Source organism: Pantherophis guttatus, chromosome 1 (assembly GCF_059756535.1).
Source record: "Pantherophis guttatus breed Tessera chromosome 1, ASM5975653v1, whole genome shotgun sequence".
Classification (NCBI taxonomy): Eukaryota; Metazoa; Chordata; class Lepidosauria; order Squamata; family Colubridae; genus Pantherophis; species Pantherophis guttatus.
The window spans coordinates 295,117,537-295,230,266 of NC_142063.1; the positions used below are offsets into that span (position 1 = coordinate 295,117,537).

At 37.9% G+C, this 112,730-nt stretch overlaps 2 protein-coding genes and 1 long non-coding RNA gene across 7 annotated transcripts; 2 read left to right on the plus strand and 1 right to left on the minus strand.

The window, feature by feature from the left end:
- Window positions 1–291: 291 nt before the first annotated feature.
- Window positions 292–67,862, plus strand: SUSD4 (sushi domain containing 4). Of its 4 annotated transcripts, XM_087883160.1 has the most exons (10): window positions 502–656; window positions 1,440–1,634; window positions 1,846–1,975; window positions 26,241–26,453; window positions 31,310–31,489; window positions 38,674–38,862; window positions 60,109–60,300; window positions 60,737–60,881; window positions 62,721–63,103; window positions 66,610–67,862. In XM_087883160.1, the coding sequence occupies exons 3-10, from the start codon at window positions 1,957–1,959 to the stop codon at window positions 66,636–66,638; spliced, it is 1,350 nt and encodes a 449-aa protein (XP_087739286.1). In that variant the 5' UTR covers window positions 502–656; window positions 1,440–1,634; window positions 1,846–1,956; the 3' UTR covers window positions 66,639–67,862. The 4 variants fall into 4 exon arrangements, with proteins under 4 accessions (XP_087739287.1, XP_034283787.1, XP_087739286.1 ...); XM_034427892.2 differs by lacking the exon at window positions 1,846–1,975 and having other exon boundaries at window positions 527–656; XM_034427896.2 differs by lacking the exons at window positions 1,440–1,634; window positions 1,846–1,975 and having other exon boundaries at window positions 427–656.
- Window positions 67,863–82,088: 14,226 nt separating this feature from the next.
- Window positions 82,089–107,861, plus strand: TLR5 (toll like receptor 5). 2 transcript variants are annotated; one of them, XM_034427890.3, is made up of 3 exons: window positions 82,089–82,356; window positions 94,159–94,296; window positions 101,501–107,861. In XM_034427890.3, exon 3 carries the CDS (start codon window positions 101,519–101,521, stop codon window positions 104,099–104,101), a length of 2,583 nt encoding a protein of 860 aa, XP_034283781.2. In that variant the 5' UTR covers window positions 82,089–82,356; window positions 94,159–94,296; window positions 101,501–101,518; the 3' UTR covers window positions 104,102–107,861. The 2 variants fall into 2 exon arrangements, with proteins under 2 accessions (XP_034283781.2, XP_034283782.2); XM_034427891.3 differs by lacking the exon at window positions 94,159–94,296 and having other exon boundaries at window positions 82,128–82,356.
- On the minus strand, window positions 102,111–111,182 carry LOC148116897 (uncharacterized). The gene is made up of 3 exons (XR_015731518.1): window positions 110,974–111,182; window positions 103,619–103,779; window positions 102,111–102,475 (listed from the first exon to the last, which is right to left on the minus strand). It is a non-coding gene; the product is annotated as an uncharacterized LOC148116897 (long non-coding RNA).
- Window positions 111,183–112,730: the final 1,548 nt, after the last annotated feature.

The window sequence follows — 112,730 nt, forward strand, 5'->3', positions numbered from 1 at the left end:
CTTCCAGAGCAAGAAGTGGAGAGGTGTAATTCAGGTCACCCTATCTGGGGTTGCCTTTATTCGGACAACCATTAAAGTGCATCCAATGATACTATTGTCTAGCACGGAATGGCCGGATTATTATTATTATTATTATTATTATTATTATTATTATTATTATTATTATTATTATTATTATTATTATTATTATTATTCAGATATTGTAGTTCTGTCCCAAACGCCCATGCTTTGAGTTAAAGAAATTTTTTTCTTTAACGTTGCTGATGTTGCCGCTGCCGCTGCCATCGCCGTGGCTCATTTATCACCGGGAAAACGCGGCGCGGCTGCTGCACTCCTCCCGCCAGACTGGCGGAGAGACCCGGGCCTCCCGGGAAGGAGCGCGGAAAGCGGCTCGCGCACAAAAGCAGGTGCACGCTCCGCCTTCTCATTGGCAGCAGCTGCTGCAGCCGGCGCCGGAGCCTCGCGGGCCTTTGGCTCTTCGCCCCGCCCACCCCTGCAGCCAGGTAGGATGAGCGCGAGCGGTGGCGCGCGCCGCGAGTGTCTCTCAGTCCTCCTCCGCTAAGCAGCCGAGGGCAGTGCGGCGGAGGCGGGCGGGAGTCGCGGTGAGCCCGGCTGGGGAAACGACGGAGGCTCCATGCAGGCAGGCAGCCCTCAAGGTAAGGACCCTCAAGCCTAAAGGAGCCACTGTAAGAGCCGGCGGGGGGCGGGGAGGAAAGGCAAAAAAAAAAAAAAAAAAAAAAGACAGGCGAATCCTGGGGCTCGTCGCGAAGGAGGGGTTGGGGGCGAAAGAAGGTGCGACGTGAAGGGAAATAACTTTACAGTGTTGCTTCCACCCCCATCCCGGTTTTCTTTTTTTTTTAAATACTGCCTTAGGAGGAGATACTCAGAGGTGCTCTTTTGCAAATGACCAAGCGTATCTTCGGAGGAACTGGAGGTGGGAGGGGGCGGGGTTCAGTTGGAGAAAAACTGTGTCGTGTTGTCTACCCGAGTGCCAGCCAGGGGGGACGTGGACACAGGTCCGGCGTGTCCATTACCGCCGGGCACTTTTTTTTTTCCCCTGCGCCGGGAAAAGAAAAAAAAAAAAAAAACCCCAAAGGATTGCATTTTCCCGAGGTGGATCCGTCACATTTCCGGAGAGACCCGAAAAGCGGGGGAAGAATTGTTTTAAGAGACCGGTTTTTTCCCCCCTCTTCTTCTTTTTGTACCGCAGTGCTCCCATCCTGCCAGCAGGGAGCGCAGAAGAGCCGAATGGGGGTAATTTGGTTGGGGGATGGCTTCGGTTCCATTTGCGGGCAAGAAGCCCAAGAAAAGTGTGCCCCCCCCATCTCCCGTCAAGATTCTGAGTGGGGGGGGGAGTTGCGCGGAGGAAACTGCCCCCTCCTTCTACCCCCTCCCCCCCCCACTCCCACGCTAAAGCAGATTGCCTGCTCTGTTTGCAGACCGTTTCAATCCGGATGCCCTTTGCGGATGAAAGATGTATCATGGAATGAACCCGAACAGCCGGGATCCGTTCCTAGAGCAGCCGCTGCCGCCGCCGCCTCCACCGCTGTTTCAGCGTTGCCAGTCTAAACTCTCCCTGGTGGTCTTGTGGTTCCAATTGGCGCTGTGCTTTGGCCCTGCACAGATCACAGGCGGTGAGTGAGCGGCTGGTTCGTGTGACAAGCGGTAGCAAAAAAAAAAACAACAAAAAACCCCAAACGCCCAGCTATGAGGAGGGCGGGAGGAGGGGTGAGAGAGCTCAGGCTGCTTCTGACAGGCAGGTCCTCCTTCGCGCGGGAGGAGGCAGCCTCTGGCTATTGATCTGATGGGCACAAAATGCTGAAACGGGAAAACATCCTCCCACAGCCTTGCCTGCCTTGCTGCTTCTGGAGTCAGTGGATTGTGAAAAGAGAAAGGCTTGAAGGTAAAATCCTGGTTTTCCTCTCATTCAAATCCATTAGAGGAGCGACCTCTTAAATGGCTGCATCCTACCCAGGTAAGTTAAAAGGGGTCCTCCTTAAAATAAATAAAGTCCCGCAGAAGAAGATACTTCATGTAGAAAGCTGTAAAAGAATTCTTACCCTTCAAAGATACTGAAAATAGGACTAGGAAAGTGCATCTTCATTTTCTTCTCTTATGCTTCTAACTAGAAAGTAAGGAACAATGCAATTATTCTGTTTCTATTTTAGAGAGAGAGAGATACACTAATCCTCTCTGGAACAATTCTTTCCTTGCTCTCCTAAGTAGATATTACAAAGTTCAATTATATATGCTGTAGAAAAGTTACCTTCCAATCCACATTAATAAATCCTCCAATTATTATAAAATTCCACTTAATATTAATATCTGGAACACACTCGTGCAAAGTTTTCTTTAAAATTGGATTTCTTTTAAAACTAAGCTTTAATATTGTGGTACATTGTCCATTTCCAAAGGAAAAGGCTAGATAAAGGCACCCATTCATGTTGAGAAAAATTAGGAGTTAGTGGTTGTTTCTTATTTGGCCAGACAGAGATAAGTAGCAGCTGTATCTTTTTGGGCAGTCTTTGCATGTTGGGTGACCTGGAAGTTGAATGATCCCACTTTATAAAATGAAAAAGGACATCACACCATTGCCCTCATTTTGTTTAATCATGCTGTCCTGAGTTCCAAGTATTTATAAAGAGAAAATTTTCATCCAGGAATGTTTTAGTCTCCAAAAATGATGTTGGCAAATGTCCCAGATGTAAGGATGGACATACCTTACCTATCCATATTATAAAGATAGCCCATATAGGACTGCAGTTCAGGCTACCTGGGGCTACAGTGAAGACAATTAGGAGATTTCAGTTGTCATAAGTACAGCTGTCCAAGTGTTTCTGATCATTATTGGACAAGTGTTTGTCCAATCAATCTCAAGGACTGCTTTCATTCGTGCCAACCAACCTGCTTATTAAGTTCAATAACTGGCTGTTGTTACTTGTCCATCTTTGCTTTAGCTGATCAAAAGAGTGTCTTGTCCTCACAAGGGGATAAGGGGTTACTATAGAAACTTCATATATCCAAGGTCCTAAATACTGTATTGGTTCTTTCTGGTCTTTTCTTTAAGTGGGTTTAATTAAGCTGTTCTGATATTAACTGTACTGTTGATTTTTAATATATGGGTTAAACTGATCAATGCTGGCTTTTCTATGTGTTTTTATTTTATTGTACTGTTGATAGCCACTTTTGGAGGACTTCTGTCTACAATATTTTTTGAAGATAAATAGAACTATTTATAGTAGTATAAACTGATTGTTGCATTTTAGCTTTTAGATATTATATTTGCAGACTTCTCTTTTTGAAATGTTAGGGTTGCCTATGGTCTTGTGAGCTACTCAGAAGGGAAATAGTATGTGAACACAGCTCTTCCTATGTTCATTTTAAAACTAAAATGAAATGCATTCCTTAATTTGAATTAGATTGTGAGGAAAACAAAACCCTTTTTAGTTTCGGTGCAATAAAATGCTTTGAACAATCCTACCATTTCCTAATTGGATCATGTTGAACCTCTCATTTAGTGAGAAGAAAACTGTTAGTTGAAGGAATTGTGTAGCTTTCTCATGTGAGGTTAACACAGATGCAGTTTTTAATGTTAAAATTAAATAGTCTGGCTTTTGTTTAACAGCAGCCTGAAGGTTTGATAGTCAAAAAGATGACCCCATTGTTCATTTATAACGTTTTGTCAATTAGAGTTTTTGTATGTTTCTTAATGAAATCACAGTGAAATGAGGTCTGAACCTAAAACTGAATTAAGTGAGTTTAAGCTTTGTAAAGTCAGCTGAGCTTTGACCCAAAGTATCCTCAAAAGCTATTTGGGTATTTCAACAGCATACCCAAGGAAATAAACAAAAAAAAAATCACATATATTTCAGCCTACAGAAAAGTGAAGTTAGGATGCATTAGCAAATGTGAATTTAGTTACGATATAGTTTAGTTTTCTTTGAACCAGCCAGCTGCACAAAAATGCAGAGGGTGCTATAGTAAGATGGAGTATGTGTTCAGAGCATCTCTTGCATTGAAAGAATCGATATAAGCACCAGTTGAATGTTTGCATTAAACAGAATCCATTAGTTGCATCTTGGAACATTTTTTCCTGTTCCAAAACCCCTTGTTTTTCCTCATTGCCATTTCTTTTTATATTTATGCTTTTGCCTTCTCTTTCACTTGCTTGTTCAGGGTCTAATCTCACTTCTTTTGGCTTTTTGTTATTCATTTGCCTCAGACATTTCCTTCTCCCTTTCCTTTCCAAAATTATTCATGTTCTTTCTTCTCTCCTACATTTGAATCAGAAAGTACAGCTAATTTTTTGCTGGATCATAGAAGCACTTTCAAGCCTTTGTTATTTTCCTGTCTTTTTCAGGTACCTGCACAAATATGTTGTTTTTTGGGGTGCAGTGGAGGGTATGACTTTGAAACTGTGTGTTCAGGATTCATCTAATCATGTGGGGTTTTTTAATGCTCTATTTGCTTGTAAAGCTGTCAGCACACATTGGGATAGAGTTCAATATTTGAAGGAATAAAATCTTCTAATTGGGAGTGAAATCTTTTAATGTCTTGTATTATTATCCCAGTTTTAAAAACAGATCTTTTGCCACTATTCATTCTGTGCATATGGCAGTCCTCTGCTTACTGTACCCAGGAATTCCTTTAAATATAATGACATCTGTGTAAGTATGTGTTTGTATACATATATATGCACACAAGGACATGCATACTTTTCTTATTCCAAAAATTTTCAGAAATTATGCTGGAAGAATACTGAACAGGTAGTCTTCAACTTGCAACCATTCATTTAGCAACTGTTCAAAGTTGCAAAGTCACTGAAAAAAGTGATTACAAATGGACTTTGCACTTAAAGACTATTGCAGTGTCCCCACAATAACATGCTCAAAATTTGTGCACTTGGCAACCATCCTTGTATTTATGATGGTTGCAGTGTCCCATGGTCATGTAATCACCATTTACTTTCCAGCCGGCTTCTAACAAACAAAGTTAATGGGTGGAAGCCAGATTTGAATCTTAACAACAGATTCAATTAACTGCAATTATTTGGTTAACCATTGCAAAAAAAGGTGGTAAAATCAGGCATAACTCACTTAATAACTGCCTTGCTTAGCAACAGAAGTTCTGGTCCCATTTATCATAACTCGAGGACTATCTGTATACCGATAATACGAAAGAGCCTAAATAAGAACCAGTATCATGTAGTGATTAAATATGGAGACCTGAGTTCTAGTTCTCCTTTAGGCACAGAAGCCAGCTGGGTGACTTTGGGCTAGTCATCTCATTTGGCCCTAACCAGAGTCAGGCAGGGTCTGTGATAAAGCTGGCTGAAAAACAAAACCCTCATTGCATCATGGATTGCTAAAATTTGCTGTAAGAACTAGGCAAGTACAGTGTACAATAAAAGCAAACAAACTTGCAACTAAAGAGAAATACTAAAACAAGTACAACAAAAAAGCACTGGATGTTTTAACAACGGAATCTGGACTTTATTAATGTTTGAATTCTTTGCTGTAGGAAAAATAATTTTTCTTAAATATTCTACATATTTTATACAATACAAAATGAGTGTCAAGAACACAGGATGGAAACAAATTTCTGTAATATACTATTTTGCATCAGAGCAATTTTATTTATCAGGTTACCCCATAGATTGTTTTGACTTAGTACTGCATTGATACTGTGTTAAAGAAGCTGTAGTTGCCCGAGTCTTTCATAAATCCTAAAAACATAAACTATGATTTATTAAGAAAACCAAACACGTATGTTCCCAGGGAGTGATGTTCCATGACAAGTAAAACATTTTTGCAGTTATGTGTACATACAGTATGCTCAGAATGTTCTGGAAAATTTCAGAACAAACAGTATTTAAGAATGTAGAACAACATACTTTCAGAATGTAAGTTCTGTAATGCACATTAGTTTTCTTCTTTACATGTATATATAGGGTTCACTGCAAGTCTGTGCATGTGGAAAATATTCTCACAGACCTTTTTATAGCTCTTCTTCATCACTTTCTTTGTACCAGTTCTTAGTTTTACTGCTAATAGAGAAGTAAATGTGCTCCACAACATTGCTGGCTGTTGTGAATAATGTGCTTTGCATTTAGTTATCCAGTAACCTACTTTCTTTAGAGACATACCAGTGTGACAGTCTTTGAAATGAGTACCTTAATGTTGGGATTTCTAAGGGGAGGGGGAAATGGTATTTGAGAAGTGTGAGAGACAATTATTACTGTGGATTTTTGGATCTATTTTAGAAAAAGTCATAGTGTGGTAACATTCCTGGTCTTCAGATTTGATAAAGAAGTGCAATAGACTCTTTTTTTTTTTTGGATTCTTTGATAAATGTACTATGTTTATGCTAAGCTACAAGACGAGAGAGCTATGGAATTGGGGCACGCAGATGATCTGGCTGTTACTCTATTACGGTGGTTGGAATTAATAATTTGGATGTAAGACACCACTATAGACACTATATGGAATACAAATATAAAGTCACTCGGGTGTTTTTTTTTTTTTTTAGAAGATATTTGTTATTGATGGGGGCAGATGGTAATTGAAGATACCGAACATACTGTTGGAATTAGGATGTGATGTTACCCTAACATGGGTGATGGAGTTAACAATCCAGCTGAAAGACATTACAGAAGATATCATATGGATTACAAGTTTAAAGTCTTTTTTAAGAGGATTTTATTTACATAAGGGAATATTTTTTAGTGGTGTGGGCAGAAGAATAAAGATATTAAGAATTATTAAGTATGGTAGTCTTGTAGGAAAGTGGGTGGAGACAGGTTAGCTTATTGGATGTTTAATTTAAGAAAAGGGATATTATGTTTAGATATGAATATATGTAAAAGATTTGAGTTAAGAGATATATCGATGGGGGTGGAGGAAATGGGTAGACTATGAATTGAATAAACGTTAAATTAGGATTTATTATATAGTCTTATAGTGGAAGGTTGCTTTGAAATGTTATATTAATATACATAAAAGATTTGATTTAAGAGATACATGTATGGGGGGGCAGAAAAAGGGTAGATTATGAGCAGAAATTGCTAAACTGGGAGATATAATAATATTATGCTAAATTAGGAGTTATTATATAATGTTATAGCAGAATGTTATTTTGAAATGTATAAGGGGGATATAATAATATTATTAGAAAGAAAGGGTCAGCATATGGGGGATGGAGCAAGGGGATGGTAAAGTATTATATAATCTGTTATGAATTTGGGTTTTATTTTGAAGAAGCCACAGGGGGAGGGGAGGGGGAGGGGGGTTTAGGGAGGAGGGGGGAAAAAGGGGGAAAAATTGTATTTGAAAAACTTTTTCGATTAAAAAAAAAAGAAGTGCAATAGACTGTAAAGGAATGCTTTTTGAATATTTTGTAGAAAATATACATAAATTGTGTATCAAATAGCAGTTGCTTATTTGTTTTGGCATTTGTTTTTCAAATAAAATTTCATTATTAAAAGAGCCACTTAGTTTTGTATCCTGGTCACATCTATACAGGTAGCTTATATGCTCCCCTCCCTTTCTGGAGTCAGCAAGAAATTGTGTCACCCTAAATCTTGCTTTCCTGAAGGGTACCCATACTCTGTTTTCTGAATGGGCTCCTGCTGTACTGCTGTCTATGTAACTTTAATGTGTAACATTTTGAGGGCTGGTTGATGTGGAAGATGGTTCTCTCAACTGAAATTCCAACCATGCCCTACATCATTCAGCATGTGAAAGACCTTCTCCAGTGGCAATGCGCAATTCCCTGGCCATTGTATGCACTGTGCTTTTTTTCTTTCCCATTGCACTGCTGAATGATTTGTTTGTTGCGATTCCTTGAAACTTTGGCTTATCTCTTTGCTGGTATCTAGTGGTCCTCCAGATTTGTGCAGACAAGATGCAGCCAGTGGATAAGTGCTACTGAAGTGTTAAGAGTTGAGAAAAGGGGTTTACTGTGAGGATTGGTGGAGAAGCTATAAATTATCCTAACAACATCACAAGAGGAAAGGAAGCAAGGAGGGAAGGGAATTCTCTGCCAGGCAGGCTGCAGAAGTACAAGAGCTGAATTTTTCAATTTACACTTTGAATTATAATCCATTTCAGACACAGACTGGTCGGTTTCTAGGCTTTGTGCTCTAGATTTCACAAATCCACTTTTTAAAATCAGGCTGCCGAAGCAAGAGATCCTGTTTTTATTACAGCCAAAAGAAAACTAAGGGACAGGAACCAAACTGAAGAGTGTGAGCCCACAGGAAACTAGCAGAACTACTTGGAGCCACAAGATTGCTAGCGTGAAATGCATCATTTCCAGCTACCTCCATGGAGTGTATCAACACATCCTATGTTTCCTGCTCTGCACATGTTAAAAAGTAGAGAAAACTTCACATCCATACTCGAGCACCTTAAGCTATTCTTGGGTTATTTCAGCTTCAGACAGACATTGTAACACAGGGCTTCCAGAGGAAGAAATTGTGGACTAAAGACAGCTTTGTGAAAAGCAGAGCCGATGACTGTGTGAAGAATGAAGAGCTGGTGAATAGACTGGCTCTTCATACTTCTCTGACAAAGAGAGGATGGGATTTATTTTTTTAGCATATGGCATTGTTATATTAGCCAGGAGACTACAATGCTAATGCAGAATAATAATTGGCTGTCTGTTTACCAGCTCTGTTAGGTACATGCTTATGCTCTTTCCACCATGCACCACAAGAGGCAAGCTAACTTCGCACCAGAGAGAAAGGCAAGTGGCTTTTTCTGCAGCATCATCCAAGGTCCTTCTCCTTCCATGAAAGCTGCCTCACAAATGAGCGTCACAACCAGGAAGGTTCAGTGACAGTAGGATTCTAACTGCCACACAAAGCTCTGGCTTTGCCCCACAAAAATGGGTACCTATTTATCTACTTGTACAGAACATGCTTTCAAACTGCTAGGTGAGCAGAAGCTGGGGTGAGTGATGGAAACTCACCATGCTACATAGTGCTAGGATTCAAACTGCTGGAGCAGAGACCATCTTCAGCATCATTAAGCCACTGAGCCACCACGCCTCTTAAGAGGATGGGAGATTGCCCACAAGTACTATAGATCGTTGCTACTCCTAAGGAGACCTCAAGACAGCAATCTCCAACCAATTTTGAGCACTGGGAGTTGTTGGAATAGCCATCCTGTTCAAACCACAAATGGTGCCTTTAAAAGGACACTACATTTCCATACTTCATTTTCTAATCTCATTTGGAAATTGCTAACTTTTTTCAGCTATTAGAAACCTTTGGATTGATAAGGCTGAAAATACCAGGTAAGTGCTTTCAAACTTTAATGAAACAAATTTTAACTAAAAGCTTAAGAATTAAAAAAAATTGAATAGAAAAAAGGCAATTAAGACTTTGATTTTATATAGTTATAAATGGATTGGGCATGCAGATAAATTTTAAATAAGATCTTGGAGTTAATTATAAAGAATGGTGATTTGCATATTTTTCTATAACAAAAAAAGATGTAAATAGTTTTTTAAAAAGTTGAACACTAGAGGGAACTAAAGATTTTAATTAAAGGAGAAGAATACATAAACCTGATTAAATATCATAACACTGGAAATACTAATGGATATTTTGGAAAAATGGAATCAGAAGTTAATATCAAGTGTCACTTGCAATGTTTGCTTCTGTGAATAGTTTGTGGGAAAGAAATGGCAGAAGAGGAATAAGTTTTGTCTGACAAGACAAACTGAGTGGAATGAAGCATCAGCACTGAAAGTGGATCTATAAATCACAAGCTGCAAGGATGATATGGAAAAACATGTTTCATTGGGCATACAAAAGAAATCAGTTGATACGTTAAAAACTCAAAAAGAAATTACAAATAATAAATTTTAAAAATGACCTGCTTAATACTTTTATATTAGATTTGCAAAAGATGTTTGTTAAAGCTTGGGTGAATTTTGTGAGAAGGGGTAAAAAAAAAAAGAAGAAAAGTAATCAAGTCCTATATGACATTACTTGAATGGGCTAGAGATTAAGATTGCTAGAAAAAGAAAGGAATATAAAATTGGTCTATTTGATCAAAGTTAAAATATGTGTTATTACTGGCAACTCTTGATGAACTTTCTGGAACCAGGTTTGAAATGATGATGCTTTATGAATATGTTTATATATAAGAGATGGGATGTGGGATGAAGAATTCATTGGTTACAAATTAAGAAGAGGTGAAAAATTGCCAAAATTATTTATACTTGTGATGTAGGTTGCAAATCCCTTCCTTCCTTCCTTCCTTCCTTCCTTCCTTCCTTCCTTCCTTCCTTCCTTCCTTCCTTCCTTCCCTCCCTCCCTCCCTCCCTCCCTCCCTCCCTCTCCTTTCTACTTTTTAATTTATATTTTTATTGTTGCAATTATAATCTTTACTAAAGTTGTTTTTTTTAAAGACACTTAAGATGCAGATGAAGGCATATTATAATTAGTCCTCAACCTTCAACAATATGTTTATAGTAGCACATAAAAAGTTACAAAAAGTCCTCAAATCTATGATAGTCACACAATCACCATGATCATATGATCATGATCATGATCTGGATGCTTGGCAACTGTCTCACACTTACAGATAGTTCTCAACTTATGGCTGGTCACTTAGTGTCACGAGTGTTTCCAGGATTGCTGTGGCTACTTGCCTACTCACAAACAGTATGGTTTTAATCAAGCTATCTCCTGTTTGCAATTACCTGCAAGCCTTCCCCGCCCTAGTTAATTGCAGGTTAACTCCCCATATAAGCAAGGACCTTTTCGCTTGCTACTCAGGCCTAAACCAGTTTTAGGCCTAGATGCAAGAGCTCTTGCTGGAAGCTGCAAGCAGGGCTCAGTGCAACGTCGCAGATGGGAGGAGAAGCACAGATAAGGACTCCGGATGCTGTTGCAGAGAAACTCCTACGGATGCTTGCCTTTTGCTGTTTTGAAGCGTGCAAGCTATCATCGGGACTGCTGTTGCTGGACATTCTTCCTCCCACACACTTTAAGCTACGTTTGCTGTTTGAACTATTTTTACTTACCGAAGCTGCTTATCTTCATGTTAGCTTTACTCTCTTATGAACTGTTTCGGTATTGTGGAGAGGAATCTAGGGAGATAGCCTTGCTTCACATAACCAAGATAAGACTTTGTTTTTAATCTGCTTTCTTAAAGACATAGTGCTTTTTAAATGTTTTAAAGTAAATTATATTTTTACACAAGACGCCTCTGTCAGATTTATTTCAGTCTCAGTGTGTTTGCTCATGAGCTGGTTCACGGTCCAGGGTACCCCTCAACCCCATTTCCTAACACTTAGCAATGTTTCAAAATTATGACAAGCCTGCCAAAGGTATGTATTACCTAGTCCCAAAGTTATATCTATTGCAGCACCCCTGTGGTTGCCCTTATGACTGACTGCAGAGATGCTGCAACATGCCCCTGTCTGTTTTTCCCCCATCCTTCTCATAGGCATTGGGTCAACTCTGCCAACCCACTAAGTTTCAAATGCTCCTTCCCACCCCCTATCACCATAGATGGTCTAGTAGAGGTAGATGGACTTGTGCCTGTACAAGTCCCCCAGGATCTCCTGAGGCAATAAATGCATACGGGAGAGCAAGGATGGGGACTCATTAAGAGAGTTCACTCCTGACTCCTGAAAGCCCTCCTGACTTTCAACTGTAATGGGTAGGCTCTATTATGGTTGTAACTCTAGGATTACCTGTACTGCATTTGCAGAGTCCTGCAGTCATGTGATTATCATTTATGACCTTCACAGCTGGCTTCCAAAGTTGCAAACTTGATGTGGCAGGAGATCACAAGTCACAGTCATCCAATGTCTTGCTTAACAACTGAGGTGATTGCCTTAATGACCTTGGCAAAAAGGTCATAAAATTGGATGTGGTCACATGATGCCTTATTTAATGACCATATCATTTAATGATGAATTTTCTGATCCCTATTGTGGTTGTAAGTCTAGGACTATCTGTAATATATATTATCTGTTTTTATATAATTTATTATAAACTGCACAGAGTCAAATGAGCAAGATGGCTGGCTTAAATTGATTACAAACAGGCAGATATACATGTTAAATAAATAGTGGGCCATCCTTGCAAGACTATGTGGATTTGATGTTCCTACCAGTGAAATAATGAAAGCAGAGGAAATGTTACAAAGTAATATAACTATGATGTTACTTAAAAAGGACTCTGTTGGTCCTTTTTAATTATTATGCTAATAGCATATTTTTACATCTTATGATGTCACATAAGGCATAAGACTTTTCTAGCTGATATAAGAATGTTTAACTTGGAATGAATGTCATTCATACCTTAGTTCTGTGAATCTTGTCAAAAGGGAATTATTTACTATGCTAAGAGGCATTTACCCAATCTGCCTATAAATTATTCACAGAAGCACCAATATTTATGATAAACAGTACATTTTATTAAAGAAGTGTAATGGCAATGCATGACTAAGTTACATCTAAATTTAGACTTTGCTACAAAACCATACAGCTGTTAAGATACTGCATTTTCATATTTAGATTTAGACTTCTTTGATTTTGCTTAATTAAGAGCATTATGAAACTTCCTAATAATCATACATGCATTGGCTTCCAGTATGTGTCTGAGCTTATTGGCAAGCAGCTTTAAAGCCATACCTGATTTAAAACCCAATTACTTGTTCCTTTATCTGGGTCTTTTTCTTTAATGCCATGCCTTCAAATATATTATTGAAAAAGTCATCTTTTCAATGATGACACAGCATCATGTGAATGCACTTCCTAATTGCTTATGGTTTGTCTGAATTTAGTGCCTTTTTTAAAGGAAGGAATACAAGTATCTCTGTTCAAACTAGAGTATGAGAGTATGAATAATAAAAATTTAAGAGATTAAATATGAGGACCCAGATAATTGGGGGCAATAAGTTGACCCTGTAAACCGCTGTAAACAGAAATAGATTGAAATTTTTTCAATGAGCATATTTTCTAAGTTTTCTAAAAATTGAAGATTTTTTTGCTATGGCACTCAGTGTGCCATAACCACTGGGATGATCATGGCCAGTTTATGCCATAATCTTTCAACTTCATTTTTCAGATACTTTGTGATCTCCAATTCTTTGTCTTCTCTTCTATATCTCTTGATATTGCTACAACAATTATCCACATTTTCTACTTTTCAACCATAGTCAAATTTAGTATGTTATGAGCCAAATTTAGTATATTTATCAGTTTGTATATACAATATCACTATAGGGATGCAATGTATAGTGAATAGTCATGTGTTTTCTTGTTATTTAGTTTAAACTGTCCAGTTCAGCTTGTGTCCAGTTAATAATTGCAACAGTGCATTGTATCATACATGTCTCAGGTATTGATAGCTTTGATGATGTTTGCATTATTCAATTTTACATTTAGCTTTTTTCTCACTCTTTGCATATATTCTCTAGTAATCACATTTTTAACTTGCCCATGCTTGCTATTATCCAATTTAAAATACCCAGATACTTGTAGGCTTTATCCTGACAGCTCATAATTACTATTATGGTTGGTTGCGCTCTCAGTTGTTTAGACTGGATTTGATTTTTAATTGATCTGGGAAAGACAGATATTTTATTTGATAGTATTAAAGGTATCATCACAGGATGTAAGCTGTTCCAAGTAAAGCTGACTTTTGCAATTGACTGGTAAAGATTTTGTCAATGCCAGTTGTTTGATTTTGTCAATGCTAGAATTTTATCTCTTCACTAATATGTTTGTTTTTTTATGGAAAAGTGAAATATGTGAAACCATGACCTTATAAAAAGATTAAAAGATTTGGGTAGATGTTTAAAGAGCTTAAAATATAATAATATTTTTATATACATATAGATAACAGTTATCTAATTATTACTTCTCCACTTGTAAAACTGTGTGTCCAGTAAGTCTTGAAAATATCACTAGATTGTTGCATGTAAATCAAGTAATTCATTTGCATGACAACTAAACCATTGCATTGACAACTAAACCAAACTATAAAATACTATTTATTCCCTTGATAGGCTAAGATATAAATAGGAGGAAAAATTGTTTTCCTTATATCACTGTTATCTCTGTAGTGTTTAGAAGCAATAAATAAATAAATGTATGGCCCAAGCTGAAAATGAATGTAGTTTTTGGTGCTTAAAAATACTGAACCTTTTCCATCCCCCCCCCCTACCATTATTGATTTGACTGTATCTATAAAAGTCAACTTTTACATGAGGAACAAAAAAAAGAGGAAGTTTCATGTGCATCGACCCTAGCAGAAAGGTGAAGAGATTTAACTATAATCATGCTATTTTTAAAGCTTCCTCTGCAGTGAAGAAGCCTAACTATTATGAAGGAATATAGTGAATCAGCAGCTAAATGTGCCATCTGTAGGTGTTCTTTGCTGTCTCACTTCATGTTTTTATTGTTGTTACCTCTTTAGAATTATGTATAAACACTACTGTAGGAGTAGAACTAGAGTCATTTCTCTGTAGGTGGATCAGAACATTCTCTGACTGCAAAACAGTTCAGTTTCATGTTGTGACCATAATTCACACTGATTGCACCATATACTAATGACAACTATCGATTAGTTTGTATATGGAACAATGAGTACTGTTAGGAAAGCATCCATTCTGGTTCTTGTATCACCAGAATTAACATTCACTTTCACAGCTTTGTGTATAATGTAGAAAACATGGAGGATACAAGATTTGATACAGTTGCATATATGCACATATGCATATATGTCAATTTGACAATCTGTTTTTCTAATTCTCACAAAGCAAGATTAACCTGGTTTGTTCTTCATTATTTCTCTTTTAATAGGTTTATTTTCTGAACTTTTGAAGAACGCTATCATTAAAGCTAATCCTATGCACTAAAATTGTAGGATGCCTTCCAGTTATGTTTGGCGTCAGTTTAGGAAACTGAATTTGAAATACATTTAAGTGCTTCCTATTGGAGAAATTCTCAAATATATACTGTATTTTTTGGAGTATAAGATGCACTGGACTATAAGACGCACCTTAGTTTTTGTGGAGGAAAATTAAAAAAAAGCTGATTGGTGGGTGGATCACCCTCCCGGAATACCCCCAATCAGCTGTTCCCAGAGGTGAATTTTATCAATAGGTTGGTTCGTTGTGAGCTCTGTGCCTTGCTTTTTTTTTAGCCTCTAAAACTTCTGAAACTCTGTTTCAGAAAAAACTTTTTTTCTGCCTCTGAAAGCCTCCGAAACAGAGCTTCAGAAAAAAAGGCTTTTTTTCTGAAGCTCTGTTTGGAGGCTTTTTTTCTGAAGCTTCTGTCAGAGGCTTTTTTTCTGAAGCTTCTTTCAGAGGCTTTTATATCTGTACTCTGTTCAATCTCCTTTCTTTGGTATTGGTATATAGATTAACCTCTTCCAATCTGTTAGTTATTGTGTCATTCTCCAGATTTGTTAGCATAGTTTGGTTAGAATCTTTACTGATTTCTTCTTTTGTTGCTTGCCATATTATTTTAGATAAAAGCCTTTTACAGGCTTTTTTTCTGAAACTCTGTTTGGAGGCTTTTTTTCTGAAGCTTCTTTCAGCAGCTTCTTTCAGCCTCTGAAATCTCCATTTGTGAGGCTGGGCGGGGCTACATTCAGAGTATAAGACACATCCAGATTGTCACCTTCTTTTTTGGGGGAAAAAGGTGCATCTTGTACTCCAAAAAATACGGTAATCTTTAACCATATTAATTTGCACTATATATATTTTAGCTTGTTAAAGAAACTGCTCAAAATAAAAATATGTGGGTACTTCTCAGATTCCTCTCCTTAACAAGACTGACAGGGACATAGGAAATTCCTTGCACTAGTTCAGACTATTTAGTCCCTTTACTTGGCATTATCAGTTCTGACCAAAAATTTCCAAGTTCTGCATGAATTTGATTCTAAGTAGGAATCAGTATTTTGGTATAAACGAGAAAGAACCAGTTGTATTTTAATAATTAACAATATAGGATATGAAAGTGCTGAATCCAGGCCATAGCACTAAGCTGGAATCTACCCATCATCAGCTGCCTCTTCTTTAAAGAGCATAAAGGCTCTTCATGACAGCTGCTTTTAATGCTTTTTTTTTTTCCAGTCCATGAGGCATAGGCTTGTATACTTTGCATTGCCCTCCTTGCAGGCCTTGTTCTGCATCAGTAGCAAGGTCAACAAGCAGTGTGGTCTTACATATTTATTTATTACCCAGTATTTATAGCTCATCCCAATTTTGACAGATTAGGGATGTGGAACAATAAGCTAAAACAGACAATAAAAAACTAGATAGCTAAAATAGAAATGCATACATTATGAGGAATCCAATTATTTCTCTATATATGACAGTCTTCTTCATACTCCAGAGAGAAAGAACTTGGTGCAATACAATAGTCCTCAATTTATGACAACTAAATTATGATAGACTTTTAAAAAGCTACTTATGACCTGTCCTCAAAGTTACAACTGCTGACATCCCTACAGGTCTTATTATTAAATTTTGGGCACTTGGCAATGTCAACTGGTTGCAGCATCTTGCAGTCTTGTGATCATAATTTGCAATGTTTCTTGTCAGTTTCTGACATTTTTGCAGGTTTCCGATAAAAATTTCCCATTCGGAAGAATGAATTCATATAACAACCACATGATTTGTTTTACAGTTGTGGTGAATTGCTTCACAACTATCGTAAAAACTATTGTAAAATAGATTCTGATCATGTGGTGCATCACATTATAATTGCAATGACTTTCAACCACAAATCCAGGTTCCATCATAATCCAAGGACTACCTTATCTCTATGCTGTTTTTCATTTTTTTTAGAAGCATCAACTGTACATTAGCTTTTAAAAGTCACATGTGACATAGATTCATTTGAAATTATGTTATTGCTTGAGTTTTTCTTCTACAATATATGTGCTTTTACTCTGGTCATCCTTGCATTCAAATCACATTTGATGTTCTGACCCAATGGTAAGTAGACATCCAATAATTCTTTGAATGTAAGTGGCTACTGCTGCAGTAATGACAAAGTATGTTTTCATATCATCTCCTCCAAGTGTGAAAATTTGATTTCTAGATCCAAATTCATCAGTATAATGAATGAGTAAATCCAGCCATATCAGGAGTGGTACACCATTCTTATGGCCATGGGCAGTAGGCACACCTTAGGATCTTAGGGGGATTTCTTCCCTCTCTTCCATCTATCTATGCAGATAACTCCAACTACTGTTCTGTGCTTCAATTTCAGATCTGTTGATTTCTTTTGTTGTTGTTGTTTTATTTTACTATTGCTGCATTACATTTTAAATACAATAATTATACAGTGAGAGTGTACAAGAGGCGCCAATTGGGATTAGGATTCCGAAGACTAGTTGTAACCACCATTCAATGCCATTGTAACTTCAAATGGTTGTTGAATGAATGTTGTAAGTCGAGGACTACCTGTATTCCTTTTTAATTTATACCATGTGTTAGCAACACTAAAGGGCAAGATATTAAAATAAAGTAGAGATCCTTAATTGATACTTCATTGTTGTTACTATTGCTGCTATTTAAATATACATGTATTCCTTTTGATTTGTTTGTGTCAATACTAGATTAGCATAATAGGAAGGCTGGCAGGATAATATTTATTAGTAACCATTAGGAGTTGCCTTTCAGGTTTATCTCTGTAGAAGATATGCCATGGACCAGGTAGGAAGGCAGACTGTGAAAGCTCAGATAAGACTGGTTTCAGAAGAACAAGGTTCATCAAACTTCATATAGAGATTGTTTCCAAGTTTAATCAGATAATGCATATAATATGAAAACTTGCCATATATTTATGTAGATCATGTGGAGCTTGGGAAAGAATGACAAAATAATCTCACTCCCAGCCCCCAGTCTGGTTTCCTATTTTAAATTGCTCTTTTCTAAATGAGCTATTGATCCTTGCATCTATGTACAAGTCTTAATGAAAAGAGCATAGCAGTGTTACCTCCCTAGCAGTGTTGGAACGTTTAGCTTTTAACCAGACTGTTTATATGCAACAATTTACAGGACTTGACTCCTCATTCTAGTAGTTGGTATTACTGATTTCAGGATCTGAGAAATTGCTTTCTTGATTTGTTTGCTACTTCTTCAGTGGGATTATCCATTTCCCTTGAGATGTTAACTGACTCTTCTTTTGAATTTGAGCTAACTCTATTAGAGACAAGCATAAAGGAGAAAAAACAGGGAAATAATATGTGATTATATTATTTATACACCTCCATACACAAAATCCTCTAAGTGGTTATAGACTTAGTTGCAGAATATAGTAAACAATTGTTTACTATCTCATTAGCATATCTCATTAGCATATCAGCATATCTCATTTTTACTGTGAAGTGTGTTTTAAGACTAATTGTGTCTGGTATGATGTGCAAAATTTGATAGATTTAATGTTAGCTAATTTTTTTCCTAATATGGTGTCTTCAAAATATGATGCCAATTTGGAGTAGATCACATTGTAAATGCTATAACAAACAATTTGTGTCAAAATTACTGCACTGGCCATGGAATTCATTGAAAAGTATGATAACGTCCTATATAGTTTATGTAATATGCTCCAGCAAAAATGCATTCTTATGTTGTGATATGTTGCATTTATGACTTTCTAAGTACATAACAGCAGCATCTATTTGTTATAAGCATGCTAATTATTGAGCAACACATTTTGCTCAATAATTACGACAGATGTTGTAACAATATAGAAAATAGAATTCAAGAAAATGTTGAAATCTGTTTCCTGAAGAAGGGAAAAAATTGTAAGCATTTGTTAATCACTTCACCAGGATAAGAATGCATATCTTATCTTGCATTTCTTTGTAAATGATTGCTGTTAAAAGTTAATTATCACTGTCTCTATCTTGTACATTTCATTTTTCTTTGCCTGCAGTGATTACTATTCCTTCTCCTATCATACTGTGTGCAGATCTTCTAAGAACTTCAAAGAAAATAATGAACTTTATATGACAATAAATTCATTAGTTTTTAATGAGCTGTGTTACTTTGTTTCCACTTTATATCAAACAGCCTTTAAGAAATATGCTTCTTCACTGTTACTGTTGTGATAATTAAGTCACTGTGTGACAGATTTTCTCCCTCCTTAAAAAGGGGCTGCCTCTGGTGATACTTAATAACTCTTCAATAACTCTTCAAAATTTTGAAATATAATGATTTGATGTTGGAAATAGAATGTTTTTCTACATAACAAGCTTAGAATCTAGGGCAGGGGTGTCAAACTGGTGGCCCACGGGCCAGATGTGTCAAGTGCAGGCCATGCCCACCCCAGCTCCGCGAATGGGGAAAACTTTGCAAAACATCATGTGACAGCAACTTGACGTGGCAAGTTTGACACACGTGATCTCAGGGAATCTTTTCTATGTTTTCATGGTGAACTACACTGTTGAAAAGTTGAAGTCTAAGGTACAGTGGTACCTAACCCAATTGTACAAAATGCTCCCTAAATTGTAGAGAAAATATGATTTCTTGGGTCACCAAAATATAAAGGGGAAAAGGTTACCAATTTGTTTTCATATAGTGAATCAGAAGAAAATAATAATAAGAAGAAATGTTAGGCATTTCTACCACCTTAAGTTGTGTATGTTTAGAGAGAAGGACCAGTCCAAAGTCACCCAGCCAATTTTTCTTTTTTCTTAAAAAAAAAGTTTTTTATTAAAATCCTAACCCTAACCCAGCCAATTTTTCATCCCTAAGGCAGGACTAGTCTCCTGGTTTTCCAAGCCAACTTCATAACCTCTACTTCGTAACCTAAATTGACTTCTTTGCTATACTGTAATTGTTTGCTATAATGTTCTGAAGGGTGATCCCAGCATGTAAGAAGCAAGAAAGAGAATGGGTGAATGTCAGAATGATACGCATCAGCAGTATGGATTCTGATGTGCACTGGAAATTGGGACAGTGTATGAAGAAATTAATTTTGACTATAAAAATTTCTGACTGTATATAGCTTGTAATATGAAAAGTGGTGAAGGCAACAGGCTAGAAACCAGGAAACTGTAACATGATTGCTGCTGTGCTGAAAATGGGAGGAGGAAGGAGTATTACATATATTCGCCACCTTATTTTTAACAACAATAAAGATGGCAGGATAAATCATTAAAAAAATGATTTGATGGATTTTTTTTTTCTTCAGATAATATACCTTGAACAATCTTACATATGTTCTTTGCCCCATTCTAAGAAATACCATTCTTATTCAGGGAACACCATTGCCTCTAGACCTCTTCAAAAAATTTAAAAAATAATAAAGAGGAGGAAAATAATAGCTTCTTTTTCTTTTTTCCCTTTCCCTCTTACAGTTACTTTTCCAAACCCTGTTGAAAAATTGAAGTTCTCAAAATATGTTTTACTGAACAATAAGAGCTAGTTCACTTGATTCTTCTGTCACACATCACCACTGTGTCTGAAGCCAATTTTATGTTTTTAGATTGGGAGTTTTGCACCCCTGTGCATCTTTGTTCACATTTATCCACATGAATTCACTTGAGATATAACAAACTGCTTGCATTTAGAGAAAGACCTGTCAGAATTTCTTTAAAAATATATACATTATAAATAGATAGTTTCTATAATATACAAAGATAACAAAATAATTAAAAGATCAGGGATGATCTTCCAGAATGCTATTCTGTATGCTATGTAAAAAAAATATTTATCTTATTCTCATGCTGACTTTCCTTTCTTGGAGGATTACTCCTTAAGAAGAGGAGAGGGACCCCAAGAAGATCTTCACAGAATTAAACTCAGAAGATATTTTCAGATTCATAACATGCATAATGGAGATATAATGTTTTAAACAATATAGAGTAAAGTGGAATAACTAATGCTGAACTGTGAGCTTTTTCTCTTAGCTTTTAAAGAAAGAAGATCTTAAAGTGCAGACCATTGAGATGCAATGCCAGCTTTTAAAAAGTCATTACAGGATCAGAGACTGTCCTGTAGCTTCATGTATTGCCTTTGGCTATTTCGGGGAGTATGCTTCAGGTCTTAGTATGTAAGCAGCTGGCTTTGTCTTTTACTTAGTCTTTAACTTAATATTAGGCAGGAGTGCAGTTTAAGGGTTCTTAAAGGCTGTTTATCCCTGTCTGATTGAACCCTTGTACAAGATCAAGTTAAGATCTTCGTAATGATTAGTAAAATATAATTGTTTTCTGCCTTTATTGCATCTGCAGAATGCCACCTGGCAACCCTTTTTAAGGCAAATTGAGTCCTTATAAGGGTTGAGAAACATCTTAAGGATAGGATCGCACCAGGCAGAACTGGTGTAAAATTTAGATCTTAAAGTGCAGACCATTGAGATGCAATGCCAATTTATTTTGTGTGCCAATTGCTTACTTTGCTGGATTGGGAGATCTCTCTTAAAGGGACTCATACCCTAATCACCTCCTGTTTGACTAATATAGTACCCTTATTAATTCCAGAATGTAGGCAATTATAGTCCATGTAACTCTTCTCCTCTTTGAGGTGCATGGTTACCAGTGGGATTAAAGAAGCAACTCAATGTATGGATTCTTAAATGGCTTAGGAATGGGCATCTTTAAGATAGTTTTCCTCTTATTGCTTCTTCCAAACCTGTAACATCTGAAAAAATAGGGGTATTCCAGTCCCTGGCTGGAATGGTTATCTTGTGGGATCAAGAGATGTGCTTTCTCTGTGTAAGAACATCCCCCCTGAGATTCATATAATCTCAGTTCTGCTGAGCTTTTTTAAAAAGATGTGGGAATTTAGCTCTTCCAGCAGGTTCTGTACCTTGGTGACCCAGTCTGGTGGTTATAAATCTTTTTGAAATGGTTGTCTTGCCCAGTGAGTGCATGGTTATGTATTTATCTGTTTTGTTATCTTTATTACTTTATTACTTACTTTATTACTTTTATAGGCAAGATCTGTCCTTCCTTTGATTAGGGTATATGTAGAGTAGATACTAGTTCAGAATGACTCTTGTGTTCTCCTTTTGTCTTTAATTTTGTCTGTTCTTTATCTTTGAAATTACTAGTCTGATCTTTCTGACTTCATTCCTAGGCTCACATTGGCAAAGTGTTCTTGAGTATTGGTTTTGCTCCTGATAGCATATTTCAAAAAGTTCTTCTTAAATTGTAAAATAATGTGCATTTCTGACTTTTTAACAGCATTCTCTTCCATTGATCCACTTGGATATGAAATCAAAATTCTTTGCCATTTCATCATATATTCTTTAACTTCCTTTATAGGAATAAAGATTCCTATAATTTTTATTTATATATTTTAGCAATCACATGTTCATCGTTTGTACATAATTCATTCTGTTTCATTGCATTCTATTTCTGGTATCTTTAAAATCTATCTTTTTTAAATCTTTCTCTTAATTGTGCATAGGAAAATCATTGAAAGCTAAATCCTTCTATAGTCAATTATGCTCTTGATTTCATCTTAAGCCCCCAGTTTCCTGTATTAGCAAGTTGTTATACGTTAACCATTTGTGTTTGCTGAAAATGGATAGAAATAAACTGCTGATTTCAGGATTTATTAATTTAAAATATTTGTTTATAGAAAGAAGGAAACTATAATATGCAATATAGAAGAGTTGAAGTGGAAATAATTGCTGTGTTTATAAGAGCAGAAGTCTCTCTTTAATCTCTTTTCTTATTCACTTTTTTCATCCTTTTATAATATTTTTCTATTTCTTTTATGCTTCTGTAGTTTTTAAAATCTTTGTAAAATTTTGTTGTAATAAAAAATATTTTAAAAAGTTGAAGCATGGCTTTGTTGTCTGTGATCTGCATTTACAAATATTCAGACAGATCACAGTGATAGTACTAAGTTAAATAGCAAATCATACTGCTTAAGTCATAAATTGATATAACTTAGATTGCAAGTATTAGATTTGAAGAAAAGCTAAAGTGAACATGCACTGGATTGTGATAATCAGTGCTAATAACAATATATTGCTCTTACCAATATACTGTCAGGTTTCGAGGTCTACATTACTGCATTTACTCTAGTGCTGACATATACTTTGTACTACCATTATTTACCACCTGCTAGTTACAGGTGGATTCTGTTACATATTCCAATATATGTATATGCAAATATCTCCAGATCATTTGCTCTATGTGTTCTGTAGGAATTAAAAAGGTTCTCTGTAAGGTGTCTTCCACATGAATAGTAACTGCTTCATTTCTGTTTTCATATTTGAACAATGGTGATACAGACTGCTTGAAATGTTTCATAATGCAGTAATACCAACATAGTAATAAATGTACAAGCATGCAGAATGGAAAACATTTATGCTTAGTGTGCAGATTTTTCTAGACATAATTAAAATAGTAAACTGCATATTTCATTTTTTTAAAAAAAATCTAGGTTTCTCTCTCCTGCTATGTCAGCTACGAAATTGTTTTGGTATTCAGCAAATGTTCAGGTTTAATAGCCCCATTTTCTGGAATGCTTATTTTCATTTTGCATTACACTTCTTTATAAACAACGCTATATATATTTTAATAAGTTTCATAAAGACATAATTGCTAAATAAATAATTGTATACATGAAAATGAAATCTGGCATTGGCCTTAACGATAATTGACTCAGTTTGAAAGATACTTCCTCAATCTCTTTTTCCTACTGTACGGAAGTGAAGTCTTGCATACTTTCCATGATTGTGCCCCATGACATACTTCTTGTAACTCTGTGATCATAAGATGGTTGTGAATAAGTATAATAACATTTGAATAAAATTTAAACATCCATAAAATACTTGTGAAGCCTAGTGGCTGTATAAACATTTGATTCAAACACAATGCAATAAAATGTTCTCTTTGAATGTTTTCAAATTGATTTGGTGATTTGGTAAATTTTTGCATGTCATCTTTATGAATAAATAATTCATCACAATATTGATTTGATTTGAATTAAATCAATTTTAAAAATTGGGTCCTGGCTGACTTGCATACCTTAATGTATCTGAAACAGCATAATCATTAACTCAGATAAAATCTGAGACTGGGACCACCATATAGAGAAATTTCTCTTCAAAAGGGCCAAATATTTAAAGGCTAAAAGAAAACTAGTTGACCTGTACATTTAGGTATTGGGTGGAAACAACTGAAGCCTGGGGGGGCAGGAATCAAATGCTAGGGACAAATAGATTTTTATAAGAGGGAAGTGTAATCTTCATTTAGCTTTTGTCTTTTGGCGGTTGTGTTATTTCTCCTTCAAGGCTAGCTGACAGCAGTTTAAAGGGAAAAGTCCCACCTCAGCCAATAGTAATAGCATCATATTTAGTGAATTTAGACAGGAAGCTACCGGTAGTTGCAATATATATTCCGTTTTATTAGATTCTCTTATGGATTGAGATCTAAGTATAACAAATATAAACTTGTTTTGGCTTATATATGTTTGTTTGAGAACATTGGTTTGAGGGACAAACTAGTCTCTGAGTTGATAGTGACCAAGATCAACTTCTTTAGAAATCAGTTGTTTCTTCTTCCTTTTTCTTTCTAATTGTCATCTTGATGTTTGTTTTCACTGCTGCACATACTAAAAATTTCCATGCTTAATGAAGCAGTGGTACCCACTCTAAGAAAGGGATCCACACTTTAATACATCATTTATTCTTTGTCATGAACATAATTATAACTCAGAAAATACTCTAATCCAGGGGTGTCAAACTGGCAGCCCGTAGGCTAGATGTGTCATATGAAGGCCATGCCCACCCCAGCTCCACAAAGGAAAAAAATGACATGATACAAACTCGATACGACATGATCAAGTTTGACACCCTGCTCTAGTCTGTCTTAAAATGGCATTCCACAGGAACCTAACACAGTTTTAAGGTATTCAGCAGAAGTGTTTCTTTTTATCTAAATCTAAGATTTGTTTGAAGTTAACAAGTTTTTGGTTGCAAATAAAAAGCCATTTAACATGTTCTGTAATGACTTCTGGCCAAAATATTTTTAAAAACAGACCTTTATTTGTCCACTTAGATTGCAGGTTGTATCATTCATTTATTCATTCATTTAATTTCAATAGCTGCTCAACTCAACCAAGTGACTCTGGGTGGTATACAATTCTAAAATTATAATTAAAACAATTAAATTAAAACAGTAAAAACATTCACAAAGATAAATACAAGCAGTAGCCATGATGATTAATTAACTAAAAGTAAAGTCAAGTAACAAGACCATTAACACATTCTGAGCCCTAGGCCTAGGTACATAACTAAGTTTTAATCCTTGTAAAAGGACAACAAGGTTAGGGCTATTCTAATCTCTGTGGGGAGACTATTCCATAAGGCAGGGATTACATCAGAAAAAAACCATCTTCTAGTTCCCGCCAGTTGATACTCTGGCTGACGGGATCTGCAGTATGCCCAATTTGCTGGATTGAGCTGGATGGATAGAAACTCTTGGTTCCTCATCTTATCTTGGCTAACTTCAAAACGCTTGGCAGAATCACACCTGGTTACTATTTGAATGGAAAGCCCTTGGAGAATACTAGTGAAGTTGCCTAGAGTGGAAATAGAGAAAGCATTCCAGGAGAAAAAAAATGGCAAACTGGCTGTGTTAAGAGTCCCCATGAAGTCACCAAGAGTCAAGCTCAGAAATGGCTAAATTGTCATGATGAACTAAATTTCCATGATTATTATAAAAAGCATTGCACTTTATCAACTTACTGGTTTTATATTGTCTGTGTTTGCTAAGTTTTTAATTTGCTATTTTGTATTTTATTGTTCGAAATCAATTTACTGTAGAATAGGGGTTAAAGTGCAAGACTAGGAGCATGGAGACCTGAATCATAGTCCTACTTTAGAATAAAGGCCAACTGGGTGATTTGGAACCAGATGTTCAGTCCTAAAAAGAAGGTGATGCAAATCACTACCAAAAATATTGCCTACAATGTGGATGGACTTCTTCATATGGTTCAAGGAGTTAAAATTAAAAGAATTAAAATAAGAAATACTAATAATATTAAGCACTGTTTGGTGCTATAAAGATTTGATGTGCATTGTGTGTGTGCAAAAGGCAAGCTAAACACATGCTTGGGAATCAACTGAGATATCTTGTTTCAGACTCTACCCATTAGCTTTGGAAATACTCCATGCAAGTTATGTTTTGGAATTTCTATCTCAGCTCAGTTTAGCAAATACTAGAGATAGAAAGAATGGGATATAACTGTCTGACTGAACATAAATATTTTACATCTTTGTTGATGTAGGTTTTGACGAACTCCATGCTTGTTCTGATCCTGGATTCCCCGAATATGGATATAAAATGCCCAGCACAGGCGTTTTCTTTGAAAGTTCAGTTGTCCGATTTCATTGCCAAGAAGGATACAGGCTTAAGGGTCCATCCCAAAAGCTTTGTGAGAGACATTTTAATGGCTCCCTAAGCTGGAAGCCAAGTGATAAACCTGTGTGCCTACAAGAAGGTAAGTCTAACTAACTGTTAGCAAATTTCATTCGTAAAAAAACCCTCCATGGTTGTACTATCGCTGTGCTTCTGGTTTATGAGATTGTGCTATAATTTCTGAGAAGATTTTAAAACAATTTTAATTTTAATACTGCATATTCACAAAGAAAGAGGTGGTATCACTGAGTCAAATAAAAATATGCATTTCTTTTGACACTAAAAATCAGAATTCATTAAATACTCTGTCCACAAACAGAAGTTGATATTCCCAAAAAAGCTGTTTTAAAAATATTTTTGTGTGTGACAAATGTGATATATTTTATAGCTATAGAATAGGAAAATTATAAATTAAAGATGCAGGTGGTACATCCAAATAAAATAGATACAAATTTAGTATTTAATTATTCTTCAGATATTATTTATATTACTTGAAAGTTCTATTTTAAGAGCAGGATGATTAACTTATAAAAAGGTAGATGTTAATCAGATTATAAAATCCTTTATGTATTGCTGGAAGGTTGAAAATATAACTGGAAGTGAAAAGGAACGGCACATACAATTGTTTTAAAACTATTATTTCTTGATTAGGAACGCGTCTATGGGTGGTGTTTTCTTTGTAATTATTTCTTACATGCATTTTTAATTATGGAATCTTTGAGAGGAGCAGAGTTAGACAAGGAAATTATCAATATATTATCCATGTCAGTCTAAGTACAGATGAAATTTTCAACATCTATTAAACATTGTGTTCTATATTAATTTGCTATATTAATATTAGTGGTGTTGCTATGATTAAGACTATAGAAAAGAAAGACTGTGCTTATTTGCATGTAGAAAAAACTCTGTTGAAAATGTTCGGTATAATTCTGCTGATGAATTGTTTTTCAGTGTATTTCAGTACTTTAAGGAAGTTCAGGCCTTGGTCTATGAATAGAGTTGTGACCATTAATACAGTTCAGCATGTCTTTGAGGTATGAGGGGACCCTAGACGGGAATGAATTTGCTATTGGCATAAATCATATTCTGACTGAATGTGCTTTATCCCCCACCAGATACAAATTGATTTAGAAAAATACTACTTCATCTGTATTGTGTGATATTTTAGTTGTAAAAGTGAACCTAAATATATCATGAACAAAACTTTTTAGCATCAACCATATAAAATAAGAATAAGCATTATCTGTTTATCACATAAGCAAATTATATATTTTACATATTTTAATAACATTATTAAGCATATTTTTATATGTTAAATTTTCACAAAAATTCTGCAAGCTTATTTCTAAAATGGGTGTCATAAGCTTCTTCATTTTTATGCATTTCCATTTTGAATTCTCTCTCCTCAAGAGTCTGTCACAATTTATCTGTAATATATATATGGTCATCAGTCCATATAGCTCAGCTTTGCCAGGAAATGGACCGTTATTTAACTATAATGATAATTACTGGGTCATCCTTTAGCAAATAGTTGTTTAAAAGCAGGTTGAACTACACACGTTTTTTGTCTTTTTAGTAAAGGAGAAAGTAAGAGTAAATAATTTGTTGGAGATATAGAATAAGATTTTTTCTTGCTCTGGATTAACAGAGAAATTGCCTTGAAGCTTATCGTGTATAACTTGTCTTTGGAAATAGCTGAAAGAGTGGGATCCTATTGATTTTGCTAAATATTTCAGTTGTATTCTGTACATTCAACAGTTCTGTAATGCTGGAGGGATGGGTGGTGGCATTGTGTAAGTTATTTCTTTTATTCTTGACAGACAAGCTTACTTGGGTGGGAAGTGGGGGAGGGACTATATTCTCTTAATCAATAAAATGTTCCACAGTTCCTATATTTATCATGTGCATGAAATTGCTGGGTGAAGTTTTAGGGAATTCTGGCTCTGATATTAATAACGTAGAGATTATACAAGCTCTTTCATTCACTTTATCTGATCTCAGAGACAGAAGTATATAAGCATAAAATGAAAATACCATTTGTAAGTGAATTGTTTAATTTATTTTTAGGAGTCACATTTCTAAAATAACAGATTTGTACAGTAGTTCAGGTTGCTCTGTTCTGGTATTCTTTCTCTTTGCCACCTTCACCTGGTTTCCTATTTGCTGCCATTCTGACAAAGGCACATCTTCTACAGTTACTCAACTTTAAATAGCTCCTTCCAGATTTGATGCATCTCACTTTATATGAGATTTCTCTTGAAAAGAATCTGATATTTGATGCAAAAGACTGGATGACCACATTATATCTATTTTAGTTTACTTACATTAAATCTGTTTTCAGCTCAATACAAATTGCTGCTATTTAGTTTTGAAAGGATCACATGGCTTGGGGCCTGAATACTTTAAAAATCGACCTCTTGAATAGCAATTTTCCCACTTGTTCTCATCATCGTTTAAAAGCATTGCTTTAGGTCTTCTATTTGAAGCAGCATATGGTTTATAGTTACAGGTTTCAATCCCAGTTATATATACTGCTCAAAAAAATAAAGGGACAGGGAAGCAGAAGACATCCGAGATCTGAATGAATGAAATAGCCTTATTAAATACCTTGTTCTTTACATACAGTAGTTTATACACTGCTCAAACTAAAGGGAACACAAAACTACTGTATGTAACGAACAAAGTATTTAATAAGGCTATTTCATTCATCCAGATCTTGGATGTCTTCTGCTTGTGTTCCCTTTATTTTTTTGAGCAGTGTATATATATATATGTATCAACTTGGTGTGATCTAGATATAATTCATTCTTAAATGGTATGAAAAGTTGCTCTTTCAGGAAGCATTTAGTTAACTTTATTGTTTTTTATTATATTTTAGCTTTTATAATCATTTGCTGTTTCTATCAAATCAAATTTACTATTGTGATAATTGATCAAAGCAAACATTGATTTTTAAGAAAAACATGAAGTATGAATCCTTCTTTTTACCAACATAAATATTGTCTGGTGAATTCTGCTGACCCATGGACAGAATTTTGCAGTGACCAATATCTTTTCTGGAAAGTGGCCAGAGAGATCATACAACAATTTTCAGGCCTGTCTCGTATAGCAATTAAAGTGAGGGTTTTGAAAAGGATCTTTACAGCACAGACTTGTATATGAGCCACTGTTTCTGTCTTTCCTACACCATGTGGATACAAATGCTGTAAAAAGAAGATCTAAAGGCTCTTTCAGCAAGGCAGAAAGGAGGGAGCTTAGTGAATGCTTTTTTTCTGACAAGGATAAAGAGTTAACGAAGTTCATCGTGCCATCGTTCCTCGATGCTCCAAAGTTGTAACGTGTGAACATTTGTAATATGTGAAATACTTTTTGCAAATCATTATTCTAAACACATTGCATAATCTTTAACCGCATCATGGCACAAATTCTGGGCAAACCTATAAACTAAAAGCTTGCTTTCTGGTTTCTTCAAGCAGAAGGCCTAGAAATGGTAATGTACAATTATGAATACAAATCTGATTGGGGCAAAATAGTATCTTTAGCTAGAGTTTAAAAACACACACTCCCATACTTGCAGACTGAATTAGTTCTTTAAATGTATTATTTCCTGGGTTTTAAAAATGACTCACCTATCATTTTGCTTGCTGTTACTACCTCACATTCATCAGTATTGAGTTTATGAATGTTCTGTTTACAATACAACATGCATGCTGCTGTCATTTGGCAGATGTACACAAATATACATATTTATTTATTCTTATCCTTTTAATGATACCATAGATGCATAGAGGAGGGGGGGAGGGAAGGGAAGGGAAGAGAGAAGGAGAGAGATTTTCCTCATGCAAAACCTGAATAATTCTGGTTTATAATTGCCGATCAACTGAGAAGAATACTGAATGCTTTGGGCAAAATTATTACTTCTTGGTTTAAATAATTTTCCTAGATTGTTGGACACTATTCCACAAAGATCAACTATTTACTCATTGGAGAAAGGTAATAAGGAGAAATATGAAACTGAATCAGAGATAGTTCAGTAGGGAGTAAAATCTATTTGAATCCTTTTTAACGAAAACATACTACTAATTTCTTTTTAATAGTTGACCTTTTATAAAGAGAGAGAGAGAACAAATCATCCATTGATCCCTTAAAATGCAATCTTACTCTTTTTTAAACATTTAGCTATAATTTGGTTTTTTACATTACTTTCAGCCTGCCTGACTATCCGAATGGCTATAATGATCAAGCATTAATTATTTTTATTATTTAATAGTCTGTATATGCATCAGAGTAACTGTAAAGATTAATGAATTAATAATCAAGTTACTGATTGATTGGAACCTCTTTGTTTTATCTCATACAAATATCAAACATGCAACTTGTATAGAAAAATATGTTTCTGTAAAAACATATGAGCAAAGCAATACTATTAAAGAATAACACAGGAGCCAATGATCTTAGAATTGGTTACAACTGAAGCAACCAACCAATCTGCCAAATAAATAAATGAAAACAAGCATAGATTGGCTTTTCCTAGCATGTATCTTTTGCATAAATTCTTACTACTGTAGTATCTTTTTGTATATCCTAGCAAATGCAACAAATTGTCCTCCTGTAAGGTTATTATAGCATCAAGCTACTTAAAAAACATGGGGCATAAATTCAGTAAATAAATGTTATTCCCACACAGATTGCTGTAAATGGTCTAATTGGTGCTGCCCTTGATAACTACTAGGAAATTTCAACTAGTGCAGAATTCTGCTGTCATTTTGACTGGGGTGACTGGGTACAATGTATATGATTTCATCATTATAGATAATGAACTGTCACTAAACGAACTGTTGTAAGTTGAGGACTACCTGCATACATATAAAACTTTTTGCATTACATTAGCCACCATTTTCAAATTTAAGATAATAATACAACATTTTTTTTATGAAGCTACAGATTGCCTTGCTCCAGCTGTTGAAGATGCAGAGATTCAGAACAAGACATACAGAACTGGAGATAAATTAATAATCAGCTGTCATGAAGGATTCCAGATCCATTTCTCTGATTTAGACAACCTGGAATCAGTATGTCAAGATGATGGAACATGGGATAATCTGCCCATTTGCCAAGGTTTAGTACACTAGAACATCTTATCTTATAGATCTTACACTTTGAGTAGTGACAGATTGGGAGAGTGGCACAAGGCTTGCATCTTAAGGACATAACAATTAACTATAGTTTCTAGTACAGCATTACCTTTATTAGAGATATTTTGCAATTAAAATGGCCAAAATGCATTTTTAATATGATTAGTCTCTTGTTTGCTTCAGTTGAGAGATAAAATTGAATATTTTGTATTTTAAGGTTGTCATGTTAATTGAATTCTTTACTTCAATTAAAAAACTAATTCATTACTTAATTCAAAAGTAATTAAAATCAGTATGAAGAGGGATTTTACCTTATCTATTTTCTTTGGTTCTGGTGTCAAATAGAAACTTTCTGACAATTAAGAGCAGGGTTACAAATCGTTCTTGCACCCGTAACCCTAAATAAAACTTCATTGAAGGTGTTATCCTACATCTTTCAGATAATGAGCACTAAAAGAAATATATAGCATGAAGTCATCATGTTCAAAATTTCTCTGCCTTTGATCCAGTTCATTCATTTGCAGAAAAAGGAAATCCTGAATAAGATACAGCTGTATAGTTATATGAAAGAAAGTCCATCAAACACATAAGATGCACAGTACAAACTATTTTTTTCAGGGGAAATAAGCTCTTTTTTATTGAATTCCATCTCTTACTTTTATCATTTTTAACCAATAAACATCCATAATAATAATAACATCTTTTTAATTTAATTTTGTTTTGGTGGCGCCCATTCCCATATCAGCAAAGGACAGCTCACAATATAAATAACCAAACACAAATGCAATAAAATAAAAATACATGAAAGAAATAAACATTAACCTCAAAAATAATGTTAATAAATACACCCAAATAGTAAAATACATAGAAACTGTGAACCTTTCTTATAAAACAAACAGGGTAAAATAGAATTTTTAAAGTCTGAAAGAAAATGATGGTTCTTCTGGACCACATTTATGCCATATCATGCCACAATAATTTGTGTGTCTCTTGTTAGCTAGGCAAGTACCGTAGCATCCACTTACTCTCTGTGTTTTGGAATAAGGTATATTTAGATTGGGGGGTTGTTTTTATTCCAGTGTTAAATATTCTTTATTCTATGATTTGCTATTAATGGATTGGGAGGACGAATACATTTGGTTTGAAGATCAGAAAACAATGGGTTTTAGGTCTTAAATTCTTCGGGTGGGGAATAATTAGGAAGTTCTTAATTTTCTTTTCTCATGAATCATAGGTGTATAAGTTGCAGTTTGACTGCAACTATTTCAAATGTTATATGTACTTTAGGTGTATACTTCAGATTCAGTTGCATAAGGATAACTTTTATTGTCTCTACCACAGAATGTATATCTTGTTACATAATTATAATGTCCCTGTAACTTTTCCCTACAAAGTTAAGTATCTCAATACTTAAATATCTCAAGTGACTTACCTGAGATGGAGAAAATTGATCAGCTTTTCCAGTTTTTGTGTCAATGTTTAACTCTTTTGTAGTGCCATACGCTAAATAAACAAAATATTTTGTAGTTTCTCTGTAATTTTTAAAATTTTTAAATTGTGATGCTCATTGTAATTTTCTTTACAATGATGCAACAGCAACTGTGAAATACAGTCACATCATACAGACAGGAGACCCTATGCCATTTCAGTTAAATGGTTGTCCAATGTCTTGTTAAAAACCTCCAGTCATAAAACACCCACAACTTCTGACGGCAAGCCATTCCACTGATTAATTGTGCTAAATATAAGGAAGTTTCTCCTTAATTCCATCTTGCTTCTCTCCTTTATTAGTGTTCATCCATTGCTTCTTGTTCTGCCTTCAAGTGTGTTTAATTTTCAAGTTCTTTTCTATTATTATTATTATTATTATTATTATTATTATTATTATTATTATTAATAATAATAATAATAATAAATTATCTGTTAAATTTGTCTGCCACCATCTCACCACAAGGCTTACAATGTTAAAAGCAATAAAACTATACAAACATATATCTAGTAGGAATAAAATTATAAATTATGGTAAAAAGAGGGGGAGGGAGAGAAGAGAGTGTGCAGGGGGTGAGGTGAGATCTGCTATTAGTCCATCAACCATCTTCAGCATGGGCCCTCCATTGGGCCCAAAACCAACTAGCACACAGCAAGGTCTTCAGGCCCTTATGGAAGATCAGGAAGGTGGGCGAGATCTCACCCCAAGGGGGTAAGATGTTCCAAATGGCAAGAGCCATGGCAGAGATTTTCTGGAACCCACTAGCCAAAATTCCTTAACTTATAGGATTTACAGTATGTCCCGTCTGCCATTGCAGGGAGAGTGGGCCTGTCCCATTGGAATTCTTTATTAGGGATCCCTAATAAATCTAAGCATTTATCGATTCCTGCTAAATGTGCATTTCATTATTTCATTGAACTATCTACCATCAAGAACTACTTTCTTAAATAGTTGAAGCCAATCTTCAACACTTTGGAGGAGTTAAGATGTTTTGCCTACTATGTATCACTCTGTACTTATCCTGAATTACAGACTTCATTGGGAGATTAGCAAAGATTCAGATCTCTTTCTGTTTTTTATGTAGGGAACACTAAAGTGAAGTGGGATCAAATGCTGGGGGAATCAGAAAGCAGGGATGCTGCCCCATTTAACCAATTTTACTTCCAAATCCCTCACAAGTTTATTTTTTCTCTAGATTTTTTCTGGTTTCAGGAAAAAAAAACCCTACTTATTGCAGAAATGCTTTTAGCTGAATCTGTGGATATGTAGGTTAACCTTTCTAGTCCACTAACACTTTCTATAATTGAGTCCCTTCTTCTCTAATATTAGTAGCTTAATGGTGAAAATGTGAAGTTGATGAACTCTGGTTTCTTTTGAAATGTGTTGTAACACAGAGGTGGTTAATGCATTATTTGAGTATGACTAAATCTTGTGGTATAGATTTAGCAAGATTTAGCATTGTCCATAGCTTTCTGGATGAATGTGTAGTTTTAAAAGATAGGTGGATAGGTACTATAGTTCTTGCTGATACTGTAAAATAGCCATTTGCTAGAGTACAATTTATGAAGCAGGTGCCATTTTAATAGACCTGCTAGCTCTCACACTTTCAGTTGTTGCAACATCCCCTGGTCTCATTATTGTTTGATACTTGTCAGTTATGACGATTATAGTATCTCATGGTCACATGATTGCCATTTGTCATTTCACAGCTGGCTTATGATAAGCAAAGTCAGTGGGGATGGAAAAATTAGCAGGATATCCTAAATTATAGTCACGTGATATTGTGCTTAACAACCACAAGTGATTTGCTTCATGACTGCAGCCTGAATTGATGTCTTAAGTTAGACATGGTCACATGAAATTTCATTTTCTGACCACATTGCTTAGTGATGGAATATTTGATTTCAATTGTGGTTGGTAAGTAAGGATTACAGATAGTCCTTGTTTTACAACCATTCATGGTCATGTGAAAAATTTGGATGCTTGGCAACTGCCAAGTATTTATGATGGTTGCAGTATCTGAGATTCATGTGATCACGTTCTTTGACCTTCTGACAAGCAGTCAATGGGGAAGCCAGATTCACTTAACAAATTTGTTACTAATTTAACAACTGCAGTGATTCACTTAACAATTATGGCAAGAAAAATGATAAAATGGGGCAAAATTCATTTAACAAGTATCTTGCTTAACAATGGAAATTTGGGACTCAATTGTTGCCTTAAATTGAAGGCTACCTGTATCTGTATAGAGTTGTAAAAAATCTATATCAGGACAGTCAGACTGATATTGCTGCACTATCATGATCAATGTAAAAGCTTGATTTAGAAGCCTGTTCTTTTGAGAGAAGCATTATCTTTTGACACTAGAATAAAATTATGGTCTTGCAGGAAACTATCAATGCATTTTGTTTTAAAAATAGGAAAGTACATGGGGATCCTTCAATAGACTAGACTTAGAATAAATATTTTCATTCTCTCTTCATGTAAGAAAGCTGTAAATTAGATGAGAGAGTCTTGCAGATAGATACTGTAAAGTAGTTTGCCTTATTTGATTCCCTACAAACTGCAGTCTCTCATTATTCACCCTATGCATCCATATTAAAATACAAAACCATAAAAAGAATGGGGATTAAGAAGAAATATTTTTCTCATAAATTTCCAAGATCTGAGTACTACTGGGTAACTAAGTATTAGTATTAGTGGGTAACTAAAAGGAAATATTTCCTCAGATGGCAACAGGTGGCTAATCTTGTTGAGATTATTGATATTTGGATGAGAGATTATAGGCAATATCTGGGCTGTATTCTATGCTGGGAATCTATGGAAAATACCCTAGAAATAAGCTATGCCTGTCCTGATGCCAAGAAAAATTCATGGTTATGTCCATAGGAGTCAAGATTGATTCAAAAAATCTTTATCATTTAGGAGGAGTAAATTGTACATTTGTAAGTCAGTCAGTTAGAATGCTTTTGTCTAATTTTCCTACTAAATACAAAGCTTCTGCTCAACTAGAATTGTGGTAAGCTGCCACTTTTGTATGGCCTTAAATAATTTTATGTGGCATTAAGAGAAAACTATTTCTGCAGCAACTTTTAATATTTTAAAAATACAACTATGTAGATACAACTATGTAAATACAACTAACTTCCTCGTTATTCCCACGAGGAAGAGATTGAAAGACAACACTGATTTATTTTCTTATTTGATTTGATAAAATACTATGTCTTATAGTTGTGATGGCGAACCTATGGCATGCGTGCCAGAGATGGCATGCAGAGCCCTCTCTGGGGCACGCGAACTGTCGCCAGCTGCTCTTCTGGTTTCCGGTGCCCACAAGCACACTAGCCAGATTGTCTTCGTGTGCGCCGGAGCACCAGAAAGGTTTCTGGTGCTCCAGCGCACGCTAAGACTGGATGGCTGGCACATGCATGCGCACTGGCCAGCTGGTCTTCAGGTTTCTGGTGCTCTGGCGCGCGTTCCAGTTTGGGCAATCAGTGCTAAAAAAGTTCATCACTGTCTTATAATATATCCATTATATAAGTTAAAACACAACCCACACAACATGATTGCCCAGATTAAAATAACATTCCTGATATTTAAAAAAAAAAAAAAAAAAGGTTCCAGAGGCATCCTAACTTCTGCCTTGGAAACAAAGCCAAGTCCTAAGAAAATTTATTTTATTTATTTTAGAGAATTTATATAGGCGTCTACTCATTCACAGCGACTCTAGGCTTACAGACGATAAAAACACAATGAACAACAACAACAACAAAACAATAAAATAACAATTCCCCCTCCCCTGGCGACAACACACACTCAAACCAGCCATTTAATGGGTTCCATCCCACTCTCGATTCCCTAGTCTTGCTGGCAAAGCCATATCTTTAGGGCCTTATGAAAAAGTGTCAAAGTGGGGGCTAGTCTAATTTCTGGAGGGATAATGTTTCAGAGGAAGGGAACTACTATGGAGAAGGTCCTTCTGGGTCCCGCCAGATGCATCTCCTTAGGGGATGGGACCCGCAACATTCCTTACCTTCCCGCTCTAATGGGTTGGGTGGATGTGACTGGCAAGAGACAGTCCCTCAAATAACCTGTTCCCAAGCCAGAATCCTTGGAGATTGATACACAGGGGAAAGCTGTTCCAGAGAGCAGAAATTGCCAAAGATAAGGTATGCTTCTTCAATCCCACAAAATGACAACATTTAAATGGGAGGACTTCAATACAGGCTGTAGCATAATAGGCTTCTATTATTCTCATCTATGGTAAATGGCCAGCTAGGGTGTTCTGCAATAACTGGAAGGCTTGAAAAGTTAAGAGAAGTTACATGAGAATGACAGACTTTTTTTCTACTATTAGAGGTTAATATGGTAGATAGACAACTGTTATTAATTCCTAGTCTTTATTTTGCAAAATAAAGAACACTTATAAAAAAAATAGCAGAAAAAGGCATAACTGACAACCTGGCATATTAGATGTTTTTCATAAACTTCTCTTTGAAATATCCTCAAATTCTTTTTTTGAGATTTTTTTTGAGAATTCCTTTTAAGAAAAAGTTAGAACTTTGAGCTAAGCATCCTGTTGGTGTCTACATGGAAGTATTTGTTCTATAAGTAAGCTTTTATTAAATTATTTTAATATTAAAATATATTGATCAAAACAATTATAATGAAAGTTGTTTCAGAAATATGCTTTCATACATTTTTTAAATATTTTATTGTAGTTTTATTTAGCATCTAAAAGGAAGGTAAGAATAAACTCAGTCTGCCAGGAAAGTCTTCTGTTCACATAACTTCCATTTTCATAGCACTAGAGATTTCCCGTTGGAGCAATTAGGCCACATATAAATATCTTGCTTTTAATAAATTAAAGTAAAGATCAATGTAAATCTGATTCATTTTGCTCACTGTTGTGCAAATCTAATTTTGCTCTAGGTTATTTTTGTTTATATTTTTAATAAAATATCCAAACATGTTAAATAAATACTGTGTTTTTTAGTGACAGGGAAGATTTTACCTAGATCTAAATATGTATAAAGTAAGCTGGGATTTGGATTATTTTTTCCCAGCCCATCTGCTCATTAATAGTAATATGTGGCTATCATAATTTCTGTATTCTGTATGAATACATAATCATGTATTCTCCTAGAAACACCCATTATGCAATTTTGTAAGTAATGAGTAACTGGAAAGCTTCTGTATTGACTATCAGAACCATTGCAACTAGTTAAAATAGATTAAAAATCCATTTATGTCTATATTTTAATAATACTAATAACAGTAAATAAAACATTAGCGTAACAGTTTCAAAGGAAAGGAACAATTGTTCCAAATAGGTTCTGTTTTTTTTTAATTTAAATTTCTAAGGCCACCAAACTCAGTGATGATTGGGAGACCTCAGAAATCTAAATGAAAAACAAAATAAAGACCAGAACAAAGAATGTAGAAAATCTCATATTAAAATAATCCTATGCTGAATTTAGTACTTTTGTTTCAAAGTGTATGCTGAACAATTAGAAATTGTGATCTAGCATATATGGGAATGAGGGAATTCAAGAATGAATCGAAGTATTAATTTGCTGTTCAGATGAAGGAATATCTATATTAAATTTATTGCTAAGTAGCTATTTTAAAAAAATAAATATCTCATAATAAGACACCTCCTTCTTCTTAATTTTCAGGTTGCCTGAGACCACTGCTGCTTCCTCATAGTTTCACTAATATATCTCAGTTCGAGTCTTCCTTCCCAGTAGGATCAATGATATATTTTCAGTGTTTTCCTGGATATAAACTAGAAGGTGCAGAGTTCCTTGAGTGCATGTATAATCTTATCTGGTCAGATAGTCCACCTAGGTGCCTTGATGTGGAAGGTAAAACGTCTTCTATGTTCAGACAAATACTAGTAAAGTCTTAGTATAGTTGTACTTGGTCTAGTAACATTTTACTTGATCTTAGTCTTTTTTTGGGGTACATAAACAATGTGTTTTACAGATAAATTATATACAGTACGTGTCTGCTTAGAATTAAGTACTGCATTCAGCTCAATAAATATAAAATTTCAGGCACACTTATTGTATATATTCATTATTAAAAATAATTCTAGGTTTAATATTGTGTAAAACTGCTTACAATATGCATTAATTAAATGTATATTGCATGAATTAATTGATTAATGAAAGGAAAATAGAGAAGTTGTATGTTTGTGGAACTAAAAGAAAGCAGAAGGACATGATATATCTGAATGAAAGTGGTCTGATTTTGTGGAGTAGAGTTGATAAATAGGTGCAGGAAAGCTAAGGTTTAGGTTTGATTAGGAATGAAAGGATAAAATTGTTAGAAAGTATGAATCGATGTAATCCCAATTATCATGGGGCACATATCGAAATAAAAATTCATAGATTGATTATAGTAACCAACCTGTGGATATAGAAGAATCACAGGTGAATTTTGGGAAACACTGTGCAGAATTCTGAATGAGTGTCATTTAGGGGAAAAAAATATTTTGCTGGATGATATGAATGGATGGGTGGGATCAAAACAAGAAAGTAGGGGGAAATGATGATTGGAGCATTCAGAGATCCAAGAACAAACAAGAATGGTGATTCTTTGGTAAGTATTTGCTTAAAAAAGCATGTTAGTTTTAAATATGAGTCTATTCATATGTATTCATGGGGAATAAGAATATAAATGTAAAAGCACAATTTATTGAATTATTTATGATAAAAGCCTGAGAGAATTAGTAAAGGGATACAAAGATGATTAATTCTTCTGAATATGGGTAGACCATTATGTGCTAGTATCAGGAATGGATATTTGGAAAAATAGATGAAAAAGGCAAATAACTCAAATAATGTAGAGAGAAACTAGGAAGTCACAGTATGTATTAGAAAATAGGTTAATGGAAAGGGAACACGAGAAAAGAAGATGTGGAAACTTTTTGGAACAGAGTTAAAAGAAATGTGTTACAGAATTCCATAGAAATAGGTGGACAAAAATATTTGTTCCTAATCACAACAGTACCAAAATGATAAAACATGCAGTATGACTCCACAGCTCCAGGTCTATCCTTTCATTCTTGTGTTATGACATCACAAGAAAAAAAGGAAATTCTGTTGCAACACATGTTTCATCATTTACCCTCCTCCTATAAGTTGCTAGGCACCCTTGCGTAAGTTGATAAACACCCATGAGAGTAGGGATAGTGATAATATTTGTGTAATGATATAATTGTGAATTCTGTGACATGTGTTCTTGGGTCAGATGTTCAGATGCAAGTTTATAATAGCATCATTTGTGTGAGTATGTCATTGAATGTGTATCATTTTGGCATCATCTTGATTTGCCAAAAACATTCTTCTTCTTTCCCGTTCCTTCAAAATAACTCTTAGCAGGGGTGAAATCCTACCGGTTCAGACTGGCTCGGGTGAACAGCTAGGGATTATGGGCATCAGATCGCCAAACCAGTAGTAATTACCCCTTGTTGCCCCCACCCACACCCGGCCGCTCACTGCTCACCTCTTTCGGCCGCTCGATATTCCACAGAATTCAATGTTAAATGCAGCAGCTCCATTCAGAACAGAGGTGCTGCAGCCTGTCCCTTCAGGGTAGTCCCCAGGAGGGAGGGGGCCAGGAGGGAACCATAAAGGGAGCAGCAGCTCCATTGTGAATGGAGGGAGAAAAGTTAGCATTCTCTCTGCCACAGAATTCAATGTTAAATGCAGCAGAGACAATGCTAACTTTTCTCCCTCTATTCACAATGGAACTACTACCTGTCCCTTTTAAAGTAGTCCCCAGGAGGGAGGGGGATGGGGGGAGCAGCTGGAATGGAGCCATTTTTGTGAAAGGCAGGAAAATGGGGAAGGGGATTTTCCTGCTTGTCATCCATTCCTCAATCTCAGCACAGACTGAGGGAAGGATGGTAGGCAGGAATATTCCCCTCCCCATTTTCCTGCCATTCGCAACAAGGAGTGGCTGGGAGGGGAGGGGCCGGTGAGGAGCCCCTTGAGGTGAGTGATGTTGAGTTGGCCACGCCCATCCAGTCACATGACCTTCCCCCAACAAGCCACGCCCACAGAACCGGTAGGGGAAATTTTTTAATTTCACCCCTGAATTTATCTTAGTATAAATAAAAAATAATAAGAGCCCTCTTTCCATTCTGATCTTTAAGTTGTGTAATAGTCCCTTTTTAAAGGATCATACAGATAATTCATTTCTGGCCTTGAAAAAGCTTTAAATTTTAATCAGGCTTTTAAATGAAATTTACATATACATCTATCCATCATGCTATTCATTTTCAGGGTAAGCAGTGTTATGCAAGGGGGCAGAAAAGAATAAGAAATAGTAAACTGAAGTATTTGAAGGCACAAGATAAGAAAAGGTAATATAACTAACTAGTTTATACCTACACTGCTCATTATGCCTTTTGTATCTTCTGTCACCTGCAAACCATCCTTGCTTCCATCACATTCATAGATCACTTCCATACGCTGCTTTTTGTTCTTTAAATTTTTCATCTCTGTCTTTTTGAAGATCTCACCAACTCTATTCATCCATAACTTTCTCATTCTTCTTCTTCCTCCGCTTAATGATACCCTCATTAGTAAAATGGTATATATGGACTAGAAGATGCAACTGTTAAATGGATTCATAATTGAATGACTACACCCAGAGAATACTCATAAATGGCTTTGCATCAGCTTCAAGAGTAGTACTGTGGATTGCCACGTGCTTTGTCCTGGTTTCTGTACGAGTCAACATTTTTAATAACATGCATTACAAAAAGACTGATCAGTTTAATCAATTTGTGGTCAAGCCCCATTGGACATACTGTTTCTAGTTCTAGGCATAGCAGTCTAAAAAGAACATTGACAAACTGGATCAAGTTCAAAGAAAGGGTAACAAGGTGAACCGAGAATTAAAAATCTTGTCCTGTGAAGAATGGTTCAGCAAACCTGATATGTTTATCTGCAGAAGCAAATGTTGAAGGGAAATATAATAGCAGTCTTCAGATATCCACAGGATTATCGTATAGAGGAGGGAGCAAATATTTTGCTCAGAAGGCAGGGCCTGAAATGATGAGTTGAAACAGCAGGGAAATTGAACCAGTTTAGATGTTAGCATTTCCTGCTTGTAAGAGCTATCAATCGGTGGGACAGGTTGCTTGGTGAAGCCATATGTTGCATTTTGCTGCAGATCTTTAAATAGAGATGAGATAACCATCTCTGCAAAATATTTTAGCAGATTCTGCACTGAGAAGGTTACCCTATTTGACCTCTCCATTTCCTTCCGATTTTTATAATTTTTGAATTACATAAATACATCAGTGTAAGCTAGCAGTTATCAGGCTCCATTTGAAGTTGACTTTACTAATTGATTGATTGATTTGATTTGTAAAGCCACCCATCTAAAACGAGTGACTTTGGGTGGCAAACAATCATAAAAACAATTAAATAGTTAAAACACAGAACAAAAATGCTTAAACACAAATAGCAACCAAGAGATACTATAATCTGTCAGCTTCAACATAGCCAGAAAACTGTCCTTCCCACACTCGGAATCCCAGGCCTGGGCACATAGCTAGGTCTTCAAGGCCTTCTGAAAGACCATCAGGGGTGGGAAATCCTAATTCCAGGAGGGAGAATATTCTAGAAGGCATGCGCTATGCAGAAAAGCCACATCTCCTGGTCTCCGCAGCTATCATTCCTTGGCCTATGGGACCCGGAGCATGTCCATCATGCCTGTCATGGAGGCTCTGGAATCTTGAGTCTGATGATGACAGGGAACCAGCCCTGCCTTCCTAAATGAGAAACACCAGTATGTTTTTACTTAAGAGGAGCTTTGACTTAAGACAGGTAGTGGAAACAACCATCTATTACTCCAATTCTCTATGCCTTGCCTTGCTTGCCAGTCTTCTCTTAACAAGTGATCGACAACCCTTTCTGTGCATTGGATTCTGGAACCGTTTGACCACTCTTGTGCCTGACTCCCTGGACTTGGAACTCTTTATTAATGCAAATTGCTAGACTGATGGAAACTTCAAGTGTGTTGGCACCTGGCTTTTTGTTGATTGTTATAAGTAAGTTTGCAGTTGCCGCTTGGGTGTGTGTGTGTCTGTGCTTGGCTTGAGACAGGACATTGCCAGACTGGATTGGATAGGAGAAATAACTGGAAAAGATGGTTCCTCAGGTAAGCCAGTCCTGAGCCGTGAAGGGCTTTAAAGGTAACAATCAGCATATTGAATTGCGCTCAGAAACACACTGCCAACCAATTCAGCTCCCAAAGCAGCAGTGTTATATTTGCCAAATAACTGACACCGTTTATAACCCATGTAGCTGCATTCTGTATCAGCTGAAGCTTCCGAATGCTTCCAAAGAAATTCCAGCTGGTGGGATCCAAAACAGACCATTTTCTGCCATGGCACCCATCCTCTGGAATATTGTGAACCCCAAGGGGCGATACATACCTACCCTTTTGATCTTTTGAAAGGTTTTGAAGACATGGCTCTGCCAACTGGCCAGGGGGCCCTATGGGGGTGTGACATTCTGGAGGTTGCTAATGGATTAGATAACACCCAACTTCCTCCACTTGCACATTTGTTCCCTTCTTGGTCAATTTAATTTTAACTGAATTTTAAATTTAAAATATCTATTGTTTTAATATTTTATATGGCATTTTATTGCGTGATTTTAAACCGCCTAGAGTTGCCTTTGCTGAGATGGGCAGCATATAAGAGAGACAGAAAGAGAGGGAGGGAGGGAGGGGAAGGGGAAAGGGAAGGTTCCACCTTATTTCAAAACGTTGGCCCTTTATTCCCATGCTCTTTCAATAAAAAGTGTAGAAAAGAAGCTGGTTCTTTGCTATAAACTCACACAGACATATATCTCTATTTAAAGGAAGAAATAACAATCTGGACTCTATTGATTAACTGCAAGTGAGATCTGGAAAAAACACATCGCCCAATAAAATGTTCCTATTTAGAGCTACATTCTTCCTTCTGCATTGTTAAGAAATAAAGCTTCTTTTTCCTTTAAATATTGTTTCTTAAGGATTTTCTGTACATTTGTATTTGAAAAATGAAATAGATTGGCACCATACAGAAAATGCTGTTTGTCCTTTGTACAATTCAGTATACAAGAGTTGTACTAAAAGGTATCCTGTAATTTCCAGAGTATATGCGAATAGAAATTTTATAGTGCTTTGTAATGACATTTCTAATGTGAAACAGAGGAGAATGTAACATATTTTATTTGTAGTTTTTATACTCTTTTAAAGTTTGTAATCTTCAAGAAAGGAAAAGGCACATAAATTCAAAGTCTTGTGTGTTTTTTCTGACATTCATAAAATAGATTATCTTCTGCCTTTCAAACCAATGCTAACTGTCATTTTACAAAACTGTTGGAGGAATGTCATTGCCATCTGCTTAGTTTAAATTCAGGGCAGAGAATGTTCGTGTAATATCTCCTAAAATGCTTCTCTAGGGGGAAAAAATTGAGACTAAGTATAGTATTGAATAGCCTCCAGGGCAAATTACTATATTTGCTAACAAGTGAATTAAGTATAAGAATACAACGAAATAGGACTAGCAAAAAGGAGAAGGATTATTCTTTTTATGTTACTCTGAAATTTATGAAAGACAATTCTTCATTCCATGCAGTTAAACTTTTGAGGTCCTGGGATTCTATTTTGACTGTAGTTTTTTCAATATCTCCACTGAAGTAATAGAGGTCAACAAGGTGGATTTTATCATTGTCCTGACAACAGTTTCACTGCCTTGTTTCACTTTGACAGTGGATAAAAAAAAAAAAACACCTTGTGAAAGTCCTCAGTTCTGGATCAAAGACAAAATCATCAAGTGGTTGCAACAGAAAGTATCCTGTATCCTGTTCTGACCTAGGCTTCCTGATATAGTAAAAAGCACACAATTAGTCCCAAAACCCCTTTTTTTTATTTTAACGGCTGTTAAAATAATTCACAGCACGTGCTGAATCACCAAGAGTTATTTATATAGTCCAACAGAAGTCTGCCACAGTCCTTCGGATAAGGCTGGTAAACACCCATCTTTATTTTCTTTGACACGCTACCCAAGACCTAATTGGCAATTATCTTGGCAAGGCCACACGGAAACACAGAGTCAAAAATGGAGCTTCAAAGTACAAACTGACACTATCCACAATGTTGCTTCCTGCAAAGACCAGCATGCCTTTGCTCTTCCTTTATGTCTTATGGGAGGGGGCAATCATCTCCAAGCCTTGTCCGAGCCTTCCCCAGACTCCAGGACTGGCCCGTGTTCCTCCCCAGCCTCCTCACTGTCCGACTCTGCTGCCAGCTCCGCAGGCTGCTGGAGGACCACAACATATCCTTGCCCAGCTTTGACAAACCTAGTTTTGAAGTTCTCTGTAAACCCAGTGATGAAAACAGATAATTGATAGAAATATGGGACATGGATTTCTTTTATGGCAGTACAGTTAGCCTTTGGATTATGATGGCAATCGAGCCTAGAATCCATTGGTAATTGATATGATCATAAAGTGTGATGTCACATGATTGCATTGTTTAGGGATGTCAATCCCAGCAGTCCCAGTTGCTGCCCTGATCCCAGGACCATGCAAGTTGTCAAGTGGAAAGAAGTGGGGGTGGGGTGCTTTCCTTTCTTTCAAAGAAGAGGAAGTATTCTTATGACTGTTCAGCAATAACCTGAATTCCAAATTTAGCCTGATTTAGTTTCTTCAGAATCAGTTGGGATCATTGTGGTTTTCAGGATACAGATATACAATTATTATTCCCATTGTTAGCTGTTCTTGAGAGAGATTTGTGAATAGGAAGAGGTAATGATACTTCTGTTATTAAAGTAATTGTGTATACTGGTATATAGGAAGTGGGGGACTTGGAGTCTAGCTATTTTTAAAATTGTTATTTATCCTTAAATTAGAAATCTGGGGCTGTGTAATTAGTCTTAAGTTATAGAAATGTCCCCTAGGACCTACTAAAGTGTCATGCTTATTATTTATTTGAAATGTTACCTTTAGAAACAATGATGGTATGCATCCTAAGACCGCTCGAAACTTGTTTTGACCTCATTTTTTCTATACTCTGTCCATTTTTTAATTTCCTTTTTATTCATGATACTTAAGTGATTTGTCTTAGTTTATTTTTTTAAGTGTAAGAGTTTCCTGATGAAGCAGAAATAATAAGAATGAAGACCAATGTTTTATTGTATTGCTGTGTAGAACGCCTATTTTGCATTTATCCTGAAATTCATTTTCAGGGCAATAAGTTGTTGTAGGGTTTTTGCTGTTTTTTTAAACGTTTATTATTATTTTATTTATTTATTTATTTATTTATTCATGACCACAATGTAAGACATGCAAAATGGATGTGAAATGATTATAGAAACATAAATGGGTCATTGCATTTTGGATCAACTGTAGTTTCTGAATGATTTTCTAAGGCAGATGAAGTAAACGTTATTGCAGAAGTCTAACTGAATTGTGAGAAGTGCAAGACTCATTGACAAGCTGCAGTCCCCTAATTCTGCTTTGATGATCTCTATATATCACTGGCATCAAAAATAGTTGATGCTGTTTCTGCTATTTTGTGGCAGGGAACTAACCTGCCCCCATCTTGTATGCTATGAAATACGTTTAACACGGTTAAAGAAAGATTTGGGCAGGGGGAACTAAAATTCTGGTTTTTCCTTTATGTGTGACTATCCCTTCCTCACTGATAATCCTTTCTTTTTGTTTTAATTTTACCTTGAGATACTCCATCTCATTCAGGAAAAGGCATCATTTCTTATTTTTCATTGCGCAAAATCCTTCAACCTACTTGTATGAAATGTAGTATGTTTCTTCCCACAAAAAGTTCTACTGCCACTGTAAACTTCACTGTCATGTTTCACTACACTGTAAATTAAATTACACTACACTACAGTACACATTTAACCATGTATAGGAACCTCTAATTCTTTATTCCACTTTTTTTTTTAACATCGGCATGTCTAATTGATTTATCAAAAACAAATATCTATAAAAACCAATAGGTTGTTTTTTAGTTTTAAAGGATTTAACAAATTGTTCTATTATCTCAGTTGTCTCTGAATCTGAAAATGCTACTAGTCTAAACAGATTGCTAATAAATATTGTAATTGTAAATATTACCATTGGGTTATATCTGATATCTGATATTTATTTTTTAACACAGAGTATGTTAAAAAAAAACATCTTATCAATCAGTTGGTTCTAATTCAGTATCCCTAATCTGTCCAATTTTACTATATCATCATGTTTCTTCCAATTTTTAAAGTTAGATTTTCCAATAAAGTCAATTCGGTGTGGGAAAAATGCCAGATCTTTTTTTAAAGTAGATACTACATTCCATAACTTTCTAACTGATGTAAATGTTTCCAGAGATACCGGAGTTTTAATATATTTATCCTAATACTGTCCATCCAACCAAAGGTGCTATATATTTATATTCCAAAGTTGCCCAAATCAGAAAATTGTACAAACACCAATTGTTGGCTTTAATATTGTATTTAATATTTTGAAAAGTAAAATATTTAATATTAAATTAATATTTAATATTTGGCAATAGGCAAGGATGATGCTATACCTATACCTCCAGTTTTGGAAAACCAATTGCTCCATCATTAATTGGTAATTGCATTTTCTGTAATTATATTCTCAGAATCAAAGAACCTCATAGAAATGTTCTAAACAAAGAATTCATTTTCTGAAAATATTATCCAGATATATAAACTGTAATCCCTTGCAGAGTATACATTATTCTGAGAATAATATTCATATTGAAAGCATTCATCTTTCCCCAAAGTGTAAAGTTTAATGACTCCCATATTGATATCTGAAGAGATCTCTATATTTTGTTTCTATTACATGTTACTGAGTTATATCTTTTATTATATACAGTACATACTTAAATATTTAATGGATTTGGTATAAATATGGAATTAATATTGTTTTAATGGCTCAATAAGCACATTTTCAATTTGGCATCAATTTTTAATTTGGCATCAATTCCAATTTGGAGCAATTAATACAGTAACCTGCTATTTTGCTAAAGACATTCATCTTTTGTACCAACTGTGGAATAGCAGCATGAGGTTTAGAAATAAACAAAATGCCATCTGCAAATGAAACCAATTCACGTTCAACTGAGTTATATACTATGTAGATCTCCCTATATTGTCTAATAATACAAGCCAAGGATTCCATGAAAATATTAAAAACAAGGATGAAAGTGGAGATCCTTGTGTAGTTCCTCTGAATAATGGGAAAGTAGGAGAAAATAACTACTTTAGATATGGGAGATTTATGAATTCCAAAGGAAATCTAAATATATTTGATACAGCAAACATACTGTTTATTTATTTTGTCAAAGGCGTTTTTAGCATCTAATGACATAATTACAAATTAATCTTTATTTTTATTCAAATCTATCTACAACTAATCTAATGATTTTTGCTGCTTGCCTAGTTTTATAAACCCTGCTTGATTATTCTAGCTAACAAACAATATCATTTCATTTGCTGTAATCTATTTGCTGACACTGCTGTTAACATCTTTGTATTAACATCAGTCAATGAGATTTGATTATAATTAGCACATTAAGTATGATCTTTACCTAATTTTGTTATAACTGTAATATAAACCAGGTTAAATACCCCAATAAAATTCCCTTATCTTTATACACTTGACAAAATTTTGGTGCCAAAAGATTTGTAAATATTTTAACCCATAAACCTGGGTTAACCAAACATAATTACTATGTTCATACAACTTTCTATTGTAAATTCAAACAAAGAAATTTCTATTCTGTAATGTAATGAATTGGTTTCGTGTAATGAACTAGTTCATACAACATGATAAAATAATGTCTGGGCTTCCAACAACATGCTGAAACATCAAATATCTAATCATAGTCTAATATGATTTGTAAATCCAGGTATTCTGTCCAAAAGCAACATAGCATGTTTTTTTAAAAAATATATTTTAAAGCTAACTCGTAATCTCCAAAGGGTGTAATACAAAAAACTTGTATGTGGGTTTTGCATTATGTTAATGACTTTACATTGTCTTACTTTGTTTCTGTTACAGTTTCCATTATTCACAGTGGATCACAATCTTATTCCAGATGTTAATTATTTGTATGCTTTAGGGCATATTTCTATTTCCTATGATAGACTGGATATAATTCTTTGGCCAGAAAACATTATATTTAATTTTTTTGTTAAAGCATTGTACAATATATGTTCTTGGTATTTTTATATTTGATATTGAATGCTTACAATATGACATAGCATCACCTTAATTTTTTTTAAAAACTTCCAGTAAATTTCCAATGTATCTATCATATTTAGGCCTATATTGCTAAGGCAAAACTTTTCCCCTTGCCTGTCTGATTTGTTTTTCTTCTATTCTGTTTAGATTAAGTACAGATCCAAGTTGTAGAATTGTTTCTCTTCCTTTCTTAATGTTGCTTTTGGGGGCCTAATAATCATGGCCCCTTAATGTATTGGATATTTATCGATGTCTAGAGATGGCATTACTTTGGTTTAAACTTTTCTTTCTAGAGCAATTAATCTCTGTGATAGAAAATCTTTTCATTTTGCTTGCTGTTAAATCAAAGCATTGGGAAGACTTAACAGTTACTTACGTTAGATTTCTGCAGCCACCAGAAAAAATGTATAAATGTATGTAAAAATAACAGGAGAAATGGCTGAAGACCATTGCTAGAGTGATCAAATGTCCATTAATCAGCTATAGTTAATTTCTGTGGTTTACTTATTGAAAAAGATCTGTTTGACCGATACCAACAATTATTTCCTATTTAACAGAGTTATTTTAAGCCAAACAAGGAAAGTATTTAAGACCTTCTGCTGACTTCCTTATGAAACTTCTAGTATTCCCTTAGGTTGATTCCTGCTGGGAAAGCTTTCTGTGTGAATTATATGCTCTAATTTTACAGTATATGCAGTATTATAATTTATAAAACCTTAACCAGTAAAAATGCAAAGAAAGCCATGCTTTAAAGTATATGTGAGTGTGTTGTACATTACAATCAACTCTCTTTGAAGATTCATTTAGTGTCTGATTGTACTCTTTCAGGGGGAGGGGTGGGATTACTTTTGAAATGCATTATTTATGTGAGTAGGTGGAAGGGGAGAAATTACTGAATTGTGATTTCTATGAAAAATATACTGTTGTGAATTGGTGCATGCATTATTTATATTGATGCAGTAGGTCTTTACTGTGTAACAGAGCCATGAAATAAGCATATCAGCCTATGGGGAGAACAAGGGATAAGATTGCTCCTTCCTCAGAAGGGAAGGAACCTGGAGTTTTAACAAACCTAAAACTGGAGATTTGACATCTGGCAGTTGAATAATTGTTTTTTGCAAGCTAGCCTATGGAAATAGATTCTAGTAACAGAAATTCAGTATAGAAGATTTTTTACGTTTCCATTCATTTTCTTTAAATGACAGCCATTTGAATTTGCTTTCATCATACAATGGAAGGGGCAAGTATAATAGGCAACAGAACTTGCTTAATTTCTAAGCAGACAAGTGGTAGAGACCAATTTGACCTTCATGTCTAAAATGTATGATTATTTTTCTTCTCCATTGTATAATTCACGCACATTCAAGATATAAAAAATGTTATGCATTTTTTATAAAGCACAATGGAATATTGAGTATTTCATTTTCCCTCAATGTTCGCACCCATTTCCCTGACAATGTTTCTGCCTCAATAGAGTCTGTGACCTATTGAGTCTGTGACCTGAAGACCAGGCCTTCCTTGTCTTGGTCAAGTCTTGCAGTTTCTCCATTTTTTCCATTTTTGATACTGTAACTGCAGTCTCTGTTTTGTTTAGTACAGTTTCACATAACAGTATCGGATAATGCATCTAAATCCTTGGTCTTGATCTAATGCAGCTAGTGCCTCACAATTTAAAAGCAAATCAAAGTGTTATAGCCAAGGTGTTGTAGCATCTTGGCTAACATTTTAGCCACTCACCCTGACACATTATTGATGCCTATGCTAGGTCAGCTGTTTGCCTGACAATACTTTCAAGATTGAGTGGAGTGTTCTGACCCAGTCTTAGCAAGCAATGAGAAACTGCTTACGAGTAAAACAACCCCCCATTTTTTAAAAACAGGGCAGGAACAGTTTTTGTTCAAGTAGAATAAACAAAACCAAAAGTAACTAGTCACAAATGAAAAGCTTTTCCCCTTCTGAAACAGGCAAGAACAGTCTCTGTTCACATGAGAACTTAAGATAAAAAGTCCTTTCAATGATTAAGCCAAGCAGAAACAGTCCCTTTCATGCCCGCTAAGGCAACTTCACTCCCTGTTAGTTCCCAGCAGGGAGACTCGGTTGGCACCTCAAATACAAAGCAATTAGTCTCAACAAACCTGGTTCTGGCAAAGGAATTTGACTTGATTGATGTACACTGGAAAACGAATGGTTGTCTGCAACAACAGGCCATTCCCAAACCCCTACTATTTATTTCCCAGCCAGGAAAGGGCTGGCTAGCATCAATGTCTTCTTTTCTCTGAGAGTTGGCTTATTGCCTTCCATTGCTATCCTCTCTACACATTTGCACATCTAGGATGGGCCCCATCTGTTTCTCCTCCTCACTCAGTTCAGGCCCTGAAGACAACCACCTCTCCACCTGGGGGTGGACAGAAGGCCCCGCCTCTGATTCTGCTTTGTCATCAGAGCCTTCCAAAGACTCTAAAAGCTTGCCCAGGGTCCCTCTCAACCTCCTCGTCTGATTCTGCTGATAGCTCTGCTGGCAGCCTTCAGGCCACAACAAGGAGTGACCTTTGGTCACTGTACCCATTTGTTGTCCCAAACTCTGCAGCTACCCCCTCTCAAAAGGTGGTCTTTTCAGCTTCTTGAGCAATTGTTTTGTCAGCATTTTTGCAACGGTTAGATTTGCAAGCTTGGCCATTATCTCTTGTATCAATGGATAATTTGTTATCCATTTTGCTAGCTCTTTTCTGTGTGCAATGGCAGATAATTCTTATTGCCACGTTGATGGTGTTTCCAACTGCAAATCACTGCTTCTCTACACAGACACAATGCTCATTTGGTTGCAGAGTGTCAGGTCTGTGGCTTCTTGACATTATTCAGATCAGTAAGTTCAACTGAAACTGAGTGGCAGATTAGAGGGTAGCACAGATTTCAATTTGATCTTGCATTGAACCAGGTAATGGTTAGACATTGCTATTCTTCAGCACCTCTCAATATCCTGACATCATTAGCAGCAGACTTAAAGTACCTTCCTATTAGGAAATAATTGATCATAGAAGCAACATTTAGTGCTCATGACTACCAAGTTAATTGATGATCAGGCCTGTCCCTAAATAGGTTGTTGCAAATGAATAGTGAGTTTAATTGTACCAATTATCATTCATGCTTTGAGGCATCTTCCCAGCCAAGCTGCAATTTACCAATCTGTGCATTTAGATCACCTGCCAACATGAACAGTCCTCTTTATGGCCTTCATTTGTAATGCTGTATGATTCAATGTAAAAAGGGTATATTTTTGTCATCACTATTCACCACTGTTGATGCATAGGCCACAAAGATCAGCGCAATTCTACTGAGAATGAATGTGATATCACAATTTGAAACTGCTTCAAACCTGATGTTACCAATTTGTTGTACCTATTGTTGACTATGAATTCTAATCTCCAAGCAGACATTCACCAAAGAATAATAACCAGTGCAGATACTAAGAACTATTTATGCTGCAAAGAACCTTTTTGTCAGATCCAGATATAATTTAGTTAAAAAAAAAAAAAGCTAAGAGTTATATATGAGCAGCGGGAGGTGCAGTGGTTAGAATGCAGCATTGCAGGCTAATTCTGCTGACTTCCAATTGCCAGCAGTTCAGCAGTTTGATTCTCACTGGCTCAAGGTTGACTCAGCCTTCCATTCTTCTGAGATCAGTAAAATGAGGACCCAAATTGTTGGGAGCAATATGCTGACTTTGTAAACCACTTAGAGAGGGTTGTAAAGCACTGTATATAAGTGCTGTTGCTATTTCAACAATTTTTACAGTCTTGCATACACTTTGTGTGAATAACTCCTGGTTTCATTCTAAAGGTAGTGTAGAAGGTTCTAAAGGTTTCTGAAATTTCCCCTTTCTATTCTTTCTATTGCTTATTCTAACTTTTAATCGTGTCACCTTTTACTGAAAAAACATTTTCTTTCTATCCTACCTGGCTTCTAATTGTGTCACCTATCTGAAACAAAAAAGAAAAAGAAAAGAAAAAAAGAGAGAGAGAGAAAAGGAAAAGCAAATCAGAACAACCACAAAAATCATTTATCCATCATCTCTTGCCTGCTTCAATATTTTGGTTGCTATGCTTTTTTTTTTAATTTCCCTCCCACTTTCCTCTCTAGGATCTTTGTCTCTATAACTGCTTCTTGACTATTCAATCTAGGTATTTCTCCCACCTCTACCCTCTTCCACTGCCTGGTTTCCAAAATTTCTGCCCAAGCCCCTATCTCCCTTCCAACCGTATTGATCTGTCCCCGTACCCACACACACACACACAGCCAGTCGAGGGTTAAGGAAACACTTTGGAACGCACCCAGTTCTTATCTCCGACTTGGCAGCGATAGACACACCGTCTGCCAAGGGACTTTATTTGCACAAACAGACAGATAAAATACGAACGTTCAAGAAAGTCCAAACAGAAATAATATTCCTCCCAGCAGTTCCGGACGAGGCTTTAGTGACTCCAAGGTTTTGCTTTGTTCGTCACAAAAGATCCTTGACCACCACTCTCTATTATATAGTCTCTGGGGTGTGGTCTCTGGGGTGTGGTCCAGTGACTCAGTGCTAATCCCTAGCACGCCTCCTAAACTGCTGCAAACGTTTATCACGCCTTCGGAGGCGTGCGTCCAGGAATGATGTCTCATTATCACTTTGACTGGAATCAGCTGTCTCCTCTCCCTCGACCGGCACTTGAGACAATGCCAGAGGGGAGGGGCCTGGAGAGGGAGGCCTGGCTGACTCCTCTTCCTCATGCTCGGAGCTTTCTTCCTCCGATGGGACAGGCTCAGAGGGCAGGGCCACAACACTATCCCCCACCGCAGGGCCCTTCCCCCGGGTCTGACGGTCGGAATGGGGTCGGGACGGGAACTGTTCGTGGAAAGCCCGCACCAGGTCAGGGGCCTGAACGGCAGACGCGTCCACCCAGGTGAAATCCTCGGGCCCGTACCCCTTCCAGGCGATGAGGTATTGGAAGCGCCCCTTCAGCCAACGGGAGTCCCGGATACTGTCCACCTCGTACGTCGAGGCGTCGTCCTCGTCGGCTGCGGCTGGGGGGGCAGGCGTCGGCGGGCGGCGGAGATGGCTCGCGGGGGCCTCAGGGACCAGGAGGGACCGATGAAAAACAGGGTGGAGCCGCATGGAGCGGGGTAGAGTCAACCGGTAGGCCACCGGATTGATGACCGCCTCGATAGGGAAGGGACCAATAAAGCGTTGGGCTAGTTTCCGTACCGGCCGGTCCGTGGGGAGGTGTTTCGTGGACAACCACACCCGATCTCCTACTTCCAGCGGTGGTGTCGCTCTGCGGGCGCGATCGGCGAACCGTTTATAATCCTCTTTCGCCCGGATCAGCTGCCGCCGCACCAGTTGCTGCACCGCCTGCAGCTCTGAGAGGAAGTCCCGGGTCTCGGGAACAGGGGAATCCATGATGGTCAACGGGAAAAGCCGTGGATGGTATCCGACATTGGCATGGAACGGGGTCATCTGGGTGGAGGTGTGTTGGGAGTTATTAAAAGCGAACTCCGCCAGGGGAAGGTACTCGGCCCAGTTGTCCTGCTGCTGGTTGACAAAACAGCGGAGGTACTGCTCCAGTATGCCGATGACCTTCTCCGTGCCCCCGTCAGTCTCCGGATGATGTGACGACGACAGGCACACCTGCACCTCCAGCGCAGCCATCAGGCTTTTCCAGAAGCGGGCCGTGAACTGGGCCCCGCGGTCCGAAACCACCCGGTCCGGCAGGCCGTGGAGGCGGAAGATATGTTGCAGGAACAAGCGAGCCGTGGTGCGGGCCGAGGGCAGGCCGCGGCACGGGATGAAATGTGCCATCTTCGTGAGCGCATCCACCACCACGAGGACGGTCGTGTACGTAGCGGACAGGGGCAGGTCTGTCAGGAAGTCCATGGAGATGGCTCCCCACGGTCTCTCCGGTGTCGGCAGTGGCTGGAGGAGTCCGGGAGGGGGACCGGACGCGGCTTTGGCCTGTCGGCACGTCACACAGGACGTCACGTAGGCGTGCACGTCGTGCCGTACCCGAGGCCACCAAAAAGTCCGCGTCACCAAGTTCAAAGTCTTAAAGAAGCCGAAGTGCCCCGCCGCGGGGTTGTCATGGCACTGGTTCATGACGAGGGCTCGGAGCGGACTCGTGGGCACGTACAGCCGACCCCGGTGTCTGAGCAAGCCCTCCTCCACGGTCCATGGGGACGCGGGACCGACGTCCGCTCTCCGCTGCTGCGACCAGTCATCCTGTCGCTGCGCTTCCAGCACCTGAGCCCGCAGGTCCACCGGTTCCTGGACCGCGGCCAAGGAGTCTGCTGGCAGCACCGTCCGGGGGGGAAGGGAGTCCTTGGGGCAAAAGTATTCCGGCTTACGGGATAGCGCGTCCGCCCTCTGGTTGAGGTTGCTCGGAATGTATGTGACGTGGAAGTTGAACCGGGCGAAAAACAACGACCACCGGATCTGCCGCTGGTTCAACTTCCTGGCCGTGGTGAGGTGCTCCAGGTTCCGATGGTCCGTCCGCACCTCCACCTGGTGTCGGGCCCCCTCGAGGTGATGTCGCCAAGCCTCGAACGCGGCCTTGATGGCCAGCAACTCCTTTTCCCAGATGGTGTAGTTGCGCTCGGAAGGGTTGAGTTTCCGGGAGTAGTATGCGCAGGGAAAAAGAGTGCCGCCATCCACCGGAGCCTGTAGTAGCACCGCCCCAATCGCCACGTTGGACGCGTCCGTCTCCACCACGAACGGACGGTGTGGATTGGGGTGCCTCAGGACTGGCTCCGTGAGGAAGGCCTGCTTGAGAACCTCGAAGGCCTGCTGCTGTGGGGGCCCACACTGGAACGGGACCTTCTTCCGAAGGAGCTGGGTCAACGGCAAGGTCAGGGTGGCGAAGCCCGGGATGAAGGTCCGATAGTAGTTGGCGAATCCCAACAGACGCTGGACGTCCTTCACCCGACGCAGGGGTTCCCAACTGCGCAAGGCCTCCACCTTGCGCGGGTCCATCGCGATGCCCTCGGGGGTGATGATGTGCCCGAGGAACTCTATGGAAGTCTGGAAGAAGTAGCATTTCTCCAACTTCGCATAGAGCTGGTGCTCCCGCAGGCGTTGCAGGACCTGGCGGACATGCTGGAGGTGACTTTCCGGGGTCCGGGAATAGATCAAAATGTCATCCAAGTAGATCACCACGAACCGATCCAGCATGTCCCGGAACACATCGTTCATCAAGTGCTGGAAGACCGCGGGGGCGTTGGTCAATCCGAACGGCATGACGGTATACTCGAAGTGTCCGTACCGAGTGCCGAACGCCGTCTTCCACTCGTCCCCCTCTCTCACGCGCACCAGGTTGTAGGCCCCTCGGAGATCAAGCTTAGTGAAGATCGAGGCCTCCCGCAACCTCTCCATAAGCTCTGGGATCAGCGGTAGGGGGTAGCGATTTCGCACTGTGATGGCGTTCAAGCGCCGGTAGTCGCAACACAGGCGCAAGTCCCCCGTCTTCTTTTTAACGAAGAGGACCGGGGCCGAGAGCGGGGAGGTCGAAGGCCGGATGAACCCACGGGCCAGGTTCTTTTCCAGAAAGTCCCGTAAGGCGGCCAGCTCGGGCTCCGACATGGAGTACAGGCGTCCCGAGGGCAGGGGTGCATTGGGCATTAGGTCCACCGCACAGTCGTAGGGTCGGTGCGGGGGCAAGCGATCCGCCTCCTTCTCGCTGAACACGTCGGCGAAGGGCGTCAGCTCCGGAGGCAAGGAGGCGTTTGGGGCAGAGACGTCCTGGCCGGCGCAGGTGTGGCGAAGGTGGTCGACACACTGCAGGCTCGGGAACGAGATGGCGTTTCTTGACCACGCCACCTGAGGGTCGTGCGCCCGAAGCCAGGCCATCCCCAGGACCAAGGGAAAGTGCAGATCCGCCGTTACGTAAAACTGGATCGCCTCCTCGTGGTTTCCAATGGCGAGGCGCAAGGGCTGGGTAGCGGTTTTGATGGGTCCCGCCACGAGTTCCCGCCCATCTATAGTTTCGACCCTCAACGGAGGGTCCACTGGAACCAAGGGGACTTTGTAATGGGCCACAAAGGCCTGGTCCATAAAGTTCGTGGTGGCCCCCGAGTCCACCAGCGCGTGCGCCTGGAGCCCCTCCGACCGGTTAGCCAACAACACCCGGGTGTTCAAAATCAGGTGCCGAGGGGGCTCACAGTCCACAGCCGCCGACTCCGGCGGGGCATGGTCACGTGCCTGACCCAGAGTTTCCCCTAGGCCAGGCCTGGCCCGTTTCCCGGCTGGTCGCGTCGAGACTCCGGAACAGGCTTGAGCGGTCCACTCCGCTTCCGGGGACACGAGGCGGCAAAATGTCCCGCCTCGCCGCAATAGAGGCACAACCCCCCTTGACGTCTCCGCATCCGCTCCTGGGCCGTCAGTTGAGGTCTGGCTGCTCCGAGCTCCATGGGCTCCTCAGCCGTCGCCACAAAACGCTGTGCAGTCCGGAGCGCTGTCGGTGCGAAACGCGGGGGTGCCGACGCTGTCGGTGCTTCCGGAAGAGCCCGACGGGGCCGTCGCCGTTGCAGGCGGGCGTCGATGCGCAGGCATTGGGTCACCAGCGCGTCGAGGGTCGGTGGCGCCTCCACACGAACCAGCTCGTCCTGCATCTCGTCGGAAAGGCCGTCCTGGAAAGCGTCCATCAGCGCCACCTCATTCCAAGCCGAATCCTGGCCTAGCAGTCGGAACTCTGCAATATAGTCCTGCAGGGGGCGCTTGCCTTGGCGGAGGTCCTTGATGCGCCTCGCTGCCGTCTGCACCCGGTCCTCAAACATGGTGCGCAGGTGTTGTAAAAAGCCCTGAAAGTCCAGGAGCAAGGGGCTATCTTGCAACAACAGGGGCGTGGCCCATCGGGCGGCAGTGCCAGAGAGGGAGCTGATAACAAATGCCACCTGAGCCCGGTCATCCGGAAAATCCTCCGGCCTCATCGCCATAAACAGTTGGCATTGTCCCAAGAAGGCCGGAAACATCTCCTGCTGCCCAGAAAACCTATCTGGCACGTTCACTGGGCATCTCGGACGGGGAGGGGGAGGAGGTGGAGCTGCAGGAGCATTTCCCAAAGCAAGTTGGGCAGTTAGCTGTGCTACTTGCTGTTGCAGAAGCTGATTGGCCTCCAGCATCTGCTGTATCTGCTGCTGCAGCTGTTGGTCCATCGTGGGTTAACGATGGAGTATGGGGTGACGAACAAGATGATCTGTCCCCGTACCCACACACACACACACACAGCCAGTCGAGGGTTAAGGAAACACTTTGGAACGCACCCAGTTCTTATCTCCGACTTGGCAGCGATAGACACACCGTCTGCCAAGGGACTTTATTTGCACAAACAGACAGATAAAATACGAACGTTCAAGAAAGTCCAAACAGAAATAATATTCCTCCCAGCAGTTCCGGACGAGGCTTTAGTGACTCCAAGGTTTTGCTTTGTTCGTCACAAAAGATCCTTGACCACCACTCTCTATTATATAGTCTCTGGGGTGTGGTCTCTGGGGTGTGGTCCAGTGACTCAGTGCTAATCCCTAGCACGCCTCCTAAACTGCTGCAAACGTTTATCACGCCTTCGGAGGCGTGCGTCCAGGAATGATGTCTCATTATCACTTTGACTGGAATCAGCTGTCTCCTCTCCCTCGACCGGCACTTGAGACAATGCCAGAGGGGAGGGGCCTGGAGAGGGAGGCCTGGCTGACTCCTCTTCCTCATGCTCGGAGCTTTCTTCCTCCGATGGGACAGGCTCAGAGGGCGGGGCCACAACACGTATCTTCCAACTCTCTTAATACATTTCCCCCCTGGTTTACTTCATCAATCACTATTATTTCCATTGTTGTCACCTCCTTGTCATCTTCTTCCTTCATTTCTTCTGTTGACTCCTCCCTTCAGGTTTCTGAAGTTTCAATGTAGGTCCACAAAAAATGAATATAAGATTTTGCCAGTTACTGCTGGCAATTTGTGATTGTGTTAGCTGGGAATATTGAAAATAGCAGAATATTGGGCTGGAAAAACTGGAATGGAGTTGTGTTAATATGTAAATATTGATGGTTATTTCCTTCATGTTATACTGGTAACAAAGCCACTAATAGAAATCAATACTCCTGCCTTTTCACCAAAGTTTATTTTGTACCTTAGATTTGAGCAAATACACCAGGAACTACAATTTCTTTAACTTCAGAGATATTTGGATATTTGGGTAGATCACATTCATTATGTAGTTCTCTAAATAGAAATTTAGGGCTTGTTTAAGAATTTTTATTAATTAACTATTTTGATATATCTTGTATTAAGAATTTTAAAATTAAATTAAGTTACTTGTTCTAGTAGGTGCAGGAATGTCTATTGCAATAAAACTGATGGTTTTTTCTAATTTTATGCTCCTGGTGAAATGTTACATTGTCAGTTAGTTGTAGATTCTAACATATATTTTATTGACTAAATATGAAGCATGCTGAAAGTACTTTATAAAATTATAAGAATGAAATAGAGGCATAATACTAGGAATATAATTTGTGTAAAGTTTATTTTTGTTATTTTTAATAAAACCTGACAATGTTTGCACAACAGTGTTTTCAGCAACAGTAATTGTTTCATTCTTTTTTATTCATAGCATTGCACCTGCCATTGTGCAGAAACTAATCTGTTGTTGTGTAATATATTGGTACCTGTGGCAAGAAATTATGCATATGTTTATGTTTTGACTGAGGTAGCATTATATACAAATATTGTTACATTCTTATTTCTGTTAATGCCGGGTGTTACTATAATTAACTGACATTTTAAAAAATATTTTATTTATGTCCAAGTTTGTCCGCTACCTCCTATGGTGACTCATGGAGATTATATCTGCCATCCGCGGCCTTGTGAACATTACAATCATGGAACTGTGGTTGAGTTCTATTGTGATCCTGGCTACACTCTCAGTAATGATTACAAATATATCACCTGCCAGTATGGAAAATGGTTTCCATCATATCAAGTATACTGTATCAAAACAGGTAAGAATAAAGGAATCTGGATATTAAATGTTTAAACATTAATTTTTCAAATAAAAGTATGTTTTAAATTGAAACTGCCTCCACAATACTATATTATTTGTAGCATTTATTTTGCTTTCAAAACAGAAGTTTTGAAACAATCCAAATCCTGCTCCTTTTGTATGTACACAATGTCAATAGATATATCAACCATGTGTGGTTAGCTCCCATGACCATGGCCATCATCTTTCTGTTTTGATCTGTAGATATCACTGCTTTCACATGTGATAATTTATTAGATTGGAAATAATTTTGTAAAAGCATAAATAAATGTGAGTAATCATATTTGTTGTGTTTGTAGCTCTGTAGCTTAGCTTGTAGTTTAGGTTCTGATTCTTCTTGTGTACAATAAAAGGCCATTATTATCTAGTGTTTCCTATTACTCTTTGTTTCACAGAACAAGCCTGGCCAAATAACCAGGAAACTCTTTTGCGAACATGGAAGATTGTGGCATTCACTGCTACTAGTGTTCTTCTGATGCTTCTGTTAGTTATTCTTGCCAGAATGTTCCAAACCAAATTTAAGGCACATTTCCTTCCAAGGTTAGTATTGGTTTAATTTTTGCTGGTGTACAAAGCAGTTGATGATTCTTCGGAATTTTATTTGCAACTGATTTGTAGTACAATTAACTTATATAGCTGTAATAACCTGTTTGTTTTCTGAAAATAGTATGATCAATGTATCCTATTAAAGTAGGAGTATTGCGCTTTTCAGAGTCAGGCAAAATGTTTTCATCAATTGTGTCCAATTATTATTTTGGCCTTCCCACTTCCTCTCAGCCCTTTCACTCTTTCTTCATACATTTGTTTTATAATTAAAACTTCATTCTATATTCCCAAATTATCTAAATATATTTATTTCATTCTGTACTAATCATTCACTTTTGTATCCAATACATATTTACTTTTTATCATACCTCTTTTTATATAATTTTAAGTAATGTCTTCCTCCTTTTAGTAGTTTGCTTTTTCATTTCTCTTGACTTAGAAAACATTTATTTTCATATAACAAAAGTGGACAGAAGCAAGTTCTTTATAAACAGACATTTTCATTTCTTCAAGCAAACACCTATTCTGTGTGATGGACACCATATTAATCTCTATTTTAGTACCAGATTTTGTATGCTTAAAATTATTATATTCATCTTCCCATCTTTAATAAACATTCCAGCAAGATACAAAACTCATCTACCTGTTCTAACTTTTCACTATTTAATGTACAGCTTTTATTTTCCCCATCAAGCCCACCTACCTTGATCAGTTACTTAGCCATTCATTTAGTTCTCTTTGATGGTGGGGGGGGGCATGTGAAACAGACATCGCAAGAATTTTCTACAATGGAAAACAGACTGCTTTCATTGACTGCAAAAGCAAAGCTGTACACTTCCTATATAGTACGTGAATTGCAAGTTTCAAAGGTAAACATAGCTTTTCCTTGTTCAACAAGGAGGGAGACCCATACAAGCATGAAATGTTTTAGTGGGTAAAGCATTCTGCTGGCAAATGCAAACAGATGTCTGGGAAGCTTCAGTGTCTAGTTTAAAAACGCTTCACTGACTACATCATTTCATTTTTGAGGCCAAATCTGTTTTGGTTTTTTAAATGTATAGCATATTCCCTAAGCATTACCTAAGCAGGACTCCTCTAGTGGCATTGGGGCTGCAACTCCCAGAATGGATCCAGGAAATTATAGGCCAATCAGTCAGACATCAACAATCAAGTGGAGGGTTTGTGGGTACCTAGAAATGAACAAGGTGATTACAGGAAAGGAGCATAAGTTTGTTAAAAACAGTTCATGCAAAGCAAAACCTATATCCATCTTCGATAAAGTGACTACATTAGTGGACCAGTGAAATGTTATTGAAATAGTATTCTTGGACTTCACTAAAGCATTTGACAAACAGATGACAGCCTACTACTTTCTACATTTTTCTATCTTGATAAGATGTGTGATAGACAGCACCACCACCAGATGGATTTGCAGTTGGCTGACCAACCATACTCAGTGTGTAGTCCTTAATGGAACTACATCAACATGAAGGAAAGCTTGCAGTGGGGTATCTCTAAGGTTCTGTTTTGGGCCCAGGACTGTTCAATATCTTCAAAAATGATCTAGACAAGGAGATAAAATTATAACTCATCAGATTTGCAGATGACACCAAGCCGAGTTGGGGGGCGGGAATTGCTAATACTTTGGAAGATAGATAGACTCAAGATTTAGAAGGACCTTTACAGACTTGAGCATTGGGCCCTATCCAACAATAACTGCATTTCAAATGATTTAAAATTTTGTTCTTGAAGAACTCTGTTTCTGGCAAAGGATGTTTAGCCATTCTCAACATCATTTTTATACACATGCGTTCTCTTTTTTCCCTGATCTAGAGATACTCAAGAGAATTGCAGCAATGGCCCAGACTTTGTGGTGGTGGATGGTGTCCCTGTCATGCTTCCTTCTTATGATGAAGCTGTGAGTAGTGGCATAAATGAGTTGGCATCAGGATGTGCGCCCCCTGCAGGCCAGGGATATGTTTTTCAAGCCGATGATCAGAATCCTCCAGCTTATCCTGGACCAGATGATTTGAACAGGTTGCCAGCTGAATTTGATACCTGTGACAGCATTTCAGGCTCTTCAGAACTTCTTCAGAGTTTATACACATCTTCTGCATGCCAGATGGGAGCTCATCCTGTCTCAGACAGAACTGATGTTATCAACAGCACCACTGAAGAAGTAGCATCAACCAGCCCAAGCATTGATATTGCTGATGGTAATTTTGAATGTTGAACCTTATGTAGGATTATTTTAGCATCAGTTTTTTCCATATGGAAAAGCCATGAGATTGTGCTTGGGAGAAGCAAACTATCCTCAGATCCGTGGTCTGTCTCTGATGTTCTAGCTTCTCTCTCTCTCTCCTCCATTTTTTTTTCTAGCAGAGCTTCTTTACAAGCCAAATTTTCACTGCTGATCCAGCAAGCATATATCTGTCCTTTATTGGCAGGAAATGAACTGGTGGATGGTGGGTATGCTTCATCATCAATGTTAATTGAAGGACACCAGTTAATTATGCCATTCAGAGTCTCAATATCTGATTGTGTTCCTGAAATACTTTTATTAATATTGATTTCTGTCTGTTATAAGGTGCAGTTCTGATTCATCTCAAAAAATCAGGAAAGAAAAACGAGTATTATTGTTCATAATCAATACTATGTGTCAACCAAATTTATTGTTAATGTTTTTGTTGTGACAGAGAATATTTGTTGGAGACTCTGTTTAGCTAGTTTTCATAGACAGTTATTTATTCATAGAATCAGTAAATAATTAGGGAACTTAAATAGTTATCTAGGTGTAGAATATGAAGATAGCCATGTATGGCTATCTCATGAGCCCATATTCCAAAACCTCCAATCTTTTTTGGTGAGGTGCATATTTGAAGTTTTGAGGGTATTCTGTGAGTGCCCCAAATTTTTGAAAAATTCCAAACCCAGAATTTTTAAAAAATCTATATTTTGACAGAATGAAAAAAGTAACATTTTTAATGTTGAATTCTTGAAAACTCAAGAAACTCCAAAACCCCAAAAATCAATAATTCAGTATTGAAGCTAAATATTTATTAAATTTATATGCCACCTATCTTACTATCCAAAGCGACACTGTGTGGCTGAATAGCATAAGAATATTTAGTCCTACTGTATATTTTGTGTTTGTGTTTGCTGGGTTTTCTTTTCAAGTAGGTTGCCGGTTAATTTTTGTTACAGTCCATATTCTTTAATTTTCATGTAACAAGGAATTTAAAACAATGATAATTTTATCTTTCTGGAATGTAGCAATCTATTTTCTCTGTGCACAAAGGACCCTCAGTGAACATACTATAAAGCCCATGTTTAGTCTCTCCCACTGTGTCTGTCACTCAATTATCTCCAGCCAATGCCAATAGAGATGGAACCAATTGATTGATGATTAATTACATACTATCAATAATAAGAGTTGGAAGGTTTTCAAATCCAACTCCCTATTGTACAATACTATACTTATTGTACAGTCATTCTGATTTTTTTAAAGAACTTGATCAAGTTGTGGTTGATTCTTAACAATCACATAGATTTTCTCCATGATGAGATGGAATCTATATCTGCTGTCTTATTAATTAATATTGTCTTTAAGACTCCATTTCTTGGAGGTGTGTTTTTAAATCCCATCAAGGGATGTTGGAACACTCAGAACAAAATGGAATGTCCAATTTTGTCCCAACTCAGGATAGAATTTCTGGAGAAAGAGATTTAAAACCCACTTGAATTCAAAATGTTCTTGGTAAACAGTCAGATAAATTATTTTCCAGAAAAGGGCTGCCTTTTTATAAAAATGGATGCAATAAGAGGTGTGGGTGAGCTTTTTACCCTCCTAAAATACTCAAGGGTCATTTTGGGATTACATGAGCAAATTTACAGGGAAAGTCAGGGCTGCAGTCACCTATATCACTTCCCCCTTGAGAATGTCTATGGAATTTAGGTGAGATCCTAATGATCATGGAAGCATACCTCAGAATAACAGAGTTGGAAGGGACCTTGGAGGTCTTTTAGTCAAATCCCCTAGTCAGGAAGGTAACCTTATACCATTTTAGACAAATGGTTGTCCAGTCTCTTCTTAAAAACCTCCAGCAAGTGGAGGCAGGTTGTTCCACTGATTAACAAATAATAGAATAGAATAGATTTTTTTTTTATTGGCCAAGTGTGATTGGACATACAAGGAATTTGTCTTGGTGCATCATATGCTCTCAGTGTACATAATAGCACACCACAGAAAACCTCAAGGCAAAAACCTAGCACTGATGATGTTACCTAGTTGGGCAATGAAACATCTGCCAGAAAACAACTAAGCTCAGGGAGCACCATGTACCTCATCTAAATTCCATAGATATCCTCAAGGGGGAAGTGATCAACCCATAGTTCAACTCTGAGCTACAAATATTCTCTTCTATTGGATTTAGGTGACTAATGACAATTCTGGTACTTGCTTTTATAACTTAAATTTGTTTAAAGTGGAGCGGGCTGAAAAAAGCTGATATCCTAGTTACACCCAAATTATTATTTTTTTTAGTATAACATTCAAGTTATCCAATTAATATTTCAAGATCCTATAAAAATCATGTCCTTTTGCTGAGTATGGATTTTCTTAATACCAGTATGTGCATTTCAGTGGGCTAATATGCTGAATATAATTGTGCTGTAGTCTGACAGCTTCTTCTACAATATCAAAGAAAGTACAAAATTAATGTTTGTAATTTATTATAAGTGAAACTGTGAAATTATGCAAAACCTACCATTCCAGGAATTGAGTGTTCTCCAGGAAATTCTGTTCTTCTAAATCAAACTTCTCCAGCCATTCCGGGAATAGTCTGGAAGTTTTGGGAAGGAAATCTTCCAAATCTTTAGTTAATCATTCACAGTATGTTCCAGTTGAAACAGGTATATGAAGAGAATAGCACACAACATTCGATTCCTGAAACTGTAGAGTTTATTTGCTTATATTCGCCTTTGTTTATTTGCTTATTTATTTATTTGTATTCAGCCTTTATTATTTTTACAAACAAATCAGGGCAGCGATATGTCCAATTTCCCCAAAGACACAGAATTACTCTAAAAGCCCTAACACATTTTAATCTTGAAATTCCTCCCGTTCTAGAACAAAGCAGAATGCAACAAAAGTAAGTGGATAGTATAGTGCCATAATTATTCAAATGACCCAAACTCATCTGAAATATATAATATAAGTGGTCCATGTTTAGTGATTGCCCTGTGTAATGACCATTCTTACTTATGACAGTGCCCAAAAATTAGCTTTATAGTCAGTCCTCACATTTATGACCTTTCAAGGTCTGAAACACAAAACAAAACTGAAATAAGATCATACGCACAGTCAAGCCTTTTTCTTAATGACTGAATTGTGGTCACTCAGTGTGGACTACCTGTATGCCAAATTTAAGATATATGAGAATTCATCTGCCATAAGACGTGTTAGCCAGAAAACTGCTTCAGAAAACAGCCATTTATAAAGTGCCTTGAATAAATTGAACTGACTCTATGAAGTCACTGATTCTGATTATACAAGTAATTGTGCAGAGACTAAATAAAAAAGATTGCCTGAATTCCTGCATAACTGAATTATCTTAAGAACTGTCAGGCTCATTGCTGATATGTTATAACACAATAAAATTGCAGGACATTCCATATGACAATTCACAATTAAAGCCCATTAATTCTTTCTTTTATTTTCTAGAAATTCCATTGATGGATGAAGACCCTTAATCTGCACAAATATTTCTCATATCTTGTTGGGGCGGGGAATAAATCATTTACATATGTATACATACATATCTATATTATCTATATGAATCTCTATATAAAGACTGATTACAGATGGAGGCAAGGATATTTTCCGTTTTTATAAATCTTCCTCATTATAATGTCATCAGATTTTGTGCGCATATTTTAAATCAACTTTGGGGTTGAGAGCATCAGCTATTCAACAGCAGCTTTACAAAATGAATCCTGAGGATTTGATGAGACTAAACATTACAGGAGAATTACACGTTTGTGGAATAGTGACAAGTGTATCTGCATCGCAGGAAGTTTTAACAGATGTTTTAAAACAACAATGAAGAGTAGACAAAGGTACAAGTGCAAGTCATAATAAAAGTATTTCAGCTAATGTAAATTCTGTTTAATCAAAGCTGCTTCATATTTATGATGGACCATACTTTACAAATTTAATTTATTGAGGGAAAAATAAATGGTTGAAATTAAAATCAAAGAGGGTCACTTCTAAATTTCTTCACAAAATTCAAGGTGGAAACTTTTACTGCAAGCAAATAAAATACTTGGACTCAAGGAAAAGCTTAATTATTGGGGGTAGAAACTCATTGGAAGTAACCTGAAGATTATATTGAAATTAAGTAAAAGTACTGTAGATGATACTGTAAAGAACACGATATGTCATAGGGAAATGATGAAGTATTGATACTTCCTAATTATTGTGTTAGGGGACCTGGGGAAGGGAGGCATTAAAATACTTCATTGAACATGGAAACATATAAAAATAAAAAATATTTTTTATTCAAAAAAGCAAATGTTGGGAAATCTTCAGCCTCAGATATGTAGTAAGAGACCTAGGTTCAGTAGCATCTAAGAGTCATAGAATGGTTATTCTCATGAAAGAAAAAGAAAACTAAGTTGAGTGTGAACTGTTTGAGTGCTTTAGGACTGAATATCACAGAAAAAAATGCTATTAGTTGTGTGACATTGATCAGGAAGTGATTGCATATACAGGTAACTTTTGTATATATAAATTTTCATTATATATTTTTCTACTGTATAGTCATTTGGATTGTGTAAAGAATAGCATTGCTATGGGATAAAGATATGATTCAATTTTTAAAAGAATGAGCTATCAATACAGTAATTATAGCTGAAAGTAACTTCATTTCATTTCATTTAAAGATGTGGGTAAAATAAATAAAATGCTTAAGAATACAGATGTGAAAAGATTGCTTTTTTATATAAGGTTGCCTATAGACATTATATCTTTCAGCCTTATAGTACTGCTGAACAGAGAATCGGAAGAAAGAGAAGCTTCTATTGTGAGAAAGCAGCTAAAGTATTCATACAGCTGAAATTTAAGCCACATTTAGGATATGATAGGACAACAACATTAAGCACACATTTGGGGGTTAAAAAGCAGCTTTAAAGTATCCTGGGATCCTCAGAAGGTTGGTCGATTTTTTGTGCCATCATCCTGTCAAAAATATATTCCTTCACTACCCACCTGCTTTTGGGCAGAAAGAAAGATAGGAGTAATGTCTTCTCTACCAAGTCAAATGGTCATCTCAGCCACTGAACATGGATTTCCTGACCAAATCTAGATATTTAAACTGAAACTCAAATATTATTTTCAGGGTAAATTTACTGTTGGATTCAGTAAATGTCAAATTGATATAAAAAAGATTTTTGAAGCCACACAAATTATGTTGATTTTGTTTTTACCTCTCTTATTTCTTCTATAACAAACTACAGGAATTTTTGTGGGGGGAGAGAGCTTGCATCTCTTGATGATCATTTTTCTTTCATTCTATAACACTAAAAATAACATGCTACATGTGTTTTATGTACATTTGAATCTTACTTATGTAAATAGCTTACTGTTAGAACTATTTTGATTTAACAGCAGCCATGACAAGAAGGGTATGCAATAAACATTTTATAATGCTAACAGTCTCAATTCTTCAAGCTATAGTATTGGGAAATGTTTCTCTAACATTTGCAATCCTTCAAACAAACCAATAAACTATATAGAAGATTATTTTAGACAAAACAGAAATAAATTGTTAGTGCCTTTTAAATTTGCTTTCAAATAACCATTCCTGGCTATTTGAAATTAATTCATAAATTTTAGTAAAACCTTGCAAAAGTTAATAAAATCACCAGTACAGCTTAGTCTAAAATTTCTGGGAATAAAACACTCAGTCGATAACATTTTTTTCTGAAGGATCCACAGTGTAAATAACAAATGACACAACAGGCCAGGGTATTTAAATGACAATGACAGATATAAAATTTCAGAGTAATGGCTCATGTAAATAAGGTAGAGTGAAAACTCCATTATTGGCTCAAAATTGTAGCTGCTTTCAGTGCCTTAAACTGGGCATGAACAACCCGTAGCCCATCAGCCACATGTGGCCCCGGACAGCTAGTGATGATGCCCCACAAGATCATATAAAAAATAAAAAGGGAAATTTGTTATTTATATACATTAACTATATTGTATATTACATGTGGCCCAAGACAATTCATCTTCACTTAATTTGATTCAGCCAAGCCAAAAAGTTGGACAACTATGTCCAAACACTATGGATGCTTATACCAGAAAGATGTCCTCAAACAGTAGCGCTGCTGGTTTTCTGCCAATATTTGTTTTCTAACAGCTTGGTAGAGTCTAAATAAACCAAGACCTATATTTTTTGCAAAGAACAAATTAGAAAAAAAAATCCTGGGTATATAATGCATACAGATTAATTTTTACTTTGTATTTTGATTCTGAACAATGTTGAGGACAAATGTTGAGGACAAAAAGCTCTTGTTCCAATTCAACTAAATTATTCATAATTATTCCACTTAAGAAAATGTGTCCCCATCCCTTCTTTTATGACATGCATGTTTTCAATTACCGGTAGTTATCTTGATCAGCCCAGAAAAGTTCAGCACTAGGGCCCTGCCAAAATCTGATCAGGAGAATAGAATAGAATAGAATAGAATAACAGAGTTGGAAGGACCTTGGAGGTCTTCTAGTCCAACCCCCTGCTTAGGCAGGAAACCCTACACCACTTCAGACAAATGGTTATCCAACATCTTAAAAATTTCCAGTGTTGGAGCATTCACAACTTCTGCAGGCAAGTTGTTCCACTGATTAATTGTTCTAACTGTCAGGAAATTTCTTCTTAGTTCTTAAGTTGCTTTTCTCCTTGATTAGTTTCCACCCATTGCTTCTTGTTCTACCCTCAGGTGCTTTGAAGAATTGACTCCTTCTTCTTTGTGGCAACCCCTGAGATATTGGAACACTGCTATTATGTCTCCCCTATTCCTTCTTTTCATTAAACTAGACATATCCAGCAGGGGTGGGTTGCCCCCGGTTCGCACCGGTTCTATAGAACTGGTAGTAAAACCAGCAGGAGGCTCCACCCACCGACCCTGACATCATCAAAATGCTTCTGCGCATGCACAGAAGAGTGCGAGCAAAGCGAGCGCGTGTGGCCCCGCTGCAAACCGGTAGTAAAGGTAAGTAAAACCCACCCCTGATATCCAGTTCCTGCAACCGTTCTTCATATGTTTTAGCCTCCAGTCCCCTAATCATCTTTGTTGCTCTTCTCTGCACTCTTTCTAGAGTCTCAACATCTTTTTTACATCGTGGCAACCAAAACTGAATGCAATATTCCAAGGCATTATAAAGTGGTATTAACACTTCATGTGATCTTGATTCTATCCCTCTGTTTATGCAGCCCAGAACTGTGTTGGCTTTTTTGGCAGCTGCTGCACATTGCTGGCTCATATCTAAATGGTTGTCCACTAGGACTCCAAGATCCCTCTCACAGTTACTACTATTGAGCAAGGTACCACATATACAGTACCTGTGCATTTTGTTTTTCTTCCCTAAATATAGAACCTTACTTTTTTCACTGTTGAATTTCATTTTGTTAGATAGCACCCAATGTTCAAGTCTGTCAAGATCCTTCTGTATCTTGAGCCTATCTTCTGGAGTGTTGGCTATTCCTGCCAGCTTGGTGTCATCTACAAATTTGATGAGTTCCCCATCTATCCCCTCGTCCAAGTCATTGATGAAGATGTTGAAGAGTACTGGGCCTAAAACAGAGCCTTGGGGTACCCCACTGCATAGTTCCCTGCATCCATGTAGATGCAGTTCCATTGAGGACTACACGTTGAGTACGGTTGGTCAGCCAGTTATGAATCCATCTGGTGGTGATGCTGTCTAACCCACATTTTTCTATTTTATCAAGTTTTAGGTTATGGTCTACTTTGTCAAATGCCTTACTGAAGTCCAAGTAAATTATATTCACAGCATTCCTCTGGTCCACTAGCTTTGTCACTTTGTCAAAGAATGCAATAAGATTAGTCTGGCATGATCTGTTTTTGACAAACCCATGTTGGCTTTTGGTTATTACTTTGTTTACTTCTAGGTGTTCGCTGATTTGTTGCTTGATTATCTTTTCCAGAATCTTCCCTGGTATTGAGGTCAGGCTAATAGGTCTGTAGTTTCCTGGATCTATTTTTTTTCCTTTTTTGAAGATGCGAACTACATCAGCTCTTTTCCAATCCTTGGCAGTTCCCTGATGCTCCAGGATCTTTGAAAGATATCGTTCAGTGGTTCTGAGATCTCGTCTGCCAGTTCCTTCAGAACCTTGGGGTGTAATCCATCTGGTCCTGGTGATTTGAACTTGTCTAGGGTAGACAGGTGTTCACTTACCATTTTCTTCTTTATTTTAACTTGTGTTCCTAATCTGTTTTTTGTGGTACTGTTTTTGATAGGTTGGACTGTTTTTTCTCTTTGTGTAAAGACAGATGCAAAAAATGAGTTAAGTAGTTCTGCTTTCTTCCTGTTGCTTGTCACCTTCTTGCCACTTTCCCCAGCAATGGACCAATTGTTTCCTTGACTTTTTTCTTGTTTTTAACATGTTGGAAGAAGCTTTTTTGTTATTTTTTACTTTTGTTGCAAGCCTTTGTTCATTGTGAGCCCTAGCTTTCCTCACTTTACAGGCTCGGGCTATTTGCTGATATTCTGCCTTAGTTATTTGCCCCTCTTTTTATGCTTGTCCTTTTTATCTTTCAATTTGTCAGAGAATTCTTTATGCAGCCATGCTGGTTTCTTTTGAGAGCTGTTATTTTTCTTCTTCATTGGTATTGTGCTAGACTGGGCTTTTATAATCTCACTTTTCAAAATTTCCCAAGCTTCTTGAGTTGTTTTCCCCTTGAGGATTCTCATCCATGGAATCCTTCTCAAGCTCTCTCTAAGTTTATCGAAATTAGCTCTCTTAAAGTCCAAGACCCTAGTTTGACTTTGTTCTACTACTTGTGCTTGCATAATGTTGAATTCCAATATTGCATGATCACTTGCCCCCAAGGTTCCTGTAGCTTCCATACCTTCTATCATTTTATCTCTGTTAGCGAGAATTAAGTCCAATATGGCTGATCCCCTTGTTTCCTTCTCTACTTTTTGGGAAACAAAGTTGTCTGCTAGGTTTGTTAGGAACTTGTTGGATATTCCACCTGGTCCAGAGTTTGTCTCCCAGTTGATGTCAGTGTAGTTAAAATCCCCCATTACTATTGTGATGTGCTTCCTACATACCTTAGTTACCTGACTAGCAAAAAGTTCATCTATTTCCTCTGTTTGGTTGGGTGGTCTATAGTGTCGACCTATGGTAATGTCATTTTTCCCCTTTGATATTGACCCAAATGCATTCAAGATAATTTTGATCATTGTTGTGCTCTATTTCTATAGAGATATAGTTATTTCTTATATATAGTGCAACTCCACCTCCTCTTTTATTTGATCTATTTCTTTTAAATAATTTAAATCCTTCTAGCTGTATATTCCATTTGTGGGTTTCATCCCACCAAGTTTTCATAATGGCAACAATATCATATCTGCCCTCATTTACTTGAATTTCTAATTCACCCTGTTTATTCCTCATACTCTTTGCATTGGTGTATAGACATTTGAGTCCATTTTGATTGACCCTGTGTTTACTGTCTACATAACCTGTGTTGTGCCTGACTGCCCCTGCTTTCTTGCCATCTGTTTGATTAGTGCACTTGGTATGGCACTCAATATTAAATGCTTGGTTTTGCTTGACAGCAAGGTTGATAATCTTACTCGCACAAACATCTATGTTACATGCACTGATAATCCTATTAATTTTAGATTGCTGGGGACAGAAAAGTTCTGTATCAATTAATTCTCTGTGCCCACTGTTCAGTTTAAATGTTTATCCAGAAAATATGAATTTAATGCCAAGTAACTCAGTTCCTTTCTTTGATGGATGCAAACCATCTCTTTTGTAGAGTGTTTCATTGGACTAGCTGCAGACATCATGACTAATATAATCAAAGCTTTCCCTTTTACACCACTCCTTTAGTCACACATTAAACTCCGCTACACGCTGGCCTTTCCCTTTTTGTTCTTTATATACTGGTAAAACCTCTGAAAAGATAAGCCTACAATCTATACTACTAAATTCATACCCCAAGCTCTGGAAATCATTCTGCACAGAAAGTACATCTTTTTGGGATAGATCATTTGTGCCAAGATGTATAATAGCATCAACATCACAGTCCTTACTGGCATTCTTGACTATCTTAAGAATACACTTCTTGTCTCTGCTGCCAGTAGCACCTGGCAGACACCTGAACTCTTCAAAACCTCCATATCCTTTCCTAAATTTACATCCCTTACAATTGAATCATCAACCAGAAGGTGGCTTCTCTTTTTGGATACATTGCTCTTCTTGTGTGACTGATGTGTAATACCTGATTCACACTTTCCCCTTTCCAAAGTAAGTTCTTCATCTCGGACCATGATCCCCTGCTTATTTGAATTATCACTATCACAACTACCTTGACCTGTCACTTTAGTGTTCCTGTTAAGGTCAGCAAGGGCACTGTATCTGTTATGCTGGGACACAGTGAAAGCTTTGTGTTTATGGTTCACAACTCTCACCCTGCCAGATCCCATGGTTGTCCATACTGCCCTTCTCCTGCAGGGTCTTTGTGGTAGAGGGACTGACAGCATGGCAGCTCAATAGAGTAGAATGGCTGAATTGGGTACCTAATTTCTGCTTCAAGAGCACAGATTAGAGATTCTAGATAGGTAATCTGTCCATGTAGACTAGTCATTTGTTTACAAAGAGGACAGTATTCAAATTTGAAAAGAGTACTGCGAAAGACAACTGCAAAACAAGTATTACACTGAACTAAGCCAGTCATTTTGAAATAAAATAAAATCACAATCTCAAGCGCACTAACCCTGAATGTATTATTGCTATTTTTGGTTTATAATTATATGATAGGATAGGGCCGCTACTTTTATCCTCTGTACTCCCTCTCAGTCTCCCCCACTCACAGCCAGCAGCTCCTCCCACCAGCCTCTGGGAAGTTAAAATGCAAAATCTTTATTAATGTTATCTTTCGAAGGGCCACAAAGATAATTGTATGCAATTTGCATACTGAATCTAAGGGATTTAAGTGCTATTACTATATCACTGAGATTTATTGAGCCATGAATGTTTAGATAACTTTCTATTATGCAGTAATTAATATATTAGTACATGGTTCTATATACATTGAACAATTATTATTTATTGAATGTATTTTTATAATACATTCCTGTTTTTTAAAACTTACTGAGAGGTACATTTTCTGGATTAAATCCTACATCAGAAAAATATAATGATACTGTGAGAACTATGGAGCAACATATTTTTGATTGTATGATATCACTTCAAATACTTCTTTAAATTTAAAAAGTGATTTCCTTCTCAAATGGCATATCAAATTATACTAAGATTCAAAGTGGACATACATTCTTCATTTTCTATTCATATTCTTACAAAATTTTTACATTTACAAAATTGTATTACAGCTGCACAAAATCTGGTTCCTTCAAATATAATGGAACTGTGGGTCCCTGAATTTCCAGCCAACTGTCCCAAATGCGATTGGGAAAGATACTCCAATCTTTTGATGATTCTTCCCACTTCCTGCTTCTAGTTTGTTCCCTGTTTGATGTTCCAAATTAGGATTTTGTTGTTGTTGTTGCACTTTCACTAACTCTAAATCTTATTTGTCATTTGTTTTCAGTTTAAATCAGTGTTTTACAACATTAAGCATTTTAAGATATATAGACTTCAGCTTCCCCACACAGCCAGCCAAACACTGGCTTAAATAGTTTGAAGAAATCCTTTCAGTATTTGCATCCTTTGGGCTTTCAATGAATAATTTGCAGCTAACTAAGTGTTGCTTATTCCATATTGCACTTTTGAGTCAGCGCTTTTTGTGAACTGTGCTGACTTCACCTTAGATTGGAAGAATATTGTTTAACTTGCTCTACTTTAATTGCTGCTCTTTAACAAATTGCTGTATCTAATATTAAGCCATTTGAAGACATAGTTACTTTTAATCTGGTGCTTCTGAATGACTACTTTTGAATGTCTCTCGTGTTGCCATCTTTGTCATTTGTTGCAAATACAGTAATGGGACTTTTTTTAGGTATATGGGATGCACAATTAATTACAATATTAATTTATATTCTACCTTTTCCTCTAACGAGCTTAAGCAGTATAGATAAGGCACTGCATCACTTTGATCTCTTTAGAATGTTTCCATTTTTTGCCTATTAATTAACCTCTTCAGTAAGATGATATTGGGCACATTTTGATAGGGTTTAATATTTATATCATATATTGTATATAAATAGATCATTGCTTCCCATAGAAGATAATATATGTAGCTCAAGTTGAAGTGTGAAGTCCTGGGTGATCTCTGAGCTTGGTTACCCATGAGGTTTGCTCCCTGTTTCTATACAGCATATACAGTGTACTGTATATATACAGTAGCTTACCCTGCCAGTGGCTAGCTACTATACAGACCAAGCTACTGTATAAACAGGGAGCAAACCCCACACTCACTAGCAATGATGATATTAACTAGTCAGGTAATGAGATACCTGCAAGCAAATGGCAAAGCTCAGAGAGTACCAAGGACTCCATATCAAATGTCTGACAAGAATAGACATATGCATAAAATAAGATTTTCTTGTAGCATGTGCTGACGTAAGTTATCATTCAACCATGACTCGTTTCCACATTTTAATAGGGAAACAGCAAAAGGTTTTGAAAATACATTTTGAGGGAGAAACCAACGAGGGCAAGTTAACCAAGTTCTCTTTTTAATATTGAGAACAGATCCAGTGCTATAATAAAAATAGTTGATTTTACATCTAAAGCAGCCAAGAATGCATTAACAGTAACTGTAGATTGATGTGATGTACTTCTCTCAAGATGGTGTGCTGAAGAGCTGAAACAGTACAGCATGTGCCAACAGCAATTTCTTTGTTAATGTCAAGTACAAAATACTCAGCAAATTACCCAGGCAGGTACGCTGGTGGCTGTGGATTACAACGGGGCCTCAAATGAATCTGCCTGAGAATGAACTGGATCTGCAATATCTGAAGCTTCATTTGTTCATAAACAAGCCTGGCTTTTATCCAACAAAGTAGGTGGGGCTATTTGGTGTTCTTAACTAGCTGTTCTTATTAAGCTGTTCTTCCCTTGTGGTACTCAACTGCGAGTTTCATTTGACAGAATAACAGAATTGGAAGGGATATTTGAGGTCTTCTAGTCCAAACCCCGACACAACCAGGAGACCATAATACCATTCAGGACAAATGGCTGTCCAATATATTAAAGAAGCCCCCTCATTGGAGGTTTTTAAGATATTGGACAGCAATTTGTCCAGAATGTATAGGGTCTCCTGCTTATGCAGGGAGTAGGACTAGAAGGAGCCTGAGTGGTGTAGGAGGCTAATGCCTCCTAAGGCAGCATTTAACATCCAGCTACCTGCAATTACTGCGAGTTCAATTCTCCCCAGGCTCAAGGTCAACTCAGCCTTCCATCCTTTCTAAGGTAGGTAAATTGAGGACCCAGTTTGTGGGGGCAATAAGCTGACTTTGTATAAATATACAAAGTATGAAGGCTATTGCTTAACGCATTGTAAGCCGCCCTGAGTCACCGGAGAAGGGCGGCATATAAATCAAATAATAAAAAAAAAGATCTCCAATGTCCCTTCCATCTCTCTTATTCTATCCAATGAAACACTCAGTTGAGTACCAAAAGGGAAGAACAGCTTAATAAGAACAGCTAGTTAAGAACACCAAATAGCCCTACCTACTCTGTCGGATAAAAGCCAGCTTGTTTGTGGATTGGGCATACATGATGGCTTTTGAAAACTAAATACATTTTCCTTTTAAAAATAAAGTACAAAACATCTATCAGAACTGAAGATACTCAGACTTTCAAAGCCTATAACATAAATGCACTTGACTTTACAGCTTAGAAACTGTAACACTAAAAGTTGAATTTAGCTGTCAGCCAGGAGAGCTAAAAATATACCTGTCTTTATAATCTGATGGATGTAGAATACATGTTTAGCAGGGTCCTTATTCCAGGCCAATGTACTGTGAAACAGCTAGAGTTGTATAGTGTTGATTTGTGACATTAAACATAGGTTAAATATATTGATTGGTATTCTAAATCACTAGAATTTGTCTGCCTATCTACTACCTGTCATATAAGGCAGAGGTTAAAATTCAAACTGATGTGTACATGAGTTTAAAGCATAGAATTATCAGTGTAAAACATGAAATAATGTGGGTGAGATGAATGCTGTAGATAGGAACAAGTCTTCAAGAATCAAATTAGACTGTTTCAGTTGACAGGTTGGGAATAGGCAACCTTCGCCTTTGCAAATATGCTTCAACAATGATTGCTACCATATTTAGCTGAAAGAAAGTCAATCCTTAATATCAATTGACACCTCCTAAAAAGGATGCTTAGGCAGAAAATTATAAATGTACAAAAATCCTCTGCGGTGGGCATAGAGTATATGAACATTTTCTAGACCACACATTCTCAAAAATAAAACAAGGGGTAGAACCAGGATATTAAAAAAATTAATACCTCCTGATTAAAATTAATTACTTACAATTTTTTTTTTAATAATTTAAAAAATTTAATAATTCTCATCTATACGGTAGATAAGCCACCTTCACATACAGACAGAAACACATGGATTTCCTTTCCTCCTTCCAATAGAAAGAGAGAGAGAAAAATAGGATACTAAGATAATAGGTACATATTTTGAAAATTATTTGGATAAAATACTTCAGATTTTAAGTAAAAATTAAGGTTAATGCAGTTTGGGAAGCAGCAACACTTTTATGTTGAGATAGAAACCTGAACAAGCCAAGTTGCTTTATTGATGCTGATCTCACCCTTCTGAGATTCTTTCGCAACATTTTGGAAGCAAGCAGAGCCTTGACCAAGGGGAAGGATACTGGTTGCTAGTGAAAAAAAGGAAAGAGGAAGAGAGGGACCAACTGGGTGAGGTTGCAATAAGACAGAAGAGGCAACTGGAACAGGGGAAGAAAAGAGATGGAGCCTCTGTTCAGATGTTACAAAATGTAATAAATTCCCCAGAGAAGCAACAAATAAAAACCCTTGCTATTTGTTGCTGTGGATTAGTCCCCAGCAAAACATGGAAGGAAAAAAATCCTTAGCATGGCAATTTTATCACTCGTGAATTCTATACCTTCCTGAAAAAGATGCCAACCCAACGAAGTCATATCCAGAGACTTATCATTGCTGTGAAAAATATGCTTCAATATAGCAGAGGTGGGTTTCAGCGGGTTCTGACCAGTTCTGGAGAACCAGTAGCAGAAATTTTGAGTAGTTCAGAGAACTGGTAGTAAAAATTCTGACTGGCCCTACCCCCATCTATTCTCTTCCTCCCAAGTCCCAGCTGATCAGGAGGAAATGGGGATTTTGCAGTAACCTTCCCCTGGATTGGGGACAGAATGGAGATTTTACAGTATCCTTCCCCTGCCACGGCCACCAAGCCACACCCACATAACCGATAGTAAAAAAATTTGAAACCCACCACCGCAATACAGCATACATTTCCACAAAAGTCCTCCTTTCTCATTTATGCTGTTCAAATATGTTCACATTTGCATAGCATCTACTAGTCCACTGCTCTGATAGATTGTTAGCTTTATTTTTGATCAATTGTACATCACCCAGACACAATGTTTGAGTTGGGTGGTCATATGAATTATTTAAAAACAAACTAATTAATAAATAAACCATATGAGTAAATTAATCTCATGTATGAATATATCTGTTTATGTATTCCAGGATACTTATTCACTTAAAAAAAATAACTGAAACTTTAAAAACTTGATGATGGATATTGAAAGAATACACCATCGAAGGAAAACATTTTTTCTAAATTAATTCTCAGAATTCAGAATCTAAATTTAGTAACAAGATTACTATAATTGTGGGAAAAGAAAAAATAGCAAGCATCTGTTTTGAAGAGCTATTTTTAATAATAATCTAATTATTTATGGAGAACTCATCAGCTGAATTAAAGTGGGATAAATGCTGACCCTTATGTTTAAATCCCTAATTTGTATTTGAGGTTTAGAAACTCCCTAATTTTTATTTTATATAAAGGCAATTTGTTTTATTATGTGGCATTAAGTCAGTGTTAACTTTTAGTGATCACATAGATTTTCTTCATGACAATCTGTCCCTAACCTGGGTTTTCAGCTTCAGATTTTCCAGTGATATACTTAGCATCAATGTAATCGAGTTTATTCATGTTCCTATTGGTCATTCTCTTCTCTTTTCTTTACTTTTCTGAGCAAGAACATTCTCCAAAGAATTAAGTCTTCACTTAACGTGTCTGAACTATGATATTTTATGCTTGGTCATTTGTGTTTCAAATGAGAATTCCAGGTTGATTTGTTTGCTTGTTTGCTTGGCTGTCCACTATTCTCAGGAGCCTTCTCCAATATCAGACTTCAAAGACCTCGATGTTATTCTTTTCCCTTTATGTTAGCTTGTATTTTAATGTCTGATGTTGAAATTTAATAAAGAGATTACAAAAAAAGCCTCAATACTTTTCCTATCCTGCTATTTCAAAATCCAACTTTCACTTTCATAGGGCCACAGAAAATTGCACTGCCCATATTATTTTGAATATTTATTTGAATATGTTTTCCAAGGCCTTCATGACCACTCTACCAAGTGCTAGTCTACAGCATATTTCTTCACTACAGTAGTCCTCGATTTACAACAGTTTGTTTAGTGACCATTTGAAGTTACAAGGGCTCTGAAAAAAGTGACTTATGACCATTTTTTGCACTTATGACTATTGCAGCATTCCCATGGCTATGTGAACAAAATTCAGATCCTTGGCAACTGATTCATTTATGAAGTTGCAATGTCCCAGGCTCATGTGATCTCCTTTTGCAACCTTCTGACAAGTAAAGTCAATGGGGAAGCCAAATTCACTTTACAACAGTGTCACTAATTTAACAACTGCAGTTATTCGACTAGTAACTCTCGCAAGAAAGATTGTAAAATGGGACAAAACTCACTTAACTATCTCATTTAAGAACAGAAAGTTTGGGCTCAATTGTGGTCATAAGTCAAGGACTACCTGTACTTCACTGGAGTTCACGGGTTGCCTTTTATGTAAGGCATTCAGCTTTTCCAAACAATGTGGAGGAGAAATACTGGAGCATTCAATGTCCAGACTCTGAACATGCAAAGCTATTCCTTGTTGGTTTGTCCAAGTACACAGAGTAAGGAAAAACAAAGTCCAGTTGCCACCTAAAAAAGCACCTTTGGGACAATCATGACCTGGCTGACTGAGAATCTCTACAGACAGAGTAAGCAGAAAATGTGAATTTTGGGCTTGGTTCTAATGTAGGGCAAATACAGTCTAAAGCAGCTAGAGAATATTCCTGCCCCAATCCTAATCTAATACTATAACCATTGTGTTGCAATGGTTCTCTGACAGATACCCCTGGAATAATCACCCTGAACTGACCCCCCTTGTGAAGAAAAGCTGCATTCTTAGCACACCAAACTGCATGCTGCATGCATGCTCAGAAGTTTGCAGGCACATTGTGCACATGTTGATTCATCTCTTGTCACGTAAGTCACATCTTTTACAAGTGCCAGTTGCACACACTGGACTATGTGCAAATTCAGATTACCAAAGGTCTTCCCTTTTTGCTAGCCTGGAGTTTATTTCACAAGACAGAAAGAGCTGGAGTAAGGAACACTGGGATTTCGCATCTTTCTACAATTTCACAATTAACCATGGGGGGGGAGGGGAGAGGAAAATTTAAATAAAGGAGAAGCAGAAGAAAAATATTTTTTTCAAAATGTTTTTTTTTTCAAAGATCTTGTTTCTCTTATTAGAAATAGGTAAATGCCCTAGGCAACAATCTGCAATTAAACATTTAATTAGTTTTCTACGTATGTGTTAATTAAATCTTTTCATTTATTTTCATTTTACTTGCTTCATTCCAACTGAATCCCTTTCCTCTTTTTCCTTTTTTTTTAAATTAAAAAAATAATTTATTTATTTATTGGTTCGATTTATATGCCACCCTTCTCTGGAGACTCAGGGCGGCTTACAATGCGTTAAGCAATAGCCATCATACTTTTGTATAAACCTGCTTAGTAGGGCTTTCACCTCTCCCCCAAGCAGTGTTCTTTTTTATACAAAGTCAGCTTATTGCCCCCACAAACCGGGTCCTCATTTTACCTACCTCGAAAGGATGGAAGGCTGAATCAACCTTGAGCCTGGTGAGATTTGAATTTGCAGTAATTGCAGGCAGATGGTGTTATCTTAACAGCACTTTAGTCTGCTGCGCCACCAAGGCTCTTTTACCACAAAAATAAGCGCAGATACTCTTTTGTTATTTTTATTTTCTGGAACAAAATGACGCTTCTTCCAAGAAAGGCTTAAACGTCCTTTCCTGGTTCAGCCAATTCAATCTGAACTTTTAATATTTGATTTGGCAGGCATTTATTTGCTTTGTTTTCAGTACGGTCTAATGAGAATGAGAATCCATTTCGTTGATAGGCTTGGCTGGGGGAATTATGGGAAACTGAGGACATCGGCAAGACACCAGCCTGGAGAAGGCCAAGTAGTTAAAAGAAAATAGGAACCAACCGGATGGAAGTTGACAAACCAAGTGTCCAATTACAAAAGCCACAGCATGGAGAAATAGGTCCTTTTTAAAGAACTGAGTCAGCTGAAAAGTTACCAGTTGGGCAAGATTTTAGCGGAAAAGTCATGTCTGAGGATTACTTTTTTTGGTTTGGTTTGTTTTAAGCTGCTCAGGGCAGGGAGGATGTGAGGTTGGGGTTTGATTTCTTTCGGCTCCGGGACTAACAATCCAGGGAGAAGCGGAAGGGTTGGGAAGGCTTCGGCCTGGGGCGGAAGAAAAAGAACCGGGTCCAAATTCAAACTTGGCAGCTTTAAGACCTGTGGACTTCAACTCCCAGAATTCTCCAGCCAGCATAGCTGGCTGGAGAATTCTGGGAATTGAAGTCCACAGGTCTTAAAGTTGCCAAGTTTGAAGACCTCTCCTCTAAGCCCTGAAGACCCGAGCCGCGCTATGCAAATCCGGGGGGAGGGGCGTAAAATGTCCTTCTGCCCCGCCCTTGTGAGCGGGGAGCCGATCGATCACCGGGAGGGCGAAGGAAGACGGCAGCTGCTGGAAGGGGCGCCCGGGAGCACGGACAGCGCTGAGCGAATGGACTATCGGCTTGACCCAGCATAAAGAGCCTTCCTCTGTTCGATCGAACGGCCCGGATAGGTAGGCGAGCCCATCGGTTGTCTCTGGCTTCGTTCTCCATGACTTGTCTCTGCCTTAAACATTTATAACGATCGCAAAATATCAAAATAATTAAATAAATAAAATCTCTTGCGGGAATGAGAGATTGTTGTTGGAAGGCATCCATATCAATTCCCGTGCCGCCTTCAGTGGGAGTAAAAAGTACGGTCTCAGGAGGATCTGTAAGCAGTGCTTCTGAGCGTACCTAAAGTACTTTGTTTTTGGAGCCCTGCTCAATAATATTAAAACTGTTTCTGATTTCATTCTCTCTCTCTTTTTCTCTCTCTCTCTCCCTCCCTCCATCCATCCCTGGAAAGATGAATGATAAAATCTTGGGTTTGGCTTTCAGAGCACAAGTATTCACACGATGCATTTTTCCATCCTGTTCTATCGCTGTTTAATCGATTAGCCGAATTTGGGGTTCACAGTCACACCCAGAACCATTAACCGGCTGTATAGCGTGGAATCCTTGGCTAGTTATGGTTTGTTCATTCTGATCTGCGAGCCCAGGCTGGGTCAACCCCTGGGATCCAGGAAACTTCGGAAACAAAGTTCCGTTTCTTAAAAACAGTCAATAATCGTTGAATTATTTTGCAACGATGTATTCCTAAAGGGAAATTGTTGCAACACAACAGTTTAAACTCTCATTCAACTCTGTCCGGTGGAATGTCATTTGGCCTGGGTTAAGTATACATTTTTGAATTTTGCAATCTTTTGTCCTTTTGTATAAACTCCACAAAACCAGATTTTCAGGTTTTATTAATGAAATGGGTAAAATTCTGACATTTATAATACATCCTGGTCTTACTCAGGTTACCTGACGTCCTTTTAAAATCTAAATATTTAGCATAATTTTGAAATCTTCAAAGATAATATCAACTGTTCATTGGTTTAGCACTTCTAGGATACTTATTTATTTACCAAATTTTTATGCCCACCCCCCAATCTCACAAGAAGTGACTTAGGGCAGTGTACAACAATCAAATAAAAGAACAAATATATTTTAAAAATCATTATCAAAAATTTAAATATTATCATCTCAAGTTTGACATAGACTCATAGAGAATTATATCGATGGAAAGTCCCTGTAAATCGTTCCTTTAGTTAAGAGAACATTAGATAAGATAAGCAATAGCAAGCCTCTTATATAGCCTTGCTATGAACAGTAGGTGATGTGTAAGTAAAGTTACCAGGAGTTGTCTGAGCATTGGAGGTTTTTCTTTTTTATAAGATGAACAGGTTCAGTTAAATACCATATAGCAGTGATGGCTAACCTTTTTGCCGTTGTGTGCCAAAAGTGGGGGGAGCGCAGGGGGTCACGCACGCACATGCCCACACCCATAATTCAATGTGGCCCACCCACCCCACACATGCGTGCGCCACCCCACCCCACCCCGCTTCCCCCACTTTTGGCATGCGATGGCCTGGTGGGCCCGGTAGGCCTGTTTTTCACCCTCCCCAGGCTCCAGAGGCTTTCTTGGAGCCTGGAGAGGGAGAAAACAGCTTTCCCCACCCCCACCCCCCAGAGACCCTCCGGAGGCCAAAAACCACCTGTTTTCTGACTTCTGGTGGGCCTGGAAGCCCCAAAAATCAGCTGGCCGGTGTGCGCATGTGCGCTGGAGCTGAGCTAGGACAACACTCGCCCACTCATATGGCTCCACGGGCCACCTGTGGCATGCCTGCCATAGGTTCACCATCACAGCCATATAGTATAAAATACATGTGGTTTGGGTTTTGGATTAGTCACTTGCTCTCATGGATTACTGCAATTAATAGGAACTGCATGGGTGGAAATGATTCATAAATTTAGAATAGAATAGAATAGAATAGAATAGAATAGAATAGAATAGAATAGAATAGAATAGAATAGAATAGAATAGAATAGAATAGAATAGAATTTTTTATTGGCCAAGTGTGATTGGACACACAAGGAATTTGTCTCAGGTGTATATGCTCTCAATGTACATAAGGAGAATAAAATACATTCATCAAGAATAAAAAGATACAACACTTAGTAATAGTCAAGGTTACTAATAAGCTATCAAATCGTACTAGGAAACAAAAACAATATAATTGAAAGTTACAAGCAACATGGTTATAGTAATATGTGGGAAGCGATAGATACTAGTAAGGAAGAGAAGAATAATAGTAATACAGTCTTAGTAAATTATTTGACAGTGTTTTGGGAATTAGTTGTAGAAATGGAAACAAACAAATAAATAAAATAAATAAAAAGTTGTTAAGCAGAGTGATGGCATCCCCTTCTCCTACTTCTCTTGAGTCAGTGCCAGTCCTTCAGGATAGACCAGACTAGGAAAACAATACCATGTAAGTTAGTAGTACCTTTATTGTAAAATTATAGTAACAGAATCTTACAAGTTGGAAAGTGCTCCCCCCCCTCTCTTTATTTTCCTATGAACTAGGAGAAGCTTGGCTCTTGTGTCTGACTTCTGCCTTGGTAGTGGCTCTTTCTCCTGTCCTTAAAGCCATTCCCTCTTCCCTCTTCTGTCAGAGGTGAACAGTCTAATGGCCCACAGTGTTGAACTCTCCAAGCTGAACTCAGCAGAAGATTCCAAAACACGGGGCATAGCTTAGCTAGAGAAGACTAGAGACAACAGTTGAAGGGCAGGGCCTTCATAGGCAAGGCACTTTAAATCTGGTATTTATTTTTCTCAACTTTCCAATGGCTTAATGGGCACCTTGCTTTGGGCATTTCAGGCTTGGGGGTAGGTGGAAGACTGTTCTCAGCATCTCTGTTTTTTTATTTATTTTATTTATAATATCAAATTTACAGACTGGCAAAGCAACTCAATATAACTCCCACGCCAGGCCAAATGGGACCCCCCCTCCATTGAGATTACAGAATTCAGCAGCAATTTAGGAGCAAAAGAACCAAATGTTTGTGATGTGGTTTTTTCAGGTCAAGATCCTAAAATGAAAAGTGATAATGTGGGTACCGTACAAGCCCCCTTGAAGGAGACCAGCCCCCATTGCTGCTGTTAATCTTCCCATTCTTCTCCTCTCAGCCTAACCGAGTTAACCTTTTTGGTGCACGTGTGCTAGAAACCCCAAATTGCAATGTGAGCACCCCACTATGCATGCGCCTCCCTGCACATGCATGTGCGTCCTGTGCATGCATCCCCACGCATGTCCTCCGTGCATGCACCCCATCCCCCCTTACCCATTTTTGCTTCCAGGTTGGTGCAGGAGGCTTTCCAGGCCCAAAACTGCAAGCCCCCAAAATGCAATGCGAGTGCCCCCGCACATGCGCCCCCCATGCATGCACGTGTACATCCCACGTATGCGCCCTGCCCCCGTGCGAAGACCAAAGACCAGGTGGCCAGCAGGAGACATGCGCACATGCACAGTAGAGCTGGGCTGGGGCGACAGCTGGCATGCCCGCAGAGAGGGCTCTGTGTGTCACCTGTGGCACATGTGCCATAGGTTCACCATCACGGGCCTAACCTGTTAACAAAAGGCCTGTCTTTTTAAACCCTGTCCCTTCCGGCAGTGTCACTAGATTGTCTCCTGCATCTGTAAGTTGGCTGACCAGGTATATCTTATTTCCCTGGCCAAAAAAAATTGCCAACCCTGTTTTAAGTCCTCAAAGTGTCAGTGAATGCTAACACAGGGTATAGCTCTGTAAAGATAATGTATATTTGTAGATTGCACCTAGAAGCTAAATTGAATGGAATACATTCTGTATTATTAACTATAATAAAATGTGAAACCATATCAACAGCTAGACTCTGGAGAACAATGCCTACAGAAATAAAAAGGAGATATGGTTACTTTTATTGATGGGAAAAAAGGCAGATGCTTTGGGGTATATTATTAATGCATAGAATAGAACCGAGGCTGATTCGCAGGTGCTTCCCCCACCACCACCAGACAAAAAGAAATCTAAAGAGACTTTTCACTGATATCTTTGTGTTTGTGTGTGTAAATTTTAAACGCATGATTTTCTGTTGAGCTACTAATAGTTTTTCCCCCATTATTAATTGTCTTCCAAACATCTTTTCTTTTTCATGGGGGGCGGGGGAGGATTATATGAAAATATAATCTTTTCTGCCTGCCATGGGGGATGGATAAGCTTTGATTATCTCTTTGTCAGTCTCCTGAGCATAATTAGCAAAATGTATGCAAAGCTTCAAGAAGGGTAATTACAAGACTGGTACAAATCTGAGTGTATCTTGGAGAGACAAGCAGGTTTTAGGGCAGGTTGTTTCTCCTTGCATCAAACTATGATCCTGTGGCATTCAGTTGAGAAACACCCTGTCAGACCCTGTTCTGCGCTGCATGCTGCATTTATTGACTTTAGGCTCACCTAGATTAGATTAGAATTCTTTATTGGCCAAGTGTGATTAGACACACGAGGAATTTGTCTTTGGTGCATATGCTCTCAGTGTACATAAAAAGAAAAGATACATTCGTTAAGAATTATAAGGTGCAACACTTAATGATAGTCATAGGATACAAATAAGCAGTCAAATCATACTAGGAAACAATCAATATAAATCGTAAGGATACAGCAACAAGTTACAGTCATATAGTCTTAAGTTGGAGAAGATGGCTGATAGGAACGATGAGAAGATTAATAGTAATAAGTAATGCAGATTTAGTGAATAGTTTGACAGTGTTGAGGGAAGTATTTGTTTAGCAGAGTGATGGTGTTTGGGGAAAAACTGTCCTTATGTCTAGTTGTTCTGGTGTGCAGTGCTCTATAGCGTCGTTTTGAGGATAGGAGTTGAAACAATTTATGTCCAGGATGTGAGGGGTCTGTAAATATTTTCACAGCCCTCTTTTTGACTCATGCAGTATACAGGTCCTTAATGGAAGGCAGGTTGGTAGTAATTGTTTTTTCTGCAGTTCTTTGACTCCATCTCAACCTTTGACTCAATCTCAAGAGACAAGCTAGGGTGCAAATGGAAAAATTCTTTTACTGATGGATGACTCTTAGCCTTACTATTTAGACCCCCTGGAAACTGACTACCAAAGGTTAGATGCAGCAGTTCCTTGTGTCTCACAAAATAAATTCTTGTAGGGAGATGGTGTCAGACAGGACTGTACGGACTGTAACTTGAATCCGTACTTTTTATCATTGTATAAACTCAAACTGAGCCCACTTAAGCAACTTTTTCACCACTATCCTACGGCTAGTTAATAGACATATTCCTATCTTACTGTGTACAGATGATGCAGTAATGCTGTTGTTAACTCTGGCTGTTTTCTCTTGCCCTGTATTGCAGAGAGGCAGCCTTACAGATCAATTCTTCTAAGTCAAAATCCTTCCATTTTCTAGAGACCTCAAAGCTTGGACATGGCAGCTAAATGGTCATATGTCAGAGAACAAGTTCAAACTTTTAATTGTAGGAATTCCACACACACACACCCAAATAAACAGGGAGATAGTGTGCCTACCTGAATGATGAAACCTTAAAATCAGCCTCAGCTATAAAACCCCTTTCTTATCACCAGAGGCACAGAGTTTATACCTAAAATTATTTACAGCCAATACTTATATCTGGTTACTGTATGGGATTCAATTGGGTCCATATAACAAGATAGCTCTTTTAGAGGGTGAGCAATTCACATTCCTCTATAACATATTTCAGATTGCCAGCTGTGTACCAAATATGATATTAGATCAGGAAAGTGGTAATACAAAGGTAGAGATCAAGTCTCTTGTAAAATCTATTTGCTTCTTGTGCAAAGTTATCCTTTGGTCAGATAAATCTGGTCTCCTTGGCATCTCACCAATAATTTAAACTCAAAATGGCAAAAATTACTTAGTTAGGAATTGCATTCTAGTTATTGGAAGTTGAGAATGCCAAGCTCTGGGGTGATAGGTTCTACATAGGGAGTAGGTCCTTCTGCTTAGAAATGTTTTTGCAATTCATCAAACAAACCCAATATTTATATGAAAGTGCAGATCCAAAATTCAGAAGGACACCATAATTACCCTGCTTTAACGTTCTTCCCCTGGTAGTCATGGAAGGGAAATATAAGAAAATTCTTTATGCAACTAGACTTTGTTTCTAAATTAGTGGAGCCCTTGGAAGGGATAGACTGTGTTGTTTTAAATCATTGGGTTGTTGTTTTTCAAATTTGGCAACTTTAAGATGTGTGGATGGGGAAATGTGAACTCCACACACCTTGAAGTTATCAACTTTGAAAAATACTGGTTAGATCATCAATTTCTCAGGAACATTGACTCTTGACTTAAAACTCCTTTAATAATAATATTCTCAGGGCACTTATATTTATTCTACTTGAATTATTTATTCTCCAAGAAAAATATATTGATTTTGCTAAACATTGCAATTTTTTTCTTTTATAGTTTATAAAATTTTGCAAAGGTTAATAAGCTAATGTTAAACTATATGTCATCTTATTTTTCTATTGGCTAACCGATGTATTTCAATATTTTATGTTGGTTGGTCAATGAATGTAATAAAGAACAGGTAATTATCTAAGAGTCGGTGTGGGTGAGCGATTAGAGGTGGACCTGGGACCAAAACATATACATTGAAATTGGTTTAGGTTAAATAAAACATGATTGAGAAAAAAAGAAACATTGGAGAAGTGTGGCCTGCATGTTGCTCTGTGTGTGTGGTATTTGTGTTTATATTCATTCCTGATAGAGGCTATTGCAGAGACTGGAAGTGGCAGCAACAGTAAATCTGTTTGCATAAATGTCAAATCCCATTTAATTGATCGTGATGTTGATTTTTAGATAGTTGACTTTATAGTCCTGTCATTTTTGTCACGCTGTGCTTTTTAAATTATATTGATCATTGTGTTTCAGCTATGGTCAAAGATAACATTTTCCATTAGCTTGATATGCATGTCCAGCCGAACAGATTTTCTATAGAAGCATCTTTCCCACTGATAGGCACAAAACCTTTTGGTTAAGCAGCCTGTAGATTCCCGTCTGAGTACTGAATGTTCTCTGGGTGCAAGGAAGCCAGATACCATAGCATCTTGAAAGTAACAATTTAGCTTCAAATCAAAATCTTTCTTACAGTCTTTGACCAGCCTTTAGAGTAGAAAAGAGAAATAGTTTGGTGTAGCAATTCATTATCAATGAAACAAGAAATAAAACAACTTCTCTAATTAAAAGTTGTATGCAATTACCTGATGAAGATATTTGAGTAGCATTGAGCTAGCATCCCTCAAGTAGCATTGAGTTAGCATCCCTTAAAAACCAATAAACATAAAATTTCTCAGTGTGACCCAAAAGGTAGAAATGATTGGGAAGATCAAAGCACATGCTGGGGCATCATAAAAAGGACACCATTTGAGAACATGAGTGAGAGTTTCTCCCACACTGGATCTACAAGGACAAAGTCTCTGTAAATAAGAAGTCCCATGAAATCTTCCTGTCTATATTTGCATCGGGTTACATTGTATAGATACACTGCAGTAGAAGGCTTGCATCTGTCTAATGTTTAATAAAAGGATTTGACCTCACTGGTGATAATCATCCTGGCAATCAATGTCCCTAATTCTTTCTTTTACTGTTGATTAGGCCTCTTCAAGACTTAATTGTCCTAAATATTCAGCAGAGAGTCAAAGAGTGCAAAGTTCTTCTACACAGGTATAGTATAGTAGATTGGTAGCTGTCTAACAGCAGCAGAAGCATCACATGTGTAGGGTCAACCATGGTTATGAGTCCTGAGATTAGAATCTTGGTCCAGACCTGAACCTTAATATTTGGCTCATTAGCTTTAAGCCTCAAGACTGCATTAGGGGTGCATTTTGGGGTACCAAACTAACTCTTAAGAAAATTCATAAGCCCCTTAGGTGTGTATCCTTGACCTTTTGTTTAACAACAGTTCAAAGTTACAATGGTCTCAGAAAAAATGATTTACAACTCATCCTGAAAGTTAGGACCATTGTACCACCCCCCACGGTAACATGATTGTAATTAGCAACAGAAATTCTGATCCCAATTGTGGTGTAAGTCAAGGACTACTTCTTGGGCAACTGTTTTAACCATAAGAGTTTGATTGCTGCCAGAATGTAATTTGCCCCTTATTGCTTTTAAAATTTAGTTATTGCTAGTATGTTGTTTTGGGCAGTAGAAGTGGCATAATTTACCTGAGTTGATAATTTCCTACAGGTCTGAATTATTACGCCCAAGTATTTAAAACATTTGATGTATTCTAATTTATGGGAAACAATTGTCCACTTTGCTTTTGTCTTTTGTTGGAAAAAACTAAAAAAATATATATTTGTCATAGTTGATTACTAATTGTTCCTCATTATAGTAGGATTCCATATTTGTATATTTGTCTGCTAAATGTTGAAGTACTGGGCAGTGGTCTACAGTGGATCATCCTGGTTAAAACCCTGCTTGCTCAGGATCAATTATTTCCTCATCTTATCCAAGTTTGAAGTTTAGTGAATAGGTACCTGGCATATAGTTTGGTAATCATGTTCAATAAACTACTTGGTCTATAATTAACCAGGGCATTCCTATTACTCTCTTTGCATAAGGGAACAATTATAGCTCCCTCCCCCAGACCTGTAATCTTAGCTGTGTGGTTAATGTGTGAAAAGAAGGAAGCCAATAAAGGGATCCACCAATTTGAATTGGATTTAATTAGCTCGTGGGAGATGTTATTCCCGGGGGCTTTACCATACTTAATTTGGTTAATGAGATTTTTAACTTCTTTGCATGTGACTAGAGGCCACTTTGATGTAAGGACAAAAATTATTATTATTTATCGTATGGCATATTCATATTTCAATTAAAATAAACAGATAAAAATACAAAATATAAAATATTAGAAACATATGTCTAGATTGCAGATACATTTTTGCTTCATTTGTCACAGACTATTTTGGGGCACTGACACAATATGTTGGCTAGTTGTTTTTTCGCCCTGCAGTCACAATTCAGTTTTTTTGCCCCACTTATAGAGGGTGTCTTCATATCTACCACAGCCAATTTGAATTCAGTTCAGTGTTGTCCATATTGCACAGGACTGGTTAAATCAGGAATGGTGTATCCAAGATGCAAGGCAAACTTTTACATCAATAAAGGATAAAGATACATCCATCATATAGGTGTTAGCATATGGATTGCAATTAAGGGCATGGAATTGATGTATCATTTCAGATCTTGGAATGGATGCTAAAATGCAATTGTATAATGCTGTTATGGGAGTTCTCCATCCAGTCAGCTCCCTCCCCCAATGCCTGAGGGCCTGGGAGAGCATTGTCCTCAGCCCCTGGCCTCTCCAAACATTCCAAGGGAGATGTGCCATCCCCATCAGACGGTCCCAACTCCTCTTCCGAACTGGGCTCTGATGGGACCATGACATGTCTTTACTTGATTGACTACACTGACACACTGTCTGGCACTTTTGCCGGGCAGGAATTAGGAAATAGACATCCTTACATGCATGTCTCTAAGAGCCATCATGGCACAGTGGTTAGAATGCAATATTGCAGACAAACTCTACCCACAGCCAGGAAGGTTCACCCAACCTTCCATCCTTCCAAGGTGGGTAAAATGAGGACCCAGTTTGTTGGGGGCAATATGCAAATAATGCTGGCATTGTAAACCGCTCAGAAGGTGCTGTAAAGCACTATGAAGCAGTGTTCATAAATGTAAGTGCTATTGCTATTTCTCTTGTTTATCATAGCAGTTTTAAGCCCAAATTCAGTTCTGAGCCTTCTGGGCTGTATAGATTTTTCTTTCAAGGAAAGAGCATCACACATGCCACTCTCTTATCTCCAATGGCTGTGAATGTCACGGCTGATGCTTTCATATCATAATATACGTGCGACCTTAGCAGGGAGGTCAGGAGGGGAATTTCTTCAGGTTAGGGATTAGAATGCCTGCATAACAGCTTCCATGTATGTTGGGACTACAGTTGTCAGAAATTGCCAATATTGGCTTGATTGCACATAATAAATTATTCAACTTGTTTATAAAAAGGAAATGCTCAGATAAGCCTGCCACTTAGAACCAGGGACATTGAAACAAGAAAATTCTGGTCTCCCATTATCATTATACATAACCAGGAAAAAGAAAAGAAAACCTTCTTAAAAAGTGGGAAATCAGTTCCCATTTAGTCCCTTATTAATCACATTTCCCCTTTAACTAGTTCTGGATTCAGAATGATTTCTATTTTGAGAGCCTGAGATGGATATTTAATGGCTTGTCAATGCTTAAAATACAGTTTTTATTTGAACTAGATATGAATTATTTTGCACTTTATTTGGTACTTTCTGTGTATTTGCATAACGTTAAACTTTACCTCCTGATTTCTGTACAGTGTGGCATATTATTTGCAATGTCTATACCCTGCACTAAATTCTGTACCGAGAAAAGCCCTCTTTTCTAATTACAAGAATATGCAGGGTTGCGCAATTTCCCCCTTTTCAGAGTTATTTCAGTATCTGCCAGTTATGGAGACATGGAGAGCTTTGAAAATTTCACCCAAAGGATTTTAAACACATTTTCAAGCATTTCATCTCAATTTGATGGTTTGAAAACCAGTCATAAAAATGAAGTATGAGATTCTCAGAAAAAAAAAATTGGAGGTGGGGGGGAGGGAGTACTTGTTACAGAATCTCTGCCTACCCCCAGTTAACAATTCACCAGTGGAACTACTTGTCTTCAGAAATTGTAGGTGCTTCATCACTGGAGGTCCAAGACTGGAGCCACCTGACTGAAATGGTATAGGGTCTCCTGCTTGAATAGAGGGTTGGGCTAGAAGACCTCCAAAGTCCCTTCCAGCTCTATTCTGATTGATTGATAACCAGCTCTGGTTATCACAAATACAGTGAGCTCAGAGTTCTGCTAAAGCAGAACTCATTGCAAAATCCTTATCTTCGCATATCTTTGTAGAAGTGCTATGTTAAATATTTCAGGAAATTTAAATGTATTCTGATTTATTGTGTGAAACACTTTTAAAAAATAATGGCTTTGATTGCTTGCAAGGCTGCGATAGACAGTATTTTAGAAAGGGCTTCTTACTTCTTGAATAAGAAGTAACTATTTTATAAAGCTACCAGTCTACACCTAAAAATAAGTTGCTTTTTACTTCAGAAAAACTGTAGTTTTACTCATATGCAACATTAGTTTAATACTGTCTGTCTGTCTGTCTCTCTCTCTCTATGACACAGTTTAAGATTTCTTAAATTAAGTTTGTGAATTAGTCAGATTTCCATGAATAATTTGTGTTTATTATACAGTAGATATCTAGCTAACATTTGCCTTTTCAAATACTAATCTTCCTTCCTTCCTATTTCTATTTTTTGTTTGACTAAAATAAAGTCTATACTTGGCTAAAATGAAAAATATAAATTGAGTAGCTGCCCAAATTGCTCTTCAGAAGCTCTTGACCTGATGTTCATGCACTTCTGAAAGTTCTCAGTAAAAGCCAACATCATATAAATATAGCTGTCTTTAAAGGAAATTGAAGAGTGGTAACAACATTAAGTGGAAATATTTTCCAACATTTTCTGAAGATCAATAAAAAGACGAGAACTGTCTTTGAAGCAAAAAACATTTTTCTTGGCATCCAGAGTAATTTAGGGATTATAAAGAATACATGTTTTACTAGCAAAGACATGGGAGAGGTAGTATTGCTCATTTACAGATTAAAGAAACCCTTTTAAAAATAATTAAATTTGTGATTTGCAGCTGAAAAGAAATCCAGATTGGCTTTATGGGGAAGCACTTCAAACAAATAGATCCTAAAGGATGTTCTTTTTTGTTTTTTGTTCATTAACAATGAACCTTGTCTTTCCCCTCCCCCTTAGGTTGGTAATATTAAAGCCTAGCACCAAAACTGGCAGAGATGCTACAGAAGAAGTCACTATGTGATGGATACAGCCAGGATTGTTTCTTTCCTGTCCTAGCCATTCAGCATTCTTCTTGAAAGCATCCCACTTTCTCAGGTTTGGAGATTTTTTTTCTCTCTCTCACAAGTGGTTGAGAAACAATGAATATTAAAAAAAAAATGGAAACTGCCTGAAAGTCCTCCTAGATCAGGTGTCTCCAACCTTGGCAACTTTAATCCTGGCGGACTTCAACTCCCAGAATTCCCCAGCCAGCAAAGCTGGGAGTTGAAGCCCACCAGGCTTATAGTTGCTTATAGTTGCCAAGATTGGAGACCCCTGTCCTAAATCACACCAGGAATTTTTATGTTCCATTACTACACCTCTGTGGTAATTATCAATATGCTCTGAAAAGATGTCATATGGAGTGGGGTGATTGGGGCCATTCTGTTTCTCTTACTACCTGACATCCTCACAGGAGATGGTGAGTTCTAGTCCTGCCTTAGGCATAAAGCCAGCTGAGAGGCCTTGGGCCATTCACTCTCCCTCAGTCCTAAGAAAGTGGAGTGGCAAATTACCTGCAAAATTCTTGTCAAGAGAACTGCAGCACTTGTTCAGGCAGTTGCCAGGAGTCAAGATTTATTCAAAGGCATATACTTATGTGTGTGTGTGTGTGTGTGAGAGAGAGAGAGAGAGAGAGAACCTGCATGTATATACAAACGCACAAATACTTTTAAAAATAGTTCAATAATCCTATGTCATGAAAGCCAAAATGATATAAAAAGATTGGGTTTGAACCAGGAAGACCAAGTTTTTGATCACCCATGAAGCTCACTGTGATTCAGTGACTGTTCCTGAACTTCATTTATTTTATAGATTTGCCTAGAAATAAAATGGACTAAAGAGTTTATATAGGTCTTCTTAAGCTTTTTGGAGCAAAGTGAAATAAAGATATAATCATAAATCAAATCAAGAACCCATGTCTCAAGAACCCCATAATTAAAACCTCAGGAAGGAGCAGACAGTGGGAAGAACCACAAAAAGCAGTTGTCTACAACAGTATGTTGTGAGCTGAGAGGCTATTGTAACCCAATCTCTTTGTTCATGTAAGACAAATGGTAAATATTTGCTAGGACCAGAGTTCCTTGGGCTGAAATATCTGCATTAATTCAGAAGAGTTTGATTCCTAGCACAATCCAATGAACTTCTTTGACGGACAGTCTGTCACCTGTCTAGAAATGGAAGGAATGGCTGTCTGCATTGCCAAATTATTTACAGATGAATAAAGTTAGCAAGCATTGACATATCCCTTGAGTCTCTCTTAAATGAAGCAAGAATGAGCTTTCCAATTTTCCTCACTGTGATACCCTCCAGATACATTGGGACTATAACTCTCACTTGGAGACATTTATTTTGGATTAATTAAGCTTTTGGTGAATCTTTCTGATTAAATTTCAGGACTATACATCGAGTAGTTCTTCAGAAATAATACTGCTTGCTATAATCCTAAAACACATTGTTCTATATTTAACTCTGTATAACTGCTGAAGTGTATGACATCACGATATTGTTTTGGAAAATGGTGTCACTTTATTTAATATAAATAAATTAAATGGCCTCATTTAATTGTCTGTTTGCTAATGATGCAGTATTATTGGGGGAAACTAAAATGCTAGAAAGGGATCAAAGTATAAGGCCTTTTTTGCAAAATATCAAAGCTGCCATTTAATCATTGAGGACATGCCTTTCAAAGAATGTTAAATGTAATTAAATGTAATGTTTTACCCGGAACAGAAGAAAGGTCTCCCAGACTGTTATTAAATAAATAAATTTGGCAAGGTTTAAACCAGCACAAATGGCTAATTCATTGGAACTATTTATTGTAAGCAAAACAGTGAACAATTGACAGTCTGGAAGACCTTTCTTCTGTTCTGGGTAAAAAAAATATCAAAGTTTGGTCTAATAAACAATGTTTGCCTCCCATCCAATAATACTACTGGCTTTAAATTTAAAATTTAAGCTTCCCACGTAATTTTGTTTGTATTTAGGCCACCTCTGGTTTTGCCTCATCAGGAGAAGCAGCACATGAACCAATCTATTCCAATTAATCACTATTTTGTTCCATGTCTGGTTCATGAAACTGCATCCTGGGCTATTATGACACAGCCATTCTGAGATTGCAGAATTTCTAACCAACAAAAATAAAATAGATAGGCACCATACCAAAGATACGGCAGCAAAAGTTGGTTTGACAAAGAGTATAAAAAGCTCAACGTATTTTTCTCCACAATTTATAAGCCCTGCATCACTGGTAACAGCTTCAAAGAAAAGCTCTGCTGAAATTCTATGCTAATAACCACTGTTAGGTCAAAGGTCTCAACCTTTTTCTGGTGCATTATAACAATCCCACGGCAAGTCTATCTTCTTTTATTTGCCACTTTCCCTCTGATGTGTGAGTGACATTTTTGACTGCTTGACAGTATCTCAAGCAATCCTTTGACTCCCAGTTGTTGATCCTCCTGAATGGCTGCCTGTTCCTCTCTGAGATTATCAGAGCAATTTTGTGAGCAAGAAGCAACTCGGAAGCAGTTTACGAATCATCTGCCAATTTAGAAAGGGATTAAAAAGAACTGTTGAGTGACTTTGCTTTTCCATATTGCAACTTTTATATTAAGTCCCTGGTCAGTATTCGCTTGATTTTGACTTCCACTGCTTTAAGACAGCTGAGATGAGTTTGCTAGCATTAGGTAAAGGTAAAAGTGTAATTTTTATCATAGTTGACCTATGTTGAATACTCTTTCTCAAAAATATATTTCCATTTTCTTTTTATAACAATTCTTTTATCAAAGATTATTATTACAGTGGTAAAACATAATACAGATTTTTACAAGATGAAAGAATAACCAATTTGTTCTAGGCACCAGTCTAGAAAGGGGGAGTTTGTGAGATTGTCTTAGCTAAACTCACCTCAAAAGCTATTCTGGTGGGGAAAATAGGAGGAGGAAGATGTGTTGGATATGTTCGCTGCCATGAGTTATACATAAAAATAATAACGGTGGCATATAGATGGTAGATAGATGATAAGATGATAGATAGATAGATGATAGATAGATAGATAGATAGATAGATAGATAGATAGATAGATTAGATAGCAATAACACTTAGACTTATATATTACTTCACAGTACTTTACAGCCCTCTCTAAGTGGTTTACAGCAGTGGTGGGTTCCTCCCGGTTCAGCCCGGTTCTCCCGAGCCGGTAGCAGTGACGATATGACGTCACCGAACCAGTTCATCTTATCAGATTATGGTTTTTAAGCAAGATAGTGGGTAGAGTGTGAAGATTGCTTAAGCTTTTCCCTGCTGATCAATTTTCAACTCCATGTTCTTCTTGAATGTTTTTCCCCCTTTGCAGGTTCCCAGATATATGTGTTAAACAGGTTATTCCTATTTGAAATCTAAAAGGGAAAAGGGGGGATTTCAATAAAAAAAGTCTGGTGAGATTAGCATTATTATGAATTGAGATATAGAATAGAATAATAGAGTTGGAAGGGACCTTGGAGGTCTTCTAGTCCAACCCCCTGCTTCGTGAATATATTAGTGAAGCAAATTTCTTCATCACTACGATGAAAAAAACATGAAACTGGGAAAACAACTCTCTGTGGAAGAAAGTGAAACTCACAGATGTGACATAGCATGACCTCACTCCTTGATTCGAAATGTCCTGTGTTTAATTCTTAAATACTTAGATCTGCATATAATGTAGATCTACAGTATGTCATTCTTCTGTCATTCTGATTCGAACTACAACACTATCAGCAAGGAAGGCACATTGTACTCATTATCTTGTTGCTTAAGCAAAGATTGAAGACTTTGAACAAACAGAAGTAACTGGCTATGTATGGTGTGCCTCTTGTCTCCATTTGCAGATTGCTCAAGTCCCATCTGTGGGGCATTAAGCTAGTAGTATTCCAATACCACTGGATATCTCTTGTGGTCTTCTGCTAAGCTGTCAGTTACCCATGCTGAGCAGAATATAAATGTTTCTCTTTTTATAAGAGGGGTTTTTTTTGGAGGAGAGGAGACTCGTTTTTTGAGCGCTGTAATCTCTAAGGCATTTTAGGAAGGCTTTCAAACCATACGTACCTTCCATGTGTGAATGGTCATTGGGGATCAGGAATCTTGAATTGTATTTCTGGTGGCAAAGTTTTGTTAAGAACAGCCATGGAGAAGGGGGAATGAAGGTCATGAGAACAGTCCCCCACCTCACATACAGGCATCCAAGACAGTAGTTCTCTATCCCCTCATCTTCTCTGCTAAGAAATTGTGTCTTCCTGCATACAGAGGTAAATCTCACGGATGAAGCTTGATTGTTGTTATCATGAGTTGTGCAAGTCTTTGTCTAACTTGCACAAGGAAATAAAGATGGATAAGAAGGCACTCAGAAAGAGCCTATACTAAGAGGCTTAGTATATGCAAACGTGTGGCTGAGCTGAAGGAGGGAGATTTGGAAATATTAACTGAAAGCCTCAAAGCACTTTTCATTTGTATCAGAGCCTGAGAGAGTGCAAGATAATCATATATGATTATTACATATGATAAAGGCTCTGTGATGACTGGGTTATCAGAACTGTCATTAGGAACCCCCTCCTAGTTAATTCCAGAGGGGAAGAGTGCTAAAGGTGTCCTAAATTATAATTTTAAGCATTCATATTAATAATTCTGGTGCCATCGCTGACTATTGGGGGCGAATCATTGGCCCCCACGGAGAGGGCTCGCAACTTGGGTGTCTTCCTGGATTCACGGCTGTCTTTAGAAGAGCACTTGACGGCCGTGACCGGGAAGATTTTTCATCAGGTTTGCCTGATCCGCCAGTTGCGTCCCTTTCTGGATCAGGACTCGTTACGCACGGTCACTCATGCCCTCGTCACCTCCCGTCTGGACTATTGTAACACTCTCTACATGGGGCTCCCCTTGAGGAGCACTCGGAGGCTCCAACTGGCGCAGAGTGCGGCCGCGCGGGTGGTGATGGGAGCAACGTGGCGCTCCCATGTAACGCCTCTCCTGCTCGAGCTGCACTGGCTCCCGGTGGTCTTCCGAGTGCGCTTCAAGGTTTTGGTTATCACCTTCAGAGCACTCCATGGCTTAGGACCTGCTTATTTATGGGACCGCCTGCTACCACCAATAGCCTCCCACCGACCGGTATGCTCCCATAGAGAGGGGCTCCTCCGGGTGCTGTCGGCCAAACAATGTCGACTGGCGGCCCACAGGGGGAGAGCCTTCTCTGTGGGGGCACCTACTATCTGGAACGAGCTCCCCCCGGAGATACGGAGGATCCCGGATCTGCGTACCTTCCGTCGCGCGCTGAAGACGTTCCTATTTCATCAAGCTGGCCTGACCTAAATTTTCCTCTTTTAAATGGGAATTTTAAATTTGGTTTTAAATTATTGGGGTTTTAAAATGGTTCAGCCAAATTTATTTAATCGGTTTTATCTCTTTTTTAAATTTTGTATCTTTATGTTTTATTTTATGGCTGTTCACCGCCCTGAGTCCTTCGGGAGTAGGGCGGTATACAAATTTAATTAATTAAATAAATAAATAAATAAATTCTGTTTTCAAATTATATAACAGTTCATTTGATTTACTGTCAAATGTTGTACATAAAAAGTGATTCTGATTATCCCCACCTTCCAACAAATGACATTTCATAAAGAGAAAGAAACAGGAGAGAAAAGAAAACTATTTTCAAATCAGGAAAGGTTTGATGGTAGCAGCGAAAGCATTGGGAATTTAGAAATCTCCCTGGAGTCTTAAGATTATGCTTTGATAGGAAAGAACCAAATTAATCAGTGGAACAACTTGCCTCCGTAAGTTGTGGATGCTCCAATACTGGAGGTTTTAAAGTAGAGATTGGACAACCATTTGTCTGAAACAGCATAGGGTTTCCTGCTTGAGCAGGGCATTGGACTAGAAGACTTTGTCCCTTTCAACTCTGTTATTCTGTTATTCAAATGTGAAACAAAACAAAAAAGCAGATGCCCTCAAAAGTTAAAAAAACACACACACACCATATTTCCCTCAAGTAAAATCTGACTCCTTAATGGCTCCATGAATATGTTCTTGGCAATAGCATAGAAGTGGGTTGTTGTTGCCTTCTTTTACAGGGGTGTCAAACTGGCAGCCTGTGGGCCAAATGCATCACGCACAAGCCACTCCCACCCCAGCTCCGTGAATGAGAAAAAAGTCATGAAATGTCATGTGATGGCAACGTGACGCCGTGAGTTTGACACCTGTCTTTTAGGATGTTTTTATAACTTCACAAATTACTCTTCAGCCCTCAAATTTCCTAGTGGTGTTCTATTAAATTACTAAGCTTTTTTAGCTTTATAACCTTCTGTGGTGTCTGCATGGAAGACCATTTATCTTGTTTATCCACCAAATAATTAAATAAAGTTTAGATAGGTACAACTGTTTGTGAATTGTCTGAAACCAAATGCAATTTAATAAATCTTGGGTGACTTGAGTGGCTTTTTTGCAAACTTAGAAAATTAATCAGAGTGATTTATAGTTAGGACATCCTGGAGTTACATTTTCTTCTAGGCATTACTTGCTCAGAAAGCCTGGACATAACAAATAACAACTGTACCTTGAAATACAGGTCCAAATCTGTGTTTCCAGAGTTAAAAGTTACACCTGGAAGTCCTGAATATAGATCTCCAGGCTCTTTGAAAAGTCAATAATTTTGTGCAACTTTGTGTCCATCAGAAATAGAAAAATTATCAAACTTGTGGGGAGAATAACTGCTGCATCTAATTCAAATTACATTATAATGAAAGTAAATCAAATGTAGTTTTGTCTTCCTTTTTGTTTTTGAAATGAGGCCCCAGCATAACACCCAAGAGACAAATGAATCTGTGAGCTCGAAAAAGTGGCACATCCATGGTTTGAGATCTTTTTTCTCTGCCTTCTTCTCTAAAAATGACAGAAAAAGTGTGACTGGTAGCTGCAATGTAGTTTATTTCTGTGTTAAATAGAAAAACACCATGTTGATAAGTTTCATTTTGAGTAATGTTCTTCTTAGGATGTAATGAAAATACAGAATTTCCCCATTTTCCAAAGCACCATTTTGTAAACAAGATGCAAGGGAAAACAAGCAGGATCAGCATTAACACGGCATCCTTTTTTATGAATTCGCAATAACATTTTTAAAAAGGTTATTAGATGAGTTTTGATCTCTATATAACCTGTGTTGTTATGTTTAATTCAGATTCTGTGGTCCAATGCAAATGATAATGCTTTTCTTTTCCCCATCCTTTTCCTCCAGGCACAGATTGAGAGCACGATGTTTTATCTCTGCATGATATTTGCTGTTGGCACAGTGCTTGTGTGCCGAGAAACACTTGCAATTCGTAGCTGTTCAGTGGAAAACACGATAGCCTTCTATGATTTCTGCAATCTCACTTGGGTGCCACCTGTGCCTGAACATGTTGATATTCTATCCCTAAACTTCAATTTCATCCAAGAAGTTAATGCAACCTCTTTCCCTCTGAGGGAGGAGCTAAAGATTTTATTCCTTGGATCACAAAAACGCTTTCCCTTAACCGTAGGAAAAGATGCTTTTAGGAACTTGCCAAACCTACAACAATTGGATTTGGGTGGCAATATAATGATGGTGTTAGACCCTGATGCTTTTGTGGGCTTGTTTAGAATCCGTATTCTTAAACTGTATCAAAATAATCTTGATGGATCCATTCTGGAAGAGGATTACCTCAGAGATTTGATTTCATTGGAATATCTGGACCTCAAATATAATAGACTCACTCACGTTCGCCCTCACAGTGTATTTTATAACATGACATCCTTGGACATTCTAGACTTGGATTCAAACCCTATTGCTTCTATCTGTGAAGGGGATCTTAATAATTTCCAAGGAGCAAGGTTCAAACTTTTTATTCTTCGTTTTACTAAACTGTATACAAGATCTGTGGATTGGGTTACTTGTGGGAATCCTTTAAAAAATGTTAGCATAGAAACACTGGACGTTGGGAGTAATGGCTGGGGTACAACTCTAACACAGCGATTCTGTGCAGCTATTAGAGGGTCCCCACTGTTGGCGTTGAAGATGTCCTCTCATGGTATGGGCACATCATTTGGATTTAATAATCTTCCTGATCCTGATATTAATACATTTGCAGGTCTTAATGACAGTGGCCTCATCTTGCTTGATATATCAAAAGGCTGGATTTTGACTCTTAAACCGCACATATTTCAATATCTCCATGATTTGAAGCTGCTGAATCTAAACAATAATAAAATAAATAAAATTTGGAACAGAGCATTTCTTGGTCTTCAGAATCTGCAGTATCTATACCTATCAAACAATCTGCTTGGTGAGCTCTATAAGGACACTTTTGAAGGGCTTCTTAATGTAATTCATATAGATCTAAAACATAATCACATTGGAGTGATTGATAGAGATCCATTCAAATCCTTACCAAAGCTTCAATACGTGGATCTTGTGGATAATGCTTTAAAAGTAATAGATTCTCTCCCAAATCTCATCTATGTTATGTTAGGTGACAACCGGATACAGACTACACCATATTGGAAAATACAATTTATAAATGCCACAGTCCTTGACTTAAAAGGAAACAGACTGGGGAATCTGGGTGATCTCTATGAACTTCTCCAATTTCCAGCCCTGGAGTATCTTGTTTTAAAAAACAATCGTTTATCCTATTGCTTCAAATATAAAGACATAGCAAAAGACAATCAGCTGATTTACTTGGACCTTGGAGACAACATGCTAAAGCTTATATGGGAGAGAGGTTTATGTTTGGATGTGTTCAAAGCACTTTCCCGCCTGGAAATTCTCTATCTCAATAACAACTACCTTACTTTCATCCCAGAGGGTATATTTAGTGAACTAATGTCACTCAAGACACTTAACTTGTCTAACAACCTGTTGACTTCCATTTCTCAAGATGCCTTTCCTACAAACCTGAAAGTTCTTAATTTATCATCAAATCAGCTATTTTACCCTGATCCTCAGCTCTTTGCAACATTAGACCAGCTGGATATCACCCATAACACATTTTACTGTACCTGCCTATTAAGCAACTTTATTATGTGGCTAAACCAAACCAATGTTACTTTAGATGGCTCACGCAATGACATATTTTGTTCTGGACCACCAGAGTTTGCTGGTGTTCCTCTCCAAAGCTTAGATACAGAGTATTGCAATGAATACAAGCTCATGGAGCCTCTGCAGCTGTCAGTCTTCATTTTTGCCTGTGTTACTATAACTGTGTTTCTAGTAGCAGTAGTTGTTTTTACTCGTTTTAGGGGAGTTTGTTTCTTCTGGTATAAAACACTCACACAATTCCTCATGAAGGAGCTCCCACGAGAACTGGATCAACAGGGACACAGTTATGATGCTTACCTTTGCTATAGCAGCAAAGACTTCGAGTGGGTCCAAAGTTCCTTGATAAAGCATCTAGATTCTCAGTATTCTAAGAAGAACAGATTTGCTCTTTGCTTTGAAGACAGAGATTTCCTGCCTGGGGAGGATCATATCAGTAGTATTCATGATGCTGTCTGGAACTGTAGGAAAACAATTTGTGTGGTCACAAAACAGTTTCTCAAGGATGGCTGGTGTGTGGAAGCCTTTAATTTTGCCCAGAGCAGGTATTTCTCAGAACTGGAGGATAGCCTTATAATGGTAGTAGCTGGATCTCTTTCTCAATATCAGCTTATGAAATATCAACCAATCAGGATCTTTTTGCAAAGGGGGCAGTACTTGAGATGGCCAGAAGACCATCAAGATTTGGAGTGGTTTTTAAGCACACTGTCTCACCAAATAATGAAGGAAAAGAAAATTAAGAAGCCCCCAGCCCTTGAATTGAAGGTTATAACCAATTCCTAACAGACGTAGTTCCTAGCCACCATGCAATGTCATAAGGAAGCTTACTTTCCAGAGAATTTGTCAGTTCTGATATCATACTGAGCCATTCACTCTGTCCAATGAGCTAGGTCTGGGGTGTCAAACTCAAGGGGTGCTTAGATCTGGCCCGCAGGGCTGCCCTGGAAACAGTGAAGGACCAGCCTGCACAGCCCTCCCGAGCTCTGTTTTCACTGGCAGAGCACTCGGGCCACCACCGGCACCCCCAACAGGAATGATGTCCAGCTGGCCATGCTCCTCTACCCCCAAGGTCAAACCCAACCCTGATGCGGCCCTCAATGAAATCAAGTTTGACACAGAGAAGTATTGATACTTCTTTGTTCTCTGTTATATCTCTGGTAAACTTGACTTCATTTTTTTTCACTGTAAAATGTCAGATTACTTATTATACTGTTAATTTGTGGAAGCCAAGTTATGGATTATTGGTATACAGGTTGTCCTCAATTTACAACCACAATTGAGCCCAAAATTTATGTTGTTACGTGAGAAATTTGTTAAGTGAGTTTAGCCCCATTTTATGATTTTTCTTCCACATTTACTGTATTAAGTGAATCACTGTTAAATTAGTAGCATGGTTGTTAAGTGAATGTGGTTTCCACATTGACTTTGTGTGTCAGAAAGTCACAAAAGGGGATCACATGACCCCAGGACACTACAACTGTCATAAATATGAGTCAGTTGTCAAGCATCCGAATGTAAATCACATGACCATGGGGATGCTGCAATGGTCATAAATGTGAAAAATGGTCATGTCACTATTTTCAGTGCCATTGTCACTTTGAATGGTCACTAAACGAACTATTGTAAATCGAGGACTACCTGTAGACAGTTTGGAAGGCTGTTGCACATGTATATCTCCTGAAATAAAAGAATGGTGCAGTTTAATGCAACTGTAAATGTTGCTGATGTTGCTCAGCCCAAAAGGTGGGTAGGCAGGGGACATTGCAGTCTCTGCTTTGTGGGTTTCAGATAATAAATACCCTGTTTCCCCCAAAATAAGACATCCTCTGATAATAAGCCCAATTGGGCTTTTGAGCGCATGGCAATAAGGCCAAGCGCTTATTTCAGGGTTCAAAAAAATATAAGACAGGGTCATGAAACATGATAGATCTGTGCAAACATTCAGTAGAGCAGTTTTTCAACCTTGACAACTTTAAGAAGTGTGGACTCCAACTCCCAGAATTCCTGGAACTCCACACATCTTAGTTGCTAAGTTGCTAAGCTTGACAAACACTCTAATAGAGACTTAGTTTTATTAGGAGCTAAGATACAATCATGGCTCCCCCCACTCCAGTGTTTTGTAATGTATACGGTATCTGTATTTCTTTGTGCATTGAGCAATCAGCCTCTGCAGATTTGTGCCAAATTCAATTCAAGATATTCAATGCCTTCCTGTCTTGAGGGACCATCCTTTTTAGACTTCCTGTTCATGGAGAGGTTTGTTTATATTCCACTCAAAAAAACAGGGTCACAAGAGTGCTTGGTGTACAAGATGAGGTGCAGGGTAGCTTGCATACTGATCCTGAAAGCTTGCAGGGAGTGATAATTGAAATATGGAATGGATGAACTTTTTCAATGTACATTTTTTCAGGCAGATCTGTGTTTTATTTTTGCATACATATTTCTTCTCAAGAGCGATGTTTTGAAATCTGACTGAGCAGGTCACTTTCCATCAAGATGTTTTTTTTGGCTCAGTTATTCCCTGTAAATTAAGTACTTACCAAGGAGGATTGCATCATTGCATGTTCTTCCCTTGTCTTCTGTGTGTGTTTTTGTCATGTGCATAGGATATCCCAACATGCTGTTCTGCTGCAGACTTCCTTTAGCTGTCCAGATTTGTTGGATTGCAACTGCCATAACTCCAGCCAAATTGGGGAAAGGTTGTTCAAAGTATTTCACTAGTCTGAGGCACTGAGGCAGGGCCTTCCAACAATATTTATTTTGAATGGAATAGAAAGGTTTAAGTACAACTATCTCAGTGGCTAAGCAATTTAGTCCTTAGTAGAGTGAAACCCAGTACTTCACCTCTTACATATTATTATTCTTAGTTTCATTTTGTACATAATATTAAACTGTTAGTAAATATTTAAACATATTATTTTAAAAAAACTATTTTGTGAGCCTCTTGAATTTGGTTCATAATAACTACCTCAGAACAGGTGTGCATGAGAATTTAATTCAGTTTGTTTTTTATAAGACTCCCCCCAAATAAGAAAATATTAAAGAGATTAAAAACCTGAATATAGAAGACCACAACAATGACAGATTCTTCTAACATTCAAACAATATTCAAATTAATTTTTTTTGAAGATACCAGATGTACATGTGGCTGAATTAATTTAAATGTTGAGTGTTTAATACCAAACAGTATTCTTGTCCCGTTAATACAAAATACATGACTAGTTAACTGGTATTAGAGGCATTATGCATTTCCAACAGATGTCATGGGTTATAATGACTGATACGCATTTTCATCTCAAAGAAAGTCTTAAATATTTCTGGTAGCTTTGTTATGAGTGATTAGAAAGCACAAGTTCCGTTAGTGCACTGTGAAAAGAATAGCTAGAATGTGGTAATGTGCTCTTTTTCTCTCTCTAAAATGCAAAAGTTAAATTGGCTGTTGAAGAAAGTACAGAATAGTCCAGCTGAGAGAGCTGGAGATGAGAGGAAAATAATATTCATTCCATCAAGAAGCAATCTGTTCCCTTTCTCACATTAGAAGTGACTTTCCTAAACAACCTGCATGGAAACCCAGTTAATTGAAATAGAGCAGGGGTGTCAAAGTCAATTTCATTGAGGGCCGCATCAGAATTGTGTTTGACCTCGGCCCGGGGTGGGCATGGCCAGCTTGATGTCACTTGCTCCTGTGATGGCTCAAGTGCTCTGCCAGCAAAAACGGGCTCCCAATCTCCGTTTTCGGCTGGGACGGCCTCCTGCAACTCTCTGCCAGCAAAAATAGAGCTCGGGAGCACCGTGGGACGGGCCTTTGCTGTTTCCAGGGCAGCCCCTCAGGCCAGATCTAACCACCCCGCAGGCCTTGAGTTTGACACCCCTGAAATAGAGCATTTGTTCCAGCAATGCTAGTTTACTCAGCATTTTTGCCAGACATGTAGAACAGAACTTTTTGTCTTATCCAGGGTAGGAGAACATCCCTGTAGTGAAAGGATACAGAGGTCAAATCCTGCTGGATTTTTAAGTTGTAGCATAGAATGAGAGGAGCTGGCCCTTTGATTTCCAGCATGCTGGCTTTCCATTGTAAAACTAGTTTTGTTTAACAGAAACAATCTGGGAGGCAGGGCATCTGGTAGGCACCAAGAGCCCAGAACCCAGAAGTAGATTGCCTCCTTCCAAATGCCTTGTTGGGGACCCTGATAATAGAAGGGTGGGTTATGATCTTAAACCAACAGGAGTTTAGCTGGAGTACTGAAGTATCTACTATGGGTACTGGTAATTTCTGAGTGGCATTCTGCTGTTCCAATTTTTAGGAAAAGTAAGTGTGCAAATTGGGATGTCTCAAAAAATCCAAAGGAGCGAAATGGCAATTTCTCTTTTCAGTAATTTTCTCAAACTGTAAAGTGTTTTGGTAAAAATATTGTTTTCATAATAGTGATTTACGAGGTATTTTGCATTCTCACTTTGTTATATTATGACCTTAACTGGTTTTTTGCTGTATATTATATAATGAGATGTATATTTATTTTGTATAATTAAAAGATTAAAACAAGCAAGGATGTTATTTCTAAATCCTAATGTAAAGATACAAGAGAAAAGTTTTTCAGTTTTTCAGTGATTTTTATGCTACATATACAGTATCTCCTAAGGTTTAACTGTAAATTAAAATTTTCTTATTAATTCCTTTTAAATGACTGCTAATAGTATTTAGTGATGATAAATATCTTCATTGAAATGGAAGACAATACATTTATACTTGTGTCATGTCAAATTGGTTCAGTAAAACAATGTGGAGCCTGTTTGGGGAAAAAATGTATTTTAAATGAATTATATTAGATTAATGTTATTGAATATGGAAACTGGAACATGATTTGATACAACTTATCCTCTAGATGGCAGTATGGGATTTTGACAATTCTGAATACTTTTACCAAGAATTGTACCCATTCAAAGTACTTCAATAAGCAATTTCCATTTTTTTTGTGCTTTTTTCATGCCCCATATTAGTCGAAGAACATAGAAAGATTGCACCAAAATGTATGGTGGCAACAGCTTTCATAAACTAGAACTCATTTCTTATACACCCATCTGGGAGATCTGTATGAAGGGCAGCAAATTATTCAGTGTACTCAAATATGAATGTGGTATCATCAGTTGGAAATGTTTGAATCCAGAATTATAATCAGAAAAATGACCGATAGGAAAGGACTGCAAAATATATGCAAGATCTCAGTAGGACATTGCACTGAACCAAACACATTCAAATGGAGCTCTTAGTACCAGCCAAGAACATAAAGTTGCTCTGGCAACATTTTTCTCTGCTACGTCCTTGAAACATTATCCAGCCCAGGAGTGAGACAGGCCTAAGTCATTCTAAGCTGCACAAGTCTCAAAGCTGTATATTCACTCCTATCTCCCCTTAACTCAAATTTGGTTCAAAGAGCAGGCGCAAGGAATATAAAGTTAGACTACTTTGAAAAGAAGTCGCATTACTTTAATTACCTGAAACAGACAAAAGGCAAGGAATGATCAATAGGGACAGCAAGTTGCATGTTGATACTGCACAAGTAGTACTTTACTTGCAACCATTTATTCAGCACCTGTTCAAAGTTACGGCGGCACAGAATGAACTGTAACTGGCTCCTGAAGTTACAGCACATACAGTACCTCCATGGTCATGTGTTCAAATTTTGGGTGCCTGGTAGCCCACCCATACTTACAACCAAAGGGGCACTTCATTCCCTGGCTTGCCTGTCTCTCTCCTGTCCTTTTGCCCCCCTCTACTCCATGGGTCTTGCTGTCCTAGTTGATCCCGCTGCCGACAAGGTGTCCCCAGACTGGCTCTTGGAGAGGCAAGTGCTGGCCCTACAAGACTTTCTTCCCTAGGTTGCACATGGTGATTTCCTTATGAGATTTGCAGAAGATGGCCTCACATGGCCAGCAGCTGCCTTGCACAGAGCCAGACAGGGGATACCCCATTAGCAACGAGAGCAAGAAGATGGCAAAGGTCAACTGGGTGGTCATGGGCAGGGTCGTGAGGGGGACTGGGATTAGGCTGGCATGGATGCAACTTTGCCTTTGTGATGCACTGACACGTCCATCCAGGGTTGGGCTTCATGCGGCAAAGGGCTTCACTGTGCTGCAACTCAAGGGCTTTTTGCAGCCCCGGAACTATGGCATGCCAAGAAACCATTGATCTGCAGCGTGGTAAGCATCTCCAGAGGTGGGTGGTTCTGGGGCTACTTGCCACCCTACAAGGCAGAGTGCAGGAGGATGGCCAAAAGAGCAGAGACAGGGCGGGGGGGGGGGGAATAGACAGTTGGCAGGAATTGAAGGAAAGTCAGTACCTTACTTTTGAAAAATCGAGGTTTGGAGCTGAGAGGGACTAGGACCTTGGTTAACGAATGAAGGGGTTCAGTTAAGGATGGCAATAGGAATGCTAGGATTGCCATCAATATGGTCACATGATGTCACAGTTTACAGCTGTATCACTGAGCAATGAAAATTCCAGTCTCAATAATGATTGTAACTTCAGGATTACCTGTACAGTTTTCTGCCAGCTCAAGGAATGGGGATCTCTTTAACATAGCTGGTGCTTAAAACATTTAGGGGGGGGGCTGAATATTTCCCAAATTGCCACACCTCCAACTTGCCTTTCAATTACTTTGGAATCAGTAGCACTTTGAACAGTAGGATATTTAGACTTGTGTTGATTAAGGCTTAAAGGTAAAGGTAAAGGTTCCCCCGCACATGCGTGCTAGTCATTTCCGGCTCTAGAGATGGTGCTCATCTCCATTTCTAAGCCGAAGAGCCAGCGCTGTCTGAAAATGTCTCCGTGGTCATGTGGCTGGCATGACTAAATGCCAAAGACGCATGGAGTGCTGTTACCTTCCCATCAAAGTGGTCCCTATTTTTCTACTTGCATTTTTTAGCTCAGCATCTTAGCTCAGCATCTTAGCCACTGAGCCACCGTGTCCCTGATTAAGGCTTGTTGTTGTTGTTAGTTGTGAAATCATGTCTGACCCATCATGATCCCATGGACAACTTTCCTCCAGGTCTTCCTGTCCTCTACCATCCCCCGGAGACCATTTAAGCTCACGCCGACTGCTTCAGTGACTCCATCCAGCCACCTCATTCTCTGCCGTTCCCTTCTTCTTTTGCCCTCAATCGTTCCCAGCATTAGGCTCTTCTCCAGTGAGTCCTTCCTTCTCATTAAGTGGCCAAAGTATTTCAGTTTCATCTTCAGGATCTGGCCTTCTAAAGAGCAGTCAGGATTGATCTCTTCTAGAACTGACTGGTTTGATTGCCTTGCAGATTAAGGCTTAGTAATGCATAAAAATATTTTTTACTTCTTTAAATGGACAGAGGGCTGTAGTCATGTCATGCATACTTATTTCAAAGAGAAAAGGTCAGCTAGCTATTCATAGCAGAGACTATGCATTTTTTCCTTCCAGGTAAGCAATTGTTTGCTTTACTACATCTATTAATAATACACTTTGAGAACCAGAAGCAAGAGGAAATGATGTTATTCTCAAAAAATGAATCGTGATGGAAAGAAAGGGATAACTTTTTCCTGTTTAGATAGAGCTTTTCTGGCTGCTAAATTCATGTATAATTCTTGGAGAAAACACTCTGAAACTTGCTGTTTCTATTGTTGGTCCTACCTTGGTTGCCTCTGTCTCAGGTCTCCAGATTTATGGTCCTTGGTAGCCCCAGCCAATACAGCCAGGGGGAAGAGATGGTGTTCTGTAAATCTTCTGGAGGAGTCCTAATCTCATTCCTAGAGGTGGGAAGGAAGATTTAGGTTCCAGAAATCTAGAACTTTACGTACCAAACTCTGATTCACAGATCATTTAGTGTGTTAACTCATTCATTCCCTTCTGTATTCAGTTAGTGTAATAATTTAAGGCAATGTCTTAACAGCTCAGATAAATTCTCCCACTTTTTAAAAATGTTACCTAATTTGAGGATTCATAATATTTCTGTACAAGTAAGAAAAAATCCACTATAGATAAAGGAAAGTCAGACTTACTGAGAATAAGCTGGCATTTATAATAGAATTAAAAAAAAAAAAACTAGATACACTGAAACATGCTGCACCATGGCAGCTACAGCAATGTGGCTTCTCTTAGTATATGTTACTTCTTTCCTATCAAGACTGTAGTGTTTCTAGAGATGCAAGAATCTTTAGGTGCAGCCCTTGCAATTGAGGTGCAGGTACAAAACCTCATACATACCCCAGCAACTTCATATCCTCACAAAAAAGTGCAGAGAAAGAAAAACCAAGCACCATGCCTTTCTGTAAAATGGAAATTTAGGGATTTTTATTCCAGAAAACTGCAGTCACTAACAGACAAAAGAGAGTTTGAAAATCTTCTTCAGCTGGTTCTGTTAGGTGCCTGGGGGAACAGATGAGGTAGCAGAAATTAGAAATGTTTGGCATTCTGATAAGTTGTTTAAGCTTGATGGATCACAAGGTATGTAGCCTTGAGAATGTCAACTACAGTCTCTTGTTTATGTTTTCACCATATAACTACAAGGTGGGAAGAGCTGGATTAAAGGAGGCCATCACTGGCGATTTTGCTGAAGCTGACCTAATTTGTCTGAATAGACTGGAACATTGCTTGAAACTCATTCCAAGACGCATAATTATCATTCTGAATCTGTGGAGTGGCAGGTAGATGGCTCTAGGGTCAGTCCCAGCCATCTCTGGTTGAAGTAATCAGGCGACAGGAGATGCAAAAGTTTTGTTTCTTAGAGGGCTACTGTCTGCCAGTGAAAATCTATTTTAAACTAAAACTGGCCAGGTTAGGCAGATTTTCAGACTAGATTAGATCTTGGTTGGCAAAATGAAATAAAGATTGCCTTGTTCAATTCTTGAGGTAAGATCACAGAATTTGAACTGAAATGTACCTCAGAAATTATCCAAACCAAACTCCTATTCAGTTCAGGGTTTACTAGGACATTTCTGACAGATGATCATCTACTCTCTGAAGATAGACAAAAAATATAAAAATTGAGAGTTGATAAAAGATAGCAGTAACTACCCCATCTACTCCATAGTTAACAAGCTCGCTAATCTACATGACATAAAGTATTTTGTCAAATCCAGAACTGAAATCAAGTTATATTAAATCCATAGCCTTCCCACAATCTAGCAATTTTTAGCCAGCAATTTTTGTCAGCAAATGACATAGAACTAATCTGGCAAAACTTATTCCTAACAAATTCACCCTGATGGTATGGAACGTTATTTCTGGTAATTTCCACATAGTTTTTAAAGCATTTATAAATCTTTTTATTATTTACTCTGTAATTTCCCTAGGGGTTAATGTCAGGCTGACTAATTTGCTGATTGATGATTGCTTTCCTCCTTTTTTACTGATAGAAACAATTGCTCTCCTGTAGTCATCTGACTCAT

Coding starts and splice junctions, on each gene's coding strand:
- SUSD4 (XM_034427892.2), top strand. CDS start 1,475: ATGTATCATGGAATGAACCCGAACAGCCGGGATCCGTTCCTAGAGCAG. Junction 1,635..26,240: donor CCCTGCACAGATCACAGGCG/GTGAGTGAGCGG, acceptor TTGTTGATGTAG/GTTTTGACGAACTCCATGCT. Junction 63,104..66,609: donor AAGCATTGATATTGCTGATG/GTAATTTTGAAT, acceptor TTTATTTTCTAG/AAATTCCATTGATGGATGAA.
- TLR5 (XM_034427890.3), top strand. CDS start 101,519: ATGTTTTATCTCTGCATGATATTTGCTGTTGGCACAGTGCTTGTGTGC.